The sequence below is a fragment of the Pleurodeles waltl genome, chromosome 3_1 (genome assembly GCF_031143425.1).
Source record: "Pleurodeles waltl isolate 20211129_DDA chromosome 3_1, aPleWal1.hap1.20221129, whole genome shotgun sequence".
In the NCBI taxonomy this organism is placed as follows: domain Eukaryota; kingdom Metazoa; phylum Chordata; class Amphibia; order Caudata; family Salamandridae; genus Pleurodeles; species Pleurodeles waltl.
Genome location: NC_090440.1, coordinates 894,698,072 through 894,842,250, shown reverse-complemented (window position 1 = coordinate 894,842,250; position 144,179 = coordinate 894,698,072).

The window sequence follows — 144,179 nt, the reverse complement described above, 5'->3', positions numbered from 1 at the left end:
TAAGTTTATAGAATTCTATGAGCAGACCGTTGGGACCCACTGCCTCGCCTGAGGTCAAGGAATGGAGCCCCTATGTTACTTCAGGTCCTGTGAGCTCATGTTCTAGAAGGTCCCTATCCAACTGCAAGAGTCTCAGGAGCTGTATGTCCAACAGTAACCCATGGCACTCATCGGCGGGAGCAGTGAGAGCCGGGGAGTAGAGAGTCATGTAGCAGGTCACGAAGGTGTTTGCCACACTCTGTCGCTCACCCGCTCCCCTTTTTTCATTCAGTATTTCCAGAACCCATTGGTAAGCTACATTCCTCTTATCTAATCGGGCCAGGAGCCTCCCTGCTTTATCTTCCACCTCGTATAGGCGGTGTTGGGTTGTACAGTGGCTGGCCCTTGTGGTGTCCATTGCCATCCATCTATATCCCTTCTGCTTAAATGTTAAGAGGTGCAGTAGATTTTTCTGGCCCATCGTCAATGAGCATGGACTCTATCTCCAGAATTTCGAGCTCAAGTGTCTCTCTGGGCTCTTGTCCTACTATCTGGTGTTACGAAAGTTCGTCTGGAAATATTACAGTAAAATCCACAGTTCAGCTCACGATCATCTCTGCCAAATATTTTACAGGCTAAATTTAAAACGTTGTTTTTTTGTATCTGTTGATTTTTGAAGAATTGTATGAAATTAACTAATACAAATGTATCTGGTAATGGAAGTGTAATACTAAAGCAGAATAAACCATGTTATATGTTTATTTTAAGGGGGGGGGGGGCAAATTTTCATAGGTCAGCCCGAAAGTTCTAGTGCAGAAAAATCAAGCCCGGGGGAAGAGCTTGCTGGGAAAGTGTGGACATATGTTTCAAGTTTATATAATGTCTGAGTCAAATAGCTGACCCTACGATGGACGCACTTTTGTCAATGGATGAGACTTGTGAAGATCGTGTGTTAGAACAAACTCGCATCTTTCGAGCAGTCATTGCATATCTAAATTTGGGACAATAGCACTCTCTAACAGAGGCGAAAATGTATTGTTTTCTTTGACGAATTTTTCATAATATCCAGTTATGTCATCCTGAGCAATTTACTGGTTTTCGACGTTTTCTATCTTGTTTGCGTGATATCATTTTGGAAAAAAGCAGAATTTAAAAATCACTGAGCTTCAAGATTTCAGTATGTGGGTCATACCATTTAATGAGAAAAGCAAATTGCTAACTGGTGAACCAGAATTAACGTTAAAACGTATGATGATATACACATACGAAGAAGAACCTGTAAATTGAGTAAAGCCTCCAAGACTGCACCAGAAGAAGAACTTTAACTCCCAGTCAGCAAAAGGATCACCTTCCGTCTTCTCACCCACGCACACAAAGCCCTCCACAACAAGGGACCGGAATACCTCAACAGACGCCTCAGCTTCTACGTCCCCACCCGCCCCCTCCGCTCCGCTGGCCTCGCACTTGCTGCCGTCCCTCGCACCCGCCGCTCCACGGCGGGTGGGAGATCTTTCTCCTTCCTGGCGGCCAAGACCTGGAACTCCCTCCCCACCAGCCTCAGGACCACCCAGGACCACTCCGCTTTCCGGAGACTCCTAAAGACTTGGCTGTTCGAGCAGCGATAACCCCCCCTTTCCCCCCTAGCGCCTTGAGACCCGCACGGGTGAGTAGCGCGCTTTATAAATGTTAATGATTTGATTTGATTTGATTTGATTACATGAGCTATGTTGGCACTCCTATGCCCAGCGGTGTGTCAAGTCCCAGGATACTGGGCAGATTCTGGAACCCTAACTCCGAGTCCTCTTACCTCCATAGATACCTTTGTGATGTTTTGTTAATAAACAATATACTCTTGATGACTCAAAGCGTTCCTCTTCCCATCGACCGCGCTCGGGCCGTTTCTTTGACCTGGGTGGTGTTTTCGTGTGTGGCATAGGAGAGTTAGTGTTTCCTCCAGTCTTAACTGTCTTTGCAGCGCCTCCAGGACTATCCCCGGTTGTTGGTACTGCTCGGAATTGAGATTTCTGCATGTGCTCTCCACTTAAGGTACTGTTTGATCGAACTTTCTGGTCTAGATGTATGTCATCACATGATCTGTAGCGAGTATACATAAATTATTACAATATTGCCTCACCTCAAAACTGTATCCCCGGTATTCACCCCTGTCGCCATATTCTGCGGCTAACACATCAATGCCCATATTTATAGTTTTTTAACGCAAAAGCGGCGCAAACTTACAAAATACAATTGCATTTTGTAAGTTTGCGCCGTTTTGCGTCAAAAAGTGGCGCAAAAAAGTATAACTATGGGCATTTGTCCAACTAAAAATCTGAAAAATTGTGTCTTCTGCCCTTACATTCGCTTTAGTTTTTGTGTTTTCCATCTTTTTCGCATCGCTTGTGGCCTTAAATATTATTTTAATCTGGACTGTTCTGTGTTGAACATTAAAATCCCATATTCAGCAGGAATAAAGTAGCCTTTTAGATGGGTGGGTAATGTTAACAAAGTCTACATAACATAAAGTGACAAACACAAAGAGCAAATAATGATATCTGAAAAATAATGTTGTAATGTGTACACATTTGGGGCAAGAAACCAAGAGGTTGCTTTTGGTGATGCAGCAGGCAAACAAGGCTTGTGCAACAATCAATTACATTTTCTGTTTTTGTGGTTTTTCAAGTTAGTACTGCTGTCAGAGGTAGGATTAGACATTCAGGGGGTCATTCTGACCCCGGCGGTCAGAGACCGCCGGGGCCAGGGTCGGCGGGAGCACCGCCGACAGACCGGCGGTGCCCCGCAGGGCATTCTGACCGCGGCGGTTCGGCCGCGGTCAGATTCGGAAAACCGGCCCGCTGCCCAGCAGAATCCTCCATGGCGGTGGAGCGCGCTCCGCCGCCATGGGGATTCTGACACCCCCTACCGCCATCCTGTTCCTGGTGGGACTCCCGCCAGGAACAGGATGGCGGTAGGGGGTGCCGCGGGGCCCCTGGGGGCCCCTGCAGTGCCCATGCCAATGGCATGGGCACTGCAGGGGCCCCCGTAAGAGGGCCCCACAAAGTATTTCAGTGTCTGCTATGCAGACACTGAAATACGCGACGGGTGCCACTGCACCCGTCGCACCTTCCCACTACGCCGGCTCAATTCTGAGCCGGCGTCCTCGTGGGAAGGCTGATTTGCCCTGGGCTGGCGGGCGGCCTTTTGGCGGCCGCCCGCCCGCCCAGGGCAAATCCCAAAATACCCTCAGCGGTCTTTCGACCGCGGAGCGGTATTTTGGTGGGGGAACTTCGGCGGGCGGAGTTAGAATCACCCCCTCAGTCTACTGGCTGAGCACTTACTAAAAGTAGATGAGTCTTCAATACGGCTGTGCAAAGTTTTTTTTACCGGATCTTAGTATCACGTTTCCCAAATATTTGTCTACGTATGCTGCACAGTGGTTAAGGGATCAAAGAAACTGCTATGCTTTTTAACACGTTAATTTCTAGTGCAGACTTTCACATTAAGTGCAGCCACTGGGATCTTGTATGATATTTATTTTATTAGCATTTCCTTTAAAGCGAATCAAGTAGATCATGTATTCATCGCGATGCCACACCTGTGCACAGTCCAAAGTATCTTGAAATGCCATTGTTTTATATTTTGCTTTGCAACTATCAGCAGTTGAAATTAGTCGCTTCTTCATGTCCAATTCCTGCTCTTACGACCTACCTCTGACTGAATATCCAGAATTTTCAGGACAGCGTATTAAATCATTACCCTAAATATAATGATAATACTAGCAGCCTTGTTATGAGGCATACATGTCGGAACAACGCATGCTGGAGCAACGGATGCCTGAACAACGAGGTTGGAACAACAACTGCATTGTCACTACTAATGCCTTTACCACGAATGCCTTAACAACGATTTTTCCCACCCCTAAAAATTACCGTGACCCCCCACCCCACCCCTAAAACCACCCCAACCCTCACACCTAAAATTGCTGCAACCCCTCACCCCACCCCAACCCTCACCCCTAAAACCTAAAACACCCCAACCCCCAACCCCTGCCCCTAAAACTATGAAAGCCCTGACCCCCCAAACCTAAACCACACCGACTCCCACCCTTAAAACTAAAAATACCTCAACCCCCCACCCTGCCCTAACACTAAAAATATCCGACTCCCCACCCCACCCCTAAAACCTAAACCACCCCATCCCCAAATACTAAAAATACCCGACCCCCCCACCCCGCCCCTAAAACTGAAAATGCCCGACCCCCCTCCCTGCCCCTAAACCTAAACCACCGACCCCTAAAACTAAAAATAACCTCAACCCCCCTTCCCCGCCCCAAAACCTAAACCGCCCCTAAAACTAAAAATGCCCGACCCCCCTCCCCACCCCTAAACCTAAACCACCTGACTCCCGACCCCTAAAACTAAACATACCCCTACCCCCCTTCTCCCACCCCTAAACCTAAACCGCCCCTAAAACTAAAAATAACCCGACCCCCCTCCCCTAAACCACCCTGACCCCAAAACTAAAAATACCACGACCCCCCCACCCATGCTCCTAAAACCTAAACTAACCCAACCCCCCACTCCCAAAAAGTAAAAATACCCCGACCCCCCACACCCGCCCCTAAAACTTAAACTACCCCAATGCCCCACTCCCAAAAAGTAAAAATACCCCGGACCCCCCACCCCACCCCTAAAACTAAAAATACCCGACCCCCCACCCCGGCCCTAAAACTAAAAATGCCCCGACCTCCCTTCCCCCACCCCTAAACCTAAACCACCCCAACCCCCACCCCCAAAAACTAAAAATACCCCACCCCCCCTCGCCCCTAAAACTAAAAATGCCGAGACCCCCCACTACCTCCCCTAAACCTTAATCACCCCAAGCCACCACCCCACCCCCAAAAACTAAAAATACCCCGACCACCCACCCCAGCCCATAAAACTAAAAATGCCTGAATCCCCTCCCCTGCCCATAAACCACCCCGACCCCCACTCCCTAAAACAAAAAATACCCTGATGCCCCTGCCCTTAAAACAGCCCCAGTCCCACCCCCACTTACCTCCTCCTTGATCGCGTCATTCTCCTCAGCCGACTCCCTTCTTCTGTGCCTTAACCACGCATGTGTGTGGTTCAGCACATGCGTGGTTAAGGCCCCAAACACGGAAGTCGTGGTTAACGAAAGCATTGTTCCGCTTTCGTTTTCCATGACTTCGTTGTTCGGGAGTCGTGCTTCAGGATGCTTCCCTTCAGGTTCCAGGGCTTCAATCTGGAACTTTCTTCATTCCGAAGTATGAATGCAACTTACTTTGATATCCGTTCCCATGTACGTGTAGTTCCTATCTCAAATGTACTCCTCATGAATCTGTAGTCTTTGACTTAATCCTTTGTGTTCAGAATTGCAGCGTAGCCCATCTATTCATTTCAAACACAAGGCAAGAAACCTGGGTTAGGGGCCGGGTGCTGGGAGGGGTGACATCCTTTTTTTCTATTGTGGGAGTTGACTGAAGATCCAATGAGGTGATGTGGTCTAGTAACTAAGTTGCTGATTTCAGAACTTGGAGACTTTGGGGGTTATTCTAACTTTGGAGGAGGTGTTAATCCGTCCCAAAAGTGACGGAAAAGTGACGGATTTACCACCAGCCGTATTACGAGTCCATTATATCCTATGGAACTCGTAATACGGCTGGTGGTATATCCGTCACTTTACCGTCACTTTTGGGACGGATTAACACTCCTCCAAAGTTAGAATAACCCCCTTTATTCTTATAGCCAGTTTGGCTTTCGGCCAAAAACTATTATGTGATTATGGAAGATGCCTTAAACTCCCTTTTTATCAAACTCTAGATACATAAAAACGAAACTTAGAGGATGTCATCTCATTCTGTCCATAATGCATGCCTTCCTCACATTCTGGTTTCATTTTGGGGCCTGAACCAGACCCCGGTTACAAAAAGGTTCCCTGATTCTTCATGTTAAGACAGTGCTCTATCAAATAACAATGCTGAAAATATTCAATTTCAAGAGTTTTAGCAGTGAATGTTTTCTTCTGAAATGATACCCAGGTAACTACTATCGCATTCAAGTGGGTTCTTTTATCAAACTCGCATTTGCTATGTATGCGTAGTTCCTGCAGATGTAGGGAGAATGTATTATGGCTTTTGACAATGCAGTCACTAACACGTGTTTTACATGTATTATAGTACGCCAGGTCAAAACCATGAAAGGTTCCCAGACTCTCATTCTCCCCTATACCCAATGTTTTCTTGTCAATGTTCAGTGCAAGGATTGTTGGATACCAGAAATAAGACATGAACCTGGTTTTCGGTTTCCGGGCTCTGCTTTCATTTAATGGGCATCGAGAGTCCTTGTGGCACGTGGATACCATGGCAGGAGAATTCCTGAGGTAACAGAACCACACCAACATGGCTGCTGTATGGAATGCAGGCAGTAGCAAATTGACAGCACAGGACCGAATTAGGAACCTCTATAGCTTTGGGTCATGGATAAAGGAGTTAGAGTTTAAAGCACATTTACAACTATCATTCAGTTCCTACATTGCTCTGTTTTGTTTACTGCTATGTTGATCCATGCAATACGTGTTGCTAAGTATTACTGTTCCGTTGATTGACTGTTTCCTTTCTTGGTTCCTTCAGATGCCATCAGAGCTCCACTGTGCCCCTTTGGTGACTTGTCTCCTGAAGACATGGAGTTTTTCACTGTGAATGTATTTAAAATCACCCCATGCCACCCCAGAAGGTAAAGCCCAGCTGGAAACGGGCTCTGGGTAATTCATTTATGGCTTTCAGTATAACAACAGTAACATGTTTCTAGGGATAGGGTCAGGATCTCACATTGTTCAGGAACTGGAAAGTAGCAAACCTAGATCACAGCTAACCACACTGGAGATTCCAGTGACTTCTTCTTAGTCCTCGGCCTACAAATTAGCTAGACTATGTATGGAACACTACCAATATCGATTAAATGAAGAGCAATCACACACAGACCAGTTAAACTAGACCTTATTGAATAGCCATTTGCGCTGGCTCTAGAATGCCACAGAAGGACTATGGTATGTCAGCACTTTGAATTCCTGGCAATCATAACTGTGCATTAGCTGCCTGCTTGAGAAAGGTCCATAATGTAAGTCACTTTTAGCTGTGCATCACACGGTCCAAGCTGCGGCATCCATTCATTCAGCTGAGCCAACCTTCTGGACTCCTGGGCTCTGCTAGCTCATGGCACAACTGTCCTAAGGTTTGTGAATGTCCACTCTTAGGTATGCACATGTGAAAAGTGTGGATCCCACTCTCACTACATTTAGGACATAAGGACAATTGGAAATTATTTAGGCGTGCTTCCAATTTTTTTCTCTGTAATTTAATTAACATCCATGAGCCATTGCAGCTATCCAATCAAGTAGCACCGGGGCAACGTACCTCGCTATAATAAGGTATTATATGTAATGAAAGAGTATTGAGAGCCAATGAGATCTCAGGAGGTGGAGTGATGCCAGATTTTTTATAACATGTTTTTTGCATTTCATTAGGGATTATAAATCACTTGTACGTCAAATATAACAATTCGGTGAGGTTCGAGTATACAAAACATCAGGTGGTAAGTATATTATTTAATCACTCTTCCGTCTCATGTAACATGTAACACATACTGCAATACAGCATTCCTATGCGGACGGTCTGACTGATCAAATAGAAGACAAACAAAACAAAAAACTCCAATGTAACTCCTAAGTCCCCCACCCATAACCCCGAACTATCATCTCTGATCTTCGTCTGTACAAATTGTGTTATGTTTGAGAGGGAATGTTTCATGCGTAGGGTTCAAAGAAAGCAGTGCGATGTTGTGTAATTATGTCCTGGGAGGACGACAGTCCACGATGATTAAATACCGTTGTCGTCCAAGGGGCATGGGGCGGAGTAAACACGATTGCATCCCCAACCTAGGGTCCAGACAAAGCAGGATAGCCGTTTCTCAAGAAGAGGGGTGTTGTATGGTGTAAACGTTGGCTGTTACTTTTTTTGCTCTTGGAATTTAAAGATTTCCAGGAAATCGTTCCAGACCATGGTCGTATACACAGACTACGGTATTATTCTCTGCCTAAAGCATAGCTCTCACCTATGCCCCAGCGTATGACCTCCTCTCGCCAGCTCAAGACGAGGGGCGCTCTTGGGGACTTCCAGTGTCTGGTTATTTGCCGCTTTGCCAGAAGGAGTGATATAACTTTAAAACTCTTGGGCCAAAGGTATAGGCCTAGTAGGAAGTGTTTGACTCTCTCCCAGTGGGCAGCAACTGTTAGCCCAAAAAGTGCGGTAGGTATATTTAGCCAATTAAAAGTTAATGAGGGGCAAGACCATAACGTTTGTAATGGGTCTGCAGCTTCTGTATGACATCTGAGGAGGTGGGGGAGGCAACAGAGAAGATTGTGTGAAGTTTCGGCAGTGTTAGTTATGCTCTGTGTATAAGCGAGGATTGTATAAATGCAAATTGTCAATTGCAAGAGATCTTGCTGGGGAATTCCAGGATAAAGTGCCATTCCTTGTCATGCAAGGCTCGAGGTAGACCTGCCTCCAATTTAGTCTGCAGGGATTCCAAAGATGTATTTATATGTGTAAGCACTCCTCGATATATCAATTTAACCAGGTATCGACCATGACCCAAGCTATAGGCTGTTTGTATCAGTGTATGTGTAGCAGGCTCTGTTCCCAGCGGGGTCCAGTATGTGGAACATACCGAAGAATGTTGCATGTGTCAAAAAAAGGGAATCATGCAAAGAATCGGAACTGTGTGAATTCCTGGTGGGTCATTAGTGTGCCCTCTCTGAACAGATCTCCCTCTGTTGTGATCCCTGCAATCTCCTAGTGCGGTAATCTATTCGCCATGAGTGTTCCCAGTGTTGTGGGAAAATCCCCCAGAGGTATATTAGGGACATAATTAGGGGGTGAATTTGTATAGCTGATAGCACATTTACAGGAGGCTAGTGCAATACGAAGCAGTACTGGGAGAGAAGTGGGCAATTTCGCTCTTGGAAGGAGTAATCGATGAAGTTTGCCTAATTTCAGCATGTTATGTATAGTAATTTTCACCCAAGTGGTAGCCCGATAAACAGTAGGACAGCCACTGAAGCAACCCCACTTAGCAATAAGCTTTGAAATCAGGGGAGCCATCCCTCCTTCCCCTAGTAGTAATTACATTTTGAACAGGACAACAATATGTCATCCAGTTAGTCATGCAGCGAGTGGGCAGGAGGCCCTGCACAGGACCCACAGGCCACCATCACCCCCCCTGCAGAAGGAGAACCACCCCACAAACGTTACCTGCAACCCAGACAGTAGCCAGAGACACTTGCCAAGACCACCGCCAGGAAATGAGACTCTCCTGATTGTCCCTCTTGTGTCCCACACTGTCACCTTGTCCACTTTGAAAAGCCTTTGCTCCACTTCCTATGGCCCCTTGGACACTGCACCTGTGCTGCAAACAGACTAGAACAATACCCTGGACCTTTCTCCAACATCATCCCACTCCATTGCACTTTTCCCTCAATTGCATAGCACTACAATAAACACCCTTGAACACAACCTGACTACTAGTATTTTATGTTTTGAAAATGTGCATTTATGGAAACAGTCACATCTAGTGCAAATGATCTAAACACTGTGAGAACATAGAAATAATGACCTGTAGCTGTCTGTAGTCAGCACATCAGTACACAATTGTTATATCACCAACATCTGTAAAATGACAAGCCATAGGTAACAGTAAGTTGAGATGGAAAGGAAGTTTATGCCACCATGCTACAGCTACACAGAATACACCAATAGTCATAGGAATGGTCAGTTACACTGTCTCACCTGTGTGTCCTTGGAAGTATTGACGGATAACTTATGTTCTGTTGTCCTCATCCTCATCCACATCCTCACTGTCCTCAGAGTCTACTGCTGCCACAGGGGCATCTCCAGTGTCTTCCTCCTGCAGAAGGGGTACATGCCGTCTGAGGGCCAGGTTGTGCAACATGCAGCATGCCACTACTATCTGGCAGACCTTCCCGGGTGAGTAGCACAGGGATCCACCTGTCAGATGGAGGCACCTGAACCTGGCCTTCAGGAGGCCAAAGGTACTCTTGATGATCCTTCTGGGTCGCCCATGTGCCTCATTATAACGTTCCTCTGCCCCTGCCCTGGCATTCCACACAGGGGTCAGCAGCCACGATAGGTTTGGGTAGCCAGAGTCACCTGCAAGTATTGAGGGATAACATTTAGCCTCACACAATGCAATAGGGATGACACCTGAAGGCATACGCTAACATACAGTGGGTGGGGACCAAGGCTCAACTATTAGCCACACCCTGTGCCTCTGTAGTTGGGCCATCACATTTGGGATGCTGCTATTCCTCAGGACGAAGGCATCTTGCACCGACCCCGGATACTTAGCATTGATGTGGGAGATGTACTGGCCCGCAAGGCACACCATTTGCACATTCAGTACGATTCCTGAATACCTGTTCATTCTGGTGGGGGGGGGCAAACGCAATATGTGTTCCATCAATCGCACCAATAATATTGGGGATATGTCCTATTGCATAAAATCCAGCCTTCACTGTGGCGAAATCTTCAACCTGGGGGAAAGAAATGTAGCTGCACATGTGTTTTACCAGGGCAGACAAAACTCTTGCCAGCACGATTGAGAACATTGGCTGTGACATTCCTCTGAAAAGCCCACTGTCACTTGGAAAGAACCTGTTGCCAGGAAATGGAGCACTGATAGCACTTGCACAAGAGGGGGGATCCCAGTTGGATGACGGATAACAGACATCAGGTCTAGCTCCAATTGGGCACACAGCTCAGTTATTGTGGCCCTGTCCAGCCTATAGGTGAGTATAATGTTCCTGTCCTCCAGTGTAGCCAAGACCTCAAGGGGGTCTATACATGGGGTTATGTCTCCACCTCATATTCATCCACAGCAGTAGGTGTCTAAGGGACACAAGAGTGAGTAGTCTGTCACAATTTGAACAATGGAAGCACAACTTCAGTGTACATAGTGCATTTATGTTATGGGACAGTGGGAATGGCGAGTTATGTGCTAATCTAGGCTGTGACGCAGTTAATGTCGATATGACCGTTGTCCTCCCCCATGAAATGACGACCGCCTGTCCTGTATGTAGGGACAGGTGGAAGTGAGGTAATTCCGCCGACGATGGGCGTTGTGGCAGAAGGCAGTCTTGCACTGCCGTGCAATTCCTTATTGGATAATACAGTGGCCAATGGGGCTCTGCGCCGGCAGTGACGGTGTACACTGCTGCAGACGTGACCGCCATTTTCTATCTGATTCCTCACTTGTTTCCTGACCTTCAACAGGAGAACACCTGCACTGCGTGTGCTGCTGTGAGCTGTATCTTGAACCTACCATGGTCTGTGTGACTGGGTAAAGGGCCCCTGCCTTCACTTCGGAGGAATTGGAGCATTTGGTGGATGGGGTCCTACCCCAGTATGGACTGCTGTATGGGCCCCCAGACCAACAGCTGAGTACACTTTGGGGACAATGCACGTGAGAAGGATGCATGGAGATGTGTGTGCAAACATCGTGTCATCAGGGGGAATGTCTTGTGGTGGTGTACATGGTGTGTGCTGGGTAATGTGTGTGCCAATGGTGATGGAAAAGGGATTGGTGGGGCATATGTGTGGTGACAGGCTGGATTTTATGTGTAATGGTGTCCTCCTGTCTGTATTACCTCTGCAGGTCAGCGCCCATCAGCTGGGGATGGCCTCCCAACGAGGAAGGGATGCCCATCAGAACCTGACCCCCTGATGGCCTGCATACTGGCAGTGGCCTACCCAGAGCTGGATTGGCATTTGAGGGCATCACAGCATCCAAAAGGGGGTGAGTACAGTGGGCATTAGGACAAAATTTGACAGGTGGGATGGGATCCAGGTGGTGGATGTGAGTTAGTTGGTGCCCCTAAGGCCAGGCCAGACACTGCAGCGTGAGTCACCTCTAGAGTAATGGGTGTATGGCAAATGCAGGTAACTAGCTTGTTAGCATTCCGTTTCAGTCAGGGCTTTGTGGGTCCCAGGAGGGGTGCAGTTGGCGGTGTGTGGCCCTCAAATTGCCATGGCATCTAGACAAATCACTGGCAGTGCAATTCATAGTGCTTAAGATTGATCCCTGTGTGTGATGGTGCTGTGTACACCAACTGTGGTGTTAGTGCAGTAATTGACCCAGTGTTTCCTTTTTTTTACTTTCCCCCCCTTTTTTCTTCTGTTATGCTGTCCATGTGTGCATTAGCATCATGTGGCGGAGGAGCAGGGGCACTGGCGACAGAGGGAGCTGCATCCCACGGGTCCCAGGAGGCAGAGTTCACTGACGCCAAGGGAACCAGTGGGACGGAGGGCGAGGGGAGCACCACGGCAGACACAGGAGGTAACAACACAGACACAGATAACTCCTCTGATTGAAGCTCCCTGGTGGTGGCGGACACCTCTGCAGGTACAGCTGCCACTCCCCGTACCAGCACTGCCTTCCCAGTAGCCCCTCAGCAAGTCATCAGTGCCCGCTCACTCAGGAGGGTGGGCATTTCCTTCGCCCCAGGCAACTCAGGGCCTGCCCCAGTGAGCCCTGCTGCCCTGAGTGAGGAGTCTATTGACCTCCTGAGATCCATCTCTGTAGGGCAGTCAACCATTGTGAATGCCATCCAGGGGCTGGCATCCCAGATGCAGCAATGCAATGCATTCCTGGAGAATATCCACAGTGGATTGGCGGCCCAACAGAGATCGATACAGGCTCTGGCCTCCTCTCTGATGTCAGCCATTGTCCCTGCTTCTACCGTCCCCCCTCCAACTACCACTTCCCAGTCCCAGTCTCCTCAACCCCAACTCATCCCATGCACACATACAGACATGCATGCACAAAAGACAACACCCAAGAGTGGCACAGGCAAACACAGGCACCACACTTCATCCCACAAGCACTCACGCAAACACCAGACAGTTGCAGACACAACCACATGCACTGCCTCCACTTTCTCCCCCTCCTCCTCCTCCACCTCACTCACAGTCATATCCACACTCACACCTGTATGCACTGCTTCAACATCCACCATCAGTATCACCTCACCAAGCAGCACACACACCTCACTAGCAGACACCTCCACAACATCCATGCATGCGTCCCTTTTGTCCTCTCCCATCCTGTAGGCCCCCCTCCTAAAGGACACAAACGCAAGCACTCACACACCCAACAGTCATCCACCTCACATCAGCATACTGCTCAGGCACCTGCAACCAAATCCAGCAGACATACACCTCCTACAGCCACTCCCTTAGCCTCCCCTCCCATCCCTCCTCCCTCCTCCCGCCCCACCGTCCCTAAGAAGCTTTTCCTTGCCCAACTCCCTCCCACCATCCTGCCTGTAAAAACAGGGTCCCAAAACCCAGCACAGCACCTCAGTCAAACAGTCCATGCGGACAGTGGTGGCACCACCTAGTCGTGGTGGCAAGTCAGTGAAGGATCCCACTCCACCAGCCAAGAAGGTGAAGGATCCCACACCTCCTGCCATGAAGGGAAAGGAGCCTGCACCTCCTGCTCTAAAGGGGAAGAAGCCCTCAAGTCTTGCCTGGAAGGCTAAGGAACACCCACAACCTGCCATGAAGGGGAAGAAGCCCTCAACCCCTGCCAGGAAGGGTAAGGCTTCCACGCCTCATGCCATGAAGGGGAATAAGCCCTCAACTCCAGAGGAGGCTGTCATGGTGACACCTCCACCACCACCAGTGGTCAGGGGACCTCCACCGCCAGCTGAGGAAGTGCATCCCTCACCACCAGCAAAGGCTGCCCAGGAGGCACCTTCACCTGCCACCACAGTTCAGCCCTCACCACCTGCAAAGCTGCCCAGGAGGCCCCTTCACCTGCCACCACAGTTCAGCCCACGTCACCAGCAGAGGCTGCCCAGGTGGCACCTTCACCTGCCACCACAGTTCAGCCCTTGCCACCAGCAGAGGCTGCCTAGGAGGCACCTTCAGCTGCAACTGCAGTTCAGCCCTCACCTCCAGAAGACACAGTGCAGCTATCACCACCAGCGGAAGGCATGTAGGCCACCCTCCAGGGGCTTCTGTACGAGGTGCCCCCTCTAGAAGCAGTGGGCAAGTCACCCACTCCAGAGACTGTGGCCTTGCACTCCCCAGGACAGAGAAATGGGCATGGAGCCTCCTCCAGAAGCAGTGGGCATGTCACCCACTCCAGAGACTGTGGCTTTGCACTTTCCAGGACAGAGAAATGGGCATGGAGCCTCCTCCAGAAGCAGTGGGCAAGTCACCCACTCCAGAGACTGTGGCCTTGCTCTCCCCAGGACAGAGAAATGGGCATGGAGCCCCCTCCAGAACCAGTGGACTTGTTCCCATATTCGGCTGAGGTGTCCCCCACCCTCATCCCCCTGAGGCTCCTGCCCACTTGCAAACTGATGCTCCTGCAGAGTTCTATCTGGATGAAGTCAGGATTCAAGTTGGACCTTGGAGTGTGCCCTGTGGCCATGTGGACACTTAGTACATTGGACTGGGCAGTGGCCCTTTGTGAATATTTGTAGATATCTTTTTCATGTAAAATTGGATTATTTATTAGCTGTTTATGTCAATACATTCTCATTAGTGCATTCTTGTTGTCCTTGCATTATTCTGCTGTGTATCGTGTGCCATTGTTTTTCGTGTGCAGCTGGTTGTGTGTATGGTGTGTCTGTTGTGCGTGTGTGTGTCACTCTCCTTTTCCTCCCTCCCTTCCTTTTGTGCTAGGCAGCTGTACTCACCGTCGTCGTCTTTGTCGGTGTTGGTGTTCCAGTTGGAGCATGGCGTAGAAGAGCATCGGGAAGACTTGCAGTTCCGGTTCCATGGTGGCATTGTTCTTCCCTGTGTCTCAGATGGTGAGTCCTTTCTCTTCTGTGGCGCGTTTCCGCCAGGCTTTTGATGGCATTGGTACCACCCCGGAAAACATGGTGGATTGTTGTGTCAAAATATGGTGGGCAGTACTTTGTCTTCCGCCTGGCTGTTGATGGCTAACGCCGTGGTGAGTGTTTTTTCTGTCCTGGCAGTTGGTGTGGTAGATTGGCTGTCTGTGGGAGTTATCACCGCCAGGGTTATAATTTGGCAGTAATTACCGTCAGCCTGTTGGCGGTATTACCGCCACTTTATCACTCACCGCCAGGGTTATAATGAGGGCCTTAGTGTTTTGAAAATCACCATTGGGATAATGATAGGTAAGTTAACAAAGTAGTACAACAAGCGTGGCAACATTGCCATCTTTGCCAGTGTTATCTGACCTGCTAGTGACAGAGGCAGTGTAACCAAAATTTAATTTGGGATTTCAGTGACATGATGGCTCTCATGAGATTCCCAAGTATTGGCTCCTCAGTGCTTCTGTATATATGGATGCCCAGATATTGGAATGTGTGGTGTGCCATTTGTATATTATATGTTCCTAAGGGCAGCGTATCACGCTCTCTACTATTCCAGAATGAGAACACATGGGATTTGAAGTGGTTGGCCTGAAGGCTGTACAGGTTGCCAAATGATTGGAGTAAGTCAGATATAGGTGTCAAAACTTTTTTTAGGTCATGGTTCTATAAAACCATATTGTCTGCATACATCGAAAAAGTATTGACAGTAGGTCCCTGTGGGACTCCCCAGGGGGAGGCCACCTGCCAGAGGCTTTGTGCCAGGTGCTTCATTGCCAAGATGAATAAAAGAGGTGATAGTGGGCATCCCTGTTTGGTGCCGCAGAGCACTGGGTACTGTGATATTATATGTGCCCCTGTCTTTGCTATGGGTTTGGGATTAGCGTATAAGAGGCTGACCCAACATATGTAGGTAGGAGGAATATTGAATTTCACCAGGACCAAGAACATAGCCCACCCCAGTGTATCAATTGTTTGCTGTAAGTCAATGGAGAGGCAGCCTGCTACATGGTAGCTCTCGCGTGCCACATCCATGACCTGATATAGGTGCCATATATTCAATGAGGTGTTCTCCCTCAGAACAAATCCACATTGATCGGCATAAATCAGTTGAGGGAGCAAAGGGAGCAACCGTCTTCCCAATACCTTACTCAGTATTTCATTTTCCGTTTTTACGAGGGATAGAGGCCTATAAGAGGTCAGGTCCTCTGGGTTGCGGCATGGTTTTAGTGAGGATGTATCCAAGGCCTTCCATGTTGTAGGTGGCAGGTAGACAACTTCTAGGGATGCATTATAGAGCCTTTCCAGTTCTGGAATTACCTGGTAAGCAAATGTGATGTAAAATTAACGGGTAGCCCATCTATCTCCTGCATCTTTTAATGGGCCTGCTTGTTAATAGCATGGTGATTTTTGCCTCTTGCCCGAGGGGCTCCCAATCCTCCCGTATTTAAAGCTGATACGTGAGGCAGTTGTAGATTGTTAAGAAAGGCATCAAAGATGCCTGGTCTGGAGGGGGCAAGAGGCATATATATCTCAGTATAGTACTCGAGAATGGCTCCGTTAATATCTAATTGAGTGGTGCAGTGCATATTTGTGGGTGTGAGCACTGATTAGGTGGTGATGTCAGTTTGATCATGCATGCCAAAAGTGCACTTGCTTTGTCTCCATCTGCTTGTAGTTTCTGTGTAAATGCAGTATAATCTATAACCCGTAGGCATACAAGGAATTTTGCATATATAATTCTGGCTTCTTGTAAACTGTCCGCATGAGTATCGTCCAGGACAGTTTCATGTTCAAGTAGCCCCAACTCAGTCTCTGTCTGACTTAGGTTTTGGATGACAGTCCTTCATGCACCTATGATGGTATTGATAAACACCTCTCTTACACCACTTTAAAAGCTTCCCATTCTATCACTGGAGATGATCCGGTATTGACATCTGTTAAAATATGTGTTAATTGCATTAGCTAAGGTATCCCTAAAGGCAATGTCCTCCAATAAATGAGGCTGTAAGTGCCATGTCGGGTTAGGGGTTGGGACTTGATTTCTAGCTATGTTCAGTTATAGAGGATTGTCGTCTGATATTGTTTTACCCAGGTAAATTGCATTTGTGATGTTTGCTTATAGTGAGGAAGGTCAGAGGATTCAGTCAGAACGGGCATGTAGCTTATGGGAAGGAGTAGGAGTATTCACGCATCCCTTCATTTTGAGCATGCATCAGTCAAGCCCCACAGGGTGAGAATGCTCAAGGTTTATGTCCATGACTGCATTAAAATTCCCACTAGGTAACCATGGGAAGTGTGTCCAAACAGCCAATATAGAGAATAGGTATGTCAAAAATATATCTTATTCTGTGTTAGAGGCATAAACTCTTCCCAATACTACCAACCTGCCATCCAATGCATCCGGGACAAAGACATAACAGCCATTTCTATCTTTTCTAGAGTGAGAGGATTCAAATGACACTCCAGCCTGCAACCAAAAGGCTGCTCCCCTAGCAAAGGCCGAATTTGTTGTAGCCAATAATTGTCCTCTCCATTTCTATGTGATTTAACAGACTCAGTGGAAGAAAGGTCAGTTTCCTGCAAACAAACTATTTGCCTTACAGCAGTTGAGTTGGGAGAGGATACAATGTCATTTTTTATAGACCTCATGCCCCTGACATTCCAAGTTAGTATTTCATAATTATGTTTAACATCTGACATTTGAGCAAGTAACATGCATTATACTAATATGATCTACTTATCAGACATATTATGCAACATAAGATAGTTAGAGTCAGAGACTGCCAAAAAGCAAAACCTTTCTCCAATGCTTGGTCCAGTATAGGACGATCCTTCGACTAGAAACAATAAAAACATGTTCACAGGTTATTGTCTTGTGCAGTTGCTGTAGGGGTGGGCCATCAAGGACCTTTAAGTGATACAGAGGTGAAAGAAGCATTGACAATGAGATGCCCTGTACATGTGCTGGAAGAAACCATATTGTAAGTTGGCCTAGGTGGTAAAATCTGCTTTACATGCAGAGTTTGCAGAATTCAAACATACCGCAATATGCGGAGTAACATGGGGTTCCCGAAGTTCTGCAGTCCATCATGTGACGGAATTTCTTTTACCATTAGTGCATGTAGGAATTGTTTTTGGCATTCGCTAGTGAGGGCCAGGATATTCTCAGGCTGCTAGCTTGTGCACATGAGATTTCATTTGAGTTCACCTCATGCAGATTCTCTTCTCAGGAAGCAGCTAAATCTACTCAAAAAAGAAGGTTTCAAGTGGATTTTTTACTGCAACGGAACGTTCAAGTTGTCTTTTAGTGTGAGAAGCCTTTGTTTTTACTTTTATTCCAACAGGAAGGAAGTGCCCCAGAGACTCCAACTTCCTGTTCCCGTCCAGCGGGCCCCTCCTTGGGCTTTTTCTATCTCCTGGTCACTTTTCACTTGGATTTCTAGCTGGAAGGATCACTCTCTTTGTCTGCTGAATTAGTACCTATGGGTTTAAGGATTTTGTTTTTGTGATATCACAAATGTGGCCAACCTCCAGCAGGTGACAAGACTAGGAACTCTTATCAGCCTTCTCCACATAACAGCTTAGGCGTAGGCAAGGAACCAAGGTTCTGTTGTCAAATTTATAAATCTACTCATGATACTGTTCCAAATTGCGCTGCACAGCCTGTTACTGACCGGCCCCAGTTTAACAACACTGTTCTAATGGTTAACATCCCTAAATTACATTCACTAGCCCAAAGAGAAGGGGTAGATTCTGTTAGAAACAAGGCGATCCGCTGGATTCGTCCTGTGAAAGTTTGCTATTCTGTAACACATGAGGAAATAATTGAAGCAGTTAGAAGGCCTGATCCATATGATATGATAAAGCTGACATTTAGGGACGGGAGCATGGTTGATTATTTGGTGGCCCTAGATGCGAGGACAAGTGCTCCTGGGCAATCTTGTATTCAGTTCAAATACCCTAGGCTCCCCTCGTGCAATGGGGCCCGGCTTACCTACTATTTGGTAAGTAACATATCTGTTCTCGATTAGAACGATTGACTTGAAGTATGTAGGAAAATAGCCTCTTTCTAGCATGGTTATCGCCACTTTTGGCCTGTTTGTGAGTGTGTGTCAGTGTGTTTTTATTGTGTCACTGGGATCCTGCTAGCCAGGACCCCAGTGCTCACAGATAAAAACCTGTATGTCAGTGTGTTTTGCCTGTCTCACTGGGATCCTGCTAGCCAGGACCCCAGTGCTCATAGTTTGTGGCCTACTGTGTATGCCTGTGTAGTGCCGAACTGTGTCACTGAGGCTCTGCTAATCAGAACCTCAGTGCTTATGCTCTCTCTGCTTTTAAATTTGTCACTGTAGGCCAGTGACTTCATTTACCAATTTCAATTGGCATACTGGACCCCCCTTATAAGTCCCTAGTATATGGTATCTAGGTACCCAGGGCATTGTGGTTCCAGGAGATCCATATGGGCTGCAGCATTACTTTTGCCACCCATAGGGAGCTCAGACAAACCCTTACACAGGACTGCCACTGCAGCCTGCGTGAAATAGTGCACACACTATTTCACAGCAAATTTTACTGCACTTAAGCAACTTATAAGTCACCTATATGTCTACCCTTCAGTTGCTGAAGGTTAGGTGCAAAGTTACTAAGTGTGAGGGCACCCTGGCACTAGCCAAGGTGCCCCCACATTGTTCAGAGCAATTTCCCCAGACTTTGTGAGTGCGGGGAAACCATTACACATGTGCACTACATATAGGTCAATACCTATATGTAGCTTCACAATGGTAACTCCAAATATGGCCATGTAACATGTCTAAGATCATGGAATTGTCCCCCCCATTCTAAATCTAGTATTGGGGAGCCAATTCCATGCATCCTGGGGGCTCCACCATGGACCCCCAGTGCTGCCAAACCAGCCCTCTGAGGCTTCCACTGCAGCTACAGATGCTGCCACCTCACAGACAGGGTTTGGCCCTCCTGAGGTCTGGGCAGCCCAGACCCAGGAAGGCAGAACAAAGCATTTCCTCTGACAGCAGGGTGTTACACCCTCTCCTTTTGGAAATAGGTGTTACAGGCTGGGGAGGGGTAGCCTCCCCAGCCTCTAGAAATGCTTTGAAGGGCACAGATGGTGCCCTCCTTGTATAAACCAGTCTACACCGGTTCAGGGACCCTTTCTCCCCTGCTCTGGCGGGAAACTGGACAAAGGAAAGATCAGTGACCACTCCCCTGTCAATCACCACCCCAGGGGTGGTGCCAAGAGCTCCTCCAGTGTGTCCCAGACTTCACCATCTTGCTTTGCAAGGTATGGGGGCACTCTGGAGGGCTCTGAGTGGCCAGTCCCAGCAGGTGACATCAGAGACCCCTCCTGGTAGGCCCATACCTGATAAGGTAGCCAATCCCCCTCTCAAGGTTATTTAGGGTCTCTCCTGTGGGTTCTCTTCAGATTCTGCTTGCAAGTTTCCTTCAGGAATCCTCTGCAACAACTTCAGTATCCTCTGACCTTGGATCACCCGCAGCCTGCTCCAAAAAACGCTGTAACTGCAATAAAGTGTCTACAAGAGACACTTTTCTTCAGCAACCTCAGCTCCAAGTCAGCAACTGCAACAGTTTCCATGGTGTGCATGCTTTGGGGACTCACTGTCTTCATCCTGAACCAGAAGGACCAAAGAAATCTTCAGTGGAATGACGGAGTCACTCCTCTGCTCCAAGCAGGCACCTTCCAAGGTGACAAGCGTGTTCTTAAGGCCGCAGAGTGTGGACATCATTAACGTAGACTGTCCTGAGGTCCTGCTGACACGATTTGGAGGAGGTAAGACCTTGCCTTCCCTGAGAACAATGGTACACCTGTGTTTTGTGTCTTCTTTGCCTCCTGAGGCCTCTGTGCACTCTTTGCAAAATTCCCTGATGCACAGCCTGCCCCAGGACCCCAGCACTCCACACTGCGAAGCTCAACTTGCTGAGTGTTTCTCCGGTGGCGTGGGTCTTTCTTTTGTTGTGCTGCATCAACTGTGTTTTGCACCTCCTTTGAACCCAGACCCTGCGGCTTCTGGGGGTGCTGGCTGGCATCTTTAGGGCTCTCTAAAGTTCTAAGAGCCCCCTCTTCCTCCTCACACAGAGTTGAGGCCCCCAGGTCCCTCCTGGGTTTATCCGCGCCATTTTGATGAAAAACCCACTTTTGTTTTAGCCAAGGCTTGTTGGTGCCTTCCAACACAAAATCTCATCTGCAACAATCTTCACACTGTGGGACATCTTTTGCATTATGCAGGAACCCGCTGGCATCTTCCAGGGTGCATTTCTGCAGTCTTCTACTAACTGGGGACTCTTCTTTTGCACCCTCTTCTGGGTTGGCAGATGCTCCTGTCCTTCCTGGAACTTCTTTCGACTTCTGGACTTGGTCCCCTTCCTTTGCAGCTCTTCAGGTCCAATAATCCAGCAGTTGTTCTTTGCAGACTTGGTTGGCTGCTTCAAAATCCCTAAAACAAGGTGTTATGTGTCCTAAGGAAACTTGCAGTACTTTACTCCTGCATTTTTGTGCTCTGGGGTGGGGTAATTTACTTACCTTTACTGTATTCTTACTCTCCCACCGATTCTGCACACACTACACTTGTCTAGGGGGAAATTTGTGATTCACATTCCACTTTTTTAGTATATGGTTTGTGTTGCCCCTAGATCTATTTTCTCCCTTTGCATTCTATAGGATTTCCTACTGTTCGCATTGTTCTGTGACTATTTACTTGTCTAATGTTTGTGTCTAGTGTATATATTGTGTATAATACTTACCTCCAGAAGGAGTATTGTCTCTAAGATATTTTTGGTACTGTGTCACCCAAATAAATACCTTTATTTTTGGTAACACAGAGTATTGTCTTTACTTGTGTATAAGTACTGTGTAAGTATAAGTAGTATTGCATGAGCTTTGCATGTCTCCTAGTTCAGCCTAAGCTGCTCTACTATAGCTACCTCTATCAGGCCAAGCTGCTAGGACCCTACTACATTCACTAACAAGGGATACCTCTACCTGGTGTAAGGTATAAGTACCCAGTGTACCCACTACAAACCAGGCCAGCCTCCCACATTGGTGGTGCAGCAGTGGGATAAGTACTTGCAATTGCTTTACCACTTTGGTTCACAAGAAAAGCTTGCTCCAATACTTAGAGCATATATAGTATATACCTATAAACAATTTTCTAACTTTCTTAAAAGTTCTGTTTAACTTTGTAAAGGTTTTACAAAGTTCTGAAAAGTTTTCTTCTTTTCTCTAAAAAGTTAGCTCTGTTATTCTACTAACGTTTTACTCACTTTCCCAAAACTTTTTTCTTTCAATATGTCTTCTGTAGATGCTACCCTTAGAGTTGTGAAAACAAACATATGAGAATCTAACCTTTAAAAGTTTGAGGAGTCTCTGTATTGAAAGAAGTGTAGGGATTGGGAAGATCCCCAATAAGGAGTTCCTCTTAAATCTTGTCCTCCAAGATGACCAGGGACTCAGCAGTGGTCCAGATCAGACAGGGGAAGAGGTAGAGGATAACTCCAACCAGGAAGGCTCAGAGGAGCATGATGACAATCATGAGGAGGGTCCATCCACAGACCTATCTGTGAACAAGCCCACTAGTATAACTGGTAGTGGGAAGGGTTCACACACAAGTAGGGCTCCCTTCACCCCTAGAGGTCAGGCCACTAGAGTGGCCCCTGTTAGAGATAGGTCTGCCTCTGCACACTCTCATGTTACCTGTGTTTCAGAGGCTTCACATAATCCTCACCCTGACGACCAGTCCCTAGATAGGTAACTCAGAAAGCTGAGGTTAGAGGAGGCAAGACTGAGGCTAACGCAGCAACAGTTGGCCTTAGACAGGGAATCCCTGGCTATGGAGAAAGAGGGCAGGGTTTGGGGTTAGTTCTCCATGGTGGCAGCAGCAGTTTTAGAAATACAAATGTGAGGGAACGTTCATTTGATTCTAGGAATCTGCACAAATTTGTCCCTCCTTACAAGGATGGTGATGACATCAACAAGTGGTTTGCTGCACTTGAGAGGGCCTATAAAGTTCAGAGGGTCCTTCATGTACAGTGGGCTGCTATCCTTTGGGTATCCTTCTCTGGCAAAGGTAGAGACAGATGTCTTATTGTCAGAGAGGATGATGCAGATAACTACCAAATTCTTTAAAATGCACTCTTGGATGGTCTGGGCTTAACCACTGAACAGAATAGACTTAAGTTCAGAGAGATCAGAAAGGAGTCATCACAGGACTGGACAGACTTTGTAGACTGTTCTGTGAAGGCCCTAGAAGGTTGGTTACATGGCAGTAAGGTGACTGATTATGAAAGCCTATATAACTTGATTCTGAGAGAGCATATTTTGAATAATTGTGTGTCTGACTTGTTACATCAGTATGTTGTGGACTCAGATCTGACCTCTCACCAAGAATTGGGAAAGAAGGCAGACAAATGGGTCAGAACAAGGGTAAGCAGAAAAACTCATACAAGGGGTAACAAGGATGGCAAGAAGAAAGATGGTGAAAAATCTCAGGACAAGCATGGGAATAAAAGTAAACACAAAGATCCTTCTTCAGGTCCAAAACACTCTTCTGGGGGTGGAGATAAAACTTCTTCATCTTCTTCAAACTCTTCACATAATCAGAAAAAGCCTTGGTGCTATGTGTGTAGAAATAAAGGCCATTGGCCAGGGGATAAGTCCTGCACAGGTAAAGCCCCTGAGCCTACCACCACTAGGACATCAGACTCTAGTGCCCCTAGCAGTAGTGGTAATAGTGGTGGGACTACTGGCAATAGTCAAACTAAATGTGTAGTTGGGTTCACTTTGGGTACCATAGAGAGTGCCAAGACAGTTTCTGTCACATCTGGTGGCATTGGCCTTGCCACCTTGGCTGCTTGTCCCCTTAGCATGGATAAGTACAGGCGGTCAATCCTAATAAATGGTGTTGAGGCCCAGGCCTACAGGGACACAGGTGCCAGTATCACTTTGGTGACTGAAAACCTGGTGTCACCTGCACAACACCTCCTTGGACAGAAGTACCAGGTTACTGATGTCAATAACTCCACTCAGTCTCTCCCCTTAGCTGTAGTTCAACTTAGTTGGGGTGGAGTTACTGGCCCTAAGCAGGTGGTGGTATCACATAGCTTACCTGTAGATTGTCTCTTAGGGAATGACCTAGAGGCCTCAGGTTGGGCTGAGATAGAGTTTAGTGTCCATGTATCCATGCTGGGTATCCCTGAGGAATTGCTTCCTCTAATTTCTGGTGAAATGAAAAAGCAAAGGAGAGAAAAAGGCCTGAAATCTCAGGGTCCCTCTCCACCAACAGGTAGGAAGGGTATCAAAGTATCCCTTCCCCACCCTGCCACTAAGGATACCATTCCTGTGGTGGGAGGAACCTTTCCTGGGGTAGAATCCGTACCAAAGGAGCCATCAGCTACCACAGCTAAACTCCCAGAGGTAAAAGAACCTTTCTGTGGAACTACTAATCCAAATGTACAAAATTGCACCATTTTAGTAAATATTGAGCATTCCTCCAGTCCTCCCAGAGACACTTTAGTGCAGCAGCCCTGCACTGCCTCTAAACACTTAGGACAGCAACCCTGTCCTGGTGTGGAACTTATAGGACAGCAGCTCTGCCCTGCTCTAACTCAAGAGAAACAGCAATTCTGTTCTCTCTTACAGCCATATTGACAAAGTTTTTGCCCAGCTATGGCTTTCTTGAGACAGCATCCCTGTTTAGCATTTCCTGCATTTGACATAGGCCCAGTGGACCAATCCCACTGCCCAACTTCAAAACATACTCATAGGAACTCTGAGAATTCACACTCACACTGTTGGTTAGGTAAAAGTCTCTAAACAGGGTGGTTTACATCCCCACAGGGAAGTAACCATACAGTGGATGACAAAGGAAGTAACCACTCTATTGCAGATCTACTCTCCACTTATCACCACTTAGACAATAAAGTCTCAACTGGCCACGGTTAGCCTTATTGTCCTTCGTTTGGGGGTGGGGGTTGTGTAGGAAAGTAGCCTCTTTCTAGCATGGTTACCCCCACTTTTGACCTGTTTGTGAATGTGTGTCAGTGTGTTTTGCCTGTCTCACTGGGATCCTGCTAGCCAGGACCCCAGTGCTCATAGTTTGTGGCCTAATGTGTATACCTATTAGTGCCTAACTGTGTCACTGAGGCTCTGTTAATCAGAACCTCAGTGTGTATGCTCTCTCTGCTTTTAAATTTGTCACTGTAGGCCAGTGACTTCATTTACCAATTTCAATTGGCATACTGGACCCCCCTTATAAGTCCCTAGTATATGGTACCTAGGTACCCAGGGCATTGGGGTTCCAGGAGATCCATATGGGTTGCAGCATTTCTTTTGCCACCCATAGGGAGCTCAGACAAACCCTTACACAGGACTGCCACTGCAGCCTGCGTGAAATAGTGCACACACTATTTCACAGCCATTTTCACTGCACTTAAGTAACTTATGTCACCTATATGTCTAACCTTCAGTTGCTGAAGGTATATGTCTAACCTTCAGTTTCTGAAGGTTAGGTGCAAAGTTACTAAGTGTGAGGGCACCCTTGCACTAGAAAAGGTGCCCCCACATAGTTCAGGGCCATTTCCCTGGACTTTGTGAGTGCGGGGACACCATTATACGCGTGCACTACATATAGGTCAATACCTATATGTAGCTTCACAATGGTTACTCCGAATATGGCCATGTAACATGTCTAAAATCATGGAATTGTCCCCCCCATTCCAAATCTAGTATTGGGCAGCCAATTCCATGCATCCTGGGGGCTCCACCATGGACCCCCAGTGCTGCCAAACCAGCTCTCTGATGCTTCCACTGCAGCTACAGATGCTGCTACCTCACAGACAGGGTTCTGCCCTCCTGGGGTCTGGGCAGCCCAGTCCCAGGAAGGCAGAACAAAGCATTTCCTCTGAGAGCAGGGTGTTACACCCTTTCCCTTTGGAAATAGGTGTTACAGGCTGGGGAGGGGTAGCCTCCCCCAGCCTCTGGAGATGCTTTGAAGGACACAGATGGTGCCCTCCTTGCATAAGCCAGTCTACACCGGTTCAGGGACCCTCTCTCCCCTGCTCTGGCGGGAAACTGGACAAAGGAAAGGGGAGTGACCACTTCCCTGTCCATCACCACCCCAGGAGTGGTGCCCAGAGCTCCTCCAGTGTGTCCCAGACTTCACCATCTGGCTTTGCAAGGTGTGGAGGCACTCTGGAGGGCTTTGAGTAGCCAGTGCCAGCAGGTAACGTTAGAGACCACTCCTGATAGGTCCATACCTGATAAGGTAGCCAATCCTCCTCTCAAGGCTATTTAGGGTCTCTCTTGTGGGTTCTCTTCAGATTCTGCTTGCAAGTTTCCTTCAGGAATCGTCTGCAACAACTTTAGCATCCTCTGACCTCGGATCAACTGCAGCCTGCTCCAAGAAACGCTGTAACTGCAACAAAGTGTCTACAAGAGACACTTTTCTTCAGCAACCTCAGCTCCAAGTCAGCAACTGTAACTGTGTCCATGGTGTGCATGCTCTGGGGACTCCGCAGCATATTTATACTCTGGTTGCGCCAGAATTGCGTCGTTTTTTTTTACGCAAATCCGACGCAAAACTAACTCCATATTTATACTTTGGCGTTAGACCCGTCTAGCGCCAAAGATCTTGGAGTTTGCGTCATTTTTTTGCGTGGACACCTTCCCTGCGTTAATGATATGCAAGGTAGGCGTTCCCGTCTAAAAAATGACTCCGAGGCATGTGCGCCGTATTTATACTCCCGGGCAAAAATGACGCCCGGGAGTAGGCGGGTCAAAAAAAATGACGTCCAGCCACTTTAGCGTCATTTTTTAGCGCCTGGTCAGGGCAGGCGTTAAGGGACCTGTAGGCTCGGAAGGAGCCCAGAGGTGCCCTCCCATGCCCCCAGGGACACCCCCTGCCACCCTTGCCCACCCCCGGAGGACACCCAAGGATGGAGGGACCCATCCCAGGGAACTTAAGGTAAGTTCAGGTAAGTATTTTTTTTTTTTTGTTTTGTGGCATAGGGGGGCCTGATTTGTGCCCCCCTACATGCCACTATGCCCAATGACCATGCCCAGGGGACAGAAGTCCCCTGGGCATGGCCATTGGGCAAGGGGGCATGACTCCTGTCTTTGCTAAGACAGGAGTCATGTCAATGGAGGGTGGGAGTAAAAAAAAAATGGCGCAACTCGGGTTGAGGCAGATTTTTTGCCTCAGACCGAGTTACCCCATTTTTTTACGCCCAAGCTCCATTTTCCCCTACGCCGGCGCTGCCTGGTGTAAGTAATTTTTTGTGACTCACACCAGGCAGCTCCGCCGGCTAACATCATTCCATAAATAAGGCGCCCGCATGGCGCTTTGGAATGGCGTTAGCCGGCGTTAAATTTTTTGACGCACAACTGCGTTGGCGCAGTTATGCGCCAAAAAGTATAAATACGGCCCTCCCTGTCTTCATCCTGCATCAGAAGGACCAAAAAAATCTCCCGTGGAGTGACAGTCACTCCCCTGCTCCAAACAGGCACCATCCAAGGCAAGAACCTGTACCCTGGGACTCCTCTCATGGCAACGAGTGTGCTCCTAAGGACACAGTGTGTAGACATCATTGACATAGACTGTCCTGAGGTCCTGCTGACACAATTTGGAGGAGGTGAGACCTTGCCTTCCCCAAGAATGACGGTACCCCTGTGTTGTGTGTCTTCTTCGCCTCCTGAGGCTTCTGTGCAATCTTTGCAAAATTCCTTTGTGCGCAGCCTGGCCCAGGTCCCTAGCACTCCACCCTGTGATGCTCAACTCACTGAGTTGTTCTCCGGTGGCGTGGGACCTTCTTTTGTTGTGCTGCATCAACCGTGTTTTGCACCTCCTTTGAACCCAGATCCTGCAGCTTCTGGGGGTGCTGGCTGGCATCCTGAGGGCTCTCTAAAGTACTGAGAGCCCCCTCTTCCTCCTCACACAGAGTTTAGGCCTCCAGGTCCCTCCTGAGTTCATCATGCGCCATTTTGATGAAAAACCCACTTTTGTCATAGCCAAGGCTTGTTGGTGCATTCCAACACAAAATCTCATTTGCCACAATCTTTACGCTGTAGGACATCTTTTGCATCATGCAGGAACCTGCTGGCATCTTCCAAGGGTGCATTTCTGCAGTCTTCTACTAACCAGGGACTCTTCTTTTGCACCCTCTTCTGGGTTGGCAGGGGCTCCTGTCCCTCCTGAAACTTTTTTTGACTTCTGGACTTGGTCCCCTTCCTTTGCAGGTCTTCAGGTCCAATAATCCAGCAGTTGTTCTTTGCAGACTTGGTTGGCTGCTTCAAAATCCCCAAAACGAGGTGTTGTGTGTCCTAAGGAAACTTGCAGTAATTTACTCCTGCTTTTCTGGGTGCTGGGGTGGGGTAATTTACTTACCTTTACTGTATTCTTACTCTCCCACCGATTCTGCACACACTACACTTGTCTAGGGGGAAATTTGTGATTCACATTCCACTTTTTTAGTATATGGCTTGTGTTGCCCCTAGATCTATTTTCTCCCATTACATTCTATAGGATTTCCTTCTGTTTGCATTGTTCTGTGACTATTTACTTGTCTAATTTTTGTGTCTAGTGTATATATTGTGTATAATACTTACCTCCAGAAGGAGTATTGTCTCTAAGATATTTTTGGTACTGTGTCACCCAAATAAATACCTTTATTTTTGGTAACACTGAGTATTGTCTTTACTTGTGTATAAGTACTGTGCAAGTATAAGTGGTATTGCATGCGCTTTGCATGTCTCCTAGTTCAACCTAAGCTGCTCTACTATAGCTACCTCTATCAGCCTAAGCTGCTAGGACCCTACTACATTCACTAACAAGGGATAACTGGACCTGGTGTAAGGTGTAGGTACCCAAGGTACCCACTACAAACAAGGCCAGCCTCCTACAAAGTAGCATCCAAAACCCTTGTTCAATTACCCTCTGACTCATACGAAACAACTGTCTCTGGTCTGGTTGCATCTTCTAATGTTGGCGCCACAACCACTTTCATTCCTCTTCTTTACAGACTCCATCAGTCTACTCAGGACCAATTGGTCAATTGTGATATCATTACACTCTAATTCCATTTTGAACCATACCTGTCAATCCAGGATCAGGCCTCTAAGTGTGAGAACATTACATCTATGGTCAGGTCAGCTCCCGAGGACAGATTCCACCAGTCAACCCAGAACCTACTGGGCAATTGTGATAGTAACACACCTCACCCCACCGATTCCACCAGCCAAATCAAAATCTGGTAGTCAATCCTGCGAATATCAGATCTGCGGTCAGGGCAGTTCCCCAAAGCGTTGGGTTGTGTTATGCTTCTTGGAATGCGGCAGGTTTGAGATCTGTCCTCCCCCATTCAACCTTCACTTCTTTTATCGAGGAACCTGACCTATATCTTCTCCAGGAGACATGGTCGATTGATCAACTTTTTTGGACTGGTTACTTACATTTTTATATTCTTGCTGTTCCCAGTATCAGGGGTAGGCCTTCTGGTGGCTTAACTATTAGAACCAGAACATCATTACATTGTCGCATATTTCAGCTATCCATCAATTTCCCTGACTTATTAGGTCTTAGGCTATCATTTGGGGCAAACGCAGTTGTGATCATTTTTAACATCTACACTAGAGGGGTCGGGGTGGGCTTCCGAAACCCTTTGTGTCCTGGTGACATTTCTGCAGAATTGTCCCCAGTATTATAAAATCATTGTGGCAGGTGATTTCAATGTCACATTTGAACCTCTCGATTGGGATGATCTTGGTTTTACTCATGAGGAGGATCGGGCTTGGTTTATTCCTGCCTTGGACATTCCGCCCATCAAAAGGTGGTCGCAAGTCGCTGTTCAGGCAAAGTCTTTGGCTATTGAATTTGGGCTCAGGGCACTCAATGGAAGGACTAAATCTGATACAAAGGGTTGCAATACTTATAACAAGGTCAGCCATACTAGCAGAATTGCCTAGTCGATATAAGATTGTGGCCCCTAGTTATCGATATGATGCTTATTGAGAGATCTAAAAGCGTTCATAACCCACTCTTAGTTCATATGTCTTCTCTGTGCAATCATATGTTTATGATTAATACCCCAGCAACAGCACCCATGGGAATTGGTTTGGCTAATGATAAACGTCACCTGCAGTGGAATAAGGTCCTGGACTGACCAGATATTATTAGTGCTACTTATGATGTTTTGAAGACCTCATCGATGTGTTTAGAGGAGGGTTTCGTAATCCCCAATGTGCAAATAAGTAAATCCCGCTTACCGCCATGCCGACTGCCGCCACATAATGCTGCCGCAGCCAAGCATATTGTGACACACACATACCAATCCATCACTATACAGCCACACACACAAGTCCGCCAGCACAAAAGTCAGTGATAAACTGGCAGTACCCAAACCCACACCGTTACACCAACAGAACTACGCCCACAGCATTATTACCCATGAATCACCAACCACGGCAGACATTCAATGGCAGCAAACCATTTACGGTACATACCTCCGTGCTCAAAATACACACACTCAAACAAAACTACACCACATTGGACAATTCAAACTTAACACACCTGAAACACATACACACACCACACCCACACACTTACACCACTATAAAACACCCACCCACATTACCCACAACCCTTTTCAACTAGAAAGAATTGCCACCAGGGAGAGAGAGAGCAAGAGCACCCACACAACCAGTGCCACATAACATCATCACCTATACACCATCCATGCACCTTACATCGCACACCCCAACACATCACTCCAAACACCCTCACCCACACCACTCACACTACACCCATGGTACCACAACGACACCCAAGGTTCTCAGAGGAGGAGCTACTGCTATCTGGATCACAGGTGCAGCAGACATCCATTGATAGGAAGATGGAGCTGTGGCGGAGAATTGTGGACAGGATCAATGCTGTGGGACAGCACCCCAGAACAAGGGATGACATCAGGAAGAGGTGGACCAACCTACGGGGGAAGGTGTGTTCCACAGCAGCAAGACACCAACTAGCTGTACAGAGGACTGGCGTGGACCCCCAACTCCTCCCCCACAACAAACAACATGGGAGGAGCAATCATGCATCCTGAGGGCCTGGCAGAAGTAGGAGGAGGACTGGACTCTGGTAAGTCAAATCCCTATTACTATCTCCACCTACCTGCATGCCATCACAAACCCCCACCCTTACCCTCACTCCCATCACTCCACTCCATCCTACATACCCCACCATCACAACCCACTCAGCCCAATACCAAGCCCTGCATGCATCACCAAGGCATTGACACCCCTCACAGACCTACATGGACACATATCACCACTGCATGCACACTGGAGAGAATCACCTAGCCCACCAAATAGTAACTCACACAAAGGCAAATCTGCAGGGCAACAACAGCCATAGAGGACAACACACCCATGTACATGATGTCACACGCAGAAACAATAACACTGCATTTACATACCCACAGGTCCCCCAGTCATGTCACCAGAGAAGACATGCCAGCAAAATCCAGTCCCCCCCCAGAAGAGGCCCACAGTGATGACAGCAGCTCTGCTCACCATGATCTGGATGACCAACCTGGCCCATCAGGGATTTCCGGACAGTAGGTTACCAAGGCACAGTCACACACCACCACAGAGCCTCCCCCCTCAGGAAACAACACCACAGCACCCACCCAGCGGGCCCATACCTCTGTCCCCAGGACACGTCAATCAGCAGTGTACCCACCACTACAGGGACCCCAGGCCACCCCACAAACACAGGATGATTAGGGACCTGGGGTCAGTGGCAGGGGGCACATGGTTCAGGGGACAGAGGCACAGGCAACAGGAAAGCTGGGAGGACTGCTGTGCGACAGGGGGAGGACAGACCCAGGGAACCGACTCTCTACGAGGCACTCACTGTGATCCTGGGAGCATACCAACATTCCCAGGATACGCTGGTCCAGATACTGGACAAATTGCAGGGGGACATGCGGCTGCAGGAGGGACAGTACCTGGGGATCAGGGAGGACTTGAAGGACATCAACACCACCCTGGTCTCCATTGCAGGGGTGCTGGCAGACTTGGCCAACACCATGAGGGAGGCCGTGGCACCCCACTGGGCCTCTGACACTCGCCAAACCGATAAACAGCCCTCCACCTCTGCTGCCGCTAGTGGACAGGAGGCCCCGTCACAGGAACAACAGGCCACCAGCACCCCTCCCTCTGGAGAAGGAGAACCACCCCGCAAACGTTCCCAGCGACCCAGGCAGAAGCCAGAGACTATTGCCAAGACCACCGCCAGGAAATAAGACTCTCCTGATTGTGATCTCTGTGTCCCACTCTGTCACCCTGTCCACCTTGAACTGCCATTGCTCCCCTTCCTATGCCCCCTTGGACAATGCACCTGTGATACAAATAGACTGGACTCTATACTGGACTTTACTCCATCATCACCCCAGCCCATTGCACATCCCCCTCTGCTTCTTAGCACTTAAATAAACACCCTTTGAAAAAATAAAAGTATGGAGTATGTCAAATGATTTGAGTATGTATTTGTTTAACAAGGTGTATACATTGAAAATCAACTGTACAGTAATGTATACATAGGAATGACCTGTAGTTGGCTGCAGTCAACACACCAGGAGCAGTAGTGGGGCACAAATAACTGCAAATAGAGATGCCAAAGGGTACAGTGAGTGGCCATAGAAGTGGGAAAATCAGCCTGCCAGTGACAATGTCAAAGACAAAACAGTCATTTAAATGTGAAGTTACACTGTCTTACCTGTGTGTCATTGGAAATATTAGCGAGTTATTGCACTTCTCCAGCCTCATCCTCCTGCAGGAAAGGCACCTGGCGACGTAAGGCAAGGTTGTGCAACATACAGCATGCCACAATGATCTGGCAGACCTTCTTGGATGAGTAGTACAAGATGGAGGCAACGAAACCTGGCCTTCAGGAGGCCAAAGGTCCTCTTTATAATTCTTCTTGTTCGCCTGTGTGCCTCATTGTAATGTTCCTGTGCCCTTGTCCTGGGATTCCTCACAGGGGTCAGCAGCCATGAGAGGTTGGGGTAACCAGAGTCACCTGCAAATATTGAGGGACAACTGTTAGCCGCACACCAACCCTTAGGGCCCACAACATACCCAGACACCAACATCCACTTGGTGGGAACGAGGGCTCACCTATTAGCCACACCCTGTGCCCCTGGAGTTGGCCATCACATATGGGATGCTGCTATTTCTCAGCTTAAAGGCATCATGAACAGACTCAGGATATTTTGCATTGACGGGGAGATGTACTGGTCCGCCAGGCACACCATCTGCACATTCATGGAGTGAAAGCTCTTTTGATTTCTGAACACCTGATCATTCCTCCGGGGGGGGGCAAAAGCAATATGTGTACCATCAATTGCCCAAGTAATGTTGGGGATCTGTCCCATCGCATAGAAATCAGCTTTCACTGTGGCCAAATCCTCCATCTGGGGGAAAATGATGTAGCTGCGCATGTGTTTAATCAGGGCAGAAAACACTCTGGTCAGCACTGTTGAGAAGATTGGCTGTGACATTCCAGATGCCAAGCCCACTGTCACTTGGAAGGAGCCAGTTGCCAGGAAATGGAGCACAGAGAGCACTTGCACAAGAGGGTGGATCCTGGTAGGGTGAAGGATAGCAGAGATTAGGTCAGGCTCCAATTGGGCACACAGCTCTGTGATTGGGGCCCTGTCCAGTCTTTATGTGAGGATAATGTGCCTGCGCTCAATTGTTGCCAAGTCCACCAGGGGTCTGTACACGGGGGGATGTCTCAATCTCCTATTCATCCACAGTGGTTACAATCTAGGGGGCAAAATGGTGAGCAGCTGGTCAGTATCTGTTATTTCCAAACACTACACTTCACTGGATGATGTGATTGTAATAGTAGTTTTTTTGGAGATGTCCAAATGGTGCATATGTGTACTGTGACACAGTTAGGAGCCATGGCCTGCACCCCCGATGAAATGACGTCCGCCTGTCCTATTTGGCGGGACAGGTAGAAATGAGGTAATTCCGCTGACGTTGTGTGCTGTTGCGGGAGGCGGTCGAACATCGCAGTGCAACTCCTCATTGGTTAACATTGGGCCCTAAGGGGTACAATGGCCAATGGTGATGTATGCCGGCGGTGACTCACTCACTTGCTACCTGACCTTCAACAGGAGAGGACCTACAATGCATGTGCTGCTGTGACCTGTGTCTGGAACTGACCACAGCTCATTTAGCTGGGGAAAGGGCCCCTGCCTTCACCTCAGTGGAGTTGGAGAGACTGGTGGATGGGGTCCTACCCCAGTACCGAATGCTGTATGCGCCTCCAATCAACAGGAGAGTACACTGTGAGTATGATGCATGGGGCGTGAATGCATGGAGTGCTGTGTGTGAAGGCCTCATGTGGGGGGGTGGTGGATGGGCTCTGGGCAGCGTGCAGCATGTATGGTGGGCCATGTCTGTGCTAATGGGGATGGGAAGGGGCATAGTGGGCCATGAGTGTAACAGGCAGGACAGTCAGACTAATACCTTTCCCGGTGTCCATTTCCCATCAGCTTAGCGCCCATCAGAAAAAGGGTATATGGCATGTCATCGCCAAGGACATGGGGACCCTGGTGGTCTACGGCAGGCGGAGCACCCACTGTCGCAAATGGTGGGAGGACCTGAGAGGCTGGGCACGGAAGATGGCGTAGGCCCCGCTGGGGATGGCCTCCCAACGAGGAAAGGGTGCCCGTCGAACCCTGACCCCCCCTGATGGCCGGCATACTGCTGATGGCCCATCCGGAGCTGGATAGGCGCTTGGGGGCATCACAGCAGTCACAAGGGGTTGAGTACAGTGCCCCAATATCCAACTTGCGCCTGGTGGGGTGGTGTCGGGTGGGGGATGTTGGTCTGTGGGTGCCCCTAGACCAGGCCTGACATTGCAGAGTAGGTCCCATGTTGGGCAGGGTTCTGATGTAAAACACCTCCAACCAAGCTAGTAGGCATCCACTACTGGGCAGGGGTCTGTGGGTCTCAGGTATGCTGCAATTGGTGTTAGGTGTCCCTATCCATGACCTAGTTACTAGCATTGTGACTGGTAGTGCATTGCCTAGTGCATAGGGCTGTTCCCTGTGTGTGTGTGTCATGTACGCCAACGGTGGTGTTGTTGGCGCCATTGACCAAGTGTATCCTTTGTCTCTTCCCCCCCTTTTTGTTTTGTCACCCTGTCCTTATGCATTAGCATCATCTGGCGGAGGAGCAGAGGAACCAGCTACAGAGGGAACTGCATCCCACAGGACCCAGGACGCCACATCCAACCGACGGTGAGGGCACTAGTGGGACGGAGGGCGAGGGGAGTACCATGGTGGAGACAAGAGGGGACAGTTCAGTCACAAATTCTTCCTCTGATGGAAGCTCTCTGGTGGTGGCTGCCACCTCTGTGCCCACCCCAGCTACAGGTACAGCCGCCACCCCCGTACCAGCACCGCTCTCCCAGCAGCCCCCTCAGCAAATTTCCTGTGCCCGCTCACCCAGGGGGGTGGGCATCTCCTTTGCCCCAGGCACCTCAGGCCCTGCCTCAGTTAGCCCTTCTGCTCTAAGTGAGAAGGCTATTGACCTCCTGTGATCCATCTCTGTTGGGCAGTCAACCATTGTGAATGCCATCCAGGGGCTGGCAGCCCAAATGCAACAGATAAATGCATTCCTGGAGGGCATTCACACTGGCATGGCGGCCCAAGATAGATCAATCCAGGCTCTTGCCTCCTCTCTGATGGCAGCCATTGTCCCTGTTTCCAGCCTCCCCCCTCCAGCTTCCTCTACCCAATCCCATTCCCCTCGACCCCAACGTATCCCAAGCACACAGTCAGACGAGCATGCACCCAGGACAACACACAAGAGTGGACATGGCAAACACAAGCACCACACTTCATCACACAGGCACTCACACAAACACCATCCAGATGCAGACATACCAACATCCACTGCCTCCACTTTGGCCCCCTCCTCCTCGTCCTCCACCTCCCTCTCAGTTGCGACTACACTCACACCTGCATGCACTACATCCTCATCCACTACCCCATCACCAGCACACCTAACAGCACATGCCCCTCACTGGCAGTCACCACCCCCACTTCCATGCACATGTCTCCTTTGTCCTTCCCCACTGTGTCTGTGCCCTCTCCTCCCAAAGTACACATACGCAAGCACTCAGACACCCGACAGCCATCCAGCTCACAACAGCATCCAGCCCATGCACCTGCACCTGCACCTAAATACAGCAGACTGACACCTCCTACAACCACTCCCTCTTCATCCACTCCCAAACCATTTCCCTCTACTCACTGCAATGTCCCTAAGAAACTTTTCCCAATGTCCCTAAGAAACTTTTCCTCACCAACAGTGACCTCTTCCGTAGCCATCCTCCTCCATCCCTCACGTCAGGCCAGGGTGGTCAAAACCCAGGCAAGCACCTTAGCCACCCAGTCCAGGGGCACAGTAGTGTCCACAGCTACACCAGGTGGGACAGGATCCCCGGCACCAGGCAGCCACACTGATAGGGTGCCTGCACCAAGTGCTGCAAGGAAGGGCAAGGAGGCACCCCCAGCTGCAAAAAGGAAGGGCAAGGAGGAACCCCCAGCTGCTGCAAGGAAGAGCAAGGAGGCACCACCAGCTGGTAAAAGGAAGGGCAGGGAGCAATCCCCAGCTGCTGAGAGGAAGGGAAAGGAGCAGTCCCCAGCTGCTGCCAAAAGGTGCAAGGAGCCATCCCCAGCTACTGGCAGGAAGGGCAAGGGGCCTGCACCAGCAGGCAAAAAGGACAAGAGGCCTGGTGCTGGGACTCAGTCGCAGCCCCCACCACCAACCATGGTGGTTCAGCCATTCGAGGCTACAGGGGATGGGCTGGAGCCTCCCCCCACCACTGCCAGCACCACCACCAGCACCGCCACCAGCACCACTGCCAGCAGCAGCAGCCCCAGTAGGCAGCCGTCCGAGGCTGCAGGGGAAGGGCTGGAGCCTACCCCACACCCAGGTGATAGACTGTGACCTTGCACTCCCAAATATCTGTATCACAGGGCATGTTGTCCCCTTCAGAACCAGTGAAAGAAGCCAACCACTCATCCCATCCTTCTCAGGATGAAGCTTACTGGGCACAATGCCCCCTCCAGAACAGTGGAGAAGCCATCCACTCACCCCATCCTTCCCAGGATGAAGATCACTAGGCACAATGCCCCCTCCAGAACCAGTGGAGAAGCCATCCACTCACACCATCCTTCCCAGGATGAAGGTCACTGGGCACAGTGCACCCTCCAGAGCCAGTGGGCAAATCACCCATTTGAGAGACTGTGGCCTTGCACTCCCCAGGACCAAGCAGCGGGCAAATCACCCACTTGAGAGACTGTGGCCTTGCACTCCCCAGGACCAAGCAGTGGGCAAATTAACCACTTGAGAGACTGTGGTCTTGCACTCCCCAGGACCAAGCACAGGGCATGTTGCCCCCTCCAGGACCAGTGATGTTGTACCATCTTCCGTCAGAGGTGCCCCCAATTCCCCATCCCCCGGACGTGCCTGCCTATTTTCGACCTGAAGCCCCTGCAGTGTTCTCTCTGTGTTGTTGCAGGAGTGAGGTTGGGCCTTGGACTTTGTGATGTGGCCCTGTGGCCCACGGACATTGAGGACTGGGCAGTGTCCCTTGCATTGTAAATGTAAATACTTTTTTATTTGGATGCGCTTTTTTCACCTATATTTATCTTATTACAGCCCTTTTACACTATAGTAGTTGTCCTTGCATTATTCCTGAGGGGTATGGGGTGTATATGTAATGTTACTGCATCTGGTTGTTTGTGTGGTGTTGGGGGTGGGGGTGTTGCGTGTGTGTGTCACTCTCTTTTTCCTGCCCCCTCCCCTGTGTGCTAGGCGGCAGTACTCACCGTGGTCATCTTTGCCGGCGTTGGTGTTCGTAATGGAGCAGAAGGTAGAAGAACATGGGGAAGACATACAGCTCGGGCTCCATGGCGGTGTGGTTCTTCCCTGAGTGTCCAGAGGTGAGTCGTTTCCCTTCTGTGTAGTGTTTCCGCCAGGCTTTTGATGTCTTTGGTACCAACCCGGAAAAGGTGGCGGATAGGTGTGTCATATTACGGTGGGCGGTACATTGTCTTCCGCCTGCTGTTGGCGGTTACCACCGTAGTGCCCGCTCATTTCGTCCTGCCGGTTGGTGTGTTAAAGTGGCTGTCTGTCTGAGCGGTTTATGCCACGGTCATAATTTCATATTTATTACCACCGGCCTGTTGGCGGTATTACTGCCACTTTATCACCAACCGCCAGGGTTGTAATGAGGGCCTAAATTTTATGTTATAATAATAATGGGGCAGTTTAACTTTAAAATGGCTGGATAAATTGTTGTTAATTATTACCTAAGTAACCAACCACACTAAATTATGTTGTCTTTGTCTGTACTAATTCAAACTACAACCATGCCACGTTCCACTAAAAGTTTTTCTTGCATGTTTGCTTTTAGGTGCACAAGAGAAGAAGAGATAATACCCACAACTCTACCAAACAGAAGGCCTGTACAAAAAACATGTGACATCAGCCCTCTAATCTCTTTCACTTGTGTGGATTAGTTTCAATGCCAACTGACAGCTTTAAGATGGCCCTAAGGAAAGGTGCTGCTAATAAAGAGGCCAGTGACAAGAAGCATCTGTCCTTCACGGCGTGCTGATCACAACATTTTTTGGGAGAAGTGTGCCTGCCACACTTGTCTCTGGGTAGGAACCTGGGAGTAGCACTCCCGCATCAACAGCACCACCCCAACCTAAGCCCACACCCATGTCTGTCAGAAAGGCAGTCACTGCAATCATTGCAACGCCAATGAGCTATGACTTTGAATTGGATTTACCTCTTTCTCAAAGTAGTACCCAATTGTTTCAAGAGTAAAGAGTACAACAGCCACAACCAGCAATAGTAGATCTTCCTAAAGTTAGAACAGAACAGAAGGTTGAACTTCCTGCCAAGCAAAAACCTTCTCTTTTAGAATCATTGGCTTCAGGTCTCCAGCAAGAAAAAGGTGGGTTACTACTCCACCATCTTTTCCAAGCACCCCTTCTGATTTCTGATGATGATGATCTGGACATGGATTGGTGCCCTGACAGAGTTTGAGAGATGCCAGGAGAGGCAAGGGAAAAGAAAAGTTCCTGGAAGCCTCAGAATTATGGAAGGTGATGATCAGGAAGATGACGTTGACGGCGAGCCAGTCATTGTTATGGAAGCTGGCACAGAGGTGTCTGACATTACCTGTTATATTTTAACCTGCTCTAATGGTTGTGGCACGGGTAATAGCACCAGCTCCCATATTTGGAAAGCCCCAGCTGAGACCTTCACCAATCCTTGCCCCACTGGAAGTATGCACTGCAGAGAGGCAATCAACGACACACCCACGTACCTCCAGTGCTTCTTCAGGCATTGGCACTGGCCCATTAAGAAAGTACTCTTCCCCTGTTTAGAACTTTTTCGTGTTTAGCAAGCAGGAAGAGAAAATTGCAATATGCTCCATTTGCCACATGAGAGTTAGTTGAGGTAAGCCTGAATCACACTACGGTGCTGGAGGCCAAACAACCCATGTGAAAAAACATCACACAATCCAGTAGGAGAAGCACCTTAAAAAAATTGCTGATTGTGGTGGTAGTGAAAATGAGTAGAGCTGGGAAATTTCAGCTCCAATCACGGTGGGAGGTCATGAGGAAGAAGAGGGTGACATCTTTATGAAAGCAGCCCTGTCCCCAGCAGTGTGCTAGCATCACACGCCTCAGGGACCTCAAAATGGAACGAGACTCTGAATCGAATGGAGACACCATAGCATACAGTGACTGCTCCAAGACACTCATGGAGTCTACCACCTCCAACTTTATTTAAATCACCTGTGTCAGTGGCCCCAGAAAAGAAGAAACTCCAGGCTACTATTATTGGATTGTTTAAGCAGGAGGGGCCCTTATGACCGCACACACCCAATGGCACATTTTTACAATCGGATGCTGCCTAAAATGTTAGTGCTGGACCGCCTCCCTTTTGTGGAAGTAGTAGGATTTTTTGAATTTGTGGCAGCCATCTTCTCATAATGGAAAGTTCCAAGTCAGACTTATTTTGTCAGAGTTGCTGTTCCAGCACTCCATCAAGATGTGCTGCAATTGGTTGGACAACTTTGCAGCAAAGTGCTGTTCACACTATCCACCTGCCAAAAGACATGTGGACCAGTTGTCAAGTTACTGATTGTGTGTGTTTCACTGCACACTGGATCTCTTTTGTGGGGGTTAGGCAACAGCTATCTATAGGTCTCAGCACTGAAGATACTTTTAAGGGTGTTTGGTAGCTTGTACGAGTAGCCGTGTTCGCAATCCCATAAAGCTGCAAACATCTTCGACAAATTTAACAGCAAGGTGTGTTAATAGCTGTGACACAGAGGTGTCAGAATTAGGTTTGTTGCCAGTAATATAGTCAGGGCCATTACAGATGGTGGCTTTTTCAGGGTCCTATGTTTGGCACATTGCATTGAGCTGGTGGTGCAGGAGTTTCTCAAACAAGAAGACATAGGTGGTCATTCTGACCCTGGCGGTCTTTGACCGCCAGGGCGGAGGACCGCGGGAGCACCGCCGACAGGCCGGCGGTGCTCCAATGGGGATTCCGACCGCGGCGGTAAAGCCGCGGTCGGACCGGCACCACTGGCGGGGTCCCGCCAGTGTACCGCGGCCCCATTGAATCCTCCGCGGCGGCGCAGCTTGCTGCACCGCCGCGGGGATTCCGACCCCCCCTACCGCCATCCAGATCCCGGCGGTCGGACCGCCGAGATCCTGATGGCGGTAGGGGGGGTCGCGGGGCCCCTGGGGGCCCCTGCAGTGCCCATGCCACTGGCATGGGCATTGCAGGGGCCCCCGTAAGAGGGCCCCTACATGTATTTCACTGTCTGCTGCGCAGACAGTGAAATACGCGACGGGTGCAACTGCACCCGTCGCACAGCTTCCACTCCGCCGGCTCGATTCCGAGCCGGCTTCATCGTGGAAGCCTCTTTCCCGCTGGGCTGGCTGGCGGTCTGAAGGCGACCGCCCGCCAGCCCAGCGGGAAAGTCAGAATTACCGCCGCGGTCTTTCGACCGCGGTACTGACCACCTGCAGAAGAATCTGTACTCATTTCAGCCATTCTTTTAAAGCCCAGAAGCAGTTGAAGAATATGCAGTGTGCTAATAGAGTACCAGTTAAAGCCCTCATACAAGAGGTGCCAACATATTGGAACTTGACCTGTGATATGTTTTGCGGTGTCTGTTTGAGCAATACAGACAGATCAATGACTATGTAATTCAAAGAGGCAGGGATCCAATTGGGAAAGCTATGATCATGGATGCGGACATATAGGGCCAAGTCAAATTCCTGACAAAGATGCCACTCCCTTTCGAGGTTTTCACACAGAAATTTAGCACAGAGAATGGTACTATGGGGCAAGCTATCTCGCTGTTACATGTGCTACAGGACCAGCTAAAGAAGGTGTATTAAAGGTTCCTAGTCGCAGGTGTGAACAAAAATGCAGAAGCACATGCCTTGGCTGAGAGGGCCTAATCCTGTCACAGTTTGCACGCTTCTTACCGCTGTAGTCTGCCAGTCTCGGGGCACCACCTGGTTTCTTGCTTGTTCTGGATTGACCAATATAAGGGCGATCCTTCCCAGTAGCCACGGTACTGTTGACAATATAGCGCCAAGCAGGCCGTAAACTCCAGAAGGAGTCCCAGAGGAAATACCCCAAATTAAGAAAAAAACTCAGATTACAGGAACTCCTGAAACAAAGCAAAAAACAAATCTGACAAGAATAAGAAACCAGGAACAACAAAAACTGCAGGCAAAAAAACAGAAGAGGTCCAAACACCCAGGAAGCAGGAGCGAGAAGCACCACCAGGACGGAAGTGTTTGCAATGCAAGGAAAATAAAACATTCTGTGCTTATATACATACAAACAGGAAGTGACATGCAGGAAGAACTAAAGGTGCCATCTTGGATTGGGAAAGCCACATACAGGTGAATGGAAAAAGTGCCACTCTATAAAAGGCAGTGCAATGCATGCAGGGAAGGAAACACTGACACCTGGGAAGAAGAAAATATGGCCACTGGAAGAAAAAGGAAAAAGAAGAAAGAAAAAGGAAAAAAGAAGTCCGGCAAGTAGGTAATCAAAATGACAGGGGCCGCAAATGAACTTGGCCTGACCCAGAGCCCAAGAGAGGACTCCTGAGCCACGCCACGGTCGAGAAAACAGGTTGCAGCCCAAAAAGTGGTCCGGGGCAGAACCGGCTGCCGGAAACGCAGACGGACACTCTGACCACAGCCCACGAGGGGGATGCCGCAGATCCCCACGGCGTCACAGTATGGCCATTCTGAGTAAGAAGTACAAGAGATTTGTGATTCCCGCATTTTTCAAAATCGTCTCCAGTTTTTGGTTCACTGGAAAGGATATCCCCTAAGTGACTGTACTTGGGAGGATGCTTCCTCTGTCCATGCTCCCCACTTGGTCCGCATTTTTTTTCAATATTTTCTGGACATGCCTGGAGCTTCGGGGGGGGACCTACTGTGACGCCACGGGGACCCGCGGCACCCCCCTCATGGGCTGCAGTCGGAGCAGCGGTCCACGTTTCGGAAGGCCGGTCCTGCCATTGGCTGCTTTTTGAGCAGCAACCTGTTTTCTCGACTGTGGCGTGGCTCAGGAGTTCTCTCTTGGGCCCTGGGTCACACTGCGTTCGCTTGCAGGCCCCGTAATTTTTTTTACCTACTTGCTGGACCTCTTTTTTCCTTTTTCTTTCTTCTTATTCCTTTATTTCATCTCATAGTCCTCGACAGAAGAGAGTTACAAAACTACGTTCAACCCAAGTGGTTTCGGCCACTTGCTGTTTTAAACGGATTATATAATTCAGGACATCCTGATTGCCCTGTTATATATCGCATAAAGCTTCTTCAGCCGCAGCCTCCAGTCCAGGTCGTTCAAACATCTGTTTAAAGGCCTTAATAAAGGCTGACTAGTTTGACAATAAAAAGCCATCAGTGGCCACCAAGGGGGTTGCCCAAGCTAGGGCTGGGCCAGACAGGGCGCTGATCAGATAACCCACCTTGGTCTTATCATGTGTAATCTGAGTAGGTAGAAATGCAAACTATACCATTAAGGAATCTTGGAATTCCTTTATCTTGTTTGGTTCTCCAGAATAACGTAGTGTTGAGGCAGAGACAGTAGGTATATCAATGGACCAAGAAACCAAGGCTTGTCTCAGTGCTATATTTTCAGCATGCAGTTGTTGTAACTCTTGGGCATGTTGTTGTACATTATGAAGCATGGATTGTGCAGTTTCCACAATGTTTTCAGGAGGTTCTTCCATAGTTCCAGAGCAACGCTGAATCTTTGGGCATTGCAATCTGTCACAGTTTGCACGCTTCTTACCACTGTAGTCTGCCAGTCTCGGGGCAACACCTAGTTTCTTGCTTGTTCTGGATTGACCAAGGTAAGGGTGACCCTTTCCAGTAGCCATGGTGCTGCTTACAATAAAACGCTGAACAGGGCATAACCTCCCGAAGGAGTCCCTGAAAAGAAGCAAAAAAAATCTGACAAGAATAAGGAGTCAGGAACAACAAAAACTGCAGACAAAAAACAGGAGAGGTCCAGAAACACAGGAAGCAGGAGCGAGGAGCACCACCAGAGAGGAAGTGTTTGCAAAGCAAGGAAAAGAAGACCTTCTGTGCTTGTATACTAACAAACAGGAAGTGACTTGCAGGAAGAACTAAAGGTACCATCTTGGATTGGTAAAGCCACATACAGGTGAATGGAAAAAGTGCCATTATATAAAAGGTAGCGCAATGCATGCAGGGAAGGAAACAGGACAACTGGGAAGACAAAAATATAGCCACAAGAAGAAAAAGAAGAAAGAAAAAGGAAAAAAGAAGTCCACCAAGTAGGTAATACAAATTACGGCGGCTGCAAGCGAAGCGGCGAGACACAAAGCCCGAGAGGACTCATGAGCCATGCCGCGGTCGAGAAAACAGGTCGTGCCCCAAAAAGCGTCCCGCAGCAGGACCAGCCACCCAAAATGCAGACTGACGCTCTAGCCATGGCCCACAAGGGGGACGCTACGGGTCTCCGTGACATCACAAATCCTTTCCTTGGCTTTTAAAGCAAGGCTGCAAAAGTACATCATGTTGTGCAAAGAGTGCATCTATGCCACACTACTTGATCCACAGTACAAAAACATTCACCACTAAAACACATGCAAACCAGCTTCCCCACACAGGCTAAAAAACTAATACACACTAGGGCACATGCATTTCCATGGCTAAAGGTGGAAACCTTTGACACTACCATAATGGAACACATGAGGACACCCATAGGGACCAAATACGCAGGGCAAAAGAAGTACAGGAGAGAAGCACTATTAAAACTATGGACCATCTTTGAGGAGGCTCAGACTGATAATACTACCCCACAGTCAGCAAGTGAGGCATCTGCACCTCCCCCACCACATGCAGGAGTCGAGGTGCTCTTCCCGATGCCTGCTATCCTCGATTTAGGTTATACCAATTCGCCAGTTAAGAGAGCCAGTCTACCGAACAATGAACTGTTAGATCCAGGCATAACCGTAAATAAGGTAATCAGGCCCAGGCAATCCCATCACCACCCAAGTCCAGAGCAAGAGCTCCTTGAAGTTAGGGGTGTACAGAGAGCTCCACACCGCTGGCAGAGCTAACAGAGTTTTTGGAACTCCATGCTCTGCTTGAAGCACTGAGTTACCTAAAAACTCTGCTAGCCCCACCAGCGGAGCTCACCAGGTGCATGCTGCAGCCCAGTCTGGGCTGCACAGTATAAGCACTTGCGCTGTGTAGCCCATAACTGGGCTGCAGCACGCACCAGAGCAGAGGCCAAAGGGAGGCAGCCGTTAAAGATTCCTTGCCGCCGGACGAGGAAGACCTCCTGGAAGACTGAGGTAAGTCCTCGTCTCTTTTTTTGTTGTTGTTGCATAGTGGTGCACAAACAAGGACTGAAACATCAGCTTTTGATGCCTCTGGCCTTAGCCTGAATTCAGGCCAGGGCCGTAGGCAGTGAAAGCTGCTGTTTCAGTCCTCTTGTGCACCAGCCTGTCCTGTGTGAACTGCACAGGAGGCAAACCGTGCACAACAGGCTTGGCAGCTTTTGCTTACTACGGCCCTGGCCTGAATTCAGGCCAGAGCTATAGGCAGCGAAAGAAAGCTGCTGTTTCAGGCCTCTTGTGCACCGGCTGCCCCATGTGTACTGCACATGTGACAGGCTGGTGCACACGAGGCCTGAAATGGCAGCTTTCACTTCCTACGGCCCTCTCCTGAATGTGCCTGCTTTCAGCAGCGCTCAGCTGAGCACTTCCGAGATCAGGAGCATTCAGGAAGTCCATAGACTTTTTTTCAACTCCACAGAATTCCGTGGAGTAGGACTCTGTGAAATCCGCCCTGGACTACTTGAAGTTCAACCCCTCCGTTCATCGTGGTCAGCTCATCGAGCCCCAATGGCACAAGGAACATGTACTCCCACTGGTTCTCGAGTGAAAGGGAGATTCATAGTGGTTCTAGACAGTGACACAACTAGTGATGAGGAAAGGGGTCCCAGTCCCCTGGAATCCGATCAAGAGGAGGAAACCACAGGATTTGCTCAGATAGCCGAAGTAAAAACAGAAAGCGAGTTTGATTGCAAGTCCGACCAAAAAGAACAGCGCATAGCTCAGAACAAAGGAGGCAACCTAAGTGGGATTTAGAGGAAAAGCAGGAACTAAGGAGAGAGAGAGCTTGCATCTTGGAAGCACAATGAGAAAGTAGAGCGGCACACCCTCCACCTAAGGAGAGTATGAGTAGGTACAGAGTCCCATTTGGAGAATAGTCCAAGAAGAGGCTTTGGGCTGAGACCCAAGCCTCACCAAATCATCAACATATGAGAAAGGCTGACCAGGAAATAAGAGACCAAAGTACCCTGGTGCAAACCCAATGTAGACGCAGTAGAACCAAAATGGCACCTTTGCATGCACACAAGGGGAACAACAATGAAGATATCTGCTGCTCCTCTGAAACGCGCAGGACAGGCAAACTGACCCCAAGATAGTGGCCAGAGATATTTGTGCGACCATTTTGTCACCTGCTAGCCCACTGGACTGAGGAAAGAGACCAGTACGATAGACCCTGACAAGAGGAAGGATCCTTCGAACCAGAGAACATAGTGGTTGTGGAAGACTGCATCCGGCATGGAGAGAAAGATCCCAAGTGGAACTTCCCCTACATGCAGGATTGTCTAAGAAAATGGGAAGGCTGCGTTAGGGAGAAACCAGTGGAGCTACCCACAGCCAAAATATGCCTGCTGCTGCAGAATGGCACATCAGGGACCATCTATGTGCCATTGACGCAGATGGATAAAGAAGGGCTAAGGACCAAATTTCCCCCATTGTTGGGTCGGTGGGTCAATGGATCGCATGTTTTGAGTAGAACACTATTATAACTAGGATTAAACCAAGCAATAAGCAATGTCAAAAGTCTGCTAAGTAGTCTGACCGGAGAACCGAGTAACATGTTGTTCACCTGAGCTCACATCCCAGCAATCACGCTGACAGACACCGAGCATAATGCCACATTCAGTTCGTACAGGAACCAAATATGGATGGCCCTGAGGGAAATGTTCCCTGACTGCCCAGATGTAGAAGGGTTAATAGCAGAAACTATGAAACATGGGGACACCATAACCGAATTTCTGGATAGGATGAGGGAGTGATGGGGACAAGAGATAGGGCAGCCATGGACTGATTGGGGCCCCTAGGTTGCATTCATTTACAAAATCCTCAAAATGGGCTGCTGACTGAAATACAAAGTGGATTAGATGGTGTAGTGGCACTAGACACCAAACCTTGGAGGGAGATACAAGCTCACATATTGCACTTTTACAAAAAGAAACAAGAAAAGGACAGGGAAAGACAGGAGCAAGCCCAGAGAGACACAACATAGTTGGTCCAGCACAAATTGAAAAAGACCACCCTTCAGCAGGAGTGGTGCATGAGATGGGTCTCTTGTCTCCCCTGGTTGCCGAATGGTCTGTTTAAGTTATTGTTGTCCATTTTCATATTATTATTGTTTTTGTGTGGTTTCCTGCAAGTTGGGGTTTACTGCTGTACATAAAATGGAGACCTCAAATTGGGTAGAATGCAAGTAGCTAGGGAAGAAGTAATAGTCAAAAATGAAGAACAACAAGCACCCAATAATGTGACTGCCATGAGTTAGCGTAGTTGAAAACTCAATTAGAGGGAGGAATGTTGATATTGGAAAAGTCGATGTTGATGCATACAATGATACATTCACATATAAGAACAAAATTGTATCCCTATTGTTGAATTCACCCCTCATGCACTCTCCATCAACCCCGCCTCAGAATTAAGTGGTCAGGCAGGCTCTGAGACCTAGGCCTGAAGTTAACGATTGACAGGTCACAGGTGGGGTGACACCTAGCTGGCAGACAAATGCACGAACAGGAATCTCAGATCAATCCCACACATAGGTGCAGTAACACCACAATGGTCCAAGGAAATTAGCCCCAATAAAACACATGTCCATAGGGGTGTGGGCATTCACAAAACACCATAAAATCAGATGTCACATGAAGTTAGGAACACTTAGTCAATCAGAACACAGCACACACAGTAACACGGAGCGATCACGCACCCCTCATGCAGGACATCTGGGCACGTTACCCACTGGCCCTCATTGTGTCAATGCAAGGTCGAGGCCCATCTACATAACTTATCAGGACCTTATTTACGACCCCATGACATTTACTCACATTCTTTACCTAAAAAGGAATGCTGTAATTGTTTTATGGTACCCAGAGAAATGTATAAAACACCACTCAGATCGACTGTACTTTGAGACAGTCGTCAGACCCCATTTCTGCAACTGTTCTCCCAGCTGTAGTGTTTATCTAAGCCAACTGTTCTTGTTTTGCCAAATGCCTCTTGTCTTTTGTTTTTTTTTCACTGTAAATTCACATTCAAGAAACACTCTGCTTCTGCTGCAGCCGTTGGTTCTCAGCCCCCCGGCCTTCTCAGTCCGGCCCACACAGCTGCAATTCTCGACAGGTGACAATTGTAGAGGCTCTGCTGGGCACCTCCTCTGCTCTCGAGCACAGCCATGAGATTTAGGGCTTAGTTTTGGCTGGATGGCAAGATTCTGTTTGAACTGTGTGTCCTGACTGGCAGGGCTGCACTAAGGTGGGCATTCTAGTGGTCCGCCAACAGTCTAGATCTAGAAAGAGCCAGAATAATTACTGAGTGTTTTTCACATGTCAGACAATCCTTATATGCAAATGTGTCTCAGCTTGTTTATGCATTGGAAAATCTCCTTTGTACAGCAGTCCATATCTGGTCCACTTGAGTGCCTGTTTCCTGTACTGTGCATCTTTTATCATTGGTTCTACACCTTGTGAGCATCTATAAATAGTGGGGCACGAACAGCACACTCAAAACATTTCGCCTATTGCTTTCTGCTTTGACTGGACTGTATACCTGCTGCAGCATCAATTGCCATTCAGAGGCCCGATTACAATAAAGCTTGATGGAGATACATGTGAACAATCTCTGAATTGTTGTGGACTGTTGTAAATAACACTGGTTGGTAACCTACAATTAAATGCTTAACTTTCAGATACTAGAAGAAATTATTGAATGCTACTTAAATTGTAGTAATACTTTTGAAACTGATCTTTACCAAAACTATAATTTTACATGTAATTTGCCCAGTTGTGCAACATTCATGGCCAGTATAAAGATTTTTGCTGCACTACGAAAAGTGCCATTTAACTTACTTTATAAATCCTGAGGCCATATGTTGCAGTGGTGGCCCTAGGAAATACCTTGTGTTGCCTTGCCATAAGACGGTGCTAATGCAGTTTCTCCACAGAACCTAGGCGCATATTTATACTTTTTTTGCACCGCATTTGCGTCATTTTTTGCTGCAAATGCGGTGCAAACGTACAAAATACTAGCCCATATTTATACTTTTTTAGTGCCGCATTTACGCCATTTTTTGACGCAAAAGCGGTGCAAACTTGCAAAATACAATTGTATTTTGTAAGTTTGTGCTGCTTTTGTGTCAAAAAGCAGTGCAAATGCAGCGCTAAAAAAGTATAAATATGGGCCACAATGGTGTTTTGTAAGTTAGCGCCACTTTTGCGTCAAAAAATGACACAAATGCAGCGCAAAAAATGTATAAATATGGGCTCTAATTTCCAGTGACCTTTAACTAATGTGCAAGTTTTTACTTCCTTTGAGGCCAGACTTTCTTCTTTTATCAAGCTCGTCTTTGTGAAACCTCTCAGAAACCAGAGGGCATGCACTTGACTTTTACCTCTTTGTTGTATAAAGTATGATGCTTTGAGAGAAGGACAGCATCTTACAATCATAAGACGCAGGGAAACCAATGGGGCCCTCAAAGCTATATCCTTAGGTCGTATTTTCTAATGTGCACATGGGAATGACTAAATCAACATGTCAAAAGGGACTACAGGGGTCTCCCAGCATACAAAAATATCTGCTTTATCATATTGTGAAACGGTTTACTCTGTGGATCGTAGAATTATAGCATCCTATCGCACACATTAGTTATATATTTCATATATCACATCTGAGAATATTTTTACGGCTTCATAGTGGTTGAAATTCTGGGGCATATTTATAATCTGTTTGTGCCGAATGTGCGCCAAAAAGTTTGACGCACATTCGGCGCAAACTTTGCCCCATATTAAAACTTTGCCACCTGAGCCTGCGGACATCAAAATTCCTTGTTTGGATGCGGGAAATCGCATTGCGTTAATGACATGCAAGGTAGGCATTCCCGCCCAAAAAATGACTTCAAGGCCTGTGCGCCTTATTTATACTCCTGTGTCATTTTAACACACAGGAGAGGGCCGGCCTTAAAAAACGGCGCACCGCCTGATGTGCGCCGTTTTTTAACGCCTGGGTCAGGGCATGCGTTAAGGGATCTGTGGGCTCACTTCCATGGTCTCTGACCATGGAAGGAGTCCAGAGGTGCCCTTCCCTGCACCCAGGGACACCCCCTGCCACCCTCTCCCACCCCACGAGGACACCCATGGATGGGGGGACCCATCCCAGGTAAGTACAGGTAAGTGGAGGTAAGTATATATTTTTTATTTTTTTAAAGTGGCATAGGGTGGCCTATTTTGGGCCCCCCTACATGCCACTGTGCCCAATGGCCATGCCCAGGAGACAGAAGTCCCCTGGGCATGGCCATTGAGCAAGGGGGCATGACTCCTGTCTTTGCTAAGACAGGAGTCATTTCAATGGGGTTTGTGCGTCAAAAAATGGCGCAAGTCCGGTTTGAGGCATGATTTTTGCCTCAAACCTGACTTGCACAATTTTTTGACGCACAACCCCCATTTTGCCCTACGCCGGCGCTGCCTGGTTTGAGTCTTTTTTTTTTTTACTCTGACCAGTCCGCAGTGCCGTCTAATGTCATTCCCTAAATAAGGTGCCCGCATGGTGTAGGAGGCTGGACTGGCTTGTAGTGAGTACCAAGGGGTACTTGCACCTTGCACCAGGCCCAGTTATCCCTTATTAGTGTATAGGGTGTCTAGCAGCTCAGGCTGATAGATAATGGTAGCTTAGCAGAGCAGCTTAGGCTGAACTAGGAGACGTGTGAAGCTACTACAGTACCACTTAGTGTCATATGCACAATATCATAAGAAAACACAATACACAGTTATACTAAAAATAAAGGTACTTTATTTTTATGACAATATGCCAAAGTATCTTAGAGTGTACCCTCAGTGAGAGGATAGGAAATATACACAAGATATATATACACAATAGCAAAAATATGCAGTATAGTCTTAGAAAACAGTGCAAACAATGTATAGTTACAATAGGATGCAATGGGGAAACATAGGGATAGGGGCAACACAAACCATATACTCCAGAAGTGGAATGCGAACCACGAATGGACCCCAAACCTATGTGACCTTGTAGAGGGTCGCTGGGACTATTAGAAAATAGTGAGAGTTAGAAAAATAACCCTCCCCAAGACCCTGAAAAGTGAGTGCAAAATGCACTAAAGTTCCCCTAAGGACAAAATAGTCGTGTTAGAGGGAAAATGCAAGGAAAACACAAATCAGCAATGCAACAACGATGGATTCCTGACTGAGGGTACCTGTGGAACAAGGGGACCAAGTCCAAAAGTCACAAGCAACTCGGAGATGGGCAGATGCCCAAGAAATGCCAGCGGTTGGTGCAAAGAAGCTCTTACTAGGCTGAAGAACTGTGAATACTGCAGGAACGACAAGGGCTAGAGACTTCCCCTTTGGAGGATGGATCCCCCACGCCTTGGAGAGTCGTGCAGAAGTATTTTCCCGCCGGATGGACGCCAACAAGCCTTGCTACACGGAAATCGTGCGTTTGGCGTTTTTGGACGCTGCTGGGGCCCAGGAGGGACCAAGAGGTCGCAAATTGGACCTGCAGAGAGAGGGGACGTCGAGCAAGACAAAGAGCCCTCACTGAAGCAGGTAGCACCCGGAGAAGTGCCAGAAACAGGCACTACGAGGATGCGTGAAACGGTGCTCGCCGAAGTTGCACAAAGGAGTCCCACGTCGCCGGAGACCAACTTAGAAAGTCGTGCAATGCAGGTTAGAGTGCCGTGGACCCAGGCTTGGCTGTGCATGAAGGATTTCCGCCGGAAGTGCACAGGGGCCGGAGTAGCTTGCAAAGTCGCGGTTCCCAGCAATGCAGCCCAGCGAGGTGAGGCAAGGACTTACCTCCACCAAACTTGGGCTGAAGAGTCACTGGACTGTGGGGGTCACTTGGACAGCGTCGCTGGATTCGAGGGACCTCGCTCGTCGTGCTGAGAGGAGACCCAAGGGACCGGTAATGCAGCTTTTTGGTGCCTGCGGTTGCAGGGGGACGATTCCGTCGACCCACGGGAGATTTCTTCGGAGCTTCTGGTGCAGAGAGGAGGCAGGCTACCCCCACAGCATGCACAAGCAGGAAAACAGTCGAGAAGGCGGCAGGATCAGCGTTACAGAGTTGCAGTAGTCGTCTTTGCTACTATGTTGCAGGTTTGCAGGCTTCCAGCGCGGTCAACGGTCGTTTCCTTATCAGAAGGTGAAGAGGGAGATGCAGAGGAACTCGGCTGAGCTCATGCATTCGTTATTCTAAAGTTTCCCCAGAGACAGAGACCCTAAATAGCCAGAAAAGAGGGTTTGGCTACCTAGGAGAGAGGAAAGGCTACTAACACCTGAAGGAGCCTATCAGCAGGAGTCTCTGACGTCACCTGGTGGCACTGGCCACTCAGAGCAGTCCAGTGTGCCAGCAGCACCTCTGTTTCCAAGATGGCAGAGGTCTGGAGCACACTGGAGGAGCTCTGGACACCTCCCAGGGGAGGTGCAGGTCAGGGGAGTGGTCACTCCCCTTTCCTTTGTCCAGTTTCGCGCCAGAGCAGGGGCTAAGGGGTCCCTGAACCGGTGTAGACTGGCTTATGCAGAATTGGGCACATCTGTGCCCAACAAAGCATTTCCAGAGGCTGGGGGAGGCTACTCCTCCCCTGCCTTCACACCATTTTCCAAAGGGAGAGGGTGTCACACCCTCTCTCAGAGGAAGTTCTTTGTCCTGCCATCCTGGGCCAGGCCTGGCTGGACCCCAGGAGGGCAGCCGCCTGTCTGAGGGGTTGGCAGCAGCAGCAGCTGCAGTGAAACCCCAGGAAGGGCAGTTTGGCAGTACCAGGGTCTGTGCTACAGACCACTGGGATCATGGGATTGTGCCAACTATGCCAGGATGGTATAGAGGGGGCAATTCCATGATCATAGACATGTTACATGGCCATATTCGGAGTTACCATGGTGAAGCTACATATAGGTAGTGACCTATATGTAGTGCACGCGTGTAATGGTGTCCCCGCACTCACAAAGTTCAGGGAATTGGCTCTGAACAATGTGGGGGCACCTTGGCTAGTGCCAGGGTGCCCTCACACTAAGTAACTTTGCACCTAACCTTTACCAGGTAAAGGTTAGACATATAGGTGACTTATAAGTTACTTAAGTGCAGTGTAAAATGGCTGTGAAATAACGTGGACGTTATTTCACTCAGGCTGCAGTGGCAGGCCTGTGTAAGAATTGTCAGAGCTCCCTATGGGTGGCAAAAGAAATGCTGCAGCCCATAGGGATCTCCTGGAACCCCAATACCCTGGCTACCTCAGTACCATATACTAGGGAATTATAAGGGTGTTCCAGTAAGCCAATGTAAATTGGTAAAAATGGTCACTAGCCTGTTAGTGACAATTTGGAAAGAAATGAGAGAGCATATCCACTGAGGTTCTGATTAGCAGAGCCTCAGTGAGACAGTTAGTCACTACACAGGTAACACATTCAGGCACACTTATGAGCACTGGGGCCCTGGGTTACCAGGGTCCCAGTGACACATACAACTAAAACAACATATATACAGTGAAAAATGGGGGTAACATGCCAGGCAAGATGGTACTTTCCTACACAACCCCCCCCCCCCCCAAATGAAGGACAATAAGACTAGCCATGACCTGATGAGTCTTCATTGTCTAAGTGGAAATATCTGGAGAGTCCATCTGCATTGGAGTGGCTACTCCCAGGTCTATGTTCAACTGAATAGTCCATTCCCTGTAGGGATATGGACCACCTCAACAATTTAGGATTTTCACCTTTCATTTGTTTTAGCCAAAGTAGAGGTTTGTGGTCTGTCTGAACAATGAAGTGAGTGCCAAACAGGTATGGCCTCAACTTCTTCAGAGCCCAGACCACAGCAAAGGCCTCCCTCTCAATGGCAGACCAACGCTTTTCTCTAGGGGTCAACCTCCTACTAATAAAAGCAACAGGTTGATCCTGGCCCTCAGAATTAAGTTGTGATAGGACTGCCCCTACTCCTAATTCAGATGCATCAGTTTGGACATAGAATTTTTTAGAGTAACAAGGGCTTTTCAGGACAGGTGCAGAGCACATGGCCTGCTTCAGCTCCTCAAAAGCTTTCTGACAGCTTGCTGTCCATAATACCTTTTTAGGCATTTTCTTGGAAGTGAGGTCATTAAGAGGGGCTGCAATGGAGCCATAGTTCTTAATGAACCTCCTGTAATACCCAGGGAGGCCTAGGAAGGCTCTCACCTGAGTCTGAGTGGTAGGGGGAACCCAATCAATAATTGTTTGGATTTTCCCCTGAAGTGGTGCAATCTGTTCCCCACCAACAAGGTGTCCCAGATAAACCACCTTACCCTGCCCTATCTGGCACTTTGAAGCCTTGATAGTGAGGCCTGCCTTTTGCAGGGCCTCCAAAACTTTCCATAGGTGGACCAGGTGATCATCCCAGCTGGAGCTAAAGACAGCTATATCGTCCAAATATGCTGCACTGAAAGCTTCCAGCCCTTGCAGGACTGTGTTCACCAACCTCTGAAAAGTGGCAGGTGCATTTTTCAAACCAAAAGGCATTACAGTAAACTGGTAATGTCCTCCAATGGTAGAAAATGCAGTCTTAGGTTTAGCATCTTCTGACAATTTGATCTGCCAATACCCTGCAGTCAAATCAAAAGTGCTTAGATACTTGGCAGATGCCAGTGTATCTATGAGCTCATCTGCCCTGGGTATAGGGTGAGCATCAGTTTTGGTTACCAAGTTGAGACCTCTATAGTCTACACAAAACCGCATTTCTTTCTTTCCATCTTTAGAATTGGGTTTTGGTACCAGTACCACAGGAGAAGCCCATGGACTGTCAGAGTGCTCAACCACTCCTAGTTCCAACATTTTCTGAACTTCTTGCTTTATGCAGTCCCTGACATGGTCAGGCTGCCTATAGATCTTACTTTTGACAGGTAAACTGTCTCCAGTATCTATAGTGTGCTCACACCAAGAAGTGGTGCCTGGCACAGTAGAGAAGAGTTCTGAAAATTGTCCTAGGAGGTTTATGCAATTGTCTTTCTGCTCAGCAGTAAGACAATCAGCCAAAACTACACCTTCCACAAGAGCATCTTGATCTGTGGAAGAGAAGAGATCAGGTAGAGGATCACTGTCTTCTTCCTGTCCCTCATCTGTTGCCATGAGCAGGGTGAGATCAGCCCTGTCATAGTAGGGTTTTAGGCGGTTGACATGGAGCACCCTAAGGGGACTCCTGGCAGTGCCTAAGTCAACCAAGTAGGTGACTTCACCCTTCTTTTCAACAATTGTGTGGGGTCCACTCCATTTATCTTGGAGTGCTCTTGAGGCCACAGGCTCCAAGACCCACACTCTCTGCCCTGGTTGGTACTGAACCAAAACAGCCTTCTGATCATGCCATTGCTTCTGGAGCTCTTGGCTGGCCTGAAGGTTTTTACTGGCCTTTTTCATGTACTCAGCCATCCTTGATCTGAGGCCAAGTACATAATCCACAATATCCTGCTTAGGAGCTTTTAAAGGTTGTTCCCAACCCTCCTTTACAAGTGTGAGTGGACCCCTAACAGGGTGTCCAAAAAGAAGTTCAAAGGGGCTGAAGCCCACTCCTTTCTGGGGTACCTCCCTGTAGGCAAAAAGGAGGCATGGTAGAAGGATATCCCATCTCCTGCGGAGTTTTTCAGGGAGACCCATAATCATGCCTTTGAGAGTTTTATTAAATCTCTCCACCAGTCCATTTGTTTGTGGATGATAGGGTGTTGTGAACTTGTATGTTACACCACACTCCTTCCACATGGCCTTTAAGTATGCAGACATGAAATTGCTTCCTCTGTCTGATACTACTTCCTTTGGGAAGCCCACCCTGGAAAATATTCCCAGGAGGGCCTTTGCCACTGCAGGAGCAGTAGTGGTCCTTAAAGGAATTGCTTCAGGATATCTTGTGGCATGGTCCACTACCACCAAGATAAACCTATTGCCTGAAGCAGTAGGAGGGTCAAGGGGGCCAACTATGTCAACCCCTACCCTTTCAAAGGGAACCCCAACCACAGGCAGTGGGATAAAGGGTGCCTTTGGGGTGCCACCTGTCTTGCCACTGGCTTGACAGGTTTCACAGGACTTGCAAAATTCTTTTGTGTCCTCAGACATCCTAGGCCAATGAAACAGGGGAACAAGCCTGTCCCAAGTTTTCATTTGTCCTAGATGCCCAGCTAAGGGAATGTCATGTGCCAGTGTTAGGAGGAACTTTCTGTACTCCTGAGGAATCAGTAATCTCCTGGCAGCTCCAGGTTTAGGATCCCTATGCTCAGTGTACAAGAGGTTGTCCTCCCAGTAAACTCTGTGAGAGTCACTGACATCCCCATTAGCCGGTTTGACAGCTTGCTGTCTGAGACCCTCTAATGTGGGACAGGTTTGCTGTGCCACACTCAGCTCCTCTCTGGCAGGCCCCCCTTCACCCAAAAGCTCAGCAGTGTCTGCTTCCAGCTCCTCTGGTGTAGGTTCTGCACAGGGAGGGAATTCTTCTTCCTCAGAAGTTGAATCCACTGTAGAGGGAGGGATAGTAGGAAGTGGTTTGCTTCTACTAGCCCTAGCTTTAGGGAGCACTTGGTTCATTGTTCCAGGATCCAAGCTTCCCTGTCCTTTTTGCTTTTTGGCCTGAGCCCTTGTCAAAGCAAAAATATGCCCTGGGATGCCCAGCATTGCTGCATGGGCCTCCAACTCCACATCTGACCAAGCTGATGTCTCCAAATCATTCCCTAATAGACAGTCTACAGGTAAATCTGAAGCTACCACAACTTTCTTTGGACCAGTTACCCCCCCCAGTTGAGATTTACAACAGCCATGGGGTGGCTTTGTGTTATGTTGCGAGCATCGGTTACTTGGTACTGGTGTCCAAGTATGTGTTGTTCAGGGTGCACCAGTTTCTCAATCACCATTGTGACACTGGCACCTGTGTCCCTGTAGGCCTGGACCTCAACACCATTTATTAGGGTTAGTTGCTTGTACTTCTCCAAGTTATGGGGGCAAGCAACCAAAGTGGCTAAATCAATAGCCCCTTCAGAGACTAAAGTAGCCTCTGTGGTCTCCCTAATCAGACCAACCCCAACTAAATTACCAAAAGTGAGCCCAGCTACTCCCTTGGATTGGCTATTAGTAGGTTTGCTCCCACCACCACTGCTATTAGTAGGGACACTAGGTGTAGCAGTAGGGGTTGTAGTGGTAGGAGCTGTGGTGCCTTTCTTTGGACAACTGGGATCTGTTGTCCAATGGCCTTTTATTTTACATAAATAGCACCATGGTTTCTTTTCCTTGTTCTGATTAAAGGAGGATTTGGGCCCACCACCCCCACCAGAGTGTTTTTGTGGGCCTGATGAAGACTCATTTTTAGATTTGTCCCCACCCTTGTCAGAAGACTTACCATCCTTCTTTTTGTTGCCATCTTTGTCACCCCCTGTATGAACTTTTCTGTTCACTCTTGTTCTGACCCATTTGTCTGCCTTCTTTCCCAATTCTTGGGGAGAGGTCAGATCAGAGTCCACCAAGTACTGGTGCAACAAATCAGACACACAATTATTAAGAATATGCTCTCTCAGGATTAAGTTATACAGGCTGTCATAATCAGTAACTTTACTGCCATGTAACCACCCCTCCAAGGCCTTCACTGAATGGTCAATGAAATCAACCCAGTCTTGTGAAGACTCCTTTTTGGTCTCTCTGAACTTGATCCTGTACTGTTCAGTGGTTAAGCCATAACCATCCAGGAGTGCATTCTTAAGAACTTGGAAATTATTGGCATCATTTTCTTTCACTGTAAGGAGCCTATCCCTACCTTTTCCACTAAATGATAGCCATAGGATAGCAGCCCACTGCCTTTGAGGGACATCCTGTACAACACAGGCCCTCTCAAGTGCAGCAAACCACTTGTTAATGTCATCCCCCTCCTTATAAGGGGGAACTATCTTGTGCAGATTCCTGGAATCATGCTCTTTTGCAGGATGACTATGGGGAATACTGCTGCTGCCACCATGGGTATCTAAACCCAACTTCTGTCTTTCCTTCTCTAATTCAAAAGACTGTCTATCCAAATCCAGCTGTTGCTTTTTAAGCTTCAGTCTGGTTTGTTCCACCCTCAACTTATTGAGTTCCCTCTCTAACATTCTGTCATCAGGGTTGGTGGGAGGGACATTTCTAGAAACAGAGCTATGATGGGAATGAACAGAAGGAGACCTGTCCCTTACAGAAGCCAATTTAACAGCTTGGTTTACAGAAACATTACTACCAGTATGGTGAGAATAAATGCTTTTGCTATGATGTGAGACAACACTATTTCTTTGGTGTGGCTCATCATCATTACCATCTATGCTAGATTGTCTAGTAATGGGCAGGCTAGGAAGTTTCTTTCCTGAATCTTTTCCTGGGGGAGTCCCTGAATCAGATTGGGAACTATTAGGTACTTTTTCAACAGATGGGCCACCTCTGGCCTTATCCTGTTCTCTAAGCATGTTAATTAACAGTTCCAAGGCAGGATTCTTCCCTACACTCAAACCTCTCTCTATACAGAGACTCCTTGCTCTTTTCCAGCTAAGGTTGTCATATGCAAGTTTGGACAGATCAACACTTTGGCCTGTGCCAGACATTTTTTAGAGAGAGTTAAAGTGATAGAGAAAGAGACAAAAGTTTTCAGAACTTTTTGGAAAGACAGAAAAAAAACTTTTTAAACTTTTAAGAACTTTTTGAAAGTTTAGGAGTACTTTTCAGCACTTAGAAAAGAGTGAAAAGAGGAAATGCAAAACTTTTTGGCTATGTGTATATACACTGACCTTGTTTTGTATATTTTTCTCTTATGAAAAGTACAATGACAAGAGTGGTAAGTAGTCTCAAGCACTTATCCCACCACTGCACAACCAATGTAGGAGGCTGGACTGGCTTGTAGTGAGTACCAAGGGGCAAGGGGTACTTGCACCTTGCACCAGGCCCAGTTATCCCTTATTAGTGTATAGGGTGTCTAGCAGCTCAGGCTGATAGATAATGGTAGCTTAGCAGAGCAGCTTAGGCTGAACTAGGAGACGTGTGAAGCTACTACAGTACCACTTAGTGTCATATGCACAATATCATAAGAAAACACAATACACAGTTATACTAAAAATAAAGGTACTTTATTTTTATGACAATATGCCAAAGTATCTTAGAGTGTACCCTCAGTGAGAGGATAGGAAATATACACAAGATATATATACACAATAGCAAAAATATGCAGTATAGTCTTAGAAAACAGTGCAAACAATGTATAGTTACAATAGGATGCAATGGGGAAACATAGGGATAGGGGCAACACAAACCATATACTCCAGAAGTGGAATGCGAACCACGAATGGACCCCAAACCTATGTGACCTTGTAGAGGGTCGCTGGGACTATTAGAAAATAGTGAGAGTTAGAAAAATAACCCTCCCCAAGACCCTGAAAAGTGAGTGCAAAATGCACTAAAGTTCCCCTAAGGACAAAATAGTCGTGTTAGAGGGAAAATGCAAGGAAAACACAAATCAGCAATGCAACAACGATGGATTCCTGACTGAGGGTACCTGTGGAACAAGGGGACCAAGTCCAAAAGTCACAAGCAACTCGGAGATCGGCAGATGCCCAAGAAATGCCAGCGGTTGGTGCAAAGAAGCTCTTACTAGGCTGAAGAACTGTGAATACTGCAGGAACGACAAGGGCTAGAGACTTCCCCTTTGGAGGATGGATCCCCCACGCCTTGGAGAGTCGTGCAGAAGTGTTTTCCCGCCAGATAGACGCCAACAAGCCTTGCTACACGCAAATCGTGCGTTTGGCGTTTTTGGACGCTGCTGGGGCCCAGGAGGGACCAGGAGGTCGCAAATTGGACCTGCAGAGAGAGGGGACGTCGAGCAAGACAAAGAGCCCTCACTGAAGCAGGTAGCACCCGGAGAAGTGCCAGAAACAGGCACTACGAGGATGCGTGAAACGGTGCTCGCCAAAGTTGCACAAAGGAGTCCCACGTCGCCGGAGACCAACTTAGAAAGTCGTGCAATGCAGGTTAGAGTGCCGTGGACCCAGGCTTGGCTGTGCACGAAGGATTTCCGCCGGAAGTGCACAGGGGCCGGAGTAGCTTGCAAAGTCGCGGTTCCCAGCAATGCAGCCCAGCGAGGTGAGGCAAGGACTTACCTCCACCAAACTTGGGCTGAAGAGTCACTGGACTGTGGGGGTCACTTGGACAGCATTGCTGGATTCGAGGGACCTCGCTCGTCGTGCTGAGAGGAGACCCAAGGGACCGGTAATGCAGCTTTTTGGTGCCTGCGGTTGCAGGGGGACGATTCCGTCGACCCACGGGAGATTTCTTCGGAGCTTCTGGTGCAGAGAGGAGGCAGGCTACCCCCACAGCATGCACAAGCAGGAAAACAGTCGAGAAGGCGGCAGGATCAGCGTTACAGAGTTGCAGTAGTCGTCTTTGCTACTATGTTGCAGGTTTGCAGGCTTCCAGCGCGGTCAGCGGTCGTTTCCTTATCAGAAGGTGAAGAGGGAGATGCAGAGGAACTCGGCTGAGCTCATGCATTCGTTATCTAAAGTTTCCCCAGAGACAGAGACCCTAAATAGCCAGAAAAGAGGGTTTGGCTACCTAGGAGAGAGGAAAGGCTACTAACACCTGAAGGAGCCTATCAGCAGGAGTCTCTGACGTCACCTGGTGGCACTGGCCACTCAGAGCAGTCCAGTGTGCCAGCAGCACCTCTGTTTCCAAGATGGCAGAGGTCTGGAGCACACTGGAGGAGCTCTGGACACCTCCCAGGGGAGGTGCAGTTCAGGGGAGTGGTCACTCCCCTTTCCTTTGTCCAGTTTCGCGCCAGAGCAGGGGCTAAGGGGTCCCTGAACCGGTGTAGACTGGCTTATGCAGAATTGGGCACATCTGTGCCCAACAAAGCATTTCCAGAGGCTGGGGGAGGCTACTCCTCCCCTGCATTCACACCATTTTCCAAAGGGAGAGGGTGTCACACCCTCTCTCAGAGGAAGTTCTTTGTCCTGCCATCCTGGGCCAGGCCTGGCTGGACCCCAGGAGGGCAGCCGCCTGTCTGAGGGGTTGGCAGCAGCAGCAGCTGCAGTGAAACCCCAGGAAGGGCAGTTTGGCAGTACCAGGGTCTGTGCTACAGACCACTGGGATCATGGGATTGTGCCAACTATGCCAGGATGGTATAGAGGGGGCAATTCCATGATCATAGACATGTTACATGGCCATATTCGGAGTTACCATGGTGAAGCTACATATAGGTAGTGACCTATATGTAGTGCACGCGTGTAATGGTGTCCCCGCACTCACAAAGTTCAGGGAATTGGCTCTGAACAATGTGGGGGCACCTTGGCTAGTGCCAGGGTGCCCTCACACTAAGTAACTTTGCACCTAACCTTTACCAGGTAAAGGTTAGACATATAGGTGACTTATAAGTTACTTAAGTGCAGTGTAAAATGGCTGTGAAATAATGTGGACGTTATTTCACTCAAGCTGCAGTGGCAGGCCTGTGTAAGAATTGTCAGAGCTCCCTATGGGTGGCAAAAGAAATGCTGCAGCCCATAGGGATCTCCTGGAACCCCAATACCCTGGGTACCTCAGTACCATATACTAGGGAATTATAAGGGTGTTCCAGTAAGCCAATGTAAATTGGTAAAAATGGTCACTAGCCTGTTAGTGACAATTTGGAAAGAAATGAGAGAGCATATCCACTGAGGTTCTGATTAGCAGAGCCTCAGTGAGACAGTTAGTCACTACACAGGTAACACATTCAGGCACACTTATGAGCACTGGGGCCCTGGGTTACCAGGGTCCCAGTGACACATACAACTAAAACAACATATATACAGTGAAAAATGGGGGTAACATGCCAGGCAAGATGGTACTTTCCTACACAACCCCCCCCCCCCCAAATGAAGGACAATAAGACTAGCCATGACCTGATGAGTCTTCATTGTCTAAGTGGAAATATCTGGAGAGTCCATCTGCATTGGAGTGGCTACTCCCAGGTCTATGTTCCACTGTATAGTCCATTCCCTGTAGGGATATGGACCACCTCAACAATTTAGGATTTTCACCTTTCATTTGTTTTAGCCAAAGTAGAGGTTTGTGGTCTGTCTGAACAATGAAGTGAGTGCCAAACAGGTATGGCCTCAACTTCTTCAGAGCCCAGACCACAGCAAAGGCCTCCCTCTCAATGGCAGACCAACGCTTTTCTCTAGGGGTCAACCTCCTACTAATAAAAGCAACAGGTTGATCCTGGCCCTCAGAATTAAGTTGTGATAGGACTGCCCCTACTCCTAATTCAGATGCATCAGTTTGGACATAGAATTTTTTAGAGTAACAAGGGCTTTTCAGGACAGGTGCAGAGCACATGGCCTGCTTCAGCTCCTCAAAAGCTTTCTGACAGCTTGCTGTCCATAATACCTTTTTAGGCATTTTCTTGGAAGTGAGGTCATTAAGAGGGGCTGCAATGGAGCCATAGTTCTTAATGAACCTCCTGTAATACCCAGTGAGGCCTAGGAAGGCTCTCACCTGAGTCTGAGTGGTAGGGGGAACCCAATCAATAATTGTTTGGATTTTCCCCTGAAGTGGTGCAATCTGTTCCCCACCAACAAGGTGTCCCAGATAAACCACCTTACCCTGCCCTATCTGGCACTTTGAAGCCTTGATAGTGAGGCCTGCCTTTTGCAGGGCCTCCAAAACTTTCCATAGGTGGACCAGGTGATCATCCCAGCTGGAGCTAAAGACAGCTATATCGTCCAAATATGCTGCACTGAAAGCTTCCAGCCCTTGCAGGACTGTGTTCACCAACCTCTGAAAAGTGGCAGGTGCATTTTTCAAACCAAAAGGCATTACAGTAAACTGGTAATGTCCTCCAATGGTAGAAAATGCAGTCTTAGGTTTAGCATCTTCTGACAATTTGATCTGCCAATACCCTGCAGTCAAATCAAAAGTGCTTAGATACTTGGCAGATGCCAGTGTATCTATGAGCTCATCTGCCCTGGGTATAGGGTGAGCATCAGTTTTGGTTACCAAGTTGAGACCTCTATAGTCTACACAAAACCGCATTTCTTTCTTTCCATCTTTAGAATTGGGTTTTGGTACCAGTACCACAGGAGAAGCCCATGGACTGTCAGAGTGCTCAACCACTCCTAGTTCCAACATTTTCTGAACTTCTTGCTTTATGCAGTCCCTGACATGGTCAGGCTGCCTATAGATCTTACTTTTGACAGGTAAACTGTCTCCAGTATCTATAGTGTGCTCACACCAAGAAGTGGTGCCTGGCACAGTAGAGAAGAGTTCTGAAAATTGTCCTAGGAGGTTTATGCAATTGTCTTTCTGCTCAGCAGTAAGACAATCAGCCAAAACTACACCTTCCACAAGAGCATCTTGATCTGTGGAAGAGAAGAGATCAGGTAGAGGATCACTGTCTTCTTCCTGTCCCTCATCTGTTGCCATGAGCAGGGTGAGATCAGCCCTGTCATAGTAGGGTTTTAGGCGGTTGACATGGAGCACCCTAAGGGGACTCCTGGCAGTGCCTAAGTCAACCAAGTAGGTGACTTCACCCTTCTTTTCAACAATTGTGTGGGGTCCACTCCATTTATCTTGGAGTGCTCTTGAGGCCACAGGCTCCAAGACCCACACTTTCTGCCCTGGTTGGTACTGAACCAAAACAGCCTTCTGATCATGCCATTGCTTCTGGAGCTCTTGGCTGGCCTGAAGGTTTTTACTGGCCTTTTTCATGTACTCAGCCATCCTTGATCTGAGGCCAAGTACATAATCCACAATATCCTGCTTAGGAGCTTTTAAAGGTTGTTCCCAACCCTCCTTTACAAGTGTGAGTGGACCCCTAACAGGGTGTCCAAAAAGAAGTTCAAAGGGGCTGAAGCCCACTCCTTTCTGGGGTACCTCCCTGTAGGCAAAAAGGAGGCATGGTAGAAGGATATCCCATCTCCTGCGGAGTTTTTCAGGGAGACCCATAATCATGCCTTTGAGAGTTTTATTAAATCTCTCCACCAGTCCATTTGTTTGTGGATGATAGGGTGTTGTGAAATTGTACGTTACACCACACTCCTTCCACATGGCCTTTAAGTATGCAGACATGAAATTGCTTCCTCTGTCTGATACTACTTCCTTTGGGAAGCCCACCCTGGAAAATATTCCCAGGAGGGCCTTTGCCACTGCAGGAGCAGTAGTGGTCCTTAAAGGAATTGCTTCAGGATATCTTGTGGCATGGTCCACTACCACCAAGATAAACCTATTGCCTGAAGCAGTAGGAGGGTCAAGGGGGCCAACTATGTCAACCCCTACCCTTTCAAAGGGAACCCCAACCACAGGCAGTGGGATAAAGGGTGCCTTTGGGGTGCCACCTGTCTTGCCACTGGCTTGACAGGTTTCACAGGACTTGCAAAATTCTTTTGTGTCCTCAGACATCCTAGGCCAATGAAACAGGGGAACAAGCCTGTCCCAAGTTTTCATTTGTCCTAGATGCCCAGCTAAGGGAATGTCATGTGCCAGTGTTAGGAGGAACTTTCTGTACTCCTGAGGAATCACTAATCTCCTGGCAGCTCCAGGTTTAGGATCCCTATGCTCAGTGTACAAGAGGTTGTCCTCCCAGTAAACTCTGTGAGAGTCACTGACATCCCCATTAGCCGGTTTGACAGCTTGCTGTCTGAGACCCTCTAATGTGGGACAGGTTTGCTGTGCCACCCTCAGCTCCTCTCTGGCAGGCCCCCTTCACCCAAAAGCTCAGCAGTGTCTGCTTCCAGCTCCTCTGGTGTAGGTTCTGCACAGGGAGGGAATTCTTCTTCCTCAGAAGTTGAATCCACTGTAGAGGGAGGGATAGTAGGAAGTGGTTTGCTTCTACTAGCCCTAGCTTTAGGGAGCACTTGGTCCATTGTTCCAGGATCCAAGCTTCCCTGTCCTTTTTGCTTTTTGGCCTGAGCCCTTGTCAAAGCAAAAATATGCCCTGGGATGCCCAGCATTGCTGCATGGGCCTCCAACTCCACATCTGACCAAGCTGATGTCTCCAAATCATTCCCTAATAGACAGTCTACAGGTAAATCTGAAGCTACCACAACTTTCTTTGGACCAGTTACCCCCCCCCAGTTGAGATTTACAACAGCCATGGGGTGGCTTTGTGTTATGTTGCGTGCATCGGTTACTTGGTACTGGTGTCCAAGTATGTGTTGTTCAGGGTGCACCAGTTTCTCAATCACCATTGTGACACTGGCACCTGTGTCCCTGTAGGCCTGGACCTCAACACCATTTATTAGGGTTAGTTGCTTGTACTTCTCCAAGTTATGGGGGCAAGCAACCAAAGTGGCTAAATCAATAGCCCCTTCAGAGACTAAAGTAGCCTCTGTGGTCTCCCTAATCAGACCAACCCCAACTAAATTACCAAAAGTGAGCCCAGCTACTCCCTTGGATTGGCTATTAGTAGGTTTGCTCCCACCACCACTGCTATTAGTAGGGACACTAGGTGTAGCAGTAGGGGTTGTAGTGGTAGGAGCTGTGGTGCCTTTCTTTGGACAACTGGGATCTGTTGTCCAATGGCCTTTTATTTTACATAAATAGCACCATGGTTTCTTTTCCTTGTTCTGATTAAAGGAGGATTTGGGCCCACCACCCCCACCAGAGTGTTTTTGTGGGCCTGATGAAGACTCATTTTTAGATTTGTCCCCACCCTTGTCAGACTTACCATCCTTCTTTTTGTTGCCATCTTTGTCACCCCCTGTATGAACTTTTCTGTTCACTCTTGTTCTGACCCATTTGTCTGTCTTCTTTCCCAATTCTTGGGGAGAGGTCAGATCAGAGTCCACCAAGTACTGGTGCAACAAATCAGACACACAATTATTAAGAATATGCTCTCTCAGGATTAAGTTATACAGGCTGTCATAATCAGTAACTTTACTGCCATGTAACCACCCCTCCAAGGCCTTCACTGAATGGTCAATGAAATCAACCCAGTCTTGTGAAGACTCCTTTTTGGTCTCTCTGAACTTGATCCTGTACTGTTCAGTGGTTAAGCCATAACCATCCAGGAGTGCATTCTTAAGAACTTGGAAATTATTGGCATCATTTTCTTTCACTGTAAGGAGCCTATCCCTACCTTTTCCACTAAATGATAGAGATAGGATAGCAGCCCACTGCCTTTGAGGGATATCCTGTACAACACAGGCCCTCTCAAGTGCAGCAAACCACTTGTTAATGTCATCCCCCTCCTTATAAGGGGGAACTATCTTGTGCAGATTCCTGGAATCATGCTCTTTTGCAGGATGACTATGGGGAATACTGCTGCTGCCACCATGGGTATCTAAACCCAACTTCTGTCTTTCCTTCTCTAATTCAAAAGACTGTCTATCCAAATCCAGCTGTTGCTTTTTAAGCTTCAGTCTGGTTTGTTCCACCCTCAACTTATTGAGTTCCCTCTCTAACATTCTGTCATCAGGGTTGGTGGGAGGGACATTTCTAGAAACAGAGCTATGATGGGAATGAACAGAAGGAGACCTGTCCCTTACAGAAGCCAACTTAACAGCTTGGTTTACAGAAACATTACTACCAGTATGGTGAGAATAAATGCTTTTGCTATGATGTGAGACAACACTATTTCTTTGGTGTGGCTCATCATCATTACCATCTATGCTAGATTGTCTAGTAATGGGCAGGCTAGGAAGTTTCTTTCCTGAATCTTTTCCTGGGGGAGTCCCTGAATCAGATTGGGAACTATTAGGTACTTTTTCAACAGATGGGCCACCTCTGGCCTTATCCTGTTCTCTAAGCATGTTAATTAACAGTTCCAAGGCAGGATTCTTCCCTACACTCAAACCTCTCTCTATACAGAGACTCCTTGCTCTTTTCCAGCTAAGGTTGTCATATGCAAGTTTGGACAGATCAACACTTTGGCCTGTGCCAGACATTTTTTAGAGAGAGTTAAAGTGATAGAGAAAGAGACAAAAGTTTTCAGAACTTTTTGGAAAGACAGAAAAAAAACTTTTTAAACTTTTAAGAACTTTTTGAAAGTTTAGGAGTACTTTTCAGCACTTAGAAAAGAGTGAAAAGAGGAAATGCAAAACTTTTTGGCTATGTGTATATACACTGACCTTGTTTTGTATATTTTTCTCTTATGAAAAGTACAATGACAAGAGTGGTAAGTAGTCTCAAGCACTTATCCCACCACTGCACAACCAATGTAGGAGGCTGGACTGGCTTGTAGTGAGTACCAAGGGGTACTTGCACCTTGCACCAGGCCCAGTTATCCCTTATTAGTGTATAGGGTGTCTAGCAGCTCAGGCTGATAGATAATGGTAGCTTAGCAGAGCAGCTTAGGCTGAACTAGGAGACGTGTGAAGCTACTACAGTACCACTTAGTGTCATATGCACAATATCATAAGAAAACACAATACACAGTTATACTAAAAATAAAGGTACTTTATTTTTATGACAATATGCCAAAGTATCTTAGAGTGTACCCTCAGTGAGAGGATAGGAAATATACACAAGATATATATACACAATAGCAAAAATATGCAGTATAGTCTTAGAAAACAGTGCAAACAATGTATAGTTACAATAGGATGCAATGGGGAAACATAGGGATAGGGGCAACACAAACCATATACTCCAGAAGTGGAATGCGAACCACGAATGGACCCCAAACCTATGTGACCTTGTAGAGGGTCGCTGGGACTATTAGAAAATAGTGAGAGTTAGAAAAATAACCCTCCCCAAGACCCTGAAAAGTGAGTGCAAAATGCACTAACAGTTCCCCTAAGGACAAAATAGTCGTGTTAGAGGGAAAATGCAAGGAAAACACAAATCAGCAATGCAACAACGATGGATTCCTGACTGAGGGTACCTGTGGAACAAGGGGACCAAGTCCAAAAGTCACAAGCAACTCGGAGATGGGCAGATGCCCAAGAAATGCCAGCGGTTGGTGCAAAGAAGCTCTTACTAGGCTGAAGAACTGTGAATACTGCAGGAACGACAAGGGCTAGAGACTTCCCCTTTGGAGGATGGATCCCCCACGCCTTGGAGAGTCGTGCAGAAGTGTTTTCCCGCCGGATGGACGCCAACAAGCCTTGCTACACGGAAATCGTGCGTTTGGCGTTTTTGGACGCTGCTGGGGCCCAGGAGGGACCAGGAGGTAGGAAATGGGACCTGCAGAGAGAGGGGACGTCGAGCAAGACAAAGAGCCCTCACTGAAGCAGGTAGCACCCGGAGAAGTGCCAGAAACAGGCACTACGAGGATGCATGAAACGGTGCTCGCCGAAGTTGCACAAAGGAGTCCCACGTCACCGGAGACCAACTTAGAAAGTCGTGCAATGTAGGTTAGAGTGCCGTGGACCCAGGCTTGGCTGTGCACGAAGGATTTCCGCCGGAAGTGCACAGGGGCCGGAGTAGCTTGCAAAGTCGCGGTTCCCAGCAATGCAGCCCAGCGAGGTGAGGCAAGGACTTACCTCCACCAAACTTGGGCTGAAGAGTCACTGGACTGTGGGGGTCACTTGGACAGCGTCGCTGGATTCGAGGGACCTCGCTCGTCGTGCTGAGAGGAGACCCAAGGGACCGGTAATGCAGCTTTTTGGTGCCTGCGGTTGCAGGGGGACGATTCCGTCGACCCACGGGAGATTTCTTCAGAGCTTCTGGTGCAGAGAGGAGGCAGGCTACCCCCACAGCATGCACAAGCAGGAAAACAGTCGAGAAGGCGGCAGGATCAGCGTTACAGAGTTGCAGTAGTCGTCTTTGCTACTATGTTGCAGGTTTGCAGGATTCCAGCGCGGTCAGCGGTCGTTTCCTTATCAGAAGGTGAAGAGGGAGATGCAGAGGAACTCGGCTGAGCTCATGCATTCGTTATCTAAAGTTTCCCCAGAGACAGAGACCCTAAATAGCCAGAAAAGAGGGTTTGGCTACCTAGGAGAGAGGAAAGGCTACTAACACCTGAAGGAGCCTATCAGCAGGAGTCTCTGACGTCACCTGGTGGCACTGGCCACTCAGAGCAGTCCAGTGTGCCAGCAGCACCTCTGTTTCCAAGATGGCAGAGGTCTGGAGCACACTGGAGGAGCTCTGGACACCTCCCAGGGGAGGTGCAGGTCAGGGGAGTGGTCACTCCCCTTTCCTTTGTCCAGTTTCGCGCCAGAGCAGGGGCTAAGGGGTCCCTGAACCGGTGTAGACTGGCTTATGCAGAATTGGGCACATCTGTGCCCAACAAAGCATTTCCAGAGGCTGGGGGAGGCTACTCCTCCCCTGCCTTCACACCATTTTCCAAAGGGAGAGGGTGTCACACCCTCTCTCAGAGGAAGTTCTTTGTCCTGCCATCCTGGGCCAGGCCTGGCTGGACCCCAGGAGGGCAGCTGCCTGTCTGAGGGGTTGGCAGCAGCAGCAGCTGCAGTGAAACCCCAGGAAGGGCAGTTTGGCAGTACCAGGGTCTGTGCTACAGACCACTGGGATCATGGGATTGTGCCAACTATGCCAGGATGGTATAGAGGGGGCAATTCCATGATCATAGACATGTTACATGGCCATATTCGGAGTTACCATGGTGAAGCTACATATAGGTAGTGACCTATATGTAGTGCACGCGTGTAATGGTGTCCCCGCACTCACAAAGTTCAGGGAATTGGCTCTGAACAATGTGGGGGCACCTTGGCTAGTGCCAGGGTGCCCTCACACTAAGTAACTTTGCACCTAACCTTTACCAGGTAAAGGTTAGACATATAGGTGACTTATAAGTTACTTAAGTGCAGTGTAAAATGGCTGTGAAATAACGTGGACGTTATTTCACTCAGGCTGCAGTGGCAGGCCTGTGTAAGAATTGTCAGAGCTCCCTATGGGTGGCAAAAGAAATGCTGCAGCCCATAGGGATCTCCTGGAACCCCAATACCCTGGGTACCTCAGTACCATATACTAGGGAATTATAAGGGTGTTCCAGTAAGCCAATGTAAATTGGTAAAAATGGTCACTAGCCTGTTAGTGACAATTTGGAAAGAAATGAGAGAGCATATCCACTGAGGTTCTGATTAGCAGAGCCTCAGTGAGACAGTTAGTCACTACACAGGTAACACATTCAGGCACACTTATGAGCACTGGGGCCCTGGGTTACCAGGGTCCCAGTGACACATACAACTAAAACAACATATATACAGTGAAAAATGGGGGTAACATGCCAGGCAAGATGGTACTTTCCTACACAACCCCCCCCCCAAATGAAGGACAATAAGACTAGCCATGACCTGATGAGTCTTCATTGTCTAAGTGGAAATATCTGGAGAGTCCATCTGCATTGGAGTGGCTACTCCCAGGTCTATGTTCCACTGTATAGTCCATTCCCTGTAGGGATATGGACCACCTCAACAATTTAGGATTTTCACCTTTCATTTGTTTTAGCCAAAGTAGAGGTTTGTGGTCTGTCTGAACAATGAAGTGAGTGCCAAACAGGTATGGCCTCAACTTCTTCAGAGCCCAGACCACAGCAAAGGCCTCCCTCTCAATGGCAGACCAACGCTTTTCTCTAGGGGTCAACCTCCTACTAATAAAAGCAACAGGTTGATCCTGGCCCTCAGAATTAAGTTGTGATAGGACTGCCCCTACTCCTAATTCAGATGCATCAGTTTGGACATAGAATTTTTTAGAGTAACAAGGGCTTTTCAGGACAGGTGCAGAGCACATGGCCTGCTTCAGCTCCTCAAAAGCTTTCTGACAGCTTGCTGTCCATAATACCTTTTTAGGCATTTTCTTGGAAGTGAGGTCATTAAGAGGGGCTGCAATGGAGCCATAGTTCTTAATGAACCTCCTGTAATACCCAGTGAGGCCTAGGAAGGCTCTCACCTGAGTCTGAGTGGTAGGGGGAACCCAATCAATAATTGTTTGGATTTTCCCCTGAAGTGGTGCAATCTGTTCCCCACCAACAAGGTGTCCCAGATAAACCACCTTACCCTGCCCTATCTGGCACTTTGAAGCCTTGATAGTGAGGCCTGCCTTTTGCAGGGCCTCCAAAACTTTCCATAGGTGGACCAGGTGATCATCCCAGCTGGAGCTAAAGACAGCTATATCGTCCAAATATGCTGCACTGAAAGCTTCCAGCCCTTGCAGGACTGTGTTCACCAACCTCTGAAAAGTGGCAGGTGCATTTTTCAAACCAAAAGGCATTACAGTAAACTGGTAATGTCCTCCAATGGTAGAAAATGCAGTCTTAGGTTTAGCATCTTCTGAAAATTTGATCTGCCAATACCCTGCAGTCAAATCAAAAGTGCTTAGATACTTGGCAGATGCCAGTGTATCTATGAGCTCATCTGCCCTGGGTATAGGGTGAGCATCAGTTTTGGTTACCAAGTTGAGACCTCTATAGTCTACACAAAACCGCATTTCTTTCTTTCCATCTTTAGAATTGGGTTTTGGTACCAGTACCACAGGAGAAGCCCATGGACTGTCAGAGTGCTCAACCACTCCTAGTTCCAACATTTTCTGAACTTCTTGCTTTATGCAGTCCCTGACATGGTCAGGCTGCCTATAGATCTTACTTTTGACAGGTAAACTGTCTCCAGTATCTATAGTGTGCTCACATCAAGAAGTGGTGCCTGGCACAGTAGAGAAGAGTTCTGAAAATTGTCCTAGGAGGTTTATGCAATTGTCTTTCTGCTCAGCAGTAAGACAATCAGCCAAAACTACACCTTCCACAAGAGCATCTTGATCTGTGGAAGAGAAGAGATCAGGTAGAGGATCACTGTCTTCTTCCTGTCCCTCATCTGTTGCCATGAGCAGGGTGAGATCAGCCCTGTCATAGTAGGGTTTTAGGCGGTTGACATGGAGCACCCTAAGGGGACTCCTGGCAGTGCCTAAGTCAACCAAGTAGGTGACTTCACCCTTCTTTTCAACAATTGTGTGGGGTCCACTCCATTTATCTTGGAGTGCTCTTGAGGCCACAGGCTCCAAGACCCACACTTTCTGCCCTGGTTGGTACTGAACCAAAACAGCCTTCTGATCATACCATTGCTTCTGGAGCTCTTGGCTATCCTGAAGGTTTTTACTGGCCTTTTTCATGTACTCAGCCATCCTTGATCTGAGGCCAAGTACATAATCCACAATATCCTGCTTAGGAGCTTTTAAAGGTTGTTCCCAACCCTCCTTTACAAGTGTGAGTGGACCCCTAACAGGGTGTCCAAAAAGAAGTTCAAAGGGGCTGAAGCCCACTCCTTTCTGGGGTACCTCCCTGTAGGCAAAAAGGAGGCATGGTAGAAGGATATCCCATCTCCTGCGGAGTTTTTCAGGGAGACCCATAATCATGCCTTTGAGAGTTTTATTAAATCTCTCCACCAGTCCATTTATTTGTGGATGATAGGGTGTTGTGAACTTGTACGTTACACCACACTCCTTCCACATGGCCTTTAAGTATGCAGACATGAAATTGCTTCCTCTGTCTGATACTACTTCCTTTGGGAAGCCCACCCTGGAAAATATTCCCAGGAGGGCCTTTGCCACTGCAGGAGCAGTAGTGGTCCTTAAAGGAATTGCTTCAGGATATCTTGTGGCATGGTCCACTACCACCAAGATAAACCTATTGCCTGAAGCAGTAGGAGGGTCAAGGGGGCCAACTATGTCAACCCCTACCCTTTCAAAGGGAACCCCAACCACAGGCAGTGGGATAAAGGGTGCCTTTGGGGTGCCACCTGTCTTGCCACTGGCTTGACAGGTTTCACAGGACTTGCAAAATTCTTTTGTGTCCTCAGACATCCTAGGCCAATGAAACAGGGGAACAAGCCTGTCCCAAGTTTTCATTTGTCCTAGATGCCCAGCTAAGGGAATGTCATGTGCCAGTGTTAGGAGGAACTTTCTGTACTCCTGAGGAATCACTAATCTCCTGGCAGCTCCAGGTTTAGGATCCCTATGCTCAGTGTACAAGAGGTTGTCCTCCCAGTAAACTCTGTGAGAGTCACTGACATCCCCATTAGCCTGTTTGACAGCTTGCTGTCTGAGACCCTCTAATGTGGGACAGGTTTGCTGTGCCACACTCAGCTCCTCTCTGGCAGGCCCCCCTTCACCCAAAAGCTCAGCAGTGTCTGCTTCCAGCTCCTCTGGTGTAGGTTCTGCACAGGGAGGGAATTCTTCTTCCTCAGAAGTTGAATCCACTGTAGAGGGAGGGATAGTAGGAAGTGGTTTGCTTCTACTAGCCCTAGCTTTAGGGAGCACTTGGTCCATTGTTCCAGGATCCAAGCTTCCCTGTCCTTTTTGCTTTTTGGCCTGAGCCCTTGTCAAAGCAAAAATATGCCCTGGGATGCCCAGCATTGCTGCATGGGCCTCCAACTCCACATCTGACCAAGCTGATGTCTCCAAATCATTCCCTAATAGACAGTCTACAGGTAAATCTGAAGCTACCACAACTTTCTTTGGACCAGTTACCCCCCCCCCCAGTTGAGATTTACAACAGCCATGGGGTGGCTTTGTGTTATGTTGTGAGCATCGGTTACTTGGTACTGGTGTCCAAGTATGTGTTGTTCAGGGTGCACCAGTTTCTCAATCACCATTGTGACACTGGCACCTGTGTCCCTGTAGGCCTGGAGCTCAACACCATTTATTAGGGTTAGTTGCTTGTACTTCTCCAAGTTATGGGGGCAAGCAACCAAAGTGGCTAAATCAATAGCCCCTTCAGAGACTAAAGTAGCCTCTGTGGTCTCCCTAATCAGACCAACCCCAACTAAATTACCAAAAGTGAGCCCAGCTACTCCCTTGGATTGGCTATTAGTAGGTTTGCTCCCACCACCACTGCTATTAGTAGGGACACTAGGTGTAGCAGTAGGGGTTGTAGTGGTAGGAGCTGTGGTGCCTTTCTTTGGACAACTGGGATCTGTTGTCCAATGGCCTTTTATTTTACATAAATAGCACCATTGTTTCTTTTCCTTGTTCTGATTAAAGGAGGATTTGGGCCCACCACCCCCACCAGAGTGTTTTTGTGGGCCTGATGAAGACTCATTTTTAGATTTGTCCCCACCCTTGTCAGAAGACTTACCATCCTTCTTTTTGTTGCCATCTTTGTCACCCCCTGTATGAACTTTTCTGTTCACTCTTGTTCTGACCCATTTGTCTGCCTTCTTTCCCAATTCTTGGGGAGAGGTCAGATCAGAGTCCACCAAGTACTGGTGCAACAAATCAGACACACAATTATTAAGAATATGCTCTCTCAGGATCAAGTTATACAGGCTGTCATAATCAGTAACTTTACTGCCATGTAACCACCCCTCCAAGGCCTTCACTGAATGGTCAATGAAATCAACCCAGTCTTGTGAAGACTCCTTTTTGGTCTCTCTGAACTTGATCCTGTACTGTTCAGTGGTTAAGCCATAACCATCCAGGAGTGCATTCTTAAGAACTTGGAAATTATTGGCATCATTTTCTTTCACTGTAAGGAGCCTATCCCTACCTTTTCCACTAAATGATAGCCATAGGATAGCAGCCCACTGCCTTTGAGGGACATCCTGTACAACACAGGCCCTCTCAAGTGCAGCAAACCACTTGTTAATGTCATCCCCCTCCTTATAAGGGGGAACTATCTTGTGCAGATTCCTGGAATCATGCTCTTTTGCAGGATGACTATGGGGAATACTGCTGCTGCCACCATGGGTATCTAAACCCAACTTCTGTCTTTCCTTCTCTAATTCAAAAGACTGTCTATCCAAATCCAGCTGTTGCTTTTTAAGCTTCAGTCTGGTTTGTTCCACCCTCAACTTATTGAGTTCCCTCTCTAACATTCTGTCATCAGGGTTGGTGGGAGGGACATTTCTAGAAACAGAGCTATGATGGGAATGAACAGAAGGAGACCTGTCCCTTACAGAAGCCAACTTAACAGCTTGGTTTACAGAAACATTACTACCAGTATGGTGAGAATAAATGCTTTTGCTATGATGTGAGACAACACTATTTCTTTGGTGTGGCTCATCATCATTACCATCTATGCTAGATTGTCTAGTAATGGGCAGGCTAGGAAGTTTCTTTCCTGAATCTTTTCCTGGGGGAGTCCCTGAATCAGATTGGGAACTATTAGGTACTTTTTCAACAGATGGGCCACCTCTGGCCTTATCCTGTTCTCTAAGCATGTTAATTAACAGTTCCAAGGCAGGATTCTTCCCTACACTCAAACCTCTCTCTATACAGAGACTCCTTGCTCTTTTCCAGCTAAGGTTGTCATATGCAAGTTTGGACAGATCAACACTTTGGCCTGTGCCAGACATTTTTTAGAGAGAGTTAAAGTGATAGAGAAAGAGACAAAAGTTTTCAGAACTTTTTGGAAAGACAGAAAAAAAACTTTTTAAACTTTTAAGAACTTTTTGAAAGTTTAGGAGTACTTTTCAGCACTTAGAAAAGAGTGAAAAGAGGAAATGCAAAACTTTTTGGCTATGTGTATATACACTGACCTTGTTTTGTATATTTTTCTCTTATGAAAAGTACAATGACAAGAGTGGTAAGTAGTCTCAAGCACTTATCCCACCACTGCACAACCAATGTAGGAGGCTGGACTGGCTTGTAGTGAGTACCAAGGGGTACTTGCACCTTGCACCAGGCCCAGTTATCCCTTATTAGTGTATAGGGTGTCTAGCAGCTCAGGCTGATAGATAATGGTAGCTTAGCAGAGCAGCTTAGGCTGAACTAGGAGACGTGTGAAGCTACTACAGTACCACTTAGTGTCATATGCACAATATCATAAGAAAACACAATACACAGTTATACTAAAAATAAAGGTACTTTATTTTTATGACAATATGCCAAAGTATCTTAGAGTGTACCCTCAGTGAGAGGATAGGAAATATACACAAGATATATATACACAATAGCAAAAATATGCAGTATAGTCTTAGAAAACAGTGCAAACAATGTATAGTTACAATAGGATGCAATGGGGAAACATAGGGATAGGGGCAACACAAACCATATACTCCAGAAGTGGAATGCGAACCACGAATGGACCCCAAACCTATGTGACCTTGTAGAGGGTCGCTGGGACTATTAGAAAATAGTGAGAGTTAGAAAAATAACCCTCCCCAAGACCCTGAAAAGTGAGTGCAAAATGCACTAACAGTTCCCCTAAGGACAAAATAGTCGTGTTAGAGGGAAAATGCAAGGAAAACACAAATCAGCAATGCAACAACGATGGATTCCTGACTGAGGGTACCTGTGGAACAAGGGGACCAAGTCCAAAAGTCACAAGCAACTCGGAGATGGGCAGATGCCCAAGAAATGCCAGCGGTTGGTGCAAAGAAGCTCTTACTAGGCTGAAGAACTGTGAATACTGCAGGAACGACAAGGGCTAGAGACTTCCCCTTTGGAGGATGGATCCCCCACGCCTTGCAGAGTCGTGCATAAGTGTTTTCCCGCCGGATGGACGCCAACAAGCCTTGCTACACGCAAATCGTTCGTTTGGTGTTTTTGGACGCTGCTGGGGCCCAGGAGGGACCAGGAGGTCGCAAATTGGACCTGCAGAGAGAGGGGACGTCGAGCAAGACAAAGAGCCCTCACTGAAGCAGGTAGCACCCAGAGAAGTGCCAGAAACAGGCACTACAAGGATGCGTGAAATGGTGCTCGCCGAAGTTGCACAAAGGAGTCCCACGTCGCCGGAGACCAACTTAGAAAGTCGTGCAATGCAGGTTAGAGTGCCGTGGACCCAGGCTTGGCTGTGCACGAAGGATTTCTGCCGGAAGTGCACAGGGGCCGGAGTAGCTTGCAAAGTCGCGGTTCCCAGCAATGCAGCCCAGCGAGGTGAGGCAAGGACTTACCTCCACCAAACTTGGGCTGAAGAGTCACTGGACTGTGGGGGTCACTTGGACAGCGTCGCTGGATTCGAGGGACTTTGCTCGTCGTGCTGAGAGGAGACCCAAGGGACCGGTAATGCAGCTTTTTGGTGCCTGCGGTTGCAGGGGGACGATTCCGTCGACCCACGGGAGATTTCTTCGGAGCTTCTGGTGCAGAGAGGAGGCAGGCTACCCCCACAGCATGCACAAGCAGGAAAACAGTCGAGAAGGCGGCAGGATCAGCGTTACAGAGTTGCAGTAGTCGTCTTTGCTACTATGTTGCAGGTTTGCAGGCTTCCAGCGCGGTCAGCGGTCGTTTCCTTATCAGAAGGTGAAGAGGGAGATGCAGAGGAACTCGGCTGAGCTCATGCATTCGTTATCTAAAGTTTCCCCAGAGACAGAGACCCTAAATAGCCAGAAAAGAGGGTTTGGCTACCTAGGAGAGAGGAAAGGCTACTAACACCTGAAGGAGCCTATCAGCAGGAGTCTCTGACGTCACCTGGTGGCACTGGCCACTCAGAGCAGTCCAGTGTGCCAGCAGCACCTCTGTTTCCAAGATGGCAGAGGTCTGGAGCACACTGGAGGAGCTCTGGACACCTCCCAGGGGAGGTGCAGGTCAGGGGAGTGGTCACTCCCCTTTCCTTTGTCCAGTTTCGCGCCAGAGCAGGGGCTAAGGGGTCCCTGAACCGGTGTAGACTGGCTTATGCAGAATTGGGCACATCTGTGCCCAACAAAGCATTTCCAGAGGCTGGGGGAGGCTACTCCTCCCCTGCCTTCACACCATTTTCCAAAGGGAGAGGGTGTCACACCCTCTCTCAGAGGAAGTTCTTTGTCCTGCCATCCTGGGCCAGGCCTGGCTGGACCCCAGGAGGGCAGCTGCCTGTCTGAGGGGTTGGCAGCAGCAGCAGCTGCAGTGAAACCCCAGGAAGGGCAGTTTGGCAGTACCAGGGTCTGTGCTACAGACCACTGGGATCATGGGATTGTGCCAACTATGCCAGGATGGTATAGAGGGGGCAATTCCATGATCATAGACATGTTACATGGCCATATTCGGAGTTACCATGGTGAAGCTACATATAGGTAGTGACCTATATGTAGTGCACGCGTGTAATGGTGTCCCCGCACTCACAAAGTTCAGGGAATTGGCTCTGAACAATGTGGGGGCACCTTGGCTAGTGCCAGGGTGCCCTCACACTAAGTAACTTTGCACCTAACCTTTACCAGGTAAAGGTTAGACATATAGGTGACTTATAAGTTACTTAAGTGCAGTGTAAAATGGCTGTGAAATAACGTGGACGTTATTTCACTCAGGCTGCAGTGGCAGGCCTGTGTAAGAATTGTCAGAGCTCCCTATGGGTGGCAAAAGAAATGCTGCAGCCCATAGGGATCTCCTGGAACCCCAATACCCTGGGTACCTCAGTACCATATACTAGGGAATTATAAGGGTGTTCCAGTAAGCCAATGTAAATTGGTAAAAATGGTCACTAGCCTGTTAGTGACAATTTGGAAAGAAATGAGAGAGCATATCCACTGAGGTTCTGATTAGCAGAGCCTCAGTGAGACAGTTAGTCACTACACAGGTAACACATTCAGGCACACTTATGAGCACTGGGGCCCTGGGTTACCAGGGTCCCAGTGACACATACAACTAAAACAACATATATACAGTGAAAAATGGGGGTAACATGCCAGGCAAGATGGTACTTTCCTACACATGGCGCGTAGGAATGGTGTTAGCTGGCAGTAACATTTTTGACACAAACCAGCGCTGGCGCTGGCTTGTGTCAAAAAGTATAAATATGGGCCTCTGTATTTCAAAAACACAATTACCAGGCGATACAATTGTTTTTGGGCCTATAATATATACACCAACAATGTTTCCTTATAATATCATGTCTTTATTTTTAATTTCACATGTGTTATGACACAGGGTGGAATCACCATCATCCACAAAGAAACCATCCGATGCACCAACGCCACAGACAGCACCACCCTGATCAAGGAACACCTCAACTTTCAGCTTCAAAGTGATGGCAAAACCACCATAACAGGTCCTATGCTGACCTACTGACCCCCCCAGTCCATGCCCTAATCTCTGTGATGTATTTTTAACCCCAATGGTTCCAGGAGACTTACTAAATCAAAAAACAACAACAAAATAATGAATACAGTAAAAAGAGGTGCCAACTCAGCATATAATTAGAAAACAAATGTAATTATTAAAAAATTATATTTGAACCACTAAAAAAATGGCTCTACAAACCACACTGACATAAAAATATACACAATAAATAGTGTATAGACACAAAAGCGATGGATCCAAAGTTCCAACAACTAAGACCATACTAGGTCAACTCAGACAATACAAAAATGGTTATATCAATCTGCTTCAAAAAGCATCAGTGGCGTTTTGACCCCTTGCTTTTGACGGGGTCATCATCAGGTCACATTGTTAATGGAGCACATATAAGTGTATTCGGTCATATGTGTCAATCAATAATTGAATCTTGTTAGCCCAAATTTGAGCCCAAAGAAACATTAAGGACTCAATAGAACAAGACAACTCAGTCAGTCAGAATGAGACTATTTTGGTCCAGAAATCAAATAAACAATCCAACACATAATCGAGAATAAATGAGGCCGCAGTTTCCAAAGTAAGAAAACCTAGTTCTATGAGTCCTTAATTTTTTTTTGGTCTCATATTTGGGATAACAGGATTCAATTTTTGATCGACACATAGGACCAAATACTATTATATGTGCTCCATTATCAATGTGTTTTGATAATGACCCTGTGAACAGCAATTGGCCAAAATGCAGTTGACGCTATTTGAAGCTGATTGATATAACCATTTTTGTATTGTCTGCATTGACCTAGTGAGGTCTAAGTTGTTCGAACTTTGGATCCATCGCTTTTTCGTCTAAACACTGTTTATTATGTATATTTGTATGTCAGTGTGGTTTGTGGGGCCATTTGTTTAGTGGTTCAAAAATAATTTTTGAGTAATTACATTTGTTTTCAAATTATACTGTGTGTTGTCACCTATTTTTACCAATTCATTAATTTTTGGTTGTTTTTGATTTAGTAAATCTCCTGGAACTATTGTGGTTGATAACATATTTGATTACCCTAAATTCTGGGTTTGCAGGGCAGCTCCTATGGTTTGAGTATAGTTTTTGTGATGCCATCCTCAAATTCATTGTCCCACTCAACATTGACTCCAAACACTGCATCTTTCTCGAAGACCTTAACTTTCACCTTGAAGACCACAACGTTTACACCACCCATCTTCTCAAATTCATGAACAACATCAAGCTCACCCAATTAGTCACCAACCCCACACACTACCAGGACACATACTTGACCCAATCTTCACGGCCCACGACAGGTACAGCCATGTCACTGAGCTCACCTGGACAGACCACTCCATCATCAACTTCACTACCACAGGATCCCTAGGTACCACCACTATGCCCCCCAGCACTTCACACCACTGCTGGAACAAAGGTTTACAGAACCAGTGGACGGACGCCCTCAACACATCCCACCGCAACACCTCAACCAACCTTGAGCACACTGTCAAGAACGTCTCTGTCCGGATCACCGATTGCGCCGACAGAGTTGCCCCGCCAAACCAACAAAACTCAAGCGATCTACCAAGCAGGCCAGCTGGGACACCATGGGAACTGAGAGCCACTAAACGCTTCTGCAAGCGACTTAAAACAAACAAAATGATGCTCTATCTAAGAGCCTACAGACCGAACCACATTTAAGACATCTCTCAACCAATACCACCAGCACCTGAAGGAGACAAAAAGGAGCACCTTTGCTGACTGCATCAAATCCAGTGCTAACCCCAGCAAAGAACTCTTTAGCATTGTAAGATAATTCTCCTACTGTTAGAAATGGGATCTCTGGTTTGCAGTCACTTTGCACTCCATCCAAGCAGGGGCCCTCACTCTAGTCAGGGAAAGGGAGATACTCACTTAAGTTAACCCCTGCTCACCCATTTGTAAGCTTGGCACAATCAGTCAAGCTTATCTCAAAGGCAATGTGTAAAGTATTTTTAACAACACACACAATAATACAATGAAAACACCACAAAATGGACATCACACCAGTTTAGAAAAATAGGCAATATTTATCTAAATCGAACAAGACCAAAATGGCAAAAATTGAACATACATGAGTCAAGATATGAATTTTTAAAATAATACGAGTCTTACTCCATAGAAAACAATGAAAACCTTGTTGTTACACAAAGTACCTGGTTTTTGTAAAAAATAAAGCAGCACAGGTGAGCGTGCATCAGAAAAGTCAGTAATGCTTCCATTTCTTACTCGCAAGTGAGGCCGTGTATTGTTTCCTCTCCGGTCTGGTAGGCAATGCATTGTTTTTCTCTCCCGCAAGAGAGCGATGCATCGATTTTCAGATGGAGCACCTCAGATCCATGCAGATTCACCATGACTTTGATGCCCGGCGACGCTGTATGTGAAATCCAGCAGCACAAAGGGGGTTTGGTTCCTTTTCAGCATCTGCAAGCAGGTGTTACATAGCTTCCCCAGCCGCAATGCAGGTTATGTGTTGATTTCCCAGGTACAATGCAGGTGGTGCACCAAAATCAGCTGCGAAGTGGGTGGTTTGTCATTGTTACAGCCACGTTGCAGGTGGTGCTTTGAAATTTTAGCAGCACGGCTTCCTGTACATGGATTTCAGTCCTTGTTCTACCAGCTTCACCTTTAAGTACCCAGGGACTGGATAAGGCACTACGTGGCAGGGCAGGAGTCTCAGCAGAGCGTCCAGGTGCTGGCAGAGGAAGTCGTTGATGGCTCTGAGACTTCAAAACAGGAGGCAAGCTCAGTCCAAGTCCTTGGAGAGCCTTCACAAGTAGGAATATACTGCAAAGTCCAGTCTTTGTCCTCATTCAGGCAGAAGCAGAAGCAGCAACTGCAGGGCAACCCAGCAAAGCACAGTCACAGGCAAAGGGGCAGTACTCCTCCAGCTCTTCATCTCTTCTCATTGTCAGATATTCCTCTCGGTTCTGGAAGTAATCTAAAAATCTGGGGTTTTGGGTCCACTACTTATACTCCTTTCTGCCTTTGAAGTAGGCAAACTTCAAAGGAAAGTCTCTGTTGTTCACAAGATCCTGCCTTGCCCAGTCCTGGCCCCAGACACACACCAGGGGTTTGGAGACTGCATTGTGTGAGGGCAGACACAGCCTATTCAGGCGTAAGTGACCACTCCTCCCTCCAATCTAGCTCAGATGGCTGATTAGGATATGCAGGCTACACCCCAGCTCCCTTTGTGTCACTGTCTAGAGGGGATTAACAAACAGCCCAACTGTCGGTCTGGCCCGGACAGGGAATACACAAGCAGGCAGAGTCATGGAATGGTTTAAGCAAGAAAATACCTACTTTTTAAAAGTGGCATTTTCAAACTGACAACTTAAAAAACAACTTTACCAAAACATTGTGAGTTCATAGACACCAAACTCCATATTTCTATCTGCTTTCAACTGGAAACTTCACTTAAACGATATTTAAGGGCAGCCCCCATGTTAAACTATGAGAGAAATAGGCCTTGCAACAGTGAAAAACGAATGTGGTAGTATTTCACCGTTAGGACATGTAAGACACGTCAGTACATGTCCCACCTTTGACATACACTGTACCCTGCCCATGGGGCTACATAGGGCCTACCTTAGGGATGCCTTACACGTATAAAAAGGGAAGGTTTGGGCCAGTCAAGTGGGTGCAACTGCCAGGTCCAATTGGCAGTTTAAAACTGCACACACAGACACTGCAGTGGCAGGCCTGAGCCACGTTTTCAGGGTTTCTCATGTGGGTGGCACAACCAGTGCTACAGGCCCACTAGCAGCATTTGATTTACATGCCCCGGGCACCTCTAGTGCATTTTACTGTGGACTTACTAGTAAATCATATGTGCCAATCATGAAAAAGCCAATTAAACATACAATTAACACAGGGAGCACTTGCACTTTCAGCACCGATCAGCAGTGGTAAAGTGTACAGAGTAACAAAAACAGCGAACACAGAGTCCAGCACACAGTCAAAACATGGGTGTCACTGTGCTCCTTCCTCGGGATGTGCACGCCGTAGAACAAATGGCCCACCTCCTGGCGTCACCAACTCAGAAAGTTATTATAACACTGAGTACTGATGAAGCCAAGCGGGGGGAAGGGAAATTAGATTAGGGAACTGCAGGGAGAGAGATCTGAAAAGGAAAATGGTTAAGCATGTATATGCTTGTTCACAATAACATCAACATGCAATTGTACACTTAGATTAAGGCGTCTCCATGGATGCAAATGTTAAGACCCTTATGGGATAGACAAAGGTGTCTTAGTGGATGCAAGAGTTGAGAACCTTATGGAATAGACAAAGGCGTCTCCGTGGATGAAAGTGTTGAGACCCTTATGGAATAAACAAAGGCGTCTCCGTGTATGCAAGTGTTGAGACCCTTATGGAATAGATAAAGGCGTCTCCGTGTGTGCAAGAGTTGAGACCCTAATGGAATAAACAAAGGCGTCTCCATGAGTGTAAGTTTTGAGACCCTTATGGAATAGACAAAGGCATCTCCGTGAGTGTAACTGTTGAGACCCTTATGGAATAGACAAAGGCACCTCCAGGAATGCAAGTGTTGAGACCCTTATGGAATAGACAAAGGCGTCTTTGTGTGTGCAAGAGTTGAGACCCTTAGGAAATAAACAAAGGCGTCTCCGTGAGTGTAAGTGTTGAGACCTGTATGGAACAGACAAAGGCGTCTCCAGGAATGCAAATGTTGAGACCTTTATGGAATAGACAAAGGCGTCTCCAGGAATGCAAATGTTGAGACCCTTATGGAACAGACCAAGGCGTCTCCAGGAATGCAAATGTTGAGACCCTTATGGAACAGTCAAAGGCGTCTCCAGGAATGCAAATATTGAGACCCTTATGGCACAGACAAAGGCGTCTCCAGGAATGCAAATGTTGAGACTCTTATGGAACAGACAAAGGCGTCTCCAGGAATGCAAATGTTGAGACTCTTATGGAACAGAGCGTGGCCCTTCTGTAAATCATGAAACAAGAACAATTAGTAAAATCATGATACCTCAGGATGGCATGAGCTTTAGGCAAAAATCTGGGCGTGGCCCTTCTCTGAATCATAGAACAAGAACAATGGGCAAAATCAAAATACTTCAGAATGCCATTAGCCTTAAACAAAACTGGGCGTGGCCCTTCTCTGAATCATAGAACAAGAACAATGGGAGAAATCATAATACTTAAGAATGCCATTAGACTTAGACAAAACTGGGTGTGGCCCTTCTCTGAATCATGAAACAAGAACAATTAGTAAAATCATGATACCTCAGGATGGCATGAGCTTTAGGCAAAAAACTGGGTGTGGCCCTTCTCTGAATCATAGAACAAGAAAAATGGGCAAAATCAAAATACTTCAATATGCCATTAGCCTTAGACAAAACTGGGCGTGGCCCTTCTCTGAATCAAAGAACTAGAACAATGGGTAAAATCATAATACTTAAGAATGCCATTAGCCTTAGAAAAAACTGGGCGTGGCCCTTCTCTGAATCATGGAACAAGAATAATTAGAAAAATCATGATACCTCAGGATGGCATGAGCTTTAGGCAAAAAACTGGGCGCAGCCTTTCTCTGAATCATAGAACAAGAACAATGGGTGAAATCATAATACTTCAGAATGCCATTAGCCTTAGACAAAACTGGGCGTGGCCCTTCTCTGAATCATAGAACAAGAACAATGGGTAAAATCATAATACTTCAGAATGCCATTAGCCTTAGACAAAACTGGGTGTGGCCCTTCTTTGAATCATTAACATACTCTGAACATCAATCATGGAACTACTTTGTATTCATAAACATAAAACGTTTGGTCTCAGTCTAGAAATTCATAAAGACTTAAACATGTATCTCAGATATCATCAAAGGCTTAAATGTATCTTACATATATGCTTCCAAAAACAATGAAACTAAGATTTGCTTATCTTTGAATCGTTTTCTCATTTGCCACCTAGGCCTGAAAGTTTTACTCATGTAAACTGAAGCGCCTTAATTACTGTGTCAAGGGCGTTTTACTCCTTTGAACTGAATTGTTTTAAATGTCGTGCCAAGTGCGCATTACTCCTGTGAACTGAAGCGCTTTGAATACTGTTCCAAGGGCACTTTACTTCCGTGAACTGAAGCGCTTTGAATATTGTGCCAAGGGCACTTTACTTCCTGTGAACTGAAGTGCTTTAAACGTCGTGTCAAGTGCGCTTTACTCCTGAGAACTGAAGCGTTTTAAACGTCGTGTCAAGTGTGCTCTACTCCTGTGAACTGAAGTGCTTTTCCAAAGTGTGTTGCTGCCATAAGCTGAAGCGCTTTTCCAAAGCGCCCTGCTGCTGTGAACTGAGGCGCTTTTCCAAAGTGCGTTGCTGCTGCTGCTGTGAACTGAAGCGCTTTAAAAGTCATGTCAAGTGTGCTTTACTCCTGAGAACTGAAGCGCTTTTCCAAAGCGCATTGCTGCCGTGAACGGAAGCGCTTTTCGAAAGCGTGTTGCTGCTGTGAACTGAAGCGATTTTACAAAGCGCGTTACTGCCGTGAGCTGAAGCGCTGCTGTGAACTGAAGCGCTTTTCCAAAGCGCGTTGCTGCTGTGAACTGAAGCGCTTTTCCAAAGCGCGTTGCTGCCATGAACTGAAACGCTTTGCTGAGCGTGTTTACTGCCGTTGACTGAAGCGCCTTACAGGGCGCGTTTGCTGCCGTGAACTGAAGCAGCCTAAAACGCCATGCTCGTTAGTCTAGGGGAATGCTGAAAGTTAGAGAGAAACAACTCCCTTCTGACTTGGGCTCTTCACGACCTTAGCCCCCACGAGTACGACCTACTTGTGTCTGAATTCCCAAAGGGAATAACTGGAACCTTCGAGTTTCTGCCAAGCTGCCTTTGAAGAAATTCTGCTTTGCTCCAGAGAAAGGTCCCTTGAGGTCTGACTGCATCAAAGTCTTCAAAATAGTGAGCAACATGCTTGGGTGTGGCTGGGCTTTATAGCCCTGCCACACCACAAGATGGCCGCTGCCTCTAAAAACATGGGAAATGTAGTCCTTTCATAGGATAACACTGATAAGTGCATCTTGACCACCAATGGCCTGAACCTGCAGCCATGTGGGTTTTACCACAGGGCAAGCGATGCTGTTGGCCATTCTTGGAACACGTGGGAATGACCAGTGGTGTGCATAATGCGCCGCAAATCCGCACAGCGGACCTTCGAGTGGAACCTGGACCGCACGCAGCCTTGATCCTGACAATGGGAAGCAGAAGCAAAAAAGACAGGGGAGACCAATCTAAGGATGCCAGGTCAAAACCTACCCTGCGGCCAGTCATGACATCATCACCCCTTCTCAAGAACTCTGTGATACTTTTGCGGGCTTCCTCTATAACAAAAGATCTCAACCATCTACAAAAACTTCAAACCCCAACCAACCACTGCCGATACCCTCAGCCACCTTGCATCCGCTGAGGCAAAACCTGACCACCTGCTCACCACCTAGCACCAGCTCATCACAAAAGCCAACGCTGCCATCATGAAATCCAACCACTCTGGAGCTTCCTCGGACTCTTGTCCCCCCACATATTCAACCTCGGGAGCAAGAAAATCAGCAAGGAGCTCGCCCCTATATTCAAACCATCCATCACCTCTGCTGCCTTCCCCTAAAACTGGAAACACCGAGAAGTCAAACCCCTTCTCAGGAAACCCTTTGCTGACCCCAGAGAACTCAAGAACTACTGTCCCATCTCTCTACTCCCCTTCTCTGCCAAAGTCATCAAGAAGGTCATCAACTGTCAACTCATGGAACACCTGGAGAACAACAAGCTTCTGGAGCCCTCCCAATCTGGTTCCGCTCCAACCACATCACTGAAACCGCCCTGCTCACTGCCACTGATGACATCAGAATCCTCCTTGGCTTGGTCTGTCCGCCGTAATGTATGGCTGCCTAAAAGAGGAGTTCCGTGCATCGCAGTGAAACGGAGGCTACGTGGGGGACCCTGACTACAAGGGGGCCACTACGGAGGCTCCCAGTGCACACTGACCGGGCGACGGACCACAGGGGGCCTGGAAGCCGCTGCCCAGCGCCGGTAGAACCGCAAAGGAGACGCGACCTGCATCGGTGAACGAGGCTGCTGCCTAGATTATGATCGCGGCTCCGGAGCGCAACGGAGCGTGGAGCACGGGCGGGAGGATCGTTGTCCCCCATTCGCAGAGGTGAGAGAATGGCACCCTGATTCACCAGGGTCGCAGACACCCTTTCGCCCCATAGACACGAAGTTTGCACAGGGAGCGCCCCTTCAGTTTACGGAGTGCTCAGAAAGAGGGAGAAGGAAATGGAAAGTCTGTGGAGGAGTTGACTCTCCACAAAGACTAGCTCCTGAGCACCCTGGGGCCCACCATTACCACCCAAGACAAGCGGATGTGCCTCAGCCCCGGATCCGGTCCTTTGTCCCCACCTTGCTGCATGGGTGAAGTAGAGGAACAATGGTCCGGTGAGTGGCATACCCCCCACCTCACTCAAACTACGTGCTCTATACACAGGCAAACCTAGCTGGGCAGTCCACATCACGGAAGAGTGTCAGGAGACTGATCCCCCATATGCCACGTTTTCCGATAGGGGACCCAGAGAGGGGAGAGGCCCTTCCCAACCAAGGAGCTGTCCCGCAGCTGCAACCTAGAAGGAACCAGGAGCTTGATTTCGTGTGGGTGGCATGGTCTAGAGCCATAGGATTGGACGAGCTACAGGTATGGGCTGCCCCCCTGTCGGGGACAATGACCATTATCAACAGAGCTGTGCAGCCATGCCTCCACCATAGCTGGTTCAACTATGCCCCCGCCTCCCTGTGACCCCCATTTTGGTACATCTTGGAGACACTCTGGAGCAATTCTCTTCCGCAAAAGAGCAAGAGGGCAAGGCGAAGGCGCAACTTATACCTCATCCATAGAGAGACCTGTGAACCCATGCAAGGCTGGGATGCATCCCCCAACAGAGCATAGCGGGATGGGAAGACGAAGGCATGTAACGTCCGCACCTCTTGTATTCCCACAGAGAAGTGAAACTACTCGCCTCCTACGGGGGGGTCAATTATCCCTGGATTCTCAAAGATACCTTCCCTAAAAGGAAACTGATCAGCTATGCCGGTCACGCTATAGCAGAATATGCTTTGAAGCCCCTGACTGCACCCGAGCAGGCACCTTGGCACACAGGTTGGAGGCATACCTTCACCGCCAGAGGAATTTGGCCTGAACCTCCCAGAATTCTTCAACATTGAAGGCGATGCCCAGTGGAAAACCCTCCAGTAAGCACTCCCGTCAATTGCTCTTTTCAGAGGCCATAGCCCAGCCGAAAGTCATGGCTGCCCAACAGGCCCTCTCCAGCCCACGACCGTTCCGGCTGACCCTCGAGCACTGGATGCCACTGACTGTAATTTACAGGAGATTACAGCGGTTGGACGGCGCCTTGAGGCGATGGACTTGAAGATTACGGATCTGTCCCCAGCCTCTGCTTCTATCAGGACAGACATAGCCTGCTTCAGTGAGAAGGTAGCGGATCTGGATCAATGCCTCATGAATGTAGAGGACCACATCGGTATGCTGCCGGAGCACGATGCAGAGTTACGGACCCTATGAGAAAAGTTCACAGATCTTGAGGACCGGAGTCGAAGAGGCAACGTCCGTTTGTTTGGCATACGAGAAAGAAGGGAAGGCACCGATATCAAAGCATTCCTTCAAAGCTTGCTCCCAGAGCTTACCGGGCTGACCTTCTCGCCGCCACTCGAGCTCCAGAGAGTACACAGAGTTGGCCCTCCTCGCTCTAGATCCTCGGCCCAGCCCCGCCCGATCATCGCATGTTTTCTACAGCACGTGCAGGCCCGGCAGGTCCTTCTGAAGGCACGGTCTCAGGGTCCATTCTTGCTGGAGGATCAGGAGGTCAGAGTGGCAGCGGATTTCTCCAGGATCATGAATGAATAGCGCAAGGCGTTCCTGGCTCTCTGGCCTCAACTCTGCAAGCTAGACATTAAATGTAGACTATTCGAACCAGTGCGTATGTGGATCACACACAATGGCAAATCAAGGGATTTTTTGGAATACACTAGCCTTAGCTCATTCTTGGATGACATTGCCCAACGCTGCATGGACTGCATTCCTGTGCCCTTGGGCCCGGATCCCCCTGCTGGGGGCGACACCTCTCTGGTACTTGCTGTCTTCTCTCAACCTTATGTTGTTTCACAGAAGAGAGGAAGGGTGTTCGCTCAACCACCTAAATTGCAGGATGGGCGAGATCATGCCCTGCAAGCAGTGATCGCACATACCCAAGACCAGGGCAGAGACAAGTCCTGTTCTCCCCTGAAGCCGTCAACAACTGACCATACCTGATGTTACCACACCACTTCTGCGGATCAACTAGAAGTGGAGCCTTCTGGAGAGGCCCTCCACGACGGACAGCTAAGTGTTCTGGCTGCAGACCTTTCTTGCATTTCCTTAACTGTTGGGGGAGGGCGGACGGGGTGATTCACATGCTACGGCATTAATGTTTCAAAGTGACGGTAATGTTCTAGTGCAATTCCTGGGGACTGTTGTGTTTGTTCGTGAATGGGACCCAGGGGACACGTATTGTGTGTGGTTACCTTGTTTTGGCATGATTTCTTGATCAGAGATAGACCCACATGCTCAATTACTTCAATTTGCTGGGATTTTGCTATCCTTCGTTACCCTGGTCCCAGTTCATTTGGGTTATTTGCCCCCTAAACAGGTGCTCGGCGCTCGGTGCATGGCCACATCATTTTATTACCCATTGGACCTTGCTATACATAGTGATGGCTGCCCAACACCGCCCTCTTCCTTTTCTTTCATCCTATTTCCTCCATCATCAAAGGACCTCATGCCAAGTGTCACTTCCTCCCAGCGGTTAATAGACAGCCCATATAAATGAATCACGTACCTTTTCTCATTCCCTTCTGTCCCTCCGTACTAGCTCGGCGCACGTACCATGTCGGCACTGACCCGGGTTTTAACCAGTTCTGTGCTGCGGACGTAATGGTTACGTCCTGCGGCACAGTGCTGCTGTGCCCAGGACGTAACCATTACGTCCCGGGCACCCAGCCCAGAGGGAGAGCTAGGGCGCCCTCTGTGGGGTTATCCCCCACCTTCCCAAGTCAGGGATGGAAGGGGAAGCCCTTCCACCCCGACCCCCCCCGTGACGTCAGCGTGCGAGCGCGCACTGACAATCACAGAGCCTCCCCCATCGCGCTGGAAGCTCAGCTTCCAGCGCGATCGGAAGAGACATGCTTTGCATGTCTCTTCCGATCACGTGGGGGAGGCCAAGAGAGGCTTCAAAGGGAAGGAAATGTATTTCCTTCCATTTGAAGTCTCTCTCTGCATTTTGGCAGCCAGATTGAAAGCAATCCGGCTGTCAAAACACCCACTAGACACCAGGGATGTCTTTTTTACAAATGAAATGGACACAAGGGGCGACCCCTTGGGCAAGGGTCGCTCCCAGGGGGGGCATTTTTTTTTCTGGCCTTTTATGACTCCCTGGGGGCAGATCGGCCTATTATTAGGCCGATCTGCCCCCAAGGGGGGGCAGAAACCTCTAGGCACCAGGGATAATTTTTGTTTTTTTTGTTTTTTTTGTTTAGTTTTTTGTTTTTGAGGTGGGGAGCGACCCCTTAGGCAAGGGTCGCTCCCCTAGGGGGCAAATTATATTTAGGCCATTTCTGCCCCCCTTGGGGGCAGATTGGCCTATTTTTATGAGGCCAATCTGCCCCCAAGGGGGATAGAAACCACTAGACACCAGGGAGGTTTTTTTTGTTCATGTTTCACGTAAGGGGAGCGACCTCTTAGGCAAGGGTCGTTCCCCTGGGGGGCAAATTGTATTTAGGCCATTTCTTCCCACTTTTGGGGGCAGATCGGCCGATTTTAGGTCAATCTGCCCCCAAGGGGGGCAGAAACCACTAGGCACCAGGGAACTTTTTTTTGCGCGTCACGCAAGGGGAGCGACCGTGTAGGCAAGGGTCACTCCCCGGGGGAAGGCGGGGGCAAATTTATTTTAGGCTGTTTCTGCCCCCCCCGGAGGCAGATCAGCCTATTGTTATTAGTACGATTTGCCCCGGGGGGGGACAGAAACCTCTAGGCGCCAGTGCAATTTCTTTTTTTTTTGTTTGTTTTTTTAGAGATGGGGAGCGACCCCTTAGGCAAGGGTCGCTCCCCTGGAGGGGCAAATTGTATTTAGGCCATTTCTGCCCGCTTTGTGGGCAGATCGGACGATTTTAGGTCAATCTGCCCCCAAGGGGGGCAGAAACCACCAGGCACCGTGGATCTTTTTTTTGCGCCGTCACGCAATGGGAGCAACCTTGTAGGCAAGGGTCGCTCTCTGGGGGTGGGTGGGGGGGGTATTTATTTTAGGCCATTTCAGCCCCCCCTGGGGGCAGATCGGCCTATTGTTATTAGGCCGATCTGCCCCCAGGGGGGGGCAGAAGCCTCTAGGCGCCAGGGCAATTCTTTTTTTTTACATTTATTTTGTTTGTTTGTTTTTTTAGAGATGGGGAGTGACCCCTTAGGCAAAGGTTGCTCCCCTGGAGGGGCAAATTGTATTTAGGCCATTTCTGCCCGCTTTGGGGGCAGATCGGCCGAATTTAGGCCAATCTGCCCCCAAGGGGGGCAGAAACCATTAGGCACCAGGGATCTTTTTTTTTGTGCCGTCACGCAAGGGGAGCGACCTTGTAGGCAAGTGTCGCTCCCCGGGGGGGTGAAGGGGGCACATTTATTTTAGGCCATTTCTTCCCCCCCGGGGGGCAGATCGGCCTATTGTTATTATACGATCTGCCCCCGGGGGGCAGAAACCTCTAGGCGCCAGGGCTAATTTTTTGTTTGTGTTTTTTTTTTTTTAGAGATGGGGAGCGGCCCCTTAGGCAGGGGTCACTCCCCTGGACGGGCAAATTGCATTTAGACCATTTCTGCCCCCCTTGGGGGCAAATCGGCCGATTTTAGGTGAATCTGCCCCAAGGGGGGCAGAAACTACTAGGCACTAGGGATCTTTTTTTTTTTGTGCCGTCACGCAAGGGGAGCGACCCCGTAGGCAAGGGTCGCTCCCCGGGGAGGGGGAGGGCAAATTTATTTTAGGCCATTTCTGCCCCCCCGGAGGGCGGCTGAGCTAGAGGCCAAAATCCACAGGTAGGCACTTTGCAAAAAACACCTCTGTTTTCTGTGAAAAAATGTGAGTGTCCACGTTGTGTTTTGGGCCCTTTCCTTTCGTGGGCGCTAGGCCCACCCACACAAGTGAGGTACCGTTTTTATCGGGAGACTTGGGGGAACGCTGGGTGGAAGAACATTTGTGGCTCCTCTCAGATTCCAGAACTTTCTGTCACCGAAATGAGAGGAAAAAGTGTTTTTTTGGCCAAATTTTGAGGTTTGCAAATGATTCTGGGTATCAGAACCTGGTCAGAGCCCCACAAGTCACCCCATATTGGATTCCCCTAGTGTCTAGTTTTCAGAAATGTGCTGGTTTGCTAGGTTTCCCCAGCTGCGGGCTGAGCTAGAGGCCAAAATCCACAGGTAGGCACTGTTCTCTGTGAAAAAATGTGATGTGTCCATGTTGTGTTTTGGGCCATTTCCTTTTGTGGGTGCTAGGCCTATCCGCACAAGTGAGGTACCATTTTTATCGGGAGACTTGGAGGAACGCTGGGTGGAAGGAAATTTGTGGCTTCTCTCAGATTCCAGAACTTTCTGTCACCGAAATGTGAGGAAAATGTGTTTTTTTAGCCACATTTTGAGGTTTGCAAAGGATTCTGGGTAATAGAACCTGGTCAGAGCCCCACAAGTCACCCCATCTTGGATTCCCCTAGGTCTCTAGTTTTATAAAATGCACAGGTTTGGTAGGTTTCCCTAGGTGCCGGCTGAGCTAGGGGCCAAAATCTACAGGTAGGCACTCTGTAACTCTGTAACACCTCTGTTTTCAGTCAAAAAATGGGATGTGTCCACGTTGTGTTTTGGGGCATTTACTGTCACGGGCGCTAGGCCTACCCACACAAGTGAGGTATCATTTTTATCGGGAGACTTGGGGGAACATAGAATAGCAAAACAAGTGTTATTGCCCCTTGTCTTTCTCTACATTTTTTCCTTCCAAATATAAGAGAGTGTGTAAAAAATACATCTATTTGAGAAATGCCCTGTAATTCACATGCTAGTATGGGCACCCCGGATTTCAGAGATGTGCAAATAACCACTGCTCCTCAACACCTTATCTTGTGCCCATTTTGGAAATACAAAGGTTTTCTTGATAGCTATTTTTTACTCTTTATATTTCAGCAAATTAATTGCTGTATGCCAGGTATAGAATGAAAACCCAGTGCAGGGTGCAGGTCATTTATTGGCTCTGGGTACCTAGAGTTCTTGATGAACCTACAAGCCCTATATATCCCCGCAACCAGAAGAGTCCAGCAGATGTAACGGTATATTGCTTTCAAAAATCTGACATTGCAGGAAAAAGTTACTGAGTAAAATTGCAGATTTTTTTACCTCAATTTCAATTTTTTTTTTTTCAGTTGTTATTTTCTGTAGGAAACCCTTGTAAGATCTACACAAATTACCCCTTGCTGAATTCAGAATTTTGTTTTCTGGGATCCAGCATTGGTTTAATGCCCATTTCTGTCACTGACTGGAAGGCGGCTGAAATCACAAAAAATCGTAAAAATAGGGTATGTCCCAGTAAAATGCCAAAATTGTGTTGAAAAATTGGGTTTTCTGAGTTAAGTCTGCCTGTTCCTGAAAGCTCGAAAGCTGGTGATTTTAGCACCACAAACCCTTTGTTGATGCCATTTTCAGGGGAAAAAACACAAGCCTTCTTCTGCAGCCCTTTTTCCCATTTCTTTGAAAAAAATGAAATTTTCACTGTATTTTGGCTAATTTCTTGGCTTCCTTCTGGGGAACCCACACAGTCTGGGTACCTCTAGAATCCCTAGGATGTTGGAAAAAAAGGACATAAATTTGGCGTGGGTAGCTTATGTAAACAAAAAGTTATGAAGGCCTAAGCGCAAACTGCCCCAAATAGCCAAAAAAAGGCTCGGAACAGGAGGGGGAAAAGGCTTGACAGCGAAGGGGTTAACAGCACTACCGGAGGTGAGGACCCTTTCCTTACCTTTCACAGATGTAGCTCTGTGTTCTGTGTTTCCCTCTTTCTTATTTTATTTTCCTACTTCTGGGGGCACGAGGTCTGGGTCCCTTCTTTCTTAGCTATACCTGCGGATCTGCCTCCTCCTTTCCACTCTTTTTCTTTTTTCTCTTCTCTTTATATTTCTTGGTTTCCTCACTTTCTCTCATTATTGGTATTTGTTATTTTATCTTGTCGCTTTTCTTTGCTCTCTATTACCTATTGGCTTGATTTCTTTATATTCTTTGGCCGAGGACCCTTCATAAATCTTTCCTCCCCCTCCCTTGATTGCCCCTCATCATAGTACTCATATCCAGAGTCCTGTATCACTCCCCCTATATCCCCTTCAGTTAGATTACTTCCCATACTGAGATTTTGCATCCCTCCACAGCTGAACCATTGATTTTTCTCAGTGGGCTACGCTGCACCACTAAAGGTTCTTTCCTGGAATGTCCATGGCAACATTAAGCCATGTTACATTAAGCAACAAAAAATTCTGACTTATCTCAGATCCAAAAACACTGATGTCGCTCTCTTGCAGGAAACATACTTTTCCTCCTTAGAATCAGACAAGCTGCGTAGGGATTGGGTGGGTCGGGTTCTCCACAGCGGAGCGCCATCGGCGCGAGATGGCATGCAGGGCACAGGACGTAGGTGTGGTGTGGCAATTCTCATTCGTAGATCATTACCGTTTAGACATCTTAAGACATGGTGCGATCCAGAGGAATGTTATGTCCTTGCCAAGTTAGTATTGGGCTCCTCCACAATATGCGTGGGATCTATTTATGCCCCCACGGGCTCTAAACGCTCCTTCTTTCTCTATCTTAACAGAATACTGACAGCGATTGGAGCTTCTCAATACCTTTTGGGTGGGGACTGGAACCTAGCACCAGATGCTATTCTAGATAGATCAAACAGCAGTGATGCTTAACAATGCAGACAGATCCCTCCTGGGTGACATCGTTTCCGAACACGGCCTGCAGGATCACTGGCGTCTCTCCCACCCTACCGACCGAGATTATATTTTCATGTCACCAGTACATGGGACCCAATCCAGACTGGACTACCTAATTTCGTATCGGCTCTTACAAGCTGTTAATGAGTCTGAGATTCTCCCAGCAGCCTTGTCGGACCACTCCCCGGTTTTACTATCTCTACGACTCGGGCAAGTTTCACCTGCCCGTAAACCATGCTGCCTTAATATCTCCCGCTACCGCACCCCAAAGGGGAAGGAGAAGCTTAGATCTCATGTCACAGAATATCTCCATAATAACAAAAGCTCGGTAGCCTCACCTCAATTGCTTTGGGCTGCAGCTAAGGCGGCGATCAGGGGGCAACTAATGAGAAATGCCACCATTACCAGTGCCCAAAAGCGTAAACAGCAGAAAGCCCTGGAAGACTGTATCCTACAAACTACACATGACTTTACCCGGACCCCCTCCATACCCCTCCGATGCTGACTGGAGCACGCTAAAATGGAGCTTAACTCTCTTTACACATCGCATGCAGAATATGCCCTGCGGAGACTTAAAGGCTGCCATTATGAGCATTCAGAGAAAGCAAGCCACCTATTAGCTGCCCAGCTCCGCCAAAGAGAGGCGACATTGGCCATTCCGGCTCCATTCAATGCACATGATTAACTTATTACACATCTCCAAGAAATTGGCAATGAGTTTGGTCACTTCTATCGGACCCTTTATGCTCCGGAGGTGGTGCTAGATCAGGTAAAATTATCAGCATTTCTGGAGAAGGCTAACATATCGCGCCTATCAGGAGGAAGGTAGGGCTTTACTGGAAGGAGATATTAGCAAAGAAGAAATCAGGCAGGCTATAGCCAATCTGCCATATCATAAGGCACCCAGCGAGGACGGGTATCCGGGGGAATTCTATAAATGGGCGGGAGAGGATTTGGTGGAAACCCTCTATGAGGCCTTCCGTGGGGCCACACAAAATGGCTCTCTTCATCCATTATCCAACAGAGTCTCTATAGTAATACTGCCCAATCCGGGTAAGGACCCCCTTATGTGTGGCAGCTACCGCCCTACCTCCCTCCTCAATTGAGATGTTAAGATCCTGGCAGGATACTTGTGGCACGTCTCAAGAAAGTTATACCTACCCTGGTTCATCACACGCAGGTTGGCTTTGTGCCAGGCCGTTCTTCCAGAAATTACCTCTGCACACTATTCCATGCTATATGGGTGACACAGGACTTGCATGAGGAAGCCCTAGCCCTCTCTCTGAATGCTGAGAAGGCCTTCAATCGCATAGAGTGTGGTACTTCTTCAAAACACTAAAACATTTTGGCCTCTGGACCAGTTTTATCAAAATGGTACGCCTGCTATACGACTCTCCGACAGCACAGGTCAACTGCAGGGGATTCCTTTCTGACACATTCCTGCTGTGCAGGGAACCCGCCAGGGCTGCCCTCTGTCACCCTTGTTGTTCCTTCTGGCTGTGGAACCCTTGGTGGCCACGGTACGTGGCTCGAGTGCCATCTCAGGGATACACATCCCTGGTGGGGATTCTACTATTTACCTATAAGCTGATGATATTCTACTTACCCTTACCGACTTAACCAATTCCTTGCCGGCACTGCGCACCATCCTCTCTGAGTTTGAGCTCCTGTAAGGATATAGAATTAACTCGAGTAAGAGCGGGCCTTACCATTGTCCCCGGTAACAGTGAGCGCATCAGTCCGAGATTTCTCGCTCAAATGGAAACGATCGCGCCTGCAATACCTTGGCATATACATTAATAGGGGACTAGAGAACATGATCACAGATAATCTAGACCCGCTTTTAACCAATATGAAACGTGATTTTGATAAATGGACGCACCTAGGCTTATCCATGTGGGGCAGAGCTCAGGCAGTACAGATGGTAACCTTACCACGCACTCTATATGTCTTAGGTATGATACCTCCGCAGATTGCTCTGTATACACTTCAGGAGCTAGACCGACGCATTCGGACCTTTGTGTGGGGGTCAATGCGCCGAGACTACCCAAGGCAGCATTGCTAGCCAGGCGCAAGTACGGGGGGTTGGGCCTTCCTTCCGTGGAACACTATGCGCTTGCGTTACATCTCTCGCAACTAGTGTATATGCTGCCAAAGGCACGAGATCTGCCCCCATGGGTGGAGATGGAGAGAGCTTTCTTCCGTCGCTCATCAGGATTACAGATACTTTATGACGCAATCCCTATTCCCTTGCTCTCCACCAATCCCATGGTCAGAGCCATGCGCAATTCTTGGAATCAAGCACATTGCTTACTCAGAATTGATCCCCAGATCCATGACAGAGCACTGCTATGTGGCAACAGGGGATTGCTTATAGGTAAGAAAACCATCGTCAAGGAACAATGGCGCTCAAAAGGCCTTTACCGACTGGACCAACTCCTACATAGGGGCACATTGAAATCCTTTACAGAATTAAGGGAGGAATTTGATCTGCCAAGGCATAACCTATTGCGCTTTATTCAGCTTAAACACTGTTTGGGAGGACGACTAGGAAGGCCCCCATGGGACCTTCCTCAGTCTCCGATATGTCACTATTTGACTTGGGGATCTTTCCGGGGTGCAATCTCTGGGCTCCACTCCCAATTAAATTGTCACCTTGTCTCCCTCCCACTTTTACTCCCCACTAAGGCAAAATGGCAGACACACCTTCAGACTGAATACGAATTGGAGGATTGGGATGAAATGTTAGCAGCCAGGGACCGGGGGGCTAGAGAAGCTTGCCTGAAACTCAGCCTATTCAAGTCACTGCACGATTGGTACTGGACCCCTCAAAAGTTGCTCTCGACTGGATTATTATCCCATGCCTCTTGCTGGAGATGCCCTCATGATCATTGTGATGTGCCTCACATTCTACATGATTGCCGAGCTATACACACTTTCTGGCAGAAGGTAGGGCTTACCCTCAGAGATATACTTCCTTTACCGACCTCTCTCACTCCTTCCCTCTTATTATTACATGGTACCAGTGAGTTAAGCTGCCTAACATGACCACAACAACATCTACTACATACTGCGCTTGCTTCAGCTAAGGTGTGCATACTGAGACACTGGCGTACGGCTCATGTTCCTCTTTATGGGGAATGGATTGCTTCTATATATCCGGCAGCCACACATGAGAAACTCATTTATGGTCTCCAAGACAAGCTAGATGTTTTCCTCCAGACATGGACACCCTTCCTGCCTGCGCTGAGAGATTAGGAGGCTACACGCCCACATACCGGGCTACCACCGTGCCTTCCCATTTGGAGATGTTGACCCCCTCCCTTAAGTTCTCATTTGAGCCTTCAATGGTCTGCTGTGGAGAAGATAAGATGTGCTCATCTATTACCCATTTATAGGGCTCTCATCCTCTCCAATACCTACATCCCCTCTACGAATCAGTTATCACCATGCATATACTCCCCCAGGACTCACCACAATACATCCCCTCACCCTTCACCGTTGTGTTCCCATCTCCTCTCCCTCCTTCTTCCCCGGCCAACGCCCTTGTTCTTGTTCTTGTCCTTGTTTTTGTTCCCGTTCTTGTTTCTGCCTCCTCTCAATACCCTTCTCATAGTTTCATAATTATGTCTCACCTCTTCCTCTCTTTCTTACCTCTCACGAATGTTGTGTCCCTATTTCTGTATCCTCCTTTCTGTTACTGGCTCCTCTACCTTACAGCTCACAAATAATCCTTGAGCAGTGGAGCAACACAACAGACGTTCACAATTCTTAGGGCTCCAAGTCTAGCACCAACTACTCTCACCCTTCCACCAACATGATTTCTACTGCCTCAAACTCTACTTAATAAGTGAGGGTGCTTCTAACACCTCAATACCCCCCATTGTGTGCTTGACAGGGCGATCAGTCAAGTTATCTCATCACATATCCCCCTCTTCTCGATCCCCCCTGAATGTCCATAGACCCCCTTCTCCAGACCTACAAGCCTGGTCGTCCCTCTTTTGATCTCCTTCTCGCTCTTTTATCTTTTACCCCTGTATTACAGAACCCGGGATCTACACGAGTCATGCATCCGCTTTCATAGGCATCTCCAGTAACTATCTTACTCCGCGACGTTCCCCTTTCTGTCACCCACAGAGGTAGTTGATGTGGTGCAGGGAGTTGGGGGGTACTTAATTAATGAGTGGGGAATGGCCTAACAACCTGGATCAATTGTGAATACTGTCATGGAGATATGTTTGGAGTCATGATAGTTTCTTTCTATAACTATATAGCTGCTTATGTTGGAATGTTAATTACACTGTATTATGGAATGCTGCTTTTGGTGTTGAAGCCATGCTTACCGTTTATTTGTCCATGGTCATGTTGTAAATTCGCATGATTCTAGCCTTCTACATTTCTGGTTTTGTTTCTGTAGACGGGTTGGATCTAAGTACAGGACAACTATCTATTGTATGATGAAAGTGATTGGAGCAATATGTTAATATTTCTGTTCTTGATTTTTGCTTCTACAAATCTCTAATAAAGAAATGCAACACACAAAAAAAAGAATCCTCCTTGACCATGGAACAGCAGCAGCCCTGATCTTCCCTGACATCCGAGCCACTTTTGACACTGTATGCCACCTCACACTTATGAAGAGGCTTCTTCACATTGAAATCCAAGGAGATGCCTTCAAATGGATGGCTTCCTTCCTCACCATAAGAACCCAGAGAATCCGCCTGCCACCGATCATCTTGGAACCTAGGAACATAACTTGCAGTGTTCCCCAAGGCTTGTCACTCAGCCCCACACTATTCAACACCTACATGATTCCCCTGGTCAACTTTATCAGAACTCACAGACTAAGCAAAATATCCTACCCAGATGATACCCAGTTCATCCTCTTACTTTCAGAAGACCCCTCCACCGCAAGGGCTAAATTAATATTTCTGACAGGGTGAAGCACAGCTATCTAAAACATAACACTGACAAAACAGAAGTACTGATCTTTGGGAACAGCAACTCCCCTTGGAAAAACTCATGGGGACCTCCCAAACAAGGAACCTCTCTGGGGCCCACAGACCACTCCTGCAACCTTGGCATTGTCTTGAACTACAAGCTCACCATAAAGAAGCAGATCAATGCAGTTTCCTCTGTCTACTTCGTCACTCTTCGCATGCTTTGTAAGATTCGGATGGCTCCCTGTCAACACCAGATGAACAGTTTCTCAAGTTCTTATCACCAGCCAGTTGGACTATGGAAATGCACTTTAAGTATGGATCTTCACTTACCTACTGAAGAGACTGCAGACCACACAAAACGTAATGTCCAGACTCATCCTTGACCTCCTCTGATGGACCCACATCCCTCCCCACCTCAGGAAGCTCCACTGGCTGCCCCTTCAGAAGAGATGTCAATTCAAGATGTTGATACACACCTACAAAGCCCTTCACAATAAAGGACCAGCTTACTTCACCCACAGCATAAACGTCCCTCAGACCCCCAGACTCCTGTACTCCACCTCCCTCTCCCTTGCATACACACCCTGCATACCCCGAAGCACCAGTGGAGGATGTTACCTTTCCCTCCTTGCCATAAAGGCCTGGAACAACCTCCCCATGCATCTCAGGACTGCAGCTTCTCAATCAGGAACTCAGGAAAGGACTCAGGACCTGGCTGTTCAAGTGAATCCCCCAGAAACAGGGTACCTTGCAGCGCCTGGATACCCTCACAGGTGATTAGCTGCACTTTACAAATCCTGACTGAGTGACTGATGACATTATAACACACCTATAGTAAGAAAGATATGTAAACGCTCATTTGAAGTAATTCATAACAAGTGAGTAGTAATGTCACATTGCCTAATTCGTCAGGGCAATATAGAAAGGCAGCTATTGCTTAGAAAAAGAAATAAGTGCAGTTACCATTTTTTCAGGAGTGCTCAGTTTCCTGGACAGCAAACTTCCATCACAAGATTTATACTGATGCTTCAGCACCATGCAGTGTGTGGTTCTGGGCAATAGTCTGTTTCCATTCAACAAGGTTGGATCAGTGCCACATATGTTGCAGTGGTTTGCAAATGTCAATTCACCAATCAAAGTAGTGTGTACAGTGTCAGCAGCCCAATTGCATAGACACTCTAACTTATCATCAAAGGTATGAAAGTAAAATCAACAAGTTATGTAAATACTAAATGGTTATTCCACAGTCTTGTCAACACAGCAGTCTGGGGACAGCTCAGCTCAACTTTAATTTTAACAGAGGAGTACGTTTAACAGGGTCATGCCCATACTCCAGAGAGGGAAGATAATAATAACTAGAAAGCAGAGACAGAAATAAAGTTAGCCAGGAGAGAATGACAATGAGGTGGAGGGGGGAGAGACTGACCAAGAGCTGGATAGTCAGGTTGACAGGAGGGTAGATTGACAAGCAAGAGGAAAGTGACAGGTGGAGAGGAGATATTGGCAGATACAAACTTGAATGTATTAATTAATGTGGTTTAATAAGACTGGCAAAGAGGAGGGCTAGAGAAATTGGCAAGGAATTTGATTGGAGTTACTGATACAGAGGTAGATGGGAGAGTGAGCATGGGGGTATGACACGCTGGTAGAGAAAAGGATTTGAGAAAAGGTTAAAAGGGTAAAGTAGAGATTGACACGGAAGTGAACTAAAGAGTAAAATAGGTTAAAGGGTGAGACTGGCAGAGGTAGGAGAAAGAGAGTCTGGTAGGAGAAGGGATGTGCACAAGAAGAAAGAGGAGCTAATAGGAAGAGTTAAAAGGTGGATGGAAGAGACTTTCAGAACAGTTGAAGAGAGACAGAGACTGACCTATAGGGGGTTAGAGAGAAACTGTCAGGGGGATACACTGTCTAGCCTGGCAGAGAGAGGAACAGGGAAGGAGAAAACAGGATGGCAATGTGAGAAATGTGGGTACATATTTCACAATTGAAGTTGGTAGAACACATTTTACCTATCTATAGTGCTTCAAGTAAACTCATGTTAACACTGTAAAGGCGGTTACTATTAATATCTTATAGTATTAACTGCTTTGATGAATGTGCCAAGACTGGCTAAAGGTGTTAAGCTTCTTAACATGCAAGAAATGTCTATTGCAAGTTGCTTCAGTTTTGTCAGCTGCAGGAGTATCCTAACAACATGCCATTTGGGTACTGCTTCCAAAGTATAATAAATAGAGGAATAGTTTATCTGTGGGAGCCCGTTGATTCATTAGCTTTTTTTACAATCAAGACTGACTGTGTGCCTCAAAGGGGTGGCACACAACCAGTGCACCTTCTGAGTACTGATCTTGGGGAACAACACCTCACCTTGGTACAACTAATGGTGGCCTCCTGAACTAGGACCCTCTCTGAGTTGCACAGAGCAGTTCCTCAACCTTTGCTGAGGGAGGGAATACAATGGTTAGAGGGACCCTCCCAAACATTCTCCTGCAGGCAGATGAGTACAGGACTGCAACTGCTTGCAAGGAATGCCTTTCATTCTTTCAAAAAGATCCCGGTTTTACTCCAGTGAAAAAAAACAACAGTTTCAAACCATAACCTTGTCTATCACTAATTAGCTTTCATCACCACAGGTGCAGTCTGTCGTCTTCACGCCTACGCTAAGAACAGTAAATTTTTTGTGTAATCAGGAGCACTGACTTCGTCTGCCCCAGGCACACTTAGTTAAGGGTAGGTTAAGGCGCAAACAGAGACAGGGTGCCAAATATGTAATTAGGGCCCAGGTTAGCCACATAACCTTTGAATCTACCCAGCTTGACCTATAAAAAATCGAATAGTTCTAAATCAATTTCCAGCTTCTGAACGGCAAACTGAAGACAGTGAGTGAAGAGGAAAAAGGCCCACCTATGAGAACTGTAGCCCAGGATTTTTCAGAGGATGGTTTTAGGGAAGCAAGATTACAAGTATTACTTTACCTACATGTACCACAGCAACAGAAAACAGACAGCTGTAATCCACACTTTAGTGTAGCATTTGAAAAGCACATAGACATTATAACGGAAAATGTACATGTTGCAGAACACTCCTGCTGTAAACAGTTCAGGGTGACTGTGATGGAGTGCGGGGCGGACACAGGAAATAAAGGGCCAGATGTAGCAAAGGTTTTTACCCATTCTGTGTCTATGGGAAAAAGTGTTCGTACATATGGCCCAAAGTACCTTAAATCTTGGTTTGTGGATCGTTGCATAACCTCACATCGTAGTTGTATTGGGCAGTGGTGGTTTCAAAGGAGTTGCAGGGTTGCATTCAGAGTCCTGCATACTCAATGCCGTTGATGAGGGGCTTGTGAAGCGAAGGCCTGCATCGAGGATGCGCTGCTCAATGACAGTTCTGAGAAAGCTGCAGTCTGTGAATTCCTGTATCCGGAAAGCATTGAACTGCTGAAGTTCCACTTCAGCTGTAAGGAAATGCATCATACTGCATCTGGTCTGCTCCCAGGACAACAGCTAAGCTGGCAGACCACCGCAGGCCCACTTCCAAGGTTCCAGGATAGGGATAGAGCCACTTGTGTGGTAGGGATCACAACAGACAGATTTCAAGTGCTGGGTTCAAGGTGGCTAAAGCCTTTTTCTGTCCCTGAGGCTCGGATCAGGAGGATAGCCAGCTAGCCCTTGGAGTCACACTGGTGTCTTGGGCTCAAGATGCAGGTCTAGTCCTTCTCACTCAGCGAGCAGGGCAACAGTGCTGCAGTCCTTATAGCAGAACGGCACAGCAGTTTTTCTGAACCTTCCACATGCCCAGAGGAGTATTGAAGAGTTAGGTCTGAGGGGTCATTGTCTTTACCTTGTGCCCACTTTGAAGTAGATCAGTTTACTGAGGCTTCTATCCCCAGAGCTTTGTAGAATTTCCTGCCTCCCTTCCCTGGCCCCAGCTTGTCTAGGTCACAAAAAATAGTGTTAAACCATTTGTAAGTGTGCTCAGGAAGAGCCTTTGTGATGTTCAAGTGTGGCAGGTGACAGCTCCTTCCCTTCATCAAGTCAGAGATGGCCTATCCTACCATCAACCATTCCTTGATCTCACTGTGTGGAAACAATGCACAAAGACCAACTGACAGCTACATCTAGTCATGTGACCCAGGATACAGGCTGTGGACACCAAATGGTTAGGACAAGAAAATGTCAACTTTCTAAAAGTGGCGTTTTCAAAATTATGACTTAAAACCTGACTTTACCAGTTAAGAGGTTTTTAAATTTGAATCCTTTAGACACCAAACTCGAAATTTCTACTTGCTTCTAATTTAAAATGTGCACATTATTAAATGTAATAGGTTAGCCAAATGTTATCCTGTGGGAGAGGTAGGCCTTGCAGTGGTGAATAACAAATCTAAGAGTTATTCACTACCAGGACATGTAAAACTAAAAAGTACATGTCCAACATTTTAGGTAGACTGCACCCTGCCCTCTTGGCTGTTTAGGGTCTACCCTAGTACAACTTATATGTATTAGAAGGAAAGTTTAAGCCTGCCAAAAGTTTTATTTTGCCAGGTCGAAAAAGCAGTCTAAAGCTGTGCACACAGGCTGCGATGGCAGGCCTGAGACATGTTTAAAAGGGTATTTATGTGGGTCGCACAATAAGTGCTGAAGGCTTACTCATAGCTTTTAATATACAGGCCCTGGGTGCATGGGCCAGACAGGCGAACAGTATTTACCAAATGATCGCCAATGGCTTCACTCAAGTACAATATGTCTAAGGCCTCTCAGAGTCAAACATATTATTCCCATTCCCATTGAAAAAGCAGTGATGTGCAATTTGCACACCAACTGGTTTGAGAATGGCAATTCAGTTGCGATACAACCCAAGCAGTAACCCAAACTGAATTGTATACAAGGTTAGACATTGAAACTTTATATACTATCATCCCTCAAGAATAAGCTTTAACAGTTATAAGCAAAGTATTGGACAACCAACTTCAGCTTGTCCAAGTACCCATGTAATACATGCTCACTTTAACCTAGATTGCCCTGGGACAGAATTACTTTGTGCTTTTAGGTGAATACATTTATATACCATAAGGACTTACCTGGGCACAAGCTTCACCCCAAATCTAATGAAAGTCTTTGTTGCAAAATTGGAAACAAAATTCATCTATCTCAACTCCAAGTGATACGTCAACAATATTATGAGGTTGAATTGATATACTGATGATATTTTTATGATCAATAAGGCACCTTCTGAACCCCTCTTTTCATTGTGTCTTAGTTATTGTAGGAAAATGCCTCTTTTCGCATAATCAACCCCATTTTTAGGCCTTGCTGTTCTGAGCATGCGCTAACCTGATTGCTCTCGCTTGCAATACATTGCAGTGTTGAGTAATGGGCTTGGAGCCCATCCATTGTTTACCATTTGTTGACATCATTGCCAGTCTTCTTTGCTGGCTTTAAATTGGGCAGTGCTTGCCAGGCATCACCACCTTTTCTTTCTGTGGTGTATGGACCAAGCACAGATTAATTTAGTTTTATTAGTGTCCTTCCACTGTCCATTCACTGCTTGCACTATGATTCAGGTACTATTTGTTTTATCCTTCCCACTCTCTGTGCATTTTGCTCTTATCCCTTCTTTCCACAATTAGAACACTTTGACCCTTGGAGTGAGATGCTGATTGCTCTCAGGGAGTTGGCAAAGGGCTCTGGGTGTTGGGAGGTGCCCTTCTTTCTTGAGCAAGATAGCCTGGGGGCTGATCCCAGCTCTATCTTAAACTTCGAAGGATGTCTACTTTGTCACTGGCACATAATATGTTAAGCAGCAATTAATATGAAATAATAAAAATGATTTACTCTGTCACTGACAGATATAGCTCACACCTAGGCCTGCCTCTCTTTAGTCCTTCTAGTGAGGCTGGCTCCAAACCCATAGGGAGGGGGAGAGAGTCCTAGAACTGGTTTGGGGGTGGACAATGGGTTGCCCTCCACCCATAAGCTAACACTAGGAAGAAGGGTGGCACCCCTACATACCTTGTTCAGAACACTGCTGGACCTGTGGAAGACAGAAGAAGGACTACTGGCATAGGAATGGGACCTACCTGCCAGCTGATCCACCAAGGATTTATCGCTAGTGGGGTTGGACTTACCACAGCTCCTGCTGCATTCTTCATCGAGAATGATATTGAACTGCATCTAATGGCCTCAAACCCTCACAGGCTGCAGTCTGTCTCTGCTGAGGGAATTTGATCTCTAGAAAAGCATTAAAGACTGACTGTTAATTACTTGACCTGAAGTGGCTGACCTTTAATTGACAGTGATGCCATTTTGGGCATGAATCTTTAACTTCTCTCTATTGGAACATTCTCCTCTTCAGCGACAACCACATTGGTACCCCAATTCTCCTACATTCTGCTGTTTAGTGCTATTTCAGCTTCAGACTGCTACCTTCAATGCCGATAAACCCATCAATGACCTGTCGACGTCTAGAACTGTTTCTAAGAAAAGGCAGTAACACTTTGACCAAGACAAACCCAGTCCCTGGTGACGACTGACCACAGTGAGCCTTAACTTTTGATTTTGTTCCAGTCTAGTGCGACCAATTCCTTAGAGTTGGTGCTTTGTGCTTTTTTGGTGCAATGTCATTTAAAACCTTAAAAATGTATACCTCTGTTCCCCCTTATTGGATTTGTGCCTCTTGTGTGTCATTTTGTTCAATCAATTATTCTCTATTTGTGTAAATTGGACTGTGATCTTATTATGTTAGGTTTTCAACTTTTTTAACAGTTTTGGTCCTTCTAACGACTTTACACATTTTCTTAAGTTAAGCCTGTTCTGTGTCATAGCTACCAAGAGTACAGCTCATGTTTTAATTACTGAAACCTTTAATGGACCTAACAATAAAAATGCCATTATTACCTGTGATGCACTTCCAACCACCCCAATTAATAATCCACTTTCTCACGGAAGAATATTCCCAGACATAATTTGAAATGTACAGGTTTGAAAACTTACCATGACTGTATTGTCATAATATTTATGTCCACCCCTGTGGTACCTAGTACAAACAAGCATTTGCAATGCAATAGGTCTCGCATTTGCTTGAGTTAGAGCTATTGGTGTATATTCATAACTGGTCTTTTTGTGTCACATAAATTGACCAATCCTGCCTCAAACTTTTGTCTTTTCCTGCCAAATAATTCAGTGGCCCTGCATATAACTGAAGCACTTCCATTTACCTTCTTCCTCTATCTGCAGTCAAAAATTAAAATATTGCTATTTAGCATCCTGATTTAAATCTGCCGTACTAATTCCAATAGAATACCACTTTCACCACCCCACCATCAGAGTTGGTAGCTGGCTAACACAATTCCCAAAATTAGACAGCCACGGAGGTGTAACAAGAGAAATAAACTAGAAGAGTCACCCAAACAAATTAATTGTTTAAACAGTCATAGTGTAATAAGAATGTTAATTTGGCATGAATCATGGTCATAACTGCAATAAGGAGAAACTGATAAAAACGTATACAAATATCATGTAAACCCAATAAAAACTTTTAACAGAAATACACTTTTGGCATTAAACTGTAATGCTCAGAACAGCCCCTAGAGAACATCACAATGAAAATAGCATTTGTAAGAAATGTGGTCACGTAACCATATAGTTAGCCCCTGAGAGCATAACCATATAAAAAGAAAATGTCAGAAAGTAAAGCATCGTAACCATATATTTAGCCCCTAGAGAACATAACACATTCTACATTTTTAGGACTAGCAGGCCTACTGCAATGACATTGTAAACAAGGCCTTTAAAACACAGACTACTCCCAGCTGTAAAACAAAAGTTACAACCATGAGATTGCTTAAAAAGAATCTGAATGGTGAGAGGGGTTATTATTTTGGGGTCCTCACTAACCTTGTGTGCTTTAAACAGTCCATAGAGGACACCACAGTGAAAATAGCTTTCGTAAGAAACATGGTCATGTAACCATAGTTAGCCCCTAGAGGGCATAAACCCTTGAAAAGAAAATGGCAGAAAGTAATGCAGTGTAACCATATGTTCAGCCCCTGGAGGGTGTAATGCCTTACACATTTTCTGAGCTAAGAGGCCCACTGCAATGATATTACAAACAAGGCTCTTAAAACACAATCTACTCCGAGCTATAAAGCTAAAGTTCCATCCATGGGAGAGCTTAAAAAGACACAATGGTGGGAGGCATTATTATTTTGGGGCCCCCATTAAGCCTGCATGGGGACCCAGAGAAGATGCAGACAGAAAGAGCATGTTGTTCCAAATGTTTTGGTGGCTTTCCCATTGTCCTAGGACCACTGCAGGCTGAGTTATGAGCAAAAATCTATTCTAAAAGTAATGGCCTGCAAAGCATTAGGGGGCAAGTTTCCCAAGTGCAGTGAATATTGTAGTAAGGGCTCACCTGCTGAGTCGGGAGAGCTGCTTTGAGGATTTCTGTGTTTTTTTACGTAAAGTATTTATCAATTACAAGTGTTTGTATGAAAGCTATGGAGTGTGAAGAGGAGATCCAAAAGAAATGACTCTGATTAGGTAACATTGTGAACAATGGGACCAGCGCTTCAACACCGCCGATGTTGTTTGAGCTGTTCTGCGCTGTGAGCGCCATGGCTGCAATGGAGCACAAAGGGGATAGACAAAAGAAAACAATTGTTCGCCCACGCTCAAGTATATCGTGCAATAATCCATGCAACTGGGTCAGTCTGCAAGGCGGTAACAAAACCGCCACAAGGCAGGACAAACGTAAAGCATTTACCAATGACAACAAGGGATTTTTGAAAGGCAAGGCCATGAACGGGTGAAAGTGATGGGTATGAGATGGGCGTGGTTAAAAGCCCACAGAATACTTACAAAAGGTCAAAAAGTGCTTGTGCACTCGACTTAATGAAGAAAAAGGAAGGAATATGGAATAAAACAATTGCCTTGGATCACACATTTTAGTAAATTGGGAAAGCTGGGTATAATCCCAGGTTTTCTGGTAAACTGTGCGTTTCAGCCACTAGCTGTATATGCTTCACTTCCCCTAAACCCACGTTACCTCCAAACACACCCCTGAACTCCTTCCCCATTCCTGACCACCATCCTGTAGGCATCAATGTGGTTCTCGGTCACATCACAGACCGAAATATTGGCCCTGGGAACATTTTGTGATTGCCCATGTATTGGGCTCTTCTAGAGTGAAATGGGGATTATCAAGAGCCCGTAAATTTAATGAGCCTTCTTCTCTAGGCAGTCTCACCCAGAGTTAAACAGAGCTCTTTACTTCAGAAAGTATGTATAGGTTAGGGGAAAAGAATAAACCCTGCAAGATACCAAAGTATTCGTCCACTGGTGCAATATTCATTTTCAGGTGTTCAAAGAAAAGAAAATTGTTTGAGATTTTAGGGAGTCTCTGAAGTGCAACCAGATCAAAACTGCAAAAAACCTTTCTAGAAACTACACAAGGTAATAAGGTGGAATTGGATTATGAAAAACACCTTTAAGTCATGGTCAGAAAACTCAATAAGCCTAAAAACACACAGGGAAAGGTGTATTACAATTAGAAAAGACAATGAAGACAACAGTTTCCTGAGGACAAGCGCTGACTGCCTGTGCACAATTGTAGCAATCAGAAAATGCTGCATATGGCACGAGCTGGCTTCTGGGCTCTAGGAACTTCAAAATGGAGTCTGTAAAACATAACAGGTAGAAGGGACCCTGTGCGAAAATAACTAAAAACTCTGGAGGTTCCAACATCTATTGAGGAGCATCACAGCTCTGGAATCAAAAAGGAGCCCCAGTTACTTTAAAGACTTAGAACAAAATGACGATTTATGTTCCCAAAAATACATACACATGTAAAATGCTTTCTGCATTGAGAGGTGAATATTAAACTGTAACATCCTTAACCTTTTTTCTCCTCCATCTGCTACTGGTACTTTGTCCTTAATATAACATCTTCCGTAGAGGTTTACTACCCAGGCCTCTGCTCCTCTGATGGTGGCTGTTACGGCCACATGCAGCTTTCTGAAAATCCATGTTAGCATAACATTCAGCCGCCGCAGTGTCTCAGCACAATTCTGGTCTTACTACGGCTTATTGTGCGATGCACGCTTGACACAGATTACAGTTTGTGGTCCACTTCTCAAATGATTTTGGCATATGCCACCAATGGCTTGCCTTTCATGGTAAAGGGAAAGGCTTAGCCTCAAAGTTCACAAACCCCTTCAAAAAAGTCCTGTCCCGTTAGTTGAGACTGCGAGCTGCTGTTTTCTAATAAACTAAGTTCGCCCGATGGAGGAAAACAGAAACATAAAGGCTCTGCATCTGTCGCCTAGTAAAAAGTCGAACACAACAAACACACATCCACAAACAATTCGGGAAGTTTCCTGGTCTAACTTGGCCTTGGCAACGTTTTTCCACGCATTGCGCAAAACTGTTTCAATGCATTAGCAGATAATTTTCATTCCTGCCAAACGCAATGTATGCTGACCTTGAGTGCATATTTACGTCGAGGCTGAATTTTTCTCTGCAGGGCGGCAAACGTATAAACAATTTCTGGCCCATATTTATACTTTTAGACGCAAACCAGAGCCAGCGCTGGTTTGCGTCAAAACATTTACCTCCGGCAAACGCCATTCCAACGCACCAGGCGAGCGTCTTATTTATGGATTGACGTTAGCCGGCGCTGCGGGCTGGTCAGAGTAAAAAAAAAATGACTCTAACCAGGCTGCGCCGGCGTAGGGAAAAAATGGGGGGTGTGTGTCAAAAATGGTGCAAGTCAGATTAGAGTAAAAAATCATGGCTCTAACCGGACTAGCACCATTTTTTAACGCACAACCCCCATTGAAATGACTCTTGTCTTAGTAACGACTTCTGTCCCCTGGGCATGGCCATTGGGCACAGTGGCATGTAGGGGGGCCAAGTTAGGCCCCCCTATGCCACAAAAAAAAATACTTACCTCAACTTACCTGTACTTACCTGCGATGGGTCCCCCCACCCATGGGTGTCCTCCAGGGGTGGGTGGGAGTGGCAGGGGGTGTCCCTGGGGGCAGGGAAGGGCACCTGTGGACTGCTTCCATGGTCAGAGACCATGGAAATGAGCCCACATGTCCCTTAACGCCCATCCTCACCCAGGCGTTAAAAAATGGCACACATCAGGCTGGCGCCATTTTTAAGGCCCGCCCCCTCCTGTGTGTCCAAATAAGGTGGGAGTATAAATAAGGCGCACAGGCCTTAAAGTCATTTTTTGGACGGGAACACCTACCTTGCATGTCATTAACACAAGGCGGTTTCCCGCATCCAGAAAATGACACACACTGAGGAATTTTGACATTCGCGGGGTCGGGCATCATTGTATAAATATGGTGTAAGGTTTGCGCTGAATTTGCGTCAAAATTTTTGACGCAAAATCGGCGCAAACAGAGTATAAATATGCCCCTTTGTTTTGAAGTTGTATCGAACTTTTTGTGCAACATTTTTTTCAAACGTCAACATTTTTCTTACAAATGCTGGGGAAGAAGAAAAAGTTGCAAATCTGTGAAACTGCAAGTAACATTCAAAACTTTCCCACGGACGTCCTGAAAACTGCGAGAAAGAACCGGTTAGGAGTTCACAACGCTAATAGCTCTCACTCGAGAAATGCGAGACCCGTTGCACCGATCAGCGCACACGGGGATGAAAACAATAAGCTGTAGAGCTCAACTCGCACAAACACATGGGTCGTGTTTTGTGACCTTTTCAAAATAAGCACGAGAAACTGAATCATGTTTACACAACATAAAAAAAACTGTGAGGGGAGAGCAAGCTAGCCCTGGAAAAGCCCCCCCCTGTTTTATTATGTTTGCGAAGGGAGCTGATGGGGAGGAGAGACTCAACAAGCACCCACAGTGTTGAAGTGATACAGGCAAATGCTCAAAAAAAGGTCCCTTACAGAAGAGATAAACAGAACATAGCGTAATTACACAGTACTTTGTGCTGCTCCCAAAGTGAAAAAAGGCAGGACAAAGAGGCAGAACTGACCACTCGCAAGCAAGGATTTTTGAAGGACACAGCAACTAACAAATGAAAACACTGGAACTCACTCTATAGTATACTTAAAAGTATACAGCATGCCGAACGCTAATGCTCGACCTCAAAAACACAGAGGGGAACTCCCTTCTGATGAACCAAAGTCGCTTCCTGAGGACTCTGAGACACAACCTGTCATATGGCCAATTTCTATGGATAAGACATCATTGAAAATTTAACGAGAACTTCACTGAAACAGAGAAACTTGTGAACAAGCTAAAATCAAGAGACTGTCCCAGTAAGGTAATCAAAAGAGCAATAAAATATGATTGGTATTCTCCTTATGAGCTTTTACCATCACCTAAAAGTAAAAGACTGGAAAATTAGAGATGTATTTATATCTCTGTGTGTTTTGTTCTCATAGCAGTATCTGAAGCAAACTGTGGACAGTTTTATTATCAGCCAATATAGTATTAGAAAATCCTATGTTTGTTTTTAAAACATCATGGAATATCAAAGATCACTTGGTTACAAAATGGCCACCAATCAAGCAATCTACAGGAATTAGACTTACCACCAGTAATGGGATACTTAAAGTGTTTCAACTGTGCTACTTGTGATTACATTCAAAACGCTAACACATTTAATTGTGGCAATGTTAACATTAAAAAAGGACTCAAACAGGGACTTAAAAACCAATACATGTCATCTTTTGCCAATGCAGCTTGATGTAAGTTAGAGAAAACCACACAGCAGGCAAAATGTCTGATTGTTGGACACTGATATCACCTTAGATGTTGTTTAACCACAGCACAATTGGAAAACTATCACTTTGAAAAAAAAAACAACAGAAACTTTTATTGACAGATAGTTGACTCACTGGCATTAACGGATAGAGGGGGCAATTTCCTGACACTTCATAGTTAATGTGCATGCCATGCTGCTGGATAGATTGCCTAGCCTCTTTCAAACATGGATTAAACAGCATTCATGAATTGAATTCGGTCATAGTTAGATGCAGGCCCCTGCACATATCCACAATTCTCTTTTCCATTATTATCACCATCCAGGATTTTCTTAGGGACATCATGTTGTCTCTTTTTTCAGAAAGAGCACAAATGACTAATCTAAGTCAGTTAGAAATGTTATAAAGGCCCTCCCCCAACAATTTCCCACATTTTCTTTCACTAGGTGTTATTAGCATCAGAATGTGCTTGCTGAAAACCTGTCACCTAATGTCCATCTTCACCATTCTTCTTTCATTATTATTCTTGTATGTCTTTTTTACATGCTGTTTACTTTTGCGTGAGCACAAATGTTCTAGCTGCATTGTGCCTTAATATGCATCATTCTGTCAGTTCCTGCTGTGGATCCCTCCACTGACCATCTGCTGCTCGCTCTGAAATTCAGGTACTAATTATGAGCATTGACACAGTCAATGCTGATTGCCTTTTAGCTTTTCAAAAGCTCTTTTTTTAACTTATCTTTACCGTCTTGCCATTTCTTCCCCCATATCACCTGCCCTTCTGTCCTGGTTGCAGCTCTGTGCATTCAGCGAAGTTGACTAAACTTTTGTTTATTTTTTATTTTCCCTAATTTGTCTCCTGTTCCTACACATAAATTCAGTGAAAACTTGGCAATTGGCGCAGCTTCCCATACTTTCAGTAGTATGTACACCTGACTGTATACAGAAACTGTCCAGGGTACTCAACAGGCATGTGTACCGGCTTTTTAAAGAGCCCCCAGGGCACTTTTTTATTATACAAGGGGCAGCAGATGTCTGTGTGGCCCCTTCTGTAATACTGATAGCACTGGTACAGGTGTAGTGCCAATGCTATCTCAAGAGGACATTCCCAAATTTGAGAGGGAAACTCTTTGCCCTGTCCTCTTGCTATATTATGAACACGGACACAAAGGCAACGGCTCTGTCAGGAGGAGTACTGACAATTGTGCCACAAGAAGGTGGCACACTGTCAGTGCGCCCCTGAGGACAGCGCTCCGTAAGAAGGAAAGGGGGTCCTTGGGGCCCCCAGGCATCCACCTGGCAGAGGGGTGCAGTCGCTCAAAGCACCCATCTACAAAGGCCCTCCCCAAAGTGTAAGAGGGTTGCCTCCTGCACTGTGAAACACAGAGACCCATATTTAAACTTTTCTAACGCCATATTTGAATCATTTTTTGACGCAAAAGTGGTGCAAACTTGCAAAATACAATTGTATTTTGTAAGTTTGCCCCTTTTTTTTGTCAAAAAGCGGCGCAAATGCGGCGCTAAAAAAGTATACATTTGGACCAGAGTGCTTTGAAGCAGCCGCTCTGCATTTCACTTGAATGCACTGCCACTAGGGCAGCATGAGTTTGCGGTTGCCCTAAAGGCAGTGCATTCTCTGTGATAAGACACACTTTCCCTGTTTGAGTACGATGCACCTACTTAAAGGTGCACCGAGGCACAAATAGGAAAAGTATGCCCTGGGTGTATTCCCTGGACATTATAGCTTTAATGTCAATTGTTCTGAAATATGGGCAATATGTTTTTTTGCAAATGTTTCTGAATCTGAACAAAGTTCAGACTGTGTGGACGTTTGCCACAGTTGCACGGGTTTCCTAAAACCAAACTCTTAAACAATCCTGGGAAGGCACATTTGTATACTTGAAGCTCAAACCTTGAATATTTGCTTTTTGATGGGGAAGGGAGATGACAAGATTACTCACCACTTCAATACTCAGAAAACATATCAACTTACTTTAAGAAATGAAATGTTTTCTTTACATTTCGTGGGAGATGTTTTGTATCCAGCGCCCATGTTGTCTCCCCGAGGTAGGCTCTGTGGTGCTGTATCACAAATCTTGAAATGTCACTGCTGTGATGTCATACTCAGTTGAAAGGGCTGGTGATGCGTCACTTAGCTGCCACAAACCCTACGAGTTTTGTGATGTACCAGCTGTGTTGAACCCTGCACCTATCGTAATTCAGCAGTCGTGTAAGCAGTTGCTTCAGGCATATTGGTTTAACAGATGAAAAATGCACACTTCTTTATTACGTGCAAACAAACTCTTTTTGAGCCGCAATCACCTTGTAGGCGGACTGAAGCACCACAGCACCCGTATGTTGCTTTTGCATTTGCCTTCGGACAACCTAGCCATCGTAAGCTGCTCACAGGCACACTGCAGCCTTCCACACATTTAAGAAACACAGTCCGTGTTTGTCTTTAAGAAATGATATTGGCCATAGTAAACCTCTGAATTGTAAGTCATGCTGCCGAGGTTGAGAAATCATTTTTCCGAGCAGAGTAAGCTCTACAAACTGTCTGCATTGTCAGTGCTGCACTCACTTGCGTTTTAAGGGCGTGCCTCGTTGTATGTCCTGCTTGTATGCATATCTCAGATGCTTTGATTTTCAAGAATTTCTGCCTCTGGTAAAGCTGCGCACGATATGTAGCGAAATGATGCTGTATCACAATTGCTGCACTGCAGAGCCTGAGGTGGAGCTGTCTTTGCCGGAACATAGGGTGGCCACCTGGCATCCAGGCAAATTCTGGACAGGGCTGTAAAGAATTCAGGACAAATGGTCAAAATTCAGGACACAAATTCAAGACGAAGGGTCAAAATTCAGGGCAAAGGTTCAAGAACAAACCTGTTTTACAGATACAAGCAAGCGAGGCCATACCCCATTATGTTAACAGTGCATTTTTTACTATTTTTTTAACAGCACTATTTATTCACTGTGGTCTTTTTGTGATTGCCTGCTGCTGTGCTACATTCAGGTGTCACATTATGTCCTAGTTCAGTAGTAAATGAATGCCCTTCAGTACTGCATCAAGGCCAACACCCCTACCCACATCTACCCAATCTTTCTTGGAGAGAAAGCAACACACAACTCTGATTCTGTTTCTAAACATTTTAAAACCCATGGCAACAGTGTGGGAAACATTAAGGTAAGTAACCTTGTGCTAGTTTAATCATGTTGAACAAAAACAACTGTCTCACCTCAACCTCCAATGGACTTTCAGCCTAAATAAAATTTAATGAGACAGAGCAGATGGTGTGGGTGACAGTCTTACACCTAATCTCAGGATGTGAGGTACCCACAACTTTTCTGTGGACTCACAACACTAGAGTGTACTTCTGGGACTCTACATTTATCTCAGAACTGGGAGCCAAGACTACCAATCAAAGATAACAAAAGAGGAGGATGAAATCAAGATCAAATGGGAGATCCCCAGCAACTGATTCAAAGGGTTGTTCCTAAGAACTGGATAAATAAGGAAGAGAAGAAGAAGGTGGGACAATTCCTAAAATCATGCAAGATGGGTTCAGCAAGACTGTCTGAATATATTGCGTACCTGGGGAGTTGTCTCTGCAGACAGGAGAGAAACAGAAGAGGCACTGTCAAGTAGATGAACAAGCAGCACCGCACTCTACAGCACTATACTCTACTCTGCACTGCACCACTCTAATCTTTTATACTCCACTCCACTCTACACCACTGCACTTTATCCTACTGAAGTCTATGCTGCACTCTACGCTACCGCACTATACACCACTCTACACTACCACACACTCTGTCACTCTATTGCACGCCACTCCACTCTATGCTGCTACACTCTGTGCCACTCTAGTCTGCACGACTCCACTCTGCACCCCTACACTCTACTGTGTACCACTCAAATCTATGCCTCTGCATTCTATGATACTGCTTTGTATGTCGCTGAATTGATTGCCACTGCATTCAATGACACGTCACTCTAAACCATTATATTCTGCAACACTCTACACCAATGCACTCTACATCAGTCAATTCTCCTGCATACCACCCCACTATATGCCACTCTACGAGACTCCACAGTATGCCACTCCTAAGCACTCCACTCTCTGCCACTCCACTCTACAATACTCTACTCCGCTCTTTGCCATAGCTCTCTGTGACACTTCACAACACTCTCCTTTATGCCACTAGCTTTTAGCCTTGCTGAACAGCAAACACTCTGGTGTATAACATAGATAAAACACATTGGCAAAGCCAATAACTCTTGTGTACACTAGAGCTATTGGCTTTGCCAATGTTTGTTAGTACTATGAGGTATTGAGGTCCCTGAAAGAAATGTGAATGTGTAAGTCCTTATTTCACACATGCATTACACACATCATAATAAAGGCTGTTAAAAAATGTGCAAATACATTTAAGTTAAATTTTAAAAAGTCTTTCTAAAATACAAACTAAAAAAATATACAGATTATATGTCGTGCAAACAATTTTTATAACAGTCCATTAAAAACAAACACTCAACAGCTCACCTTGGAACACCCTTACACTACCTCTCTAAAAGGAAATATCTTTGCCATCAGAAAGCTTCAAGTTACTCCATTGATTAAAGTCAATACAGGTTTCCAATCCCCTTTGCATTTGCAGATTTACCAGTTGCGCACATTTGCATTTCTTTAGGGAAGAAGACACCTTGGCAAGAAGATCTGTTTCTTATATGTCTGCCCCTCCCTCCCTCAGAGCACAGGAGACTTCCTGGCTTTCAGTCCAGCTAGGAAAACTGATCTGTCCTAATTACATTTTGTCCTTTAGGTGAAAGGCTAAGATTATGGATAAATGCTGTCCGTTAAACCTTTCATCACGGACAACGGATGGAAGGGATAAATTATGGGTAGTCCGTGTAAATTATGGACGGGTGGTCACCCTACTCGAACATCCTAAATTGAGCTTGTAGCACAGTTGCAGATTTCTTTCATTGGTGCATTTGTTTCCAGATCAAATGCTCCATCAATGCATCCTACAAGTGAATACATACGTCCTGACTGCGTCTAAGTTCCGCTTGATGCTGCATGATGCATTTCTTACAAATATAGGCCCACATTATATCATTGGTGGTAAGTGTCACCTATCTCTGCGGCGACGGTCGCCAAAAGACCTTCGCCGGGGCTAACATCCGTCAGCCCCTGGATGCAGGTAAGTTGGGTTTCTGATAGTGGAGGGGGTGAGGGATGTTGTGTGTGTGTGTGGGTGTGTGTGTGAATGAATGTGTGCGTGTATACAAATGTGTGTAGTATTGTTTGCGTGTGTGTGTCCATGTGTGAGAATGTGTGTATGTGTATGAATGGTAATGTGAATGCGTGTCTGTGTGCCAGTATGAATTTGTGTACGGATGCGTGCATGAAGGAATGGATGCATGCGTTTATGAATGCGTGTATGCCTGTGTGAGTGAGTGTGTGAATGCACGTGTGTGCCTGTGAGTGTGCGTGTTTGGGGGGATTGGAAGGGGGAGCGTGGATGCAAGAGGGTGGGGGACATCTGGGGAGTGTAAGGGGGTGGATGGGTCTCCTACCAGTGACAGGGAAGGAATTCCCTGTCACTGGTGGGGCCTACCACCATGGTTTTCGTGACATTACGAACGCCACAAAAACAATGTCAGTAGGCAGGGTTAAAATGCCGCTGCCGATACAGAAGCAGCCGCCGGGTTGCAAATTGTTATCTCCAGCGCAGCGACTGCAACCGCCATGGCGGTCGGTGTGGTACATTGGCGGGTTGGCTTCAGTATGCACTGTCTGCCTATTGGCAGTACTACTGCCACATTTACACCGACCGCCAGAGTCATAATGACCCCCATAATGTCTTTGAACAAAGAGCCCAGCTTTCTTCAGAGCTCTGTAATGATGCTGTCCTTGTCTCATTCTCACATTAGCCTGATGGCACGCTTCAACTCTTTGAGCTTTTTCCTGGTTATGTAGGCACACTATAAGGCCTGAATTGTTACTGCAGATCTGACTATATGCACCTCTTTCTTGGAGGACACATTTCTGTAAATTGTTTGCAACACCACAATAGCAGAATATATCCTGTTGCAAAACAACGTAACTCATTTAGTATCAAGTTGGCGTCCGGTGTCGAACTTGGTTCACTCTAGCAGCATTTCCAATTTTCTGAATCTATACTGCTGCCACTTCTTTACTTGGTCTGTAATGACGCAGGTTTTCACATCTAAGAAGTGTTGCCTCTCTCACCAAAGCTCCTGAAAAAGGTGGACTGCTCTGACTTGTTTTTGCATTTGGTGAGCTTTCATTGTTCTGAAAGCAGTACATAAAATAACTTTATTTTGGCAAAAAAACTGCCATAAAAAAAAATATAAAGCATTAAAAACTCCAAAGATCACAGACTCACAAAATTCGTAAACAAGAATAAATAAATCCATGATAATAACACATAATAATAGACATTAGATAAATACAACTCCTTATTCAATAACCAAAGTTAATTTCCTATAAAATATGAATTCTAAGGCCTTGACAAAATGCATAAAAAAGCAATAGCCCAGAGTTGGCAGTAGAGAAAGTGACCGTGTGCAACTAAAGATACTTAAAATTAGGATAGCATTTGTTTCTTTTTAGCTACGGCACACTTTAAAAAGGAACAGATACTACTGCAAAGAGTGAAGAAGTTTATCTTTTGCAAGTATATCAGGGCACTGGCAGATCATCTGATATCTCTTTTTCTTATTAGAGGAACTAGAAACCTCTTGGAGTAGACAATGTGAAACTTACAAAAAAGGATAAAATGGAGCAGGCTCTGGGGCGAGAAATCTGTCACATGGGCAAATTAACACATTGCTGGGATCGAATTGGCCCAAGGGTAAACCCAGGTGCCACCTCACAAGGCCAAGCCTAACTCTAGTTAAGAGAACTCTATCCCAGGTGACATCAACCCATGGTAAATACGGCTCTATATTAAAAGTAGTTTGGATATTCACATACTACCTAACAGAGGTTTTTTAGATCTCTATTTCCTCTCTATGCTGATGTCTCATAGATTTATGTGCATTCTTGAGCCAGGCTAGTTCACTTTTAGATATGCCAGAGAGGTTTGTCAAGAGTTCCAGTCTCCCCAAATTGTATGTTTCTTTCTTGATGTATTGGAGCCAGGGTATTTCCAAGCCTCTGTCACAAGCAAGACAAGAATAACCTCTCTGTTGAAGCCTGCATGTGGTTTTGCCCAAACTGCACACCGTAGCGCCAGGGGATCCAGTTTAATACTGTCCTCCACATGTTCCACCCCAAGAGCTTGATGTACGATATAGCTAGAACAAGACAGGGGGACACCCATTCGGTGCCTCAGGACCATATTTTCCTTAATCTGGAGGCAAGTAGTATTCAAATCACCCAAGAAGTGAGCCCGTAGGTAAGACTGGAGAAGAATTTGCTCTTAAAGACGTCCACCAGAGGGGCCATTGGCTTCCTTCCAATGCAGGAGGCCAAATTGTAAATATACCCAGCTGCACTAGTAAACCTTTGAGAGGATTTAAGCATGTAGAGACCCCAACTCTCCTTGGTATCAAAGACTACTCTAAAAGACAAGAAATCCTGAGTGTTTGCTACAGGATGGCTCCAAAGAAAAACACTCTTCTTCAAAAATTTTAATCCGTAGACCATAGTGTAAGTTTTGAAGCAGTTGGTATCAAGACCTAAGCACTCCATTAAGTTGATGAATGCCTGGAACAGAATATTCAAGCTCTTTAAGGTTCTCCCAGGTAGAACGTCATCATCCGCATAAAGTAATGTACAGACCTTTTTCTTAGTGACTTGGGGGCATCCCCAGCACACGCGCAGAGTGTAGAGCCAAGACAATGCCTTTAATATACAATAAGAATAAAATTGGGGCCAGTACAAATGCCTGGCAAACACTCTTCCCCAGTATTAAACTAGGGGTGCACTCGTTGGCAGGGCCGAACCTTACAGAGACCAAGAGATCATTATTCAAAGCCCACAAAAATTGGACAAGCCCTGAATCCACCATCACCATGGTTCACAGTTTTGATCTTACCACAATGTCTCAGATGCTAGACAGGTCCATTAAGGCCAGGCAGACGGAGCCCTGCCTTGCAATGGGATACTTGCTTATGATGGCATTGGTCCACTGTCCCGCCTGGAAACCATACTGCACCTCCAACAGTGTGTTCAACTCCCTGACCCATGACAAAAGATGATGCAGCACAACCCTGCCTATGATCTTTACCTCAGAGTCCAGCAGGGAAATATTGGCTATGGAGAGTTTACCTTTTTGAAAATTGGAACTATATTACCTGTGTGCCCTGAATCAGGAAGCACAATACTGCAAAAGGAATTGAAACATTTACATAATAGTGGGGCCCATAATTCTGGAAGGATTTGTGCAGGTCCAGAGGGACCCCATCAGGACCGTCTCTTATTGGATGGAGACTTTGTGATGTCCTCTTGGGTCTCTTCTAGGGTAACGTTTATTGAAATAGGAAAGACCGACTCTGCCTCAAAGCTCCCTCCTGGTGCATGGCCATGCTATAAAGTGCACTAAAATGCTTCCTTTAGGCCACTAGACTAATATTGGTGATGACGGAATTATCAATATCCCCCAGAGTGCCAATATCACTGACCACCTTCCAGAAGGCCCTGGAGTCTATCTGTCTACATGCCAAAGACTAGCCTCCCCCATGTATTCATTTGTATCTCCTTGCATCTACTTCACAGGGCAACTTTGTACTAGGGTCTGCCTACTTGATTTTTATTTGTGTCCCTAGGTTTCTCCGTCAGAGCTGTGTATAAGTTTGCGGATGCCTTTCTCTAGGAGGAATCAAACCGTTAAGCCCCACAGTTGCTGGGTCTCAGTGGCTTCAAAAGTAATTTACTAACAGCAAGCCCCATTTGGTCAAATTGGTTGACCACAACCCACTGGTCACCTGAGGGAGATAGGTAATCATTCAGCAGGTCGTGATGGTTGACACACAAATGTTCAATCAAGGCCACCAGGTCAACATTCCTCTGAACCAAATGAAGCCCTTGTGACTTAACAGCAAGGAATTAAGTAAATATACCTTTAGCGCCACTTAACCCTTTGTGAATAGGTAATTTCAACCACAGGGGGTTGTGGTCACTCATTACAGTTTCTTCAATGCTACCCCTCAATACCTTACCCATAAGCACTCTGGACACATAGATGTAATCAATGATAGACCCATACCCCCACATGACATATCTTGCATTTGTGGAGTAAGTGGGGTCCACTGCTGCAAAGGCGTTAATAAGATCAAACATTAATGAGGTTTAGGAGAGCCATGGCTTTCTGATCTAGGGGTTAAGAGACACCACCTGAGCTAACCATATTCAGGATAGAAAACATATTACCCTGCTGTATATAACCAAGTTCAATATTAAAGTCACCCAACCACAATTTTCTTTTAAACATTTTTATTCATTTTCCAAATACAAGGATAAATAGACATTTGTCGTTACACGGCAGCAGTGAGTACATTGGACATATATTCAGGAGATAGGTTGACTACATAACTGTTACATCGTACCAAGTATACATTCAGGCCCTCATTATGACATTGGCGGTGTACTGACCGCCACTGTTAAAGTGGCAGTAATGCCTCCAACAGCCTGGCAGTAATTACTGCCAAATTATGATTGTGGCGGTGATACCTCCCATAGATAGCCAATGTACCACACCAACCGCCAGGGCATTAACAACACTGACCACGGCGTTAGTCACCTACAGCCAGGCCGAAGTCAAGGTACCGCCCACCATATGATGACATCGTAAGCCACCAGGATTTCCGGGGCAGTAACAATGCCATCAAAAGCCTGGCAGAAACACAGTACAGAAAACAAAAGACTCACCAACAGGGACACAGAGGACTCCGCAGCCGCCATGTAACCGGAATTCCAAGTCTTCCTGATGCTCACCATGCCATGGCCTTCCTTGGAACACCAACGCCAACAAAGACGTCAACGGTGAGTACAGCCGCCTAACACACAAGGGAGGGAGGGAGGAAAAGGAGAGCCACCCAAACACGCACAACACACACCATACACACACACACGCCATACACAGAACATGCTGCAGAGTAAAACGACTGTCACAGGAACCACAAGCAAATAATGCAAGGACAACAATTCAGAAGTATGAACACTGTAATTTGCTGCCAACAGCCACCATAATGAATCATGAAATTAAAATGCAGATGGCAATATACAGATTGGGCCACTAGCCAGTCCAAAGTACCAAGGGCGACATGGCCAAAGGGCATAGTCCACGCCCCAACTTAACTCTGGACTCCACTGTTCAGGGGCATCATGTTGGGAATGGGCATGCACCTCAGGGGGATTGGGGGGTGGGGTGGGCACCTCAACTAGAGTTGGTTTCATGCCCACTGGTTCTGGAGGAGGTTCCTTGCCCAACAGTCTCTTGAGGGGAGTGAAAGCCCATAGTCTCTGGAGGGGGCTACTTTCTGAACAGTGTCTGGAGGGGAGTGAAAAGCCACAGTCTCTGGAGGGTGGGCTACATGCCCTCAGATGGTGGATGGGGCTCCTTGTCTTCTGCTGGTGGAGGGGGCTATTTGGGTTTCTCTGCTGGTGGAGGGGGTCCTTGTTCTCTGCTGGTGGAGGGGGCTCCTTGCCCTCTGCTGGTAGAGGGGGATCTTTGGGTTCCTCTGCTGGTGGAGGGGGTTCTTTGCCCTCTTCTTCGGGTTCCTCTGCTGGTGGAGGGTGCTCTTTGGGTTCCTCTACTTGTGGAGGGGACTTCTTGCCCTCAGCTGGTGGAGGGGGCTCATTGGCTTTCTTTGGTGGTGGAGGGGGCTCCTTGGCTTTCTTTGGTGGTGGAGGGGTATCCTTGGCTTTCTTTGGTAGTGGAGGGGGGCTCCTTGGCTTTCTTTGGTGGTGGAGGGGTATCCTTGGCTTTCTTTGGTAGTGGAGGGGGATCCCTGGCTTTCTTTGTGGTGGAGGGGGATCCTTGGCTTTTTTTGGTGGTGGAGGAGAATCTTCGTGTTTCCTCTTGTGACGGCCCCCTTGACCTTTCTCATGTGACTTGTGTCCTTGCCTTCAGATCTAGGAGGTGCCTACACTGACCCTGTCCTCTGTCCCTTAGGTTTTGCCACCCTAGTCCTCTCTTTCTGAGGGGGAGGTGTGGACTTACTAGGAGTCACTGCTGTCACAGTCAGGGGCCCCTTAGTGACAGCAGCAGTTTTTTTGCTGGGAGCAGTGGCAGACAGATTTGCTGAGGTGCTGGGCTGGGTCGTTGGGACCCTGCTCTTATGGGGAGGATGGGGGGAGGGGGAGGAAAGAGGTCAAGATGGGCAAAGAAAAGCTTCTTAGGGACGTTGGGGTGGGATGTGGGAGGGGAGGAGGAATGGAGTGGAGGTAGGGGGTGTTCGTTTGCTGGACTAGGGTACAGGTGCATGGACATTGTGCATGTGTGAGGTGGATGGCTGTTGGGTGTCTGAGTGCGAGCGTTTGTGTCTCATAGGAGGGGGCAGACAGGGTGTAGGAGGACAAACAGGATGTGTGGATGGATGTTTTGGAGGTGTCTGCAAGTGAGGTGGATGTGGTGCATGATATGGTGATGTTGGTGGTGGCTTTTGATGCAGTGCATGCAGGTGTGAGTGCGGATGTGACTGTGATGGAGGAGGAGGAGGGGGAGACAGTGGAGGCAGTGGATGTTGTTGTGTGTGCAACTGTCTGTTGTTTGTGTGAGTGCTTGCGGCCTGACATTTGCTGCCTATGCTTGTCTGTTCCACACTTGTGTGATGGTTTGTGTGCATGCTTGTCTGTATGTGTGCATGGGATGTGTTGAGGTTAAGGAGATTGGGACTGGGAATTGGTAGTTGGAGGGGATACAGTAGGACCAGGGACATTGGCTGCCATCAAAGAGGAGGCCAGAGCCTGAAACGATATCTGTAGGGCCACCAACCTACTGTGGATTCCCTCCAGGTTGGCATTGCATTGCTGCATCTGGGATGCCAGCCCCTGGGTGGCATTCACTATGGTTGACTGTCCTACAGAGAAGGATCTCAGGAGGTCAATAGCCTCCTCACTGAGGGCAGCAGGGCTCACTGGGGCAGGGCCTGAGGAGCCTGGGGCGATGGAGATACCTACCCTCCTGGGTGAGCAGGCATGCCCAACTCAGTAGAGGGGTACTGGGAGGGCAGTGCTGGTTTGGGGGTGGCGGCTTTACCTGTAGCTGGGTTGGTCCTAGAGGTGTCCACCATGACCAGGGAGCTCCCATCGGAGGAGGATTCAGAGTCAGTGTTGTCACCTCCTGTCCCTGCCGTGGTGCTCCCCTCGCCCTTCGTCCCACTGGTCCCGTCGGCGTTGGTGGACTTTGCCTCCTGGGTCCCATGGGCTGCAGGTCTCTCACTTGCCGGTGCCCCTGCTCCTCCAACAGAAAATCCTAATGCACACATGGACAGGATGACAGAAGAAAATAGGAGGGGAGAGAGAAAGTTAGCACTGGGTTAATTGCAGCACCAACATCACAGATGGCATACACATTACCATCACACACAGGACCAAGATTAAGCACTATGTACCACACTGACATTCCATTGGCTAGGTACCACAGCAAGATGAGAGCCAACCACCACTATCTGCACCCCTCCTGTGGCCTACTAATCCCTGTCTGACATGGATTGCCACCTAGCTAGCTAACAAGATTTTGCTATTCACCCATTTACCCTGAGCTGGTGCATGCAGCAATGTGTGAGCTGGCATTAAGGGGCACCCACTGACTGCAACCCACCACCAGCATCCTATGCCAAGCAACAGACATGGGTGTTACCCACACTGTAACTGCTGTGCAGCCCTCAAGCACCCATCCAGCTCTGGGTAGGCCACCGCCAGTATGTGGGGCATCAGGAGGGTCAGGTTCCGATGGGCACCCTTCCCTCATTGGGAGGCCATCCCCAGCTGGGCCTCAACAGTCTTCTGGGCCCAGCATCTCAGGTCCTCCCACCGTTTCCTGCAGTGGGTGCTCCGCCTGCTATAGACCCCCAGGGTCCGCACATCCTTGGTGATGGCACGTCGCAATCCCTTCTTCTGATAGGCGCTGACCTGCAGAGGAAATACCGACAGGAGGACACCATTAACCATAAAATCCAGCCTGTCGCACATATGGCCGCCAAAAACATTTCCCCTAATCAGGCACACACATCTACCGGAGCCCTGCATGTACACTACCACCAGCCCTACCCCCCACCCAAATGAGACACTGCCAGCACACACACATCTCCATGCAACCTTGTTGCATGCATCGTCCCCATGGTGTACTCACCTATTGGTCTGGAGGCCCATACTGCTGTCCATACAGGGGTAGGACCCCATCCACCAGGCACTCCAGCTCCTCTGAAGTGAAGGCAGGGCCCTCTCCCCTGTCACACGGGCCATGGCAGCTTCCAGACGCAGGTCACAGCAGCACACGCAGTGGAGGTGTTGTCCTGTGGAAAGTCAGGAATCAAGTGAGGTTACAATCAGAAAATGGCAGTCACATCCGCGGCAGTGTACACCGTCACCACCGCCGGAGATCCTCATTGGACACTGTACTTCATAGAGCCCCATGTAAGCCAATGAGGAATAGCATGGCGGTGCAAGACTGCCTTCCGCCATGATGCCCAACGCCGGCAGAGTTACATCACTTCCACCTGTCCCTACATACAGGACAGGCGGTTGCCATTTTATGGTGCAGGTCAACATTCTTAAATTGAAAACTGCGTCATTGCTGTCAATTGTACATACATTGCCATTTACATAGTCCAGTTACATACATGGTCAATGCACACTGAAGTTGTGGTTCCATTGTTCAGTTTGTCATTCACTTCTCACTCTTGTGTCCCTTATGTGCCTACCACTGCAGAGGAATAGGAGGAGGAAGCAAGCCTCCTTGTATAGACCCCTTTTGGTCTTGGCTACACTGGAGGACAGGCACATGCACATTATAGTAACCTATGAACCGGACAGGGGCACAATCACAGAGCTGTGTGCACAATTGGAGCCTGATCTGATATCTGCTATCCATCAACCCACTGGGATTCCCCCTCTTGTGCTGGTCCTATCAGTGCTCCATTCCCTGGCAACTGGCTCTTTCCAAGTGACAGTGGGCTTGGCTGCAGGAATGTCACAGCTAATGTTCTCAATAGTGCTAGCAAGGGTTTTGGCGTCCCTGCTCAAACATTACAAAAGAGGCCCAGCTAAAAGAAATTCCACAGGATGGATAGGAAAAAACCTTCACCCACCAGGGTTACCCCTAGGTGGCATGCTTCATCATTGGGATTCTCCCCGTTCCGCTATGGAGCGGGTGTGCTATGACCTATGGGACACATGGAAGCACTGATGTAGTCTTGTCAATGTGAATCAGAGGAAGGATAGGAGTGGTGGGGTCTTGGGTGAGTTAAAAATACCTGTCTCCTAGTAATTCCAATGATTTAATAGATCTCTTGGAGGCGGTGTGAATAAAAAGGGGCTGCGGAAGTGGGGGATGTAATGTATCTGACTTCCTAGTCTACATGTTTCGGAGCCTTACACCTAGGCTCCTCTTCAGGACCAAGGTGGACTCTCTGGTGCCACTCCTTGTTTGACTACCTCTAATGAAAGCATAAATAATACATGCTCTGTGACATGGTGCAATTCACCTTACTAGTGTGGTGTCATAAGATGATACCTAGAGGTATAGTTATCATAGCCCCCATTTGTAATGGACTGCATCACATTAATCATTAGTTGCATATACATCTCCTGAAATGAATGGTACACCTAGGCAGCGCAGAAGGTCCTATGTCCATCTCATTCCTTTACATTCCATAGTGTCACAAAGAGCAAACTATCAACAATAAATATTAGTCACTCACATATACGTCACCATCACAGTAACAAGGGAACGAGTGACCCTTTGCTAAGCACAAGAAAGAAACTCTTGGAATCCCCAGTTCTGCCTCTGTAAGCCCATGAAGCCCCAATGACATCCGTGCAATTACAGGCACCCACAAGGGATACCTACTTTTAGGGTCTTAGCGGAACCCCCTTTATTCCATGGGGAATTACTTGGAGACAGGTATTTTTAACTCACCAAAGACCCCACCACTCCTATCCCTCCTGTGACTCACATTGACAAGACTACATCAGCGCTCCCACATATCCCGTAGGTCACTGCACACCCTGCACCGTAGCAGAAAGGTAAGAAACCCAATGGTGAATCATCCCACCAAGGGGTAACCCTGGTGGGTAGGGGTTTTCTAACAGGAAAATCCTTTTTCCTATCCATCCTGTGGTAGTTCTTTTAGCTGGGCCTCTATTGTAATGTTATATAGGCTATAAGTAGGACAGACCTAGTCCCGCAATCTCCTTCTCCCTCTTTGTTTTTGTGTGCCCTGCTCAAACACATGTGCAGCTACATAGCTTTCCCCCAAGTGGATGATTTGGCCAATGTGAAGGCTGGTTTCTATGCTATGGGACATATTCCAAATGTTATTGGGGGCATTGATGGAACACATATAGCATTTGTCCCCCCCAGGCCAATGAACAGGTGTTCAGGAATTGGAAGTTTCCACTCATTCAATGTGCAAATGGTGTTCCTGGCTGACCAGAGCATGCCCAACGTCACTGCAAAGTATCCTGGGTTGGTGCATGATGCTTTCGTCTTGAGGAATAACAGCATCCCACATGTGATAGCACAACTACAGAGGCACAGGGTGTGGCTAATAGGTGAGCCTGAGTCCCCACGCAATGCATGTCAGTGTATAGCTTCAGGAGTCATGCCCCATACCATTGTCCAAAGTTAATGTTTGTCCCTCACTTTTTGCAGGTGACTTTGGCTACCCAAACCTGTTGTGGCTCTTGACCCTTGTATGGAATGCCAGGACGGGGGCTGAGAATAGGTATAATGATGCTCATGGGCAAACCAAGAGAATAATTCAGAGGACCTTCGGTCTCCTGAAGGCCAGGTTCAGATGTCTCCATCTGACAGGTGGATCCCTCTGCTACTCCCCTGAGAAGGTCTGCCAGATAGTTGTTGTTTGCTGCATGTTGCACAACCTGGCCATCAGGCGACATGTGTCCTATCTGCAGGAGGGCGAGGGTGAAAATGCTCCTGTGGCAGCAGTGGACCCTGAGGACGGTGAGGATGAGGAGGCAGAGGATAAGGATGTGGACAACAGGACATCAGTCATACGGCAGTACCTCCAATGACACACAGGAAAACAGTGGAACTGACCATTTCTCTGATTATTTATTTTTCTTTGTGGCTGTAGCATGATGGCAGTCACTTCTTTAGCATCCAACTGACTGTCACCTATGGCTTCCCATTTTGCAGATGTTGGTGTGGTTACAACTGTGTACTGATGTGATGAATACAAACTGCTACAGACCATTTTTTGGATGGAATCACAAAGTTCAGGACAATTGCACAAGATGAAACAGTTAAGCTTATTGCACTTTTTTGTCACAATAAAGCACTATCATTCAAGTTGTGTTCAGGGGTGTTTATTGAATTGAAAAATATAAAAGGAATAGTGCAATGGAACGGAGTGATGGTAGAGGTAAGTCCAGGATACTGGTCCACTCTGTTTGTAGCAAAGGTCCAGTGTCCAAGGGGCCATATGAAGGGGAGCAATGGCAGTTGAAGGTGGACAAGGTGACAGAGTGGAACACAAGGGGGACAGTCAGGAGGGTCTAATTTCCTGGCGGTGGTCTTAGTTTTGGCAAGGGTCTCTGGTGTCTGTCTGGGTCAGAGGGAACATTTGCGGGGTGGTTCACCTTCTGCAGACAGAGGGGCGCTGGTGGCCTGTGGGTCCTTTGGCAGGGCCTTCTGTCCACTAGCTGCAGCAGATGTGGAGGGCTGTTCAGTTGACTGGCTAGTGGTAGGGGCCCGCTGGTGTGTTGTGTAGTCCCTCATTATGTTGGCCATATGACCCAGCATCCCTGCTATGGAGACCATGGTGGTGTTGAGGGCCTGCAATTCTTTCCTGATCTCCTGGTGGTGTTTCTCTTTGGCAAAGTATTTGTTTACTGGGTTGAGGCGGCCATAGCATTCTACGTATATGTATCATAAGAACGGCGTAAAAAAACAGCTTTTGTTGTTGATACGGATTGAGCCAACGTTGGCGTCTTATGCTAACACGCCCCCGCGGACCAGAAAGGGAAGAGGTTGGTGTCCAAAAGCGTTCTCTTTGATACCATGATGTTTGCCTTTTCCGCCCACATGAGGACCAGAAAGGAAACATCCTATTTAATTAGGCACAAATGTGCAGATACTATTTAAATGCTCCTGATAGACGCAGATGGGAGGGTGTAATACGTCTTCTTCCACTGCATGGGATGTTATTCTAAAAGTAAGTTGTTGATAAGATCAATATGAAGGATTGAAGTTTGAGTATTGGTATTTTTGGTACTCTAAATGTTATATTTTTAATATTTTTTTTTAGAAGCTATGAATTAGTAATCAGCTGCCATTATTGTCAGTACACCAGTAAGGATTTAAGAGAGAGATTATACTCCTGGTGAAGATGCCCACTAAGAGGCAGTGTTAAAAACGACTACTGTGCAGAATCGTTAACCTTGTAAGTAATTCTACACAGTGAATAACTCTTTGTAATATAATATTAAGGGACAATGATTTCTTATAGAATTTGTGTGCATATTAGGAAGATGACTTTATCAAGATATGATAACACTAAATCTGAACTAATAGGTGAGTGACAACCCTATTTTTTAATTAATTGATGTATATGCTTTTGAATGGAGTCCCTTTATTGAAATAGATGATTATTTATTTCTAAGTGCTACCATATAGAATGTTCTCCAGTCCTGATGATGACCCGTTGTTGATTCATATCTATATACAGGGTCGAAACGTCTACATAAATTGAATGTGCATTGATATTACATGTCTCTGAGTGACTTCAGGACTCCTGGATTGACAGAGCCTCTGGAAGTTCACGTTTCATTGATTTTAACCACATATTTTGTATATATTGTACATAACACCATCACTTTTGTTCACAATATTCACTTTGTTTATAAATATAGGAGCTCCTAGAATTATATATATCTTTTCTTGATAATAATAAGTTCATGATGAGATTAATTGAGTTGATAAAAGAAATTAAAAAAATAAAATTAACCCAATGAGATTGGATGAACTGAATTTAATAATAATAAAAAAAAATTGCTGTGGAAGTCTAGGTTTACTTCCCCCTTGTATCGACCATATATTATTATTATTAGCCATATGACCCAGCACCACTGCTATGGAGACCATGGTGCTATTGAGGGCCGGCAATTCTTTCCTGATCTCCTGGTGGTGTTTCTCCTGCAGCTGCTGGATCTCCTGCATGATGTCTATCACCTGATCCATCTTGCCCTGGGATTGTTGGTAATCCCCCAGGACATTGGTGAGTGCCTCCTAAGCAGTCCGTTTCCTGGGCCTGTCCTCCCTCTGGTGCACAGCTGTCCTCTGTGTATCCCTGTTCTCCTGTACCCCCTGAACACTGTACCCACTGCCACTGACCCCAGGATCCTGATTGTCTTGGCTGTGAGGTGTGGACTGGGGTCCCTGTACAGGTGGGCACACTGCTGATTGACGTGTCCTGGGGACAGAGGTGTGGGGATGTTGGGTGGCTGCTGTGTTGTTGGATACTGATGGGGGAGACTCTGTGGTAAACTGTATGTGAGCTGGGGTATTCAACTGACCAGTGGTCCCTGATGGACCAGGGAGCTCATCCAGATCCAGTAGTCCAGAGTTGCGGTCATCACTGGGGGTATCTTCTGGTGGGGGACTGGGTAGCCATGGCACCTCCCTGCCGCTGGGATTGGCTGGGGCACCTGTGGGGATGTAAGTGGTGTATTTTGCTACATGTCTGTGACATATTCTACATCCCTAGCTTCGCCTATATAGTTGCTGTTGCCCTGCCACCTTTGTTTGTGTATGGTGATGTATTATGGGATTGTTAGGTCTCCATGCTGTGCATGCATTGGTTTGTGGGTGTAAATGTAGGGCTGGAAGGGATGTTCATGCAGTGGTTATGGCATGCAGGGCTTAGCATTTAGGTTTGTTGTTTGTGTTGGTGCACTGTGTGGGATGGAGTAGAGTGATGGGTGACACAACACAGGTTTAGAAAAATAGGAAATATTTATCTAAACAAAACAAGACCAAAATGACAAAAATCCACAAGTCAAGTTATCAATTAAAAAACAAAAAGAGTCTTTAAGTAGTTTTAAACACACACATACACTGTTAGCATGAAAATGTACCTTGGGTGCATCAAAAATAACCCTGCACGGGCGAGTGTGCGTCAAAAACGGCTTGCGATGCGCCAATTTCACTCACGTGCGAGACCTTGCATTGTTTCTCCTTTTGTCGGGGGGCGTCGTTTCTTCTCTCTGCAGGAGAACGATGCGTCGATCTGGTCAGCACTCTCGGGTCCGGGCAGGCCTTGCGTTGTTTTTACACACCCAGCGGTACTTGCGTCGGAAATCCAGCTGCACGATGATTCAAAAACCACGCAGCGTGGGTTTCGATCTCCGAGTCTCTGTCAGCGATGCTGCGCCTTGTTTCTCCAGCTCCGTGAGTCGGTTCTTCGGTCGCGTTTCTGGCGAGTGTCGATTTTCAGCCATGAAGCCGGTGGCGCGTCATTTCTTCAGCCGCAGATCGGAGTCGCGTCAATCTTTTCCCCTCACGGTGCTCTGTGCGTGAATTTCTTCCTCTTAGGCTGCCAGCTTCTCCTTTCAGGGTCCAAGGAATTGGATGGGCACCACAGGGCAGAGTAGGAGTCTCTCCAGAGACTCCAGGTGCTGGCACAGTCTTTGCTGTCCCTGAGACTTCAAACAACAGGAGGCAAGCTCTAAATCAAGCCCTTGGAAAGTTCTTCTCAAGATGGAAGGCACACAAAGTCCAGTCTTTTCCCTCTTACTCTGGCTGAAGCAGCAATTGCAGGATAGCTCCACAAAGCACAGTCACATGCAAGGCAGCTCTTCTTCCTCAGCTCTTCAGCTTTTCTCCAGGCAGAGGTACCTCTTGTTTCCAGAAGTGTTCTAAAGTCTGTGGTTTTGGTTGCCCTTCTTATACCCAATTTCTCCTTTGAAGTAGGCCTACTTCAAAGTAAAGTCTCTTTACAGTGTGAAATCCTGCCCTGCCCAGGCCAGGCCCCAGACACTCACCAGGGGGTTGGAGACTGCATTGTGTGAGGACAGGCACAGCCCTTTCAGGTGTAAGTGACCACTCCTACCTTCCCTCCTAGCACAGATGGCTCATCAGGAAATGCAGACTACACCCCAGCTCCCTTTCTGTCACTGTCTAGTGTGAGGTGCAACCAGCCCAACTATCAAGCTGACCCAGAAAGGGAATCCACAAACAGGCAGAGTCACAGAAATGGTATAAGGAAGAAAATGCCCACTTTCTAAAAGTGGCATTTTCAAACACACAATCTTAAAATCAACTTTACTAAAAGATGTAATTTTAAATTGTGATCTCAGAGACCCCAAACTCCACATGTCCATCCGCTCCCAAAGGGAATTTACACTTTAATCAGATTTAAAGGTAGCCCCAATGTTAACCGATGAGGGGGACAGGCCTTGCAACAGTGAAAAGCAAATTTAGCAATATTTTACTGTCAGGACATATAAAACACATTACTATATGTCCTACCTTAACCATACACTGCACTCTGCCCTTGGGGCTACCCAGGGCCTACCTTAGGGGTGCCTTACATGTAAGAAAAGGGAAGGTTTAGGCCTGGCAAGTGGGTACACTTGCCAAGTCGAATTTACAGTTAAAACTGCACACACAGACACTGCAATGACAGGTCTGAGACATGATTACAGAGCTACTTATGTGGGTGGCACAACCAGTGCTGCAGGCCCATAAGTAGCATTTGATTTACAGGCCCTGGGCACCTCTAGTACACTGTACTAGGGACTTAATAATACATCAAATATGCCAATCATTGATAAGCCAATTACATACACATTTTGTAAAGGAGCACTTGCACTTTAGCACTGGTTAGCAGTGCTAAAGTGCCCAGAGTAACAAAAACAGCAAAATCAGAGTCCAGCACACATCAACAACCTGGGGAACAGAGGCAAAAAGTTAAGGGAGACCATGCCAAGGATGAAATGTCTAAAAGGTGGCCATTCTGACCGCGCCTGTGTATACCGCCAATGGCTTACCGCTGTTGAATGTCCGCTGTGGTGATTCGTGGGCCATAATGTGGAGGGAGTTCTTTTGTTGGCATAACGGTATGGGTGTCCGAACTTTAACACTAACCGTTGGTCTGGCGGATATGTGTTTGTAGCAGTATTCTATTGGTTTACTCTGTGTGTTCATAATATGGCGAACAGATGTTCGCCTCCGAGACGGTACGTTGGCGGCCGTCACAGCGGCGGTAAGTGGTATTTACGACCAAAGTCATAATGGGGGCCACCTTGACTATTTCAAAATGAAAAGTACAACTTTAATTACAACTATCATAAGGGCTCCCTTCAGTGTAGAACGGGCAATTAAAGCATGTACGAGTAATGTGGTGTGGTACCTGGATGTAGATACTTGTCTGTATCAAGCGAAGTGCAGGTCGCGTTGGCTGTGCTTCATCTCAGGATGTCCTATATTGTATCGTAAGTTGTAGATGTGAAATAAGCAAGGAGATAGCAGCGAAGAGATTAATGGATCGCTGTAAGGGTTATGTGCTTGCAGAAGGAGCTTGTTGTGATTGTGTAGATGCTACCAGTAGGTGAAAATGCAATGTTCTCCAGATGTCTTTGGGTTGGGAAGCCAGGGTTAACAAGAGGCATATATTTTGCTTGCAGTTTTGCAATATGTCAGGCAGGTGAGCCAATTAGACACCAGTGGAGGGGAGTGCTGACCCCAGAATATCGCAATCTCTTGCTTGGCAAGAAGCAGAGCCATTGATGAGAACTGTCTTGCACCTGGGGGGTATAGAGTATTTCCCAACAACGCAGGTAAAGAATCTAGGGGGGATGTCAATCTCAAGCAAATGGTAAATTTTTTGAAAGACATCAGCCCAATATGTATGCAGGTTCAGACAACTCCAAGCCAGGTGGATGTAGTCCATCCTATCCGAGTAGCCTTCGGGACAGTGCGGGGATTTGGTTGAGTCAAATTTATGCTGATATAGTGGGGTAATATAGGCATGTTGTAAACTTTTTAAATGAATTAGTTTATGACAGTGATTCAGAAAATCCTGTCTAGTCTGTGCACAGCATGCAGCCCACATTTTATCAGTTATCTTACATCCTATGTCTTCCTCCCACCATGTTCTAATTTGTATATCCTGTCCTGGGAGCATCTCCAAGCTGGTCGCATACAAGCAAGACATCAACCTGCCATTGTCTTTGTCACAAATTATTAGCATCAGTGGTGGAAATTGGTCCAGTGTTACGAGGTAAGTGGGCTCAACTGCTTGTAATGCCTTATGAAGGTGAAACATAGTGAAAAGGTCTAGTGGTGTAGCTGTGTTGAAACGTATATCTGTGGGGTGGGAGAGTGTGTGGCAATCCAGAAAAATGTCATCAAATGTTGTCAGGCCATATTTCAATAGTGTGTGTTTCACAATGGATTCACACGCCGTGGGAAGCAATGGGTTCTGCAATTGTCAGGGCGTTAGAGTATAGTAGGGGGCATTAAGGGACAGATGTAGGAAGGCTTTTGTGTCTCGCAAATGGCGAAAAACGCCATTTGCGAGGCGCAAAAGCCCTTACGCGATGCAGAGTAACATTTTGCAAGTCGGTACCGACTCGCAAAATGTGATTCCGACTCGCAAATAGGAAGGGGTGTTCCCTTCCTATTTGCGACGGCATCGCGATGTAGAGTTCATTTGTGACCGCGAAAGCGGTCGCAAATCAACTCGCAGTTACCATCCACTTGAAGTGGATGGTAACTCATTCGCAAACGGAAAGGGGTCCCCATGGGACCCCTTCCCCTTTGTGAATGCAAACAAAACTATTTTTTCAGAGCAGGCAGTGGTCCTATGGACCACTGCCTACTCTGAAAAAACCCGAAACTAAATGGTTTCGGTAATTTTCCTTTTTGCAGCTCGTTTTCCTTTAAGGAAAACGAGCTGCACAGAGAAAAAAAAAACCTGCTTTATTTAAAAGCAGTCACGGACATGGTGGTCTGCTGTCTCCAGCAGGCCACCATCCCCGTGAGTGCCTACACTCGCTATGGGGTCGCAAACTGCGACCCACCTCATAAATATTCATGAGGTGGGTCTTTGCGACCCCATAGCGAGTCGCAGAAGGTGTCTGAGACACCTTTCTGCATACCAGTTTGCGAGTTGCAATTTGCGAGTCGGAAGGACTTGCAATTTGCAAGTCGCAAATTGGTTTGTACCTACATCTGGCCCTTAGAATCTTTTGTAGTTTCCGCAAGGCCCATCAAGTAGTGGATGGGGTTTGAATGTCACGTGGGTTGAAGGTGTTCCCTCGGGGCAATAGGGACGCTTTGGGAGTTGGTGCTGCCAGATCTATCTCCGGTTTGGAGTATAACAGTCACGCATCAGCATGGTACCAGGAATGGGCGTATTAGCATGGGGCTGCAAGATAATATAATTGGAAATATGCGAATCCAAATCCCCCTTCTCATATGAGAGTATTAATGTGCTCCTTTTAACGCACAGTCTCTGACCAGCCCAGATGAGTTTTGTGATAAGGAATCTGTGATTGTGCCATCTACTCTGATGAGTGCCACTGGGTAGGTTAAGGAGGAGCATTTATAGGGTACATCCAGTTTATGGAGTAGAGCACACAGGAAAGGCCATTCTAGAGAGTCCAAACCCTTTTCTGCATCTAGGAGAGCAATGGCGGCTGAATGGTCTGGGGTTATTCTACTGAGCACAGAGAATAAGGCACGCAGGTTCAGTGCAGTGGAGTAGTATGGAATAAAATTGGATTGTGCCAGTGATATAATTTGATCCATTAGTAAAGTAAGCTGGGCAGCCAATATTTTTGCTAATATTTTATTCAAGTTTAATAATGATAATGGTCGTTAGGAGCTGTGTAGGAGGCTGGTCCTCCATGTAGTGTGCAAAGCTAGGCATGCTGTGTAGGGGGTCCAGGCAACCACACGTTGTTTTAAAGACGTAAAAGCTAGTACACCTAATGCTCTAATTGATATGATAGCTTGGTCGAGCAGTTAGGATAATCTTGGAGAAGTGCAAAGCATTTGTTGTACATGCAGAATCAATAAATGAGACCACAAACTCAAAAGAATAACTTGTGACCAATTTACAAAAATAATTCAGATTTTTATTAAACTTTTAAGCTCAAGATCATCAGAATCGGGTAACTACTTTTTCAGTTATTAATTTTGTAAGCTGTGCACAAAGATGCCCTTGGAAGCAGGATGTAGGTCTCTTTGAAGGTGCCTTTCAGGTCAGCAGGAACACTCTGGTAGGAGATCCTGGTGGTTTCAGAGGTCCCTTGACAGGGACTTCCCCTTGGTCCTTTTACAGTCCGGAATAGACTGTTCTTCTCGGTGTCCGATGTTAGGTGACCAGTTCCTGAGGCTATTGCATGGCTTAGCCGCTGGAAGGTGCAGTGCCACCAAACTTGGCACACAGGCAGGGTATGTCCTCACAGTTTGTTGGGTGGAGTTTGATTTGGCTGCAGTGTCTGGTTCCTTACTCAGCAGCTGGTAAGTAAAGTAGCCTTCACTGGGTCTTTGGTCTTGGGTTGCAGGAGAGTGATGCCTTCACTCTTGGGGGAGATCTTTGTTGATTTTTGAAGAGTGGAGGTTCTCTGGGAGGTTGTAGAGTCTGTCCAGTGTCCAATCAACTCCTCAGCAGCGATTATCGAGTCCTTGGTGCAGCAGGAAGGGTTTGGCGCATTTTCTTTGTGCAGCAGGACTTCAGTTCTCAAGCCTTGGGTCTTCTCTGTTGCTGGTCTTCTTTTGTCCTTGGAACTGGATTTTTTGGTCTAGGGATGTTCATTAAATACTGTGTTTAGTGAGCGTTCAGGGGAGTACCTAGTAGTGACCAATGGATCATGTACCTTAGGGTGGCTACACCCACTAAGTGACCACTTCTCTGGTCAGAGGTCACTTCCCTGCACCCGATTGTCTATTTTCCTTCCATGCAATATAGAGGAAAATTAAGTGGAGAGGTTACCTTGCATGCAACACCTTAGGGTTGCGCAAGCTGGGGCTGACCACTCCTCCTGTTCTTTGTGTGGTTTTCCACCAAAAGTGGGGGTTTGCAACGGGATCAGCCATCTGCTGCTAGCAGCAGGCTTGGAGGTCGAGTTTCAAGGGTGGTAAGCCCTTTGAAGCTCGCTAGCAGGGCAGTGCACATTACTGAGGGAGGGGGTATTTGCTCCTCCACCCAGGAAGGGTTTTCTTCTGGGACCCAGAGAGCAAGATCTCTCACCCCAGGGCTCCAGAATCTTGTCTGGAGGTGGCAGGCTGGTTTTGACCGGCCAGCAACCATGCCAAGGTAGTTAGCTTTTGCAGGGTACATCTCTAACGTGACCCCTGGGACATTTTGTGATAAATCCAATAGTGGTACCAGTTTGGATTTATCATTTTGAGTTGTTTGATACCAAACAACCCAGGGTTCAGAGTAGTCATCATGTAGCTGTGAAACTCATACTGACCAGTGTCCAGCACATGTATTAAAATGGCTCCTCTGTTCACTTACTATGCCCCAGGTTTGACAAGGACATAGAAGGGGTATATTTCTCACGCATCTATGCCTACACATAGGGCTGGAAGGCCTGCTAGAGGGGTTACTTACCTATAGTGCATGCAGTGTGTAGTGGACAGGTCACACAGACTATGGGGCTGATTACAACCTTGGCGGAAGGGGTACTCCGTCACAAATATGACGGATATCCTGTCCGCCATGTTACAAGTTCCATTATAAGCCATCAACCCAGGTCATAATCAGGCCCTATGTGCCATGCTGACTTTGGGGGTCATTATGACCCTGGCAGAAGGCGGAGAAGCGGCGGTAAGACCGCCAATAGGCTGGCGGTCTTTTTTTTGGTATTATGACCATGGCGGTTACCGCCATGGTCATCCGCCTGTTCTCCGTTCCGCCCGCCGGGCTGGAGACCTGGGTCTCCTTACACCGGCAGTATTTTGACCCGGCTTACCGCCGTGGATTTCCTGCAGTTGGAACCGCCATTAAATCCATGGCGGGAAGCACTAACATTGCCAGGGAATTCCTTCCCTGGCACTGATAGGGGTCTCCAACCCCCACCCACCCCACCCCGACTCCCTCCCCTACACCTCCCCACCACCCCTGCCACCCCCCAAAGGTGGAAGGGCCCCCCTTCCCCACCCCGACCCCCAATATCACCGAACTCACACACACACGACACGCACGCAGGCACCACCAACACACGCACACACACACACCGACATACATGCCTACATCCACACACACAGTCAGACACGCACACCCACATACAAACATACACGCACACATCCATATAGACATACCCACAGACATACACGCACTCATTCCCAAAACACGCAACACCCCGCAAGCATACACTCAATCACACACCCCCTCTACATACACAGACGCACACCCCCATGCACCCACACAACACCCCTCCCACCCCCCTCGACTTACCTGTTCTGTCGATCCTCCGGGAGGGGACGGGAGCCATGGGGGCTGCTCCGCCGACACCACACCGCCAACAGAACACCGCCATGCCGAATCACAGGACGTGATTCGGTGGGCGGTGTTCTGTTGGCGTGGTGGTGAAGGTGGAGCAACCTCCACTTCCCCGCCGCCCGCCAGTATGGCTGTTGGCGGCTCTCCGTCGAAAAAAGGACGGAGAGCAGCCAACAGTCATAATATGCCGAGCGGCAAACCGCCACTACTGGCGGTCTTCCGCACGGCGGTCCCTCGTCGTTCTTGTAAAAAGACCGCCGAGGTTGTAATGACCACCTTTGTCTTTTAGGATTGCATCAGAACACTCAACCTGCAATAGCAGTGCTGGGTGCTTCTGGGTTCTTCTGGATGCATGGCCTTGGAGGGTGGCACAATCTGTGCTGCTCCTCTCAGGGGCCTACCCTTAGCACCCCATTCCCTGGTTACCTAAATACAATTTACAGTGGCAGCTAAAGGTGTTGCCAATTGTATCAACACCTTTACAATTTTTAGGGAAAGAACACTGGAACTGGGACCTCATTAGCTTGAACCGAGTGCGCACCAGTCCAAGTTACATCTAGAAACTAGGGAAAAAGTCAGGGGGGTACTACAACCATGTGAGAGTGTTAGACTTGGCATCCTTGGCATGGTCTCCCCTAATTTTTGCCTCTGTTTCCTAGGTTGTTGATGTGTGCTGTTTATGCAATTTAAAAATACATCTTTTAGTGGAGTTGTTTTTTAGATTGTGTGTTTTGAAAATGCTAAAAGAAAGTAGGCATCATATTGCTTAAACCATTCTGTGACTCTGCCTGTTTATGGTTCCCTGTCTTGGTCAGTTTGATAGTTGGCCTGTTTGCACCTCTCTCTAGACCGTGACACAAAGGGGGCTGGGGTGTAGCCCGTATATCCTGATGAGCCATCTGTGATGGAGGGGAGGAGTGGTCACTCACACCTGAATGGGCTGTGCCTGCCCTCACACAATGCAGTCTCCAGCCTCCTGGTGTGTGGCTGGGGCCTGGCCTAGACAAGAAAGGATTTTACAGACACTTGAGACTTTACTTTGAAGTTTGCCTTGTTCAAAGGCATAAAGGGGTATATGTATTGGACCCAAAACCCCAGATTGTAGATTACTTCAAGGATTCAAGAGGAACCTCTGCCTGTAGAAAAGCTGAAGAGCTGAGAAGAAGTGCTGCCCTGGCCTGTGACTGTCCTGTGCTGGGCTATCCTGCAGTTGCAGCTTCTGCCTGTGCAAGGGGATAGAGACTGGACTTTGTTGCATTCCTGCTTGAGAAGTGATTCTAAGAACTTGGAGTAGAGCTTGCCTCCTGCTTTGAAGCCTCAGGGACAGCAAAGGCTTCACCAACCAGACCAGAGTCTACTTACTGTGGACTCTAGATTGCCAGAGGGTGCCATTCCAGTTCCTGGACACCTCGAAGTGAACTCCTAAAGAAAACCAGTCTAACAACGCCGTGCGACTTTGGAAAGGACGCTGCTACCTGGAACCACAATGCTGCTTGCCCTGAGGGCATGGACCTCACTGAGTGCGACAAATCTGACAACCCTGTGAGCTGACACCGCTACCCCGGAACCTCAACGTTGCCTGCCCTGAGGCCGTGGACCTCGTAGAAGTCTGAATACCCTGTACGCCTTGCATCCGTTCAGCTGCTGATCCCGCCGACTTCGCTGACACCAGAGTGTTGTGAGTCCAAGGTCCTTGACAACTAGACACCATCGCAGCTCCTGTGGCCCTGTGATGTCATTGCGACCCGTGGGGTTGCCCCGCAGCCTCGTGACTCCGCCGGACTTTGCATCTGCTGGAACCAAGGGACCGACATTGCATCAGAGGTCACTTCATCCCCACCGCCCTGTAGTGAGGACCCGACGCAGATGCTCAATGCTGCAGTCCCTCTGCCCCGTGGCACTGGAACCGAAGCTACATCGGACCCAGCGAAGGCGCTCTCCCCGACTCCGTGAACTGGGCCGTTTTCTACTTGTTTCTTCAGGTACTGTACCTAGGGGTCGAACGACTTCGTAAACTGCACCATTGGAGTTGCATTGTAGGAAACGACTCTGTCATGACATCACATAATACCAACTTGCAATATTTGTGCCTCAAGGCACTGTTTTCTTGCTTTTAAGTGCTAAATTTGTATTTTTAACTGTACACTGTGGATTTTTATTGTATTTGGTCTTGTTCATTTAGATAAAATATTTACTATTTTTCCAAACCTGTGTTGTGCCATTTTATAGCGTTCACTGTATTGCTGTGTGTGTTGGTACAAACACTTAACACATTGTCTCTGAGTTAAGCCTGCCCTCTCATGCCAAGCTACCACAGGGGTGAGCGGGGGTTAACTTAGTAGATTCTCCTTTAACCTGACTAAAGTGAGGGTCCTTGCTTGGACGGGGGGGTAACCTGACTGCCAACCAAAGACCCCGTTTCCAACAGATAGTTTTCCACAAACTGCATAGTAAAGGATTTTTAGTGAGCGTGTGAATAAGTGTTATAACTGTTTTGCGTATGGATGGGGGAAGTTTGCCTTTTTGGAGGGATTCCTCATAGACCGCCAGTAGTCGGGGGCCAAAAGATGCTTGAATCATTTATAAAATTCACCAGTATAACCATTGAGCCCCGGGGCTTTGGAGCCATTCAAAGAGTCTATGCCTGTAAGACCTTGTCACAGGTGATAGGTTCATTTACAAATTGTTGTTGAGGAATTGTAAGCCAGACCATTGCAATCTCATCTAAGTAGCCCAATAAGGCACTTGGGTCGTTAGCAACTTGTGGACAGTACATCCTTGTGTAGTTATGGAGGATGGATTCAGTTATGTCTGCATTTGAAGTGATGTGTTTGTCATCAGTGATTTGAAGTTCTGGAATATAGGAATTGCCCCTCGGTGGCCGGAGCAGTTGGGCTAGTGTCTGACCTGGCCCATCCTCCTCCCTGTATCTACAGGCCCTTGCATGTTTGCTCGGGAACAGAACTTCCCCCTCGCTAAGTCACGGTATTCAAGCAATAATGCTGCCCTACCCAGACTGAGTGATCGAGTGCTGTCTGATGCTGGCTGGGTGTCTAAGGAGGCTAATTGAGCCTCTAGAGTATGAAGGCCCTTGTGGATATCTCATAGGACCCCAGATTGTTTTGCAATACAAATGCCCCTGATGTTGGTTTTAAATGCCTCCCATTGGGTGGTATGGCGTTCGACTGTCCCTTCGATGAGGTGGAAATATTCCAGTATGGCAGAGTGTATTTCAGTGAAGAACAATTCGTCTTACATGAGTAAGTGGGGAATTGCCAATGCTGTTCATGAATACCAGCCATGGGGATATCAAGCATGACCAGTAACTTGGATCATCTGAAAGGTGTTGTGTAGTGCAGTAGTCAGTCAAGGACAGAGTGTTATAGATAGTAGGATATTGTCAATCTGTGTATGCTTAAAATGCAGGGCAGAGTAATGGGTATAGGGTAACTCAGACGATTGCTTCAATTCTAAGCATTACGTAAAAGGTCTGTGTTACAGAGGTCTCCAAGGATAGCAAGTGACTTAGGCTTTGTCGAAGATCCTTAAGCCATGGAATCCGACAAGGGGGTTCATTCATAAATTACCGTCACTGGCTAGTGTAATGAGGTCAAATTCCAGGCAACCTATTAGAGTGGATGGAATAAGAATAAACTCCTGGGAGTCGATATTAGGTCCTTAGATATTAGCCAATAGTATGGAATGGCCTTCCAACGAGCCAGTCACCAAGACATATCATCCCTCAATATTATTGTCTGTGCTTGTGTGTGTAAATGGGCCATTTTTGTGTATAACAGTGCATACCCCCGGCGTAGGAGCTGTAGTTTGTGTAGTGGCTATGTGTTCCCCAAGTTGAAGTGAACGTATGTGAAGCATGTGGCGGTAGGTGGGTCTCTTGAAGAAATGCAATCTGAGCACCATGTTGAGAAATGTACTGTAAAACCTGTCTCCCTTTGTGACGTCATTTAGCCCTCTAATGTTCCAAGATATAACTTTAAGAATGATACCACCTGTGTGCCGAATATGGGATTGGATCATTAATGGTGTTGATAATTTGAGTGTACGAAGAGTGGTTAGAGCCGGTGTGGTTAGCAAGAAGAGTGACACTTACAATAAGCTGTAATGGAAATGAAATTGTCAACAATTCCCCTGTCCCAAACCCTCCCAAACCTGGTTGATGGAAGCCCAGGATGCCCCCACATGAAAAACCCTACCAAACTTATAAAACAACATTTTAACCGGAAGTGTGTGTACCACTTGGGGTGGTGATGCCACGGCGAGTGCCCTATATAATGAGGATTCACTGCATGGTATTGCTGTTGGGCAATGGTAGTAGAAATACCGAATCAAGCATATTTTCAAGTAGTGGTCAGCCATGTGTAGCTGCAGAGTGGATACAGCGAGCAGTTCCAGTCCATTAGTGCAACCAAATTGCCTCCATTATTCGGCAGAAAAGTGTTTGTTGCTGGTATTGGAATGGATGTCCGGAGAGGTCCTATCTTGTGAAGCACTGCAAATGGCACTGCGTTCCCTCTGAAACTGCTTACAGAAATCGTGTGCCTCTTGTGGTGTGTCAATGGTGTGCGCTTTTCCATTGATATAGACCCAAAGCCGGGCAGGCTACAGAATCACATAATGGAGGCCCAATTTTCTGAATATGTTCCTAACCTCTAGGAATTTGTGACGGGCATCTTGGACCATGGCTGTAAAATCTGGGTATAAGGAAACAGAGGAACCCTGCCAAGTGATTGAACCCTTTTCCCTGGCTAGCCACAAAGCTGTGTCCCTGAAGTTCAAGACTCGGACTAAGATTGGTCTGGGCAGACATTCTGGATTGGGTATCTATCCTGGATTGGGTCTCTGGCCAAGGAAACGTTGGGCACGTTCAATCATGAAAGTGGGAGTGGAGTGCTGTGCTTCGAAAAGATCAGTTGTTCGTTTTTCGACAAAGAGGTCGAGCCAGCAAGTTTT